We start from the raw sequence: 136,543 nt of genomic DNA on the forward strand, positions 1-136,543 counted from the left end.
AAGGGGGGTTAATTTGCCATGCAAATAAATGAACTGATGGACAGTTCAACTCCTCCCTCATTGCCCCTTTTGTGAGAGTAGGAAGGCGGGGGCACTGAAGCCTCATTTCCTTACCTATACGGACATGCCATTAGTATTAGCAAAGTCCTTCTCTAGAAAGATTTGGGGTAATATTCAGGTAATGCTCATTAAGCTACCAAATGACTTCTGAAAACAAGTAGTGTCTGTGCCATACAATGTCCCCTGGCTTCCCTGGGGTTCCACCTATGAAATGACAGCAGGACATGACCCAAAGCAAGTAACGAAGCCAAAAGCAGTCCAATTGGCCAAGTGACCAGATGCTTCCATTGCATTCAAGGAACTTTGGATCAGGAGCCTAATCTCTATAGACAAAGCCACAAATGTTCTGCAAGAAATCTTACGCAGGAAGGCCCCAAGATGAGGTCTCTTCAGTGTACATAACAGAACCACTTCTGCTGGTAATGGAAGCTATGAAGTTATGTGTACTCATTTAGTCTTATTTTCACATGCTCAATTATCATTCTCTAAACTCTGTTCTTAGTCAAGGTGGAGATTGTATTTTTGGAAAGTTTGAGGAAAATCCCTTTTCAACTGACGTTTATTTACTTTCCTTAACGCAAAAGAGCTCTCACTATATCAACTAAAACTTCTCCAAGTGAATTGTTCTCCATGACCATCACTCAGCTGGGTGGGAGGAAGAGTGTGATTTAAAGTTGTTCAGATACCACAGTAATGCACATAGTACAAGAATCTACAGAGAGGAGTCAATGAGCATGTTCAGTACCATTCTGCCTAATACGCCCTGTAGTGGGCAGAGAAACCACATAAGCTCAGAGCCTGGCCTGACCGTAAACAGTTTGCAGGAAACTTAAGTTTCTCATTAAAACATGAACCTGTCAAGATCAGAGAGACTGGAGAAAATGGTGGACAAGAAAGTTAAGATCATGGGATCCACCGTTTTTGATGCATTCCTTGTAGTTCTGCAAAAACTAAGCTTTCAGCTTAAACATTATGTTGCTATCACTTTTGCCTTCTGAAGACCGCAGCTAGAAACAGATGTACAGCTACGCTGTTAACTCAGCCTTGCAGAAATCTGTCTGCAGCCAAGCAGCAGCAACTCAACCTTTACCCACACAATTTACATCAACAGAATAAGACTTCAAAAGCTTTACTGGGACTATTTAAATATTAGGAAAGTAGTCCTCCCCCATCTCCCCCAAAACCCTACTTCCCCAAAACATAACATTGCAATAAGTTTTGCATTTCATGTAAACATATTTACTTTGCAGAGTCAGGAACCAAAAGGTTTATGCTTCTCTCACTGAGATTAGCTTGTTTACACTGTGCCTAGTACTTGTATTTAGATATACATGCAAGACTTTTTCATGTAATATTTTTACAAGTATATCTAAATGAAAGCAGCCTACACAATATAAATGAATGTTGCTATGAGAAACACAACTTTCATCTTCTAACATGCTTGCATATTTAAGTTTAACTTTAAAGGCACAGCTCTCCTTTGAAGAGTGACCAAGTTTAATGTGTGGTTCCACACTTGTGTATCAATAATTTCTGGAGCAAATGTGCTTAGAATACCAGAGATGCATGTGTAAGCTATCAGAACATGCAACCATATTAGGAATCCGAACACCAGACAGTTCTTTATGGCTCACCCATCAATAAAAATTCTGCAATTGGAACGTAATGAATTTTACTGACAATGTGTGAGACTGAACAGAACGCACCTCATTCTCCCAGAGAATGGCTCTGCACTGTTAACAGGAGTAAATATCCATCACTAATGAGAGGTGACCAGATGAATAAGATGCTTTTGTATACTGTTTTCTATTTTTTTTTTTATTTTTTTTTTTAAAAAGTCACCTGAAGGGTAAGTTTTGCTTGTTACCAGAAACATCTAAGATTATAATTGAAAAAAGGAGACATCTGTTTTTCAATTTTAATCCGCACTTGACAGCAGGCTGAACATTTAGTTTCATTGACTCCGTGTAGCTAGTCTTCGCTGTTTGTCTGGGTCTCAGAACAAGAGGGACAGAGCATTTAAAATAGAAACCTGTGGTTGCAGGAGAGTTGACTGGGGACGTGGGAAAGACAGTGTATACAACTGAAGCTACTTCAAACTGGAAGCCTAACATTCTTAGAAAAATTACTTAAATGTTGCCTTTTATGTATAATGCTGCCTTTGGTTTTCAGTCAATATCAAGATTGTCTCTCAAGGTAATGAGTCAGGGTCAGCTGATCTGGATCTTGACCTCATCAGCTCAGTCTATTGTTACAGAACAAGGTGATGGTTAGACCTCACCACAGTGCGCTGTTCAGTTTGTCACCTTCTCATTTGAAGGGTATTGCAGTTGGCTGATCAAAACAAGAAAAATGACAACATTCAAACTACCTGCCATGTTCAAATGACAAAGAATTTTGCTATCCCTCCGCATAAAGCATCATGGTGACAGAGGGCCGGCCTCGCTCTCCTTTTCCTTTCCACTTCAGAAAGGGAACTTGGACGAAAACAGAAGGCTGCCCTCACACCATACCTCTCCTCCTCCTCTTACAAGAGTTGCAGTATGTAAGAATGACAGCTAGAGCCAAAACAAGGTCTCCACTTGAGACACACGTTGGGCAACTTCTTTGTATTTAGACCCAGCCCTATATGTTACCTCAGGAAACTTTCCTTCACAGGGGCATGACTTGCCTTTGGACAGCAGACCACCTGTTCTAACTGCTTCGATCACATTCATCCAACAAGATCTGACAGTACAATGCTAATGCTTCTCTCCTTGCTCTTAGGAAGGAAAGCTAGCTCTTCACTTGTCCACCTTCTAGAACTCCCAGGAAGACGAGCCAAATGCAAAAGAAACTCCAAGGTATAGGTTAGATACAGAATTTTGCTTAGAATTACAGTTGCCAATCAAGTAAGCTAGAAAGTGTGAAACCATTTTAGTTTGGCTCAGATAGGAAGCTTTCTAGAGGAATCGTTTGATTGGAAGTGTCTATCCAAAACGCATTACAAGTCACATTTTTTATTAAATGTTTTCAAAAATAGCTCTAGTCATGCTAGCATCTTCTTCTTGTGAATCTTGTCACCATTCAGTTAAGTAATATAGCTGTGGGAGACTCAATTCAGTTATAATCTAACTTAAGGCCACCACAGTAACAACTGCCTCTAGCGTCAGTTAAAATGAAAGAACTGTGCGACAAGTCATGGTACTTCACAGCACCAGGTGTGGTCAGGGGCACACAGCCAAGGCAACAGCTACAGCAACCGTTTTACTGCTAGGAAGCCTACAATGATGCTTATGACCCATCATCATCAACAGATCCTGCTTGGGGCTTATGGACATGGATCACATATCAAAAATAAGAACTGGGGTGAAGAGCCTACTTAACAGAAACTTAGTCCAATATATAAAAACATACAAACGTTCAAACGGTTTAGGGACAGTAACAGGAATGATTAAAAATTCCTGCAAAGGCGGTGGTTAATATTAATGTCTTTTCTTTCCACCTAGTTTTGCACTTACATCTATCAAACTAATTGGATGTGCTGCCTCAGCTGGCTGACAAACACATGGATATATGCAGCAACTTAAAACAGTCATTTAAAGCCTGTAATGCTCATTAACAGTCAACAAACAGATATACAGAACTTTTTAATTGAGAAAAATATTAAAATCAAACCCAGAAGGTCCAAGAGGCTGGGTGCGTCCCTTCATTTTCTGAGTCTTGTAGGGACAGCCGACACCTGCCATTAACTCCTGTAACAGTTTCTTGGAACAGTAGATGCAAAGCAACAAAAGATACTGGCCACTTGAAACATGTTTGTTCTTACTTTAGAGGGGAGGGGAAGTTATAAAGCCCTGCCTCAGTTTGGCACAGACCAATAGTGTTAGACTCTCAAGATCTCCAGACAGTTGTTGTAGCAGATAGCTATCCAGTCCGGCTGAGTCGATGCCCACTGTACATTGTTGATTTCCCCTTCTGCTGTGTAGGCCAAGATTGGGTCCTCAATGGCACGAGGCATTTGCTGGATATCCCAGATGAGAGCCTGATGGTCATCCGCTACAGACCGGTAAGAAAGAATTTGAATCAATCATCTCAGAAGCAGGTACAGGCATATTTACATGGCTAGTTGGAGGGATATAGTCTCAAAAGCAAGCTAAAATACAGAGATGTCCAAATGAAAAAAAATAATGGAAAGCTGGGCAATTCCCCAAATATGGAGAAATGAAGCTCACATAAAATGAAACAACTCCACTCCACCATAACCCTGCTTGTATAGATCTTTAGATCACTACACATCTGTGATACAGTCAAGGCAGAACCATCGATAGGCACATTTAAGAACCTGCACCTGGAGAAAGCACTGAATATACACTGGCAGGAACAATCTTGTGTCGGCCAAGGGGATGGACTAGATGGAACCTAAGAGACCTTTCCTGTCTTTACCTTACATGGTTTTAAGCTTTGTGTCCAAGGACATCTGCCAATTTTCTTAGAAAATTAACACTGTTTTCTGACTACAGACATGGGTGCACAGCTCCCAGTGCCTTAAATGGGAGCCCACACCCTTAGCCAAAACTAGAAGTATGGTCTAATGGATGTTAAGAAGCCATATAGTGAACCTCTCTACTGTGTGTGCGCAGAAATATTACACCTTCAGCAAGAAAAGGGCCCTCCGCAAAATATTCAGCCAGAAGCAACACTAAATTCATCACAAATTAAAAATGCAGAGTTTGAGCACTGTTAGCAACTACTACAAGGAGAGAAAACAGCCCTTTGAATAAGGTGGTTAGCTATTAGGGAATGCACCTAAAGCTAATGAACTGCTCCAACATTCATGACTTAAGAAAGGTGTTGCCTCCTTTGCAGTTCAGACGCTGGGACACAGTCCCTCATTTTCAAGGTGAGACAGCCCAATGCCCAAACTGCTTAAGAGGCAGCAGCTTCTTGGTTTCCCTGGAGAATATTGGCAAATAGCGGGAGTAATAAAATGAGCACCTATGACACCTGGATATATATCTAGGGCCCTAGTCTTATTTTTCTGCTCAAAGAGCTGGAGAGATTTGAGGTAGTGGAAATGATTGCAGGGGTCCCAGGATAGCAGTTCATACATTCAGAAAGTTCCTGGGGAACAGGACCAAAGAGGCGGGAGTGAAGAAGGAGAAAAGATTTCTCCCCATGCTCACCTGCTGTACAGATATGGCAGGAAGAGTGAGGTGCCCAGGCAATGCCATTCACACATGCTCTGTGGTTGTTTAACCTGGCAACGGGTGTGCAGGGAACTCTGACATCTAGAATCACCACCTTCAGAAGCAAAAGCAAAAATGTTTATTCATTTGTTTCCTGAAGAAAAACAAAACAAAAATGAAAACAAGACATTTTGGCAGAATGTTATAAATACAGCACTGTCTCTAAAGAGACACACAACTGACCAAAAGCTGTTTTAAAATAATATCTGCTTGCCAAGGACTTTTGAAAACAGCTAGAGAATCACTCTGTACACCTTGTGTAATATGTAACACAAGAAGAGTGAATTATGAAGTTACAACTCCATGGAGGGGTACTGGTGATGTGGAACTAAAGAAAAATCTACAGATCTTTTTGGAGTCCCTGGAGCAAGATGAAACTTAGGAGTATCAGCTCAGAGGCATAAGGACCAGCCTCAAAATCAGCTACAGGTTAAACGGGCCTTTCAACTCCTCAAGCTTGCAGCATCCCAAGACCTACAGTTGCATATTACCAGATGTAAGTAAGTATGCAGACATATGAAATCAAGTCAGCTTTTATTTAAAAAAAGTGTTAATATTGAAATTCAGCAAGTATGAGCACTTCAGTACATTTGGAAAATGAGCAATGTACAATGCAGTGAACTCCATAGAATAACTCATTACAATACTTTTCTCAGAAGCTGGGCTTCTTGCAATCTGTATTACAGCCCTGTCCCAGATACCCAATATTAAGCACATATGTAGTGCTCTTCTCCTTCAACGTGCTTTACAAACATTGACTAATCAGTGAGCCCATCTAAAAAGTCCAACTGCTGAAGCCTATAGGGCAAATGGTCAGTGCCTTACCTCCATACCATCCATGGCCATTGTTGCAAGATAGTTGGGATCCTGCTTGTTCCAGCAGAGACGCAGCAGCGGATGGTGCTGTGGATCCTCATAGATAATGGTGCTGTGCTCCAGATGACGAAGGTCAAACATCCGCACTGAACCATCTGCGCCAACTGACGCAAACATGTCTCTCCCGCCACCCGCGCGGCTAAATGCAATGTCATATACCTGCTCAGTGATAGGGGAGATAAGAAAATGACATTATTTTAACATTCATTTTGGCTCCCATTTCTCCATTTTCAAGGAACATGCCCTATTAATCCTTCCTCCTCCTCCTCCCAGTTAGTGTTTGCAAACACAAGAACAGCACACAGCCAAGTCAAAGTAGTGACAGCACTGCTTTCTAGGCAGTTTGAGATGGGAGCAAGCTAGGAGTGCTAACCACACAGCTGTAGCAGCTGTGCCAGCGTCTTCATTATCTACATCTAGGCGTTTTCCTCTCCAATACAAATATCATCATTACATAACTGGACTGCATGTGCTACATATACTTACTCACAGAGAAAAACACAGAAGTCTTAAGCTCCAGTGGGGCACCAGTTTATTCCCAGATATGTTCTCTGTCTGGGGAATGCACTAAGAGGGCTTTTCCATCTAAAGAGTGTGTCATCACTAACTATTTACTATGTCAGGCATTTGATTTTACCAGGGAATTGCAATGAATTATAGCAAATACTACAGGTATCTTGGTGTACAACAGGGATCTCAAACTCAAATCACCACGAGGGCCACATGAGGAGTAGTACATTGGCCTGAGGGCCGCATCACTGACACCTTTTATATAAAAGGTACAAAAGCCCCCTCCCAACCCCTTCCATGAGGCCCTGCCCCGCCTCTTCCCACCCCTTCCCCAAAGTCCTCACCCCAACTCTGCCCCTCCCTGCCCCTGTTCCAACCCCTTCCCGAAATCCCTGACCCGCCTCTTCTCTGCCTCCTCCCCATAGCGCACTGCTTCCCACTCCTACCCCCTCCCTCCTGGAAAGCGCTAAGCGCCACCAAACGGGAAGCACCTGGAGGTAGGCAGAGGCGTGGGGATGCCACACACTGGGGGGGAAGAAAGGGCAGCTGGTGAGGAGAGATTGACGGCTGCCAGGAAATAACTCCAGGGGGGGCGGGGGAGGGCAGCAGAGGGAGCTTGGGGGGCCGCAGCAAATAACTCTGCAGGCCGCATGTTTGAGACCTGTGGTGTAGAATATAAAATGGTACCTACTGGCAAATGAAGCAGTTAGAAGAGATATAGCCTATTCCCTAGCTCAGAATATAGTTCCCCTGAGAAATGACAATTTAGATGTACATAATTTTTTAAGAGGACGTTAAGAATGTATCAGTTCTGGTTCTATCCTCAGAGGCCTCTGCAGTAGGAGTCCAGATACTAATGCTACTTAACTTTAACAGCGGAGAGAAGAGAAAGTTTTACTACTAAAATTAGCTTTTTTGGGAAGTGTGTCAGAAACAAAGGTCTATTATAGGGCAAAGGGTTGTACAAGTTTTGTCTAGAGTCTAGAATGACCTGCATCCCAAATTCATGCCAAGATGACTTTTACAACACGCTTATTTTACATAAAAAACAATTTGTGTTATGGTATGACACGTCATTCAATTTTTGGGAACCCTTGGGGAAGACAGTTGGGGGTGGGGGGGGGAAGGAGAGAGAAGAGGTTGGTAGGAACTGTGTTGGGGAACATAGGCTTCAAGTCTAAATAAAACTACTAAAGACTCTAGTAATGCTCCCTGAAGTAAAGGGGCAGAAAGTCCCAGGGAATGAAGAACCCTTTCCTTTCTCCCCCACCCCATCAAAATGCTCACAGAGCCTTCCTCAGAAAGGCACAGGCAGCAAAGGATCCCTGCCCCACTTCCCCATAAATGGAGCCAGGGAGCAAACACATTTAAAAAACAAAACAAACAAACAAAAAAAACACAAAACAGGCAGTTAGAGTAAGTCTTAGAAAAATGTTTATACTATACAAACCTGATCCTACAAACCCTTAATTGCATGAGAGGGTCTGATATAAAATGTCCTAAGTGTAGAGGTTGCTGTCACTATAGGGTGATTTGGGTGCCTTAACTGTATGTTTCCATTTTTTGTCCTCCCCCACCCCCACTTTTTTCCCCCTAATATTAAAGTTAAAAGAAACCTAAAGTGAAATTAAAAACAAAGAAAACATTAAAAAGTTTTATCACCCTTAAGTTACAAATATAGCTCTCAACTTTAAACTGGAGTTAAGTTTTGTCTGGCAATATTTTATAAATTTAATACAACTTAGAACAAAACAGCAAGCATATTCTGCAGGTCCACCGTCTAAAATGAGTAAAAGCGAGTATGTAGAATTCTCAGGCTACAAGCAACTTAATTTTAGACATATGTAATGTAGACTCCAAGTCTTTTTTCTAAATCTTCAGATTTTTCTGGAGAAAAATGGGAGCTACGTTCATTCTGTAGACCTTTAACAGGTGTAATGCAGACAGCTATATGAATGAGAAAAAGGAAGAGTAATATCATCACCTCTTTGTCATGTGCAATAAGCTGGGTCTTGACATGGCCTGATACCAGATTTACTCTTCCCAATACCTGCCCAGTCTCCAGACCCCAGATAGTACAGGTTGTGTCAATACTAGAGGTACCTGAAACAAAAAGTGTCTGTTAATGGTGGTACTAACATAGATCTGCAGAAACGTAATCTTATCACTTATGGGATTAGTCTCAGATGTGCTTTGAGATCTCTCGGTGAAGAGAACTCTGCACGAGCAAAGTATTATGATTAAAATGTTTGACATGCCTGAATTAAACCATGCATCACAGGCTGGATCTGGCCTGCACAACACGTGTGGTCCACATGACTCAGGTTGTGCAGAAATTTTTAAGTCAAGTCTCTAGCCCACATAGCTGTAGAGAAAGCCTTACAAAGATGAACCAATCATAAAGCGATATCATGTCTGCCTGAATGTACAGACAGCCCAAGATAATGACTCAGTGGGGTGAACTCCACCGCCCTATACAAAACTGACTGAAACATCAGCTCTAGAGCCCAATAAGGGTGGTAGTGAAACCCTTCAGGGGTGGGAATTGCTGCAAAAGATGAAATGTTACTACCAAAAGGATGTATTGCCCCCTTGATCTCTGTTCAAGCTTCCCCCTGATGCTACAGGAGGTCTTGACTATGGATCAAGGGGAGTATACACCATCCTGGATTCATATCCCACCCCACAGATTATAATTAAATAATGAATTTAGCTCTCTGCTCCAAATGAGTGAGACACCTGGTTTAACTCCTACTGCTGCAGAGGCATTTCATTGTAACAAACATGGTGCAGTGGTACCTGTGGGGCAATATTCTGTCCAATATCTTCAGCTACAATCAAATAGCTGAACTGAGCCAGAACAGTTTGTGTATAAATTTAACACTAACAAAAGGTGCCAATCTGACAGGCCTGAAGACTGAAACCCTCTATTCAACATATAGGTTGAGCACAAGCAGCAGGGAACATCCCCAACCCACATGCACAAGCACGTGAACTGGAGATGCCTCGGGGGGAGGGAGCAGGGTTCAGTCTCCATGGGCTGCTCTTTTGTGACATTTAAGGGAGCAGGTTTTTTGTGATGTAGAAACCTGGCCACTGAACGCCCATGAGCTCGTAGTAAGTTCTACTCACTACTCACCTGGTCTAGATTCAAAATGGTCACTTTTATATTGAGTATTTAATGTGTCAGTCTTACCTAGAAGATAAGGATCCACTTCATTCCAATCAAACGACGTTAACGGGGCACAAAAATCAGAGTTCTTATTATTGTTCAGCAAGCACTCCAGTCGGGTCTCAGTTTCACCCACCTTCAGAAAGAAGTTAAATACACAATGACTGTCTTATTGAATGGCCTGGCTGAAAAATCCAAGAGGCGCCCCATAGAGCATAGGCCTTCAGAACTTCAAGTCTTAACTGTGTTTGACATTGGTTTCTTTCATAAATATCTATCCATTGTGAAGAGCTTTCAGACTGTTTGAAGTAAAACTGAGAAAGGTACATATGCTCTCCCCTAACAAGTTGCTGTTACAACAGCAACTATTGAGCCTTGTGATCACATTTAATAAGCTACTTTCATAATTCTGACACTGCTAGAATTCTCAAGATACCTCACTGCCATTGTATTGTTATTCAGAGAGGGTTCTACGTTACTTTGAAAATGTAGGTAAAAGAACAAATTATCCACTATGCTGGCTTTTAATTATGGGTCCTTCCCCTCTCTTTCCCCCCAGCAATACTAGTGAGCATAATGCTAGAGATAAGGTGCCTCAAAAGAAATGGGACTGGAAGAGAAGGGGATCAAAATGCAATGCAGTTAATGGCACATACATGGTCCTTTTCAAGAGGCTATTTACTTACTCTCCACACACGCAAGTAATCACCACTGGTTGCCAACAGATCTGGATATACTCCCTTGGTATCAGGAATCCACATGAGCTTTGTAGTAGGATAGGGGTGATCAAAGGTGTTCCTGCAAATGAACTCTGAGCTCTCCTCATCTAAACCAACAAGCTGGACCTGTAAGAAAATGTCTATCAATTAAAAACTCACTTTTCTGCTTAGCAAAATAATCATGTACATAACAGTATTAAGATGTGTATCAAGTGTTGCATTTTAAATGCTATATTAGCAGTTAAGAGTCTATTAATGACATGCCAAAACAAACGCCAGTGTTCATCTTGACAAGCGGCAAGATACCCCCCTCTCTTCCACCTTCTCAAATTTTAAGGAATACAGTCTGTGGTAGGACAGATCTACTGCTAAATACAAGTCATTGATCTACCACTACCATTATATTTTGCACTTCTCTAGTACTTGCCAACGAAGTAACCCCTCTAAAAGCATTTTGAGATAACAAAACCAAACCACTCAGCTCCTTCTGAGGTACAAAAGTATTAACTAATTTCATTTTATAGAAGGAGAAATTGGGGCACTGAAAGTTGAAGTGAGTTGCAAACTCATAACCAGAACACAGATCTGCCCCCCAAATGATGAAAGCTATTTCTTCTCTTCCACCTATGCTGCTTTCAGATTGACAGAAAAATTTGTATCAACTTTAAAAAAGGAAACATGCCCAGTCTTCCCACATATAAACCTCACAGAGCACTTCATGTTTCAGTAGATGCATATGCATTACAGAAGCCTCTTTTTTAAGCATATGGTTATAGCAAGGTAAGTGAATGAAAGTGACATGCTAGGGTGCCATATTTATTCTCTTTAAATGACTTTAAATCAGTTTCCAAGTCAAAAGATTCACCCCAGGTCTCCAACAGCAAAGTGCTTAAAAATCATAGCAGACGGTACAACACAAGTGATGAACTCAGAGTGACAGTATTACAAATAGTCCAAGACCTGGAAGAAGAAATCAAACTTTAAATTTTTCTGCTCCTTTATATCAAAGATTTTTAGCATGGTGCTATATGAAATTTAGTATTGACAAGCACAAATTAAGGCACAAAGTGGGGAATAATTTGAACTTCTCAAACACTTCACTGCATTCTAAACTGAACTATGTCTACACTGCACACCTTGCAGCTGTGCTGTTGTAAAGTGCACAGTGTAACCGTTCTATTGCCAGGAAAGCTCTCTCCTGGCGACAAAATAAAACCACCTCCAATGGGGGCAGTAGCTTCGTCACCAGGAGGTGGCTCCTGCTGATGAAGCGCTCTCCACACCAGCGCTTTTTGTTGTTAGAACTTTTGTTGGGGGGGGGGGGGGGGCAGTGGTGGTGTTTTTTCACACCCCTGAGCAACAAAACCTTTAACCACATTAGACCCACCAAGGTCAGTCAGCAATCTGCTGGAGGCATCAGAGGTGAGAGGACTGAAACACCATACGCAGCCACAAACAGGCGCTCAAACAGGAGCATGCCCCTTCAGTTCCTCTAAGTTCTTTCCTGCTTTCTTCCAGCACTCAAGCCTTCTCTCTGCGTATTACAATAACTTTTCTAAGCAATACTTTACTCCTGAAGACATTTTGCACTAAGAAAATAAAATTTCTGTGCCAAAAAAAGATTCTGCATACAATATTTTAAAATTCTGCAAATTTTATTTGTCAAATAAATGTGGAGGCTCCAGCATGGCATGGGGGAGCACAGGCCACTAGCTGCACAGAGGTGGGAGATCACTCTACAGTTTCCCCCAGGACATGGACTCAGCCTCCAACCCTGACATAGCGTAAGGACCAGGCCTGCCCCTCCATGTTAGGTGCACCAAGTGTTTGCACGAAGGCTCAGCCCGGCAGGATCCAAGTATGGAGGGGCTTAGTGGAGGAGCAGGGGAGGATCCAGGTGTGTGTGTGTGGTTCTGTGTGGGACCATCTGGGTGTGGGCGGCTCAGTGGGGGATCTGGGTGCAGGGGAGATCTGGATGCAAAGGGGCTTGTTGGGGGTTCTGGATGCAGTGGTAATGGGACACTGCAGGGAGTTCCAGGTGAAGTTGGTTGGGGTTCAGCGGAGGGTGGGGAGGGAGGATAGAGCTTGGCAGTCGGGTAGGATGCCAGGGGAGTAGAACTCGGTGTGGCAATCCAGGTGCAGCTGGTTGGGGCACAGTGGGGTGGGGATCCGGGTGTAGGTGGCTCATCAGGGTGATCCAGGGTGAATGGGGCTCGTCGGGGGGTTCTGGATGCAGGGCGGTAGGTGGGTGGATGAGGGTCTGCAGGAGGGTCCTGGGTATGGGGGGGTCTGGATCAATGACAGATGGGGGAGCAGCTCCCCGTACAGTGATCCCTCCCTCTGCGGCTGAGAGCGATGGGTGCAGGAAGTGGGGGCACGGGGGGGAGTTTGCAGAGCTTCCTGCAGCTGGAGCAGAATTTATTGCTTCAAATCAGCATTTCTTAGACTTTAAAACGGAGCCTCCTCTTCAAGAAAATGAAAACAATCCATCCCTCTTTAACCCTGCCAAGTGTTGTTAAAGGCTTAACCCCAGATGAGTGGAGATAGACTGTGCCATTATAAGCAGCGCTGTCTAGTGGCTAGAACACTAGACTAACTCAGGAGACTGGAGTTCTCTTCCTGGCTCAGCCACTGGCCTGCTGGGTGACCTTGGAAAAGCCACTTCTCCTATGCCTAAGTTCCCCCATCTGTAAAATGGGAATTATGATAAACTGCTTTGAGATCTACCAATGAAAGTTCTCTAAAATCTAGGTATTATATGCTTTGATGAGTAATGAAAGTTTACAGTGGTGACATTTGCATCTGAGTTTGTACCCATTGAAACAAATGGGGCAATTCACAACTTGATTATTTTATCAAACCCCCTGCAAACTCAAATGACTAGGACAACAGTTAAGCCTGAAAGTGTGACTGAAGTATCTCTTTACAACTTTGACAGCTAAAAATCTTGCTTTTTTTAAAAAGTGAAAAGTTGAGACTGTTGAAAACAATTAAGAGTCCTATCTGCACCCCTGGCTAATCAGTCATGCCACTCACTCGTAAACAGTGCCTGAAATGAATCCATAAACGTACTGGGTGCAGAACGTGGCAGTCTACCAGACTGGAGGAACATCCCTGAGTAACACCAAGTGACAGCTTACACCACTGCTTCCTATTGGTTTCCAGTCTGAACCTGAGTTGTTCACCTACAAAGCCCTAAATGATTTGGAACGTTACAATCAGCTAAGCTCCCTGGATCCAAAATAGCTCATGTCTGTTGGCCTTCAGGGCATGCTGCAAGAAATGCACCTATTCCTATGGACTGCTACAGATGGTGGGGCTTGAATCGCCTCAGGTAGGGAAATTATAAATTAGGTTTTATAGGGGGTTATATTTTGTCTGTCAAGGTTGGGGGGGTAAACTGCTGTTATATTATTCATTTTGTATCTTGCATCAGGGAATGCCCTTTTAGAAGAAATCCAAAACAATACAAATCAGATAAGAATCTATCCTGCTTTCATCCACTGCACTTTTTCCCTCACAGTAGGCAGTTCTGCTGAAGTGAATGTGAGGAGGACTGAATCATTTTAAAAAGCACCAGATGTATTTTTCTTGTAAATAAGGAAGAGATGGTAATATTGGCCTGCTTTTAGGAAATCTACCTTCCTAAAAATAGCAACAAAACGGATGATATGCATTACAATCTTGATTTGTAATGCATTAGAAACACAGGGAAGCAGAGAAGTCAAAAGGAATAAAATAGTTAAGAAAAATACTGTTTTGAAACTTTAAAGTTTATGAATATGAAAAGTTGTGTTAGTTTTAATTTTTCCTTTAATGCTGCTGACTGTACCTAATTTTTTTTTAGCTCATTAGGCTCCCTTATGTGATTGCCACGTAAGTTTGCCAGCTGAGATAAGGCACATGTAGGATGACAGTTTTCAGACCTGCCTTATAAAGCTATCCTCCTCCTGTCCCGGAAACTAATCAGTTATCAAACCAAGAACAGTCATGTACTTTACAGCCCCACATTACAAAGCTCCATTTAACTGAAACTTAAATAAGTTCTTTCGTGATCCCTGAGGTTATATCATACCCATGAATAGATATGGACTAGATCTGAAAGAACCACTTTTTAACTAGCATGGGCCCAATATAGTTAGCTGGCATCTGCACCACTGGAGGACAAACTTCCCTCCATCTTCCTAAATGTTTCCTTGCAACATTCAGCTAACTGCATTACATCATTATCACAAGAGTCTCAGTAGGATAACAACCATCACATCCCAGTGCTTTTAGGTTTTGTCTGCAATCAAGAGTGAGGAGGTGTCGGAGACCATGCAGAGCAAAGACACAAAGTACAGGAGACACTACCATTACTCTAAGCAATAGCTACAATTTTATTTAATGAAGACTGCAATCTCTCTGCCTCTATTAGGTATCTTTTTACATGGGTAACTGTTGATATTTGTTAGCACCATGAAACTGAAAACCTACACATGATGTCAACAAGTCTGGCAGTGTTTGATCAAGAGCCCTTTTGAGGAACAGCCAAATGTGAAGTTTGAAGATCTTGTTTCAATTTTTAGAAGACTGAAGAAAATATGTATCTTCATTTATTTCTACAGCAATATCAGACAAACAGATTTGCACCCCACCCATCGTGCCCTCTATCTTCAATTCTACATGCAAGTCTCCCACTCTCCAATACTCAGAGGGAATGGAAAACAATGGGACAGATGCGGGGGCCGTAACAGCCCACTTGGGAATATCCCCAGGACACAGGTAAGGCTACCAAATGTTAGAGCCGCTTTAGAAATGGCCCAGACTTAGGGAAGTGCAAAGATGCCTTCTAACCCCCAACCTCCTTCACATAAGCTGAACCTTCTGTTACTGGTCAAGAGTCACAGCACAGAACCTCGCCCATGCTCTTTTAATCAATCCTACCACTTCTAGTCCAATCCCCATTTGAGTTCCTTATTTTAGGTCCTTTGCATACACAGTGCTAGAGCATCATATTTACAATAGATTGTTACCTGACATCATGCATATAGCTAGAGTGCAGCTGCCTCTCTTATCAACTGCTTTGGATTTAATTATGAGACCATTGTTCTTTTAGCCTCTCAGATTTTGGTCAGTTTGATGGTATTGACAGGGTAGCGTGAGATCACTGACAGAGTCTCAGAAGATAAGCATATTGAGACAGTTCTTGTACAGCAGAAGCCATTGAAAACTCACCCTTTGCCAACCACAAATACAAAATTACCATAGAAACATACTAAAGTACTGGGCTAACACTGGTATCTCAGATACCACACTGAAAAATTGTTGACAAATGCTGACAATAGCTGCCATCGCATTTTTCAGGGAGTGTTTCTCATTTGTCCTATAATGCTTTAACTTTCAGATCTTTTGGAATTAGCCACTGTAAGTGGCTTCCAAAGAGTGTTAGTGTGTTTTCCCTCTCAAAGAACTCAAACCAGATAACTAGATTTAATTAGCATTTAAAAAAAAAAAAATCTTTGGATTGAAACCAAGCTAGAAAGTTTCAGGTCAAGAGAATTTTTGGAGGAAGTGGCAATTATCATTACATTAATTCATTATCTGCCACTATGACAGAGACCAAATCTCTCTTGACCCAAAAATAAGCATTAACCCAACGCAACTTAGTTTATTTTCCTCCCTACTGCCACTCCACACTCTTAGAAAAGAAACTTGTGTATCTCTCTGCAAATTTACCATCTGCTATTACAGCACCTAATATTATTGTAACTGAAACACACTTTTTTCAGTCCATTCAACAGCCCACTGTACAGTCAGTTTCCTCCTGTTTGTATGGGTCTTTCACACAGAAATGGGAGATTTAAACAGGAAAATGCAACTGTAAAATGAAAAAGTTGGCATGGGAATGCAAGGGAGAGCATAGTGCCGTAAGGTATTTTTAACTAATTTTTTAACAAAGGAATGGTTTTCAAGTTTACAGTCCCAGGGCCATTTGTGCTTCCATGGCCCCAACATAACTCACCAACTGAGTGTGACACACATACAAGCTGCTGGTTAAAACAACTACACACTTGGATAGTGCTCTGGTCATCTACAGTGCTATGTGGGCAACAATTTAGCCATTGTAGACGATGCCACCCCAGCTCCAAAACTGCCACCACCTTGTTACATTTCTCCACAAAGTTGTAAGCCATCCCACTCCCCTACACCAACTCTGTTGTACTCTTCCCTGCTCGGAGGCTTCCCATTACACAGCTCCACAAAAGGACTATGCATCCTGCCCCCCAGCTTGGCTTATCTAAAAGGGATAGTCATATAAAACAGCTGAAGTTATAGAACTTATGAGCTTGCTGCCTAGTAATAAAATATGTTGCCTGTAAGAGGGATTACATGGGCTGCTCCTGGAACATGAGGTCTCTTATTTAAATCTGGAGAGAGCATACAGAAGCTATAGCACACCTTGTTAGGAACAGAGAGAGAAGATGCCTCTCCTAGAGGGCCATCAGAGAAGGAGCTTGCATGGAGAAAAACCTTCCTGTGTCCTGCAAAACCTTTCCCACAACAATGAAGCTTTCAGAAGCAAGGTCAAGCATTTTTAACATGAAGCCATCAATATTCCATACCACTGAAAACTGACGGCAGCCCAAACTTTCTAGTGCTGGGAAAAGAAAAGAGAGGCTTCCACCAAATACCCTAGGAAATGCCACACAAAAAACTCTGCAATAAGACTGTGACAGCCAGACAGGGACGGAGCAAGACAGCCACCTTACCCTTAACTCTGCCCCCCAGCCCTGCGATCCCACCGCCCACCCACCTTACCCTTAACTCTGCCTCCCCCAGCCCTGCGATCCCACCGCGGACACCCTACCCTTAACTCTGCCCCTAGCCCTGAAATCCCACTGCCCAGCCACCTTACCCTTAACTCTGCCCCCGCGAGCCCGCCCCCCACGCACCTTGTTGTTGTACTCCTCCACGAAGCTGCCGAGCGCCAGGCGGAAGCGCTTGTCGGGCCGGACGCTCCAGTTCATGGCGTACACGGTCCAGGGCGCCTCGTACTTGTAGATCTCCTTCCGCTTCCCGTGCAGCGACATGGCGGGGCCGGGGGGCGCGGGCCACAGGCAGCCGAGGAGGGGCCAAGGGCCCAGGTGAGGCGCGCGCGGGGCAGGGGGTGGTGTGTCTCGGTCCAAGCGGGCCCCACGGAAGCGGGGACGCGGGTGGAGGGCGCCGCCGGCTCCTGGCCCCGAGTCCCGGCTTCCAAACCCGGAGACGCTGCGAGCCGCGGCGGAGGCCGTTTGGGATTCGGCCCCTCACACAACAGGAGCGGAAACCACGCGGGCTGCCCCGCCCGCTGCGCGTCCGTTGGCTGAGTCGACCGCCACTCAGGGCATCCCGTATAGCCGTTGGGTGGGAAACCTGCCAGTCAGACCCTTTCCGGTCTCTCATTGGCCACTGTACCGCTCATTCTAAGCAGGCGCGCGCCTCGTTAGTAGAATCACCTGCCACTCCGTTCGTTTCCGCCCCAGCAGGATGGAATGCTCTTTCTCGACATTTCATTGGCTGCGAAGGGTCGCAGTGGCTTCTCCCCTTCATGAGGCGGGACCATCTAGCTCCCTGTCCTCCTATTGGCTGGACGAAAGTGTCAGTCAGGGGTGAGCTGCTGGGCAGCAGGCGGGGCTTGGGGCTCAGCAGCAGAGCGATTTGAGGCTTAGATTTAGAAGTGTCCTGCACTGGCAGAGGTTCGAATCCCAGCCGCGACACTTAGCGGAGTTGTAAACACCCTGGGACAGATCAGGCTCCTCTAAGGAGCTCAGCTCCCATTTAAGCAGTAGTATAAGGGCAAGATTTTCAGCTGTGCCAAGCAGTCCATGTGCTGAGCAATTTTGAAAACCATGCCCAAGATCAACCCTTGTAGGTTTATTCAAAGGGCGGGTGAGGCAGAATGTCACTGCTGGGCTGTGGGTATCAATGAGTGTATCCCACACATGGATGGAAATACATAAAGGCCTTGCCTTATGCTAGGGACATTTTTCAAAAGCTTTGCACTGTTGCTGACAGCTCTCCTAAGGCATGGGAGGGGAAACAGAGAAAAGTCTAATTTGTATGGGGCCAGATTCTCAAAAGATTGCAGTACTTGTTTAGGCAGGTACCAGTGTCAGTGGCTAGATTTTTGCATAGGAAATAATCTCCTTGTCCTTAGCCAAAATTTCTCATTCCCCCACTGTTGTAGTGTGGAAGGTAGCTACTGCCCTCTGTGTCACAAAGGCCAAGAGAGAGGTCTGAATAGTTGTCACAGGCCAGCTGGTGAGAGGATGATTCAGCATCAGTGGTGAGATTTGTTACAATCTTTGTTAGCCAAAAAGGAGCAATTTGGGTGAGAGAGGGAGAATGGCACTGCCAATATGCAGTGGCGGCAAACAGAAGCCCCTTTCAAAGTTCTTCTGAAAAGTGGCTAAAATGGCCCCTCATGTTCTGGTCAAGCCCATTCACTCTTGTTACATCCAAGAGAAGGGACTTGGGCTTCCGAAGCTGCCTTCATTCAAGTGCCAGGTTAACCTTTATTTTCATGACTTTTCTAAATAATAGGACTGGGAGCTGGCTACGCTCTGCTCCCAATTTTGCTACCGGATCCCTGTGTGACCCTTGGAAAGTCACTTCCCCATTCTGTGCCTCAGTTTCCCATCTGTAAAATGGGGATAATCTAGCATGGAATAAGATAGTGGTATCCTGTCTGTCATGTAGAGCCTCTGGGGCAGGGAACATCTTTGTTTCTTGTCTGTACAGTGCTAAGAACAAAGCAGCCATGAGTCTTGACTGGGGGTTCCTAGGTGCATAATAAGAATAATTAATTAATAATTAAAGTATTTGCCACTTACATAAGGCTTTTCCTGTTCTAAGTGCTTTACAAACTGCTCATTACTGTAGTTCTCACAACTGCCCATGAGGTGGGGGTAGCACCATTTTCCTCATCTTGCAGATAAGAAAACCGAGGCACAGATCGAGGTAAGTGACTGGAAAGATCTTGCAACAGGCCTGTGCCAGAGCTGACATTCCTGATTCTACCTACGTGACTTCTCTGTGGGTTTCTGCAGTGGCACACGGAGGAAGGATTTGGGCATGTCACTTGACAAGAGGTTGGAGCCATTTACGGGCAGTATGAATCCACAAGAATGGTGCTCCGGGACCCACAGGCTGTAGCTAGTAGCCTGCATTCCATAACCATCCATGGAGTAGGTGCCTCTGGTGCAGTGCTGTCCTGAGCAGGCACAGCTCTTCCTCAGGCTTTGGTCACCTTTCCTGGCCTGGGACTAAAATTCACTTCAGTTTTGTGAGATCTACCGTGGACAGGTGCTGAACGGACAAAGCAGGATTTTCTGTGTCTACGTCAGGGTCATTGAAATACAAGCATCCCCGTTGTAGGCATTTCTCATCCCTTTGAAGAGACACTGAGAAACAGAGGAACTGTCAACTCCATCTCATCCAGCATCCTGTCCCTGACAGTGCCCAGAACCAGCTGCTTCAGAGGAACGTGCAAGGAACTCTGAAGTGGCTCATTATGGGAGAACCTGCCCATAGGGGCAGTTTCTTCCTAAACTCATTGGTGGTTGGTTAGCTTGCTGTCTGCGGGGAGGACTGGTAGAATGTTAATGCTGCTGTGTGGATGAAAGACACGGCCATGTGCCAGAGATCCTATGGGAGTTCAATTGCCTTTTGCCTCTCTAGGCAGAGGCAGGAGCCTTGTGGGAGAAAAAATGCCTGTGGCTGGAATGTCCCTGCTGCTGCAGAAAGATGAAACCGAAGTTGTCCTGAAATAGAAGTAGCTGCATGGTTGGAGAGAGAGAGAGAGAGAGAGAGTGTGTGTGTGTCTGTGTGTGTGTGTGTGTGCATGCACACGCAGCAGGGGCCTAGGACACGGGGCTGGGGTGAGAGACACAACAGCGACAGGTGCTGCAGCATGGTGGAGAAGCCGGCTCAGTGAGTGCAGCCCAGGGTTGGCAGGTTGAAGGGTACGTTCACACTGCAAAGGAAGCTGGGATTGCAGTGTGGGCAGGCGTCCTGCCACTGGCTTTAATCTGGCTGGTGCGGGTGGCAGTGGTGGCGAGGAAGTGGCAGCGTGGGCTCCTGTGCAGGCTAGTCATCCCAGCACAAGCCTACCCCACTCAGGTTGCTGCCCTGCGCCAGGATCCATGCCACAGTAGCTTCACTGCGTTCTTCAAACACACCTAGCCTATAAATCCCTCTGTCCTGCTGTGGCCCAGCTCAGAACCCTCCCCTGTACACACACCTCCACCACAGAACTTCCTAGGTCCACTCCCCCCCAGCACATACCCCCTGCCCAGCCCCTTCTCCCCACAATGTTTTATGGTGTTGAGATGGCACCATCCCCTTCACAGCTCAAGCCCAGCTCAAGCAGCAGCAGTGCGAGCTTCCCAGTCAGAAGGGCTCTCCCCCGACTCCGCCGAGTGGCTGTGGAGAAACCAGACTGGGGTCAGGGGATGGTGCACAAACTCCCCTTCCCTTTCGCACGGCTGCAGCTGCCCTCTGCCTTCTGCTACGGGAGAGCCCTGGGCACCTGCTGAATCCTGCGGCACAGTTTCCATAGCAACATTGCTCAGGTATAGCAAGGACATCAGTCATTGGGGTGCTGGCTGTGAGGGCACAAGCCAGACTCCTCCTGGCTGCAGCTTAACTAATTTTCTTCTCTGATCTCTACCACGTCCTTTAATGCAAGAGCAGCCTTGGCTCCAGCTAGCAGTTCACTGGCACACTCTATCCGCCCTGAGTGACTATGGTGGCTATGAATGAACAGGCAGCATGGAGTCAGTGTTGAACCAATGCCCCAGCATGGGGCTGCTGGAGGAGCTGCAGAACTCAAAGTGGTGCCATGGGTAAGATGAGGGCGGATCGGCCTAATTCTGGCCTAATTCCCATCTCAGCAGCTGTCTCTTCATTGCCCTGCGCCTGGTCTGGTCATTGACGCCTGCACAAACAGGTGCGTGCAGCACTGCAGAATCAGACTGGTACCACGTGACACCCAGGCAGCACATGTGCGGATGCCAACAAATGGCACAAGAAGGGAGAATCAGAGTGTGTTTTCACACCACATTCCTCCCCATCATATCTGACCCGCCACGGTGCCAATTCCAGTAATATCCTGCCCAGCTACAATTCAACCTGCCATTTTAGTTGGAGATGAGGTTTTTCACTTCCTGTCCTAAACTCTTGAGGAGTGTTAAACAGCTGCCATGTTCCACCCAAGTGGTGGCTGCACTTCACTGGTGGGTGAAATAATTCTGGTGCGTATACGCAGTGTGTAGAGTGCTTTGGGATGAAAGGGGGTATATCTCATTGCCCAGTTCCTCAGGGTAGCTCATGGACTGTACCATGTTACCATACACACATTTCCCCTTACTTACTGCTACCCGTGGCTGGCTCGTCTGTGGGGATTGACCCGGGGAACCTTTAGATCTAGAAGCATGAGTCTCTCTTGCGTGAGCTAAAGGAGAAAACATCTTGGTACAAAGGCAATAGCAAATTCACTCTCCTCTGTATGTTATCCAGCCTCTGTGGAGTGACAAAGCCCAAGCTACCTGTGCTGGGATGTGTCACTGCTTCACACACACACTCTCTCTCTCTCTCTCTCTCTCTCTCAGATTAGCAATAGCAAAGCTGGCGTACAGATCATTTAGTTGTGCATTACGAGCGCAGCTATTACAGACATTTGCTTTGGAAATGTCCTGCCTTTAGACCCCATTACTGAAAGAAATGAAAACCATCTTTCACTCCGAATCCTTTGTGCCTGTGCGTTGCTTTGGCCTCTCTGGAAACTGCCATTGTGCATTTTAAAGTCTCACTGCCACATCTGCTTCCAACGCAGGTGTTTTTCAGCCCCGGCAATTTAGTAGGATGCTTAATTTTTACAACCCTTTAAACGCTGCAGTCTCTGGAGCCACGAGCTCCAAGGTCTTGAAGAGACAGCAGAGTTCATGCAGCTGCACTTCTAATCAGAGACCGCAGGGTCCTCGACGAAAGCATCCAACTCATTGCTTTACCATGAGCTGTCCTTCCCGAGGGTGTCGTCCAGGTAGCCCATCCTTGAAATGGTTGTTGAGACCATCAGTGTTCAGGTCAGCCAGGTAAAAAGCCCACATTAGGACATTCAGCCGAAAGTGCAAAGAAGACCAATTAAATGCATGGAGCATAGAAGCTGGGAATTTTCAAAGGGAGGTGTTGGGTGCTTAATTCCCTTAGGCCCTCTGGGAGTCCTAGCTATAAAGCCGGTTCTGAATACAGAGCCAACATCTCCTAAGTCCACTGCTACAGAGGTGGAGAAAGCCTGCCCTGTGCATGCATAAAGGAAGCGCTGTGCCCTGGTGCCTCACGCCTTTCTGAGGGTTCACAGCACAGTTTCCATGTGGCTGCTCCCCCATGGTGACAGGGTGGGAAGCCTGAGGCGCACGGCAGGAGAAAGCAGGGGGTCCCCACATCAGTTATCTGAGTGCCCCCAAAGCTCATTTTCTCTCTGGACAAAGGGGAAAACAAGCAGATCAGGTGCCTCTGGCATGGTCAGAGGTGGCTGTTCAAATCCCCACCCTCTCAGATTTCTGCTCGGCTGTGAGCGTGGCGTGCGTGTTGGATTATTTCGGGGGCAGGCCAGGCTGTCCTTACAGAACGGCCTTTGCAAAGTGCTGGGTTGGACGAAGTGCTGAGATCCAGCTGTATTCTCATTTCTGTCGAAGGGGAATTCCACAGACGAAGGCCCTGTCTGGGATCCGCGAGAGCTGTGCTCTGAGCACCACTGGCCCTGGAGTCCCCGACAAGGGCAGCTGACAGAGAGCATCCCAGAGATCTTTGTAGATTAAGACCAGGGCTCTGAAGCAGCTCCAGTATTGGACGGGGTCAGGGTAGCGCTCAGAGCTCCACAGCCATGAGCTCGCTCCAGCCACTCTCCCGGCCCCTCGACAAAACCCAGCCTTGAGCCACTTTAGGTGCCAAAAAACATTTATTAGCAAAGTGGACACTAAGAAACGCTCACAGTCTTGCTATTCTCACAGGGAGCTCAACACGGCGTGAGCCGGCGGCCAAGACTACCTCTACAGCATCTAACCGAGTGGAAGGCAGCATTGCTAGGCGGGTTTTCTCCTGCAGGGGAGCAACAGGGTCCCTCGGTATGTGTGTGTGGGGGGGAAGCATCTATGAAACCATTATCAAAAGAGACGATCTCCGGGCGAGGGCTGAAAACAATGTGTCTGGGGGTTGGTTTTGCTTTTCTCTTTCCAGGATTGTGCTTATGAGCTTTGTGCTTTCCACTCACACCGGGTCACAGTTGAGTTTGTCTGGGAAGCTACGGGGGCTTTGCAAGAGTTGGATGAGGGCTGGAGGAAAGCTTCTCAGGCCTGGCTGAAGCTTAGAGTCAGCCTTGCTCTAGGGGCTGCTGGCCAGGGACCTGTGCTGAAGCGTGCTAGAGTGGTGGAAACCACCACCCTCGTTTCTTAATGACAGCCAGGTATGACAGGGATGACTCCTCTCCTGTGCCCATCCCCTGGACTTTACACCTCCAGCTCCTTCATTCTCCCACTATCCGATGCCATTTATCCCTCCTTCCCTCTCCTCCTCCAGACAACATTGTCTCCAGGATGAACAGCCCCAGTCTGGTAGTGTGCAAAGGTCCCGTGGTGCTAGGCGCAGTATGAACACAGATGTCAAGGTGGTCCCTGCCCCAGAGAGCTGCCAGCAAGGTGGCCTCCCAGCCATGCATTCACTCTCCTCCTGCAGTCGTGGCCCATTTTGGTGGCACCAACACAGGGAGGAAGGCTTGGCGAGGAAGAGGAGGCTGGTGCCATCTGGCTCCTCCAGCCCGTTGGCTTCTTGGTGGCCATCAAAAAGAGCCGCGTTGGATGCACTCTATAATGTGCAATTTGAATCTACTCTACATAAGCCTTTGGAGAACAATGATCTCTGAACTCCCTCCACTCTCCACTCCCCTCCACCGGGGCAGAGGACAGCTACAAAGTGTACCCCTGAGCCAATAACTTTGTCCTTCCCGTCTCGCCCCCACACTCAAAACTGAAATCAGCGAAACCAGTTCTCAGTTGCGGTTCCTCTTGGCTTTGCTTGGCGCGCGCGTCTCTAACTGCCGGGAAGCACCGAGTCGGAGAGATGTCTCTGAATGTCTAGGTGCTCGGAAGAGGCTTCAAGATGCTCGGGGAGGGAAGGGAAACGAGAGCTGCGGAAGGGTCTCTGTGTGTTTGTTGCCCTCTGGTGGGGCTCTGGGTTGGGGGAGGTCTGGGAATGGTGCTCCGGCTGGGAGTAGATGGTCATGGTTTTCTCTGAGGCCGCCAACAGGTGTACCCCGCTTGACAAGGAGTCCCTGGGTTTCAGCTGGAACTTTTCTATCTCTGTGTAGCTTGGGCTCTGGCGGAGAAGAAAAGGAGAAATGAGGGTGTGTTGTTATGAGATTAAAGTTCAGCAAGAGGCCATAGCGTCCCACTGAGAGAGAAGCCCATTGAGCAGGTGGTGCCAGCCCATACAGTGAGGGAGCTTCTTGTCTTTTCATGGGGACACCTTGGAAAAGAGAAGGCCCTGCTCTGTCATTGGGAAGCCCCTTACAGTTCACACACACTCCCGTTGGTCAAATCCTGCTGCCCTAGTGATGGCACAACCCCCAGTGCTGGAGCCACGTTTCAACAGATTCAGAAACCTGGTCTACACCAGAAAATTAAGTTGGCTTGAGCAGTGTAGTTAAGCTGACCTGAGTCCCTGTGTAGACAGCATTAGCTACCATTGACTTGGCTACTGCCTCTCGGGGAGGTGGGTTACTTAGGTTGACAGGAGAATCCCTCCCACTGGTGCAGGTCGTGGCTGCACTGAAGTGCTGCAGTGGGGCAGCTCTGAAGTGTAGACAAGCCCCTGAACTCTCAAAGCAGCAGCAGCTCCCCCAGAGACAGTGGTGACTTCAAGCAAGCTAGGGTGGAGCAGCTGATTCATGCCAGAAAGAGGACTCTACTCTCTTTACCTCCAGCATCCCAAAAGAATGGCTTTGGGGTGCTAGGTGTTTTCATTCCAGGCCTCTGCTGGGCTTCATCCCCCCTCCAGTCCCAAGGGCTTAGCCCAGAGGGGATGACCTGGGGTATGACGGGTTTTGAAATGGCCCTGGGTTAGTCAGAGAGGGAGAGGAGAAGCAGAAGCAGGGGGACCTCGCCCAGAAAGAAGCAGTGGGTGAAGTGGCAACATCTCCTGGGTCTCTCCACCTCCCACATTGGTGAGAGGAAGCTGCCTCCCCCATGGCCAGACCCTTCCCCACTCTGTGAGGAGAAGTGGGAGGGGAGCAGCTCCTATCCTGGACCCTCAGCCCAGCACTCTCTGCACTTGGAAGGCAGGGGCAGCCTTGGAGAGCCAAGTCTCCTTCCTTTACCCCAGGATCACTCGCGCAATGACCTGCCAGGGGACCCCCTTGGCCTGCTCCTCTGAAGGAGGAAGCTGCTCTCCACTGTGAGGAGACAGAGACGTCTCCCCTAGAGCTCCCTCAGCCTCAGTTTAGGCTCAGCACTTGTACTGGTCTTTGCTGTGAAGCAGGATGAGGTTGAGAGTTACCTGCCCGGGAGGAGTCAGGTCCTCCTGCAGTGGCGTGCACGCTGGAGCGGGCTCCATACCCCTTGGGCCCATGCTGTACATGGCCAGGCTGTGGGAGGATGGCGAGATGGGGCTGTATGCGGGTGGCACTTGGGACAGCTGGCGCTGCAGGAGCTGGAGGATTAGAGTAATATCTGAAGACATCCTGGACTCCAGCCTGTGGGACAGATCAACCAGCGTTAGCACGGTGCCTCCCAGGGGCACCCTCTTTTATCTGGGGCTTTGCCTGGGCAGTGGACTTTGTTTGGGCTGCAGTGAGCCGGCAAAGTTTCTGGAATCCCAGTAAGGCCAAGCCAGTGCGGCCCACTGAGGGTGGGATGGGAACCAGCGAATTCGGGGAGTGGCCAGAACACGGGGGGTGGGGTTTGTCAAAGCGCCATCCTTGCCTTTTGATTTTCCAGTGTTGCTGCTGATCCTCCCAGCTCAGGCTGGCGAGGGCAGGGTCAGACAGCCAGCTCCAGCAACAGACAGAGGATGCTGCAGTCACCACCCACCAGAGCCAGCCCAGGAGAAAAGGCTTATCCCAGGCAGCCTGGTCAAGGCGTTTTCCAGCCCGGAGCCTCATTTGTATCTTCTTGTCGTGTAGCTGGGTCACAAGGACACCCAGTGTTAGGATGGCTAATGCTAACCAAGGGTCTTGGAAGAGAGACAAACTCAGATCTTAAACCAATCACTATTGGGATCAAGCTGGGCAAATGAGCTGGCTATTGGAGGTTTTCCACATGCCTCTGAAGCGTCTGCTGCTGGCCACTGTCAGAGCCAGGACGCTGGGCTGGATGGATCCCTGAGCTGATTGGATCCAGTCTGGCAGGTCCCACGGTCTGTGGATTTACACTATTATTTATATGACAGTAGCAATTAGAGGCAACTAGAGTGGCGATCAGGCCCCATTCTGCTAGGCATTGTGCAGTCACAGAATCAGAGACTGTCCCTGCCCCCAAAAGCTACAATCTAAATAGACATAACAGAAGGTGGAAGGGGAAACAGAGGGACAAGGGAAGTCAAGCAACTGCCTCAAGGAAGACAACCCAGGTCTCCTGATCCTAATCCACTGGGCCATGCTGTCTCTTCAACAGCCAGGCCCAAACCAAGAGGCCAAACTCCCAGGAGTGCTGGGGAAGGCCGGCTGCAGATTTGGCTCTGGATTTCGAGGCTGTCCCTATCTCAACATGGGTCTGGCAGGGTGGAATTCTGGGACCCCTCTCTGGAGAAGAATGACTGAGAATAGTCCCACCTTTATATCACAACCCAAAGGGACCATTTTTTTTGAGAGAAGTAAATGAAAATTAAAAGGCAGGCTAGGGCCTTTTCTCCAATCTCCGCGGAGCCTGCTGCTGTCACTATGTGGCCACCAGGGGGTGTATCATACCCAGTCGGTGTAGCTCATGGGAGTTTTATGAAGTCAATGAAAAAATGGCTGAGTGACGCAGGGCAAATACTTCTTGGGCCTAAAGTGAGACACCAAAATCTCCACTTAGGCACCTAGATGAAAGTGGCCTGATTCCTAGAGGCACTGAGCACACACAACTCCCACTGCACTGAACGGGGGCTGCAGGCAGCCACTGAAAATCATGTCTTTATCGAGTTGCTTCCACATGGGGGTAACTTTCGGTCCCCAGCGGTGGAAATTCCAGCTGCACTATTGAAGTGGCAGGTCTCACCAATTTGGGCTCCTTTCCCTTCTCATTCGAATGCTGGCCCCTTCCTTACTATTTACACGGCAAGCGTCTGTTGCCAGTGACTGGCTTTGTGAACAATTCACCTGCCCAGGATGGTCGGGCAGGAGGAAGGCGGCCGCTCTTCATATACGTGAACAACGGCAAATGTAAATGCAAAGCCTTCGGTTCCTGACCCCGTGACTGAATTCTGTGGGAGCCACTGTAACTAAATCCAGGCTGAGCCCTGCTGAGGAAATACTTTAGCAGCTGCTTCCAGATGTCACCACTAATCACAGTAGGACAGGATGCTCCATGGACATGCAATACCCAAAGTAGCCAGCAGGGAGAGCCCACGTCACATCACAGAGCTTTGTTAAACAGCCCTCTTCCATGTGGGTCTTCTAAGGGAGGGGCGGCAGATGCCACTCACTGGGTTGACCCAGAAGAGGCAGCACCCTGAGCCACTCAGGCACTGCAGGAACCCAGACTCCTGCCTCGGAGGTGCTGCACCCACCTGCTGAGCTGAGCCTGTAGCAGCTCGAGTCGGGATTCGATCTGACCCTGCCCGTAGTCCAAGCGCAGAGGGTTGGCCCTGGGGTTATGGACCAAGGACGCGTGTGGCAGGGGTTCTGGGTGGAAATTTGGCCGTCTGTCCTCCCAGAAGGTGAACATGTTTGGAACATCCCCGGGGGTAGCTGCAAAGAGAAGAGTTCACAGCTGCTGTTGTAGCAGATCCGAGATAACCCCCCACCCCGGCACCAGGAATTCCTGGTCAGCAAACCCTGACCCCGTGGTCCCAAACAAGCTCTCCCTGCTGTATCACCTGCATCAGCACTGCACCCGTGGACGGCCGGGGAGGGCCCCAGGCGCTCCCTGCGGCCCCAATGAGACACAGAATCCAGCCCCAGAGGCTGCCTGCGCTCTGCAGGGTGTCGGGGCAGGCATGCTATGGGGAGAGAGTGAAGGGTAATGCTGAAGCCCTGTGTGTAGGCAGGACAGAACAGCTGCGGCTGCTGCCAGGATGGGGTGTGAATTACTCCAGTGTAAGGGGGTGGCCAGCTCCGAGACCCTTGCCACTCCAAAGAATCGGAGCTCGGCTCCTGACCCACACCCACTCCTGATAGACGGACAGTCGCAGACTCACTGGGGCAGGGGCAGTTTAACTCCACCAGGACATGGGTGGGGGAACCAGGGCTAGAGCCAACCCGGTCCTGCAGGAGGCCCGAGGAGCCACCAGGCTGGGGACAGCTTAGGCCAGGGATGGGAAAACTTTTTGGCCCGAGGGCCACAATGGAGTTGCAAAACTGTATGGAGGACCAGGTAAGGAAGGCTGTGCCTCCCAAAACAGCCTGGTCCCTGCCCCCTATCCTATCCCTCCCACTTCGTGCCCCCTGACTGCCCCCCTCAGAACCCGTTCCTTGTCCCCTAACCACCCCCTCCCGGGACCCCCACCCCTAACCACCCTGGACCCCTCCCTATCCAACCCCTGCTCGCTCCGACTGCTCTGACCCTATCACACCCCACCCTTGACAGCCCCCTGGGACCCACGCTTATCCAACCTCCCCCCATCCCCATCTGCCCCCCGAACCCTGCCCCCATCCAACCGCCCCCTACTCCCTGTCACCTGACTGCCCCCCGGGAACCCTCACTCCTTATCCAACCTCCCTGGCTCCAGCCCCCTTACCATGCCACTCAGAGCAGCATGTCTGGTAGCCGTGCCACCCAACTGGAGCCAGACTCGATGCCGTACTGCTTGGCTGGAGCGCACAACCCTGCTGCACATTGCGCTGCCCGCGTGGCTGTGAGGGAGGGGGAACAGTGGGGGAGGGCCAGGGGCTAGCCTCCCCGGCGGGGAGCTCAAGGGCTGGGCAGGACGGTCCCACGGGCTGCAGTTTGCCCACCTCTGGCTTAGGCTGAAGTTTGTGTTGTGACACTATCACTGTCTGGATTCCCCACAGAGCTAGATCCTAGGCAGGGCCATGTGGCCTCACACAGAGAATGCAGGTTTTGTGTAGAGCCAGGTTGCTCCTCCCAAGGGTCCAGACTTTCCTCCATCTCCCGAAAACTGGACACTCTGCCTTCTCCCTCCCACGGCGCCCCCCAGTGGTCACACTCGAACCTGGGACACTGGAGGGATGAGGGTTAATGGGGCCCAGTAGCATCTCAGCCCATCTCCCCTAGCTGATAGCCAGCACTGGGCCTTGCGGCTCCCGGCAGCGCCCCAAGACACAATCACTGCTACCTGCATAGGACTGGCTGTCGTCCACCGCCTGCTTGCCGCCATCGGTGCCCCTGACATTGGGGGTGAGCAGGCTGAGCACGGCTGGGGCAAAGTCATCCTTGTCGGAGTCAGAGGAGGGCTCAGCCTGGGTGGGGCTGGGGGGCTTGGCCTCCTCGTCGCTGGTCTGCGAGCAAGGCGGGGTGCTGCTGCACAGGTCGTCCCACTGGTCCTTGCTGAGGGGGCCCTGCAGGTTGGTGAGCTCCGAGCAGGTGTGGTACTGCTCGGCGTCCGAGATGCCCGTGTCCAGCCCGTCTGGGTCTGTGGGGCGGAGGGTGTGGGGGGGTGCAGACAGGTTAGTACAGACATGCCAGGGCAGACCCTTCAGACCCCGTCCCCATCGTGATGCCAAGGGGCTTCAGGAGCCCACAAGAGACCCATGGGGAGCCTTACCCAGCTTCATGGGGATGGGGGGGGTGGAAAGGGCTGGATGGCGCCTAGGCTGCCTAATAGACAGTGAACAGGAGAGGCCGGCTGGTGCCCAGTGCTGCCTCACGGAGGGGGCCAGGCCAGACAATACTTTGTCTCAGGGTGATCCAGTCAGTGCCCTGCGCTGTCTCATGGGCAGCGACCTGGGCCCTGCTGTGCCAGCAGCAGATAAGCTGGTAAAAGCCCCCCCCGGCCCCCCCAAGGCACTGGTCAGCCGAGGCACTCAAACCCTCGCCCTCCCACCAGTGCTCCTGCTGCAGCACTGCCTGGGGTGAAGGGCAGGCTGCCCCAGGGAGCTCAGCTGTCAGGACACTGCCCTGGCAGCGCACAGGCCAGCTACCTCCCCTTCCCACAGCCCTTCACAAGCGCCAGCACCCAGATCCACCCTGCGCCATGGTGCACAGACCCACCCCAGGCCCTGGCAGGGGAGTTGTGGGGGGGGCCGGGGGGGACCATTGCTTTCTGAGTCAGGGGCCCAGATTGCCTTGAACCAGCTCTGGCATAGCTGAGACCAGTCCCTCCTGTAGTGCTGGTACCACAGCGACAGGGGGCGCTGGGGAGAGGGGGGACGGGAGAGAAGCAGATGGAGGGAGAAGGAGCTGGGGGGGGCAGAGACGACTGTTCACACCCTCCCTGTCCTGCCCAGCAGCTGCCACCGATTCGAGGAGACCGAGCCCCAGCTACGACTCACCGGTCTTGGGGGGCCGGCAGAGGGAATGCTTGCGCCGGCGCACATGGCGATAGGAGCAGTCGTAGTCCTCGCTGAGCGGCGAGCGGGGGATGCTGTCTGCCTGAGGGGGAAGAGAGCACCGAGCGCGAGAGGGGACTGTTAATGCCACGCAAGGAAACCCTGGGGTGCCTCTCTGCAGGCCCTGCTCCCGGTCCCCTCTCCCCAAGCCTGCCGGCAGGAGATACTGAACTGGCCCCTCCTGAGGTGTGATGAGAGACCCCCGAGGCTCGGTGCCCTGGGGGGCATGGTATAGTGTGATGGGGGACGGATGGGGAGTGCCCCGGGACATTAGTGGAGTTAAGGGGGCCTCTCATACACTCATCAGTCAGTGTCTCTGGAAAAAACAAACAAACTGTGGCAGCCAATCAGATCGCCGGGCAGGATTTAACGATAATGTTTACGGGAAAAAAAATACTCCATAGTCTTCAGCCAATCACAGCCTTGATTGTTCATAAAAGTGGGGACGTCTCTGAATAAGCTTATTTGTGATTGGCTGAAGGCTTTGGAATTCCTGTTTTTTCCCTTAGCAATCTGACCCCACCGTCTGATACCTGAAGTCAGTTGGACTTAAGCATGTGGGTAAAGGTTCAGAGTACTCTTCTGGATTGGTGCCAATGTCATGATGTTTACATGGTGATGTCATCACATGACATCATCAGTATGCAATGACATCACCATGGAAATGCCATCTATATGGGACAGTGCCTTTAGTCACAGTGTTGTAACAATGTGACCCAAATCACATCATGTCAAGACCAGAGAAGCACATCATGACAAGACCATCACTGCACACTGCAATAACGTGACATGTCGCATCATGACAATGAAATCATGCCCTCACTCAAACCATTGTGTCACATCAGTGTTACATTGTGACACAATGACGGCCTCATGTTGAAACAATGCCCTCATGTTATGTCACAATGTGAAACAATGCCCTCACGTTGTGAGAACAGCATCATGTCAAAACACAAGACAACGGCACCACGTCATGTGTCAACATGTCACAGCAAAACATTGTCATGTGACACATCACGATCCCACCATGTTGACATGTGGCCACATTACATCAAGCCATCACGACACCACTCTGTCATGACATAACACTGTCTTGTCATAACAAAACGTCACCGTTTGATGACTCTGTATGACCCCGTGCTGCGCAGTCACGTCTCCTATACTCCCTCCCATCACAATCTAACATCAACACATCCTGTTGGCATAGTATTGCAACACGATGACCTTGCGTCAGCCTGAAATAACCTTTGAGATATTTTAATAGTGCTGTGGTCCTGCAAAACTAGGGGGAAGGGAGTTTAGCTGCAGGACTCATGGATCCAAATTTCCAGAAGAGCTCAGGACCAGATTTCCAAGCTCTCAGCACCTACAATCAAGGCACCTAAAACGCCCCCATGGGCTGAGCTCTTGTGAAAATTTAGGGCCAAAATCATGATGTTCACAATCCCCAGAGTGAGTGCTGAGCTTTTCTCAAAACCTGGCTCTTATTGACTCGAAAGCAATTAAAAGCTCAGACAAGGCTTTGAAAACATAGCCCTTGGTGCCTAGCAAACATGTGAATGATCTGAGCTAGAAGCACAGAGCATTTATCAGTCTATGCTGCCTAGCATCATTGCCTCCGGCGTCCCTTGGTCCCATTCCTCCCCAGCAATTTGGATGGGGACAATTTGCAGCAGCTGCCTCTGTTCTCCTAACTCTCCACACCTACACCTGAGACTCACATCTCTCAGGTTGAAGGTTATCTCTAAGTTGCTCCAGAAGTTGTCAGAAAAGGCTGGGTACATATCCAAGACCTCCAGGAGGTCCTCCCGCTGGATCTTATGCAAGTCGCAGTAGGTCAGTGCCCGGACGTCCGCGTTGGATTTCCCAGGCCGGGCATAGAGGCTGATGGGCTCCCCAAAGATGTCGTTCTTCCCTGTGCAATGGAGAGAGGCTCATGAGGGCATGGGTGGTGGCGCTGTCCCCAATGCTCTAAGGCTTTAGAGAGATTGCTCTGCTGAAGTCCTGATTCACTCAGCAGTCGACGTCTGAACTGCTCTCCTCCAGCTCCCCACCTTTCTCTGTGTCCTCCCTGACCAACCCACTAGACTCCTCCTACTCGCCGCTTTGCACCTTCTGCCGTGCCTCCCTTCTCCAGATATACCGTACCGCAAGGCCTCCTCTGCCCATCCTTTTGCTACTTGTGCTGTGGCTGATTTTTGTAAGCTCTGTAGGGCACGGGCCTTGTCCCTTCAGCTGCTCTGTAACATGCCATGTATGGGCCTCTCCAGGGCTCTAACACTGAATTAAAAGACTGTCCCTCATTAGGCCAGGAGTGCTGAAATTCACCAGCCCTTGCTGAGGTCACGACATGGGAACCTCACAAAACTGTGAGAGTCTAGTCAGCTTTGTAGCACAGTCAGCACTCCCTTCCGCAGCTGCCGAGTCCAGGCCAGGCGTAGACCCGCTGTGAAGACATGGGGCCACATGGACTGGGAACTAGAGAGAACCCAAAGGGTCTGTCAATAAAAATCCCCTTGGAATTTGTGACAGCTGAGTCTTGGCTTTCCTCTGCCTACAGGGACACGACAGGATGAAACATCGGCAGATGTAATTGCTCCTCCCAACTCTCAGAACCTCTTGGGTTTGGAGGTCTGGGAGAACAGGCCTCCTCTTTCATGATCTCCGATGCTTCTTGCTTCAGGCTGCGCCAGAGATGTCACAAGATCAGCCGTCTTGTGTGGGATTGCAGTGTTTCTGGCCCTAGCCTGCAGGGGGCAGCATTCTGGGAAAGAACAGGGTAGGGGGGTGGAGGAGTTGGGAGCTGCCAGTTTCTTCCCAAACCTAGAAACAAGCGGAGTCCAGGAGTCTGAGCTGGGTTTGCTTCGATTCTGATTTGATCTGAGTTGGTTCTTCCACTGCTAGTCAGAGCCGGGGTGGATTGAGACCAAACGGCACGGATCCACCCGGCTGCTGGCATCTTCCAAACACACCCTCCCAGCCTCCTGCCGCCTCCCAGCCCTGGTGAATGCTTCTTCCCAGCCTCACTAAAGCAGAGAGAGGATCCCAGGCCTTGGCTTATTCTCACAAGTGAGGCAGCACTGGATGCTAGTGGAAGCCTAGAGTTGGGGAATGGGAACCAGCTCCCTCCTCTCCGTCCACAGGCTGGGTGACCTTCTGGGGGGGTCTCACACCTGCCTGAAGCAGGGAGTTATCCGGGGAGTGGGACGGTAACCTGCTTTCTTCTGGCACAGCCCCTTCTCTCTCCCCCACTTCCCACCTGCCCCCCACCCCCACCCCACGCGCCGGAAGGAAGGACTCTTCCACCTAGGATGGCCACCACAATGTCCTCCCTGAGAATCTCGATGGAGCCGCGGGAGATGAAGTAGAGGGTGGTGAGGATATCCCCGTAATGCACCAGGGTGTCTCCAGGAGGCGCGTGAGTCGTCTTGAATTTCATGGCCAGGGCTCGGAGGCAGCCCTTGCTGGCCCCCCGGAAGGCCTTGCAGTTCTGGAGCAGGGTGCGGTTCAGGTGGAGGCAGATGTCAGCCTGCAGGCATTCGGGGAACCCTTTCAGCACCTGCACGGGGAGGAGGGGACAGCCAGTCACACAGCAGGCCCAGAGGATGAACCCCACATCCCCTACCCCCGGCCATCCTATAGGCAAGCACAGCCTGGGTTTCCCATATCACAGTTACATCGAGAAAGGGATCCAAGCCATAGCCTCTGCGCCGGACATGGCCAATGACTACGGGCTCTGTCTGTAATGGGACAATCCAACCCGTCCGCTCACGGCACAATCCCCAAGCGTGGGGGGGCATGTCAGCTCTCTTGGATGCAAGCTCCAATGGGATGTGCTGAGAGGCGGGGGGCTGGGAGTCTGTTCCCAGCTGCGGAAGGGGGTGGGAACCAGAGGGGTGGAGAGTGTGTGTCTGTGGGGGTGGGCGAGTGGGTCAGGAGAACTCTGAATGGCCTGTGGCAGCCCCAGGATAAGGGGGGCAGAAGCCTCCACCTTCAGTCCCCATGCTGGGACCTGCACTGTGAATCCAGCCCTCTAGGAGCAAGTCATCATAGTGCCTTCAGCTGAACCAGCACAAAGGGAACTGGCCTGGCTTTAGGTGAGGTCACTTTATAATAATCTAGTGACTCATCCAGCTGGTACCTTCCTGATTTTAGAAGCTGCCTCCTCACTGACTCCCCAAAAACAAATAAACACACTTGGGAAATTCCAAACCCCAAACCGTTTAAAAAACAATAAAATAAAAGTGATGGTTGTTTGCAGTTACCCCTCCCTTCCTTTACACCCGAAATCTCACCAACCACATGACAGACCCCTTCTTATCGCCAATAACTGATCATCAACCGAAGATGAGTCAACACTGTGCTGCAGGTGCGAAAAAGACTAAGATCGTTCTGGGCTGTAGCAACAGGAGGGTCGTATGTAAGACACGGGAGGGAGGTCATTGTCCCAATCTACTTGGCACTGGGGAGGCCTCAGCAAGAGCACTGGGTCCAGTTCTGGGCACCGCACGTTAGCAAAGACATGGACAAACTGGAGAGAGTCCAGAGGAGAGCAACAAAAATGATCAAACCTGACCTAGGAGGAAAGGGTACAGAAATAGGGCATGTTTGGTCTGGAAAAAAGAAGACTGAGGGGGACCTGGTAACAGTCTGCAAATATGTTACGAGTTGTTAGAAAGAGGACGGGGATCCATTGTTCTCCTTGACCACAGAAGGTAGGACAAAAAGTGACGGGCTTGATCTGCTGCAAGGGAGCGTTAGGTTAGACATTAGGGAAAGCTTTAGAACTGGTAGGTAAGCTCTGGAATAGGCTTCCAAGGGAGGCTGGGGAATCCCCGTCTCCGGAGGGCTGTTGGAGAAACCTCTGGCAGGGGTGGTCTAGGTTTACTTGGTCCTGCCTCCAAGCAGGGACTGGACTTGATGACTTCTCGAGCTCTCTCCCAGCCACAGGCACCGACTCCGTGGGTGCTTCAGGGCTCAAGCATCCATGGAAAAAAAAAAGCGGGTGCTCAGCACCCACCAGCCACAGTTGTTCGGCGGCATTGACAATCAGCTGTTGGGGAGGTGCCACAAACAGCTGTTTGGTGGATGTGGGAGGTGTGTGGGGGAGGGCAGAGAGCAGCAAGTGGCAGGCAGGGGCTTTGAGGGAGGGGTTAGAGCGAGGGCAAGGCCTTGGGGCAGGGGTGGAGTGGGGGTGGGCCCTCAGGCAGAGCAGGGGTCGAGCAAACCCAGGGAAAAATAAAAGCCATTTTAAATTCTCCTTTGCCAGGATGTCGGCCAAAAAAAACTTGACAATGATGTGGTGAGACCAGTGCCAGTCATGCCAACCAGTACGGCCTCAGGATTTCCCTTGTGCTCCTGTCTGGCTGCATCCACCAGCGGTCTCTTGTCCTGTGCTTCGACTGGAAGCTTTTGGGGGAGGGAATCATCTTTTGGTTCTGCGTTTCTACAGCACACAGGGCCACGGGGTTGTGGCTCATGATGGGGGCTGCACGCGGCTGCTGCAGTATGAAGCAGTAATAAAATAGAGGTGCACATTAGTGACGAGATTCATCACCCCAAAAGCCAGCCCCAGATCTACAGTGAAAGATGCCGTCTGCTGGTGAGGAGACATGCTATCCTTATTAAACTCTGTACTATTATTCTCAAGATGTTAAATGACAAGGGGGTTGCCATTATGGTCAACTGCCAACGGATCAGTAGAGCAGATTAGATTTCCCATGTAACGGTATTCCTTACAAGTAAATATAGAGGAACTGGACTCAGGATAACTAAGAGCCATAACACAAACCCCTCCCCCAGCAACTGCTGGGTCAGAGTTAGCCCCACATTTATGGAACTGTGCGGCTGTGTCTACGCCACTCGCTGCAGCGACCTAGGGAGAGGTGGGCTTCAGAGCCCAGGTTCCAGCCCATGCCACAACTTCAGAGCGCTGCCTGCGCAGCTTTGTTAGCAGGGCCGCCCAGAGGGGGAAGCAAGTGGGGCAATTTGCCCCAGGCCCCGCAGGGCCCCCAAGAGAGTATTTTGGGGCCCTGGAGCAGGATCCTTCACTCTGGGGGCCCTGGGGGCCCTGGAAAACTCTCGCGGGTCCTGGGCCCCCGGAGCTTCTTCCGCTCCAGGTCTTCGGTGGTGGGGGGTCCTTCCGCTCCAGGGCGGAAGGACCCCCTGCCGCCAAATTACCACCAAAGCGGGACCCACTGCTGAAGTGCTGGGTCTTTGGCAGCAATTTGGCGGCGAGGAGTCGGGGTACTTCGGTGGCGGGTCCTGGAGCAGAAGGACCCCCCGCTGCCGAATTACCGCCGAAGCAGGGGGCCCCTGCCGCCGAAGACCCCAGACCCCCTGAATCCTCTGGGCGGCCCTGTTTGCTAGTGCTGTAGCATGAGCCCTGCTAGCCCTAGTCTCTCTGCCTTGGGCTGCCACTGGCCATGTAGCCATGGCCTACAAGAAACATGGGGTTTTGTGTTATGTGGGCAGTGGGAGAGTTAGCATGGCCTTAGCTTGTCTTGTCTTTGCCCTCGAATGAGTGGGTCGTGTGCGCCAGGTGGAAGCTGAGTACGTTGCTGTCCCTTAGCAGGCTCCAAAGCGCTTCCTGGGCCCAGTGTAGGGGTAGACTGGGTTAGGTGTTGGAGCTTGGAGGCGGGACTGGAAGAAAACAGCTCCTTCCCTCCCATAGCTCCAGCCAGTCCTAGCAATTGTGGGACTCCGCCCATTTCTTCTCAGCCAGTGGGCATGGTGCAACCCAAAGTGCTCCCCCTAGTACCTGTCCAGAGGGTCCCCTGGTCTTGGGCTAATGACTGAACACCAGGCTAGGAGTCAGGAACTCCTGGGTTCTAGTCTTGGCTTTGACACTAACTCATTGTGTGGCCTTGGGCTGGTCACTCACCCCTGGCTCTGTGCCTTAGTTTCCCCATGTTTAAAATGGGGGTAGGGATACTGACCTATCTCACAGAGCAGCAGGATGAGTAATTAGTTAATATTTGTATAGCACCTTGGAAATATAAAGCACTCAGGATTACTATGAAAAACAGACCCCAGCCACAAAGTTTGGGGTGCTCTTACTTGGGGTTTGGTTTGGCTCAATATAATGCAAATGGACCAGAAGCAAATTTTGAATCAGGATCTGAATTTTTCCAAAGCTATGGGGCGGGGGGGGGGGGGAAGAGGGTCCATACCTAGCATTCTGGCTTGAGCTCATCCCTAATTATTAGTATCAATGTCTAATCTAAACTATTTTCTTCAATAATATCATGTGGCTGTGAGTTCCCCAGGTTAATTACACATTGTGTTGCTTGGCTTCCATTTTGCCTTGACCTGGTGTTTGTCAAGCACATAGAGCAGGGTGAAAATCTGCAAGCTCACCCGATGATGTCCCCAGCGAGGGGAATACATTCCTTGCCCAAGAGGTGAGATGGCCTCTTTTTTGTAATTGACTGTCCTGTCTTCTTCTAGGGTTCACAGCAGCCTGTTCTGGATGGCTAACATCTCAGGAGGAGGGCTTCTCCCAATGGCAAAGGCTCAAAGGGGTCTAAGCGAAGGCCTTTGTCTCATAATGTTGCTCTCCCATTGATCCCCTTCGCTCCCTCATTGCGGCCTTTCCAGATGCTAATTAAACTGGACTGAAGTTTATTTAAATGCCATCCTTTCCCTGTCACCCAAAGCACAACCTGCTTTGCTTAGCAACCAGCGGCGCAGAGAGGAGGCTGGATTGATACGAGCAGGGCCAGCTCTCGGTTTTTTTGCTGCCTCAAGCAAACACCTCCCTCCCCCCTTTTTTTTTTTTGGCTTTTACATATGTTTGTACTTTGCAACGTTGTTTTGTTTTGTTTTACTGGATGCGGTACTGATGCAGCATTGGACAAGGACTGCATCTGAATCTGCTTGAGGTGGGTGTATCTACCTGAATTTCTTATTGAGACAGAGGAGCTGAAAAGCTCCTTGGGCCACTGGAGTGCCTGAGTAACTCGTGCCGCCTGTAATATGTGCTGAGGGCAAATACTGACTAGAGAGTGACATTTCAAGAGGCTTAAATCACCACTTGCTTTGCTGCCAGTGTCACGTCTGGATCTCTTGAAGGAAGGCTACGGGGTTCTGCACCCACGATCGGAGACAGCCCTTGGCTTTCCTGGGCACGCTCCATATTTCAGTCTTAATAGGAGCTGGGCTGCTGCTGCTTCTGAGCGCTTTCTGCTACTTTCGCTAATTTAAAATGAGCCTGACGTTCCCCAAATCATTAACTGAAATGGGTAAGGAGCGTGCTGGAGAATTGCCTGCTGTCTGACGGGTGCTAATTCTGACACTGCCACTTGATCAAAGGGTCGGGTCTTTATCTTAAAAAAGTTGTGCCCAAATGAAAGGATTTCTCCTAGCTCAGATTAGTTTCCAAGAGGGCAGGGAAGGGAGAGAAGAAAGGGGAAAGCCAAGCTACCCCTTGAAGGGGTATTTCATGGCACTCTCTCCTGGTGAGCTCCACCGGCGGTACTGCAGCGCAGGGTTAGTGATGGCATTACTGGCCGCTCGGGGTTTTGTGTAAGTTCTTGGCGGCTTTCTCGTTGTTCCTCGGGGGACTTGGGCTTTAGGAACATGAAGTCGCTCTTGACAGACTCCGGTGTCAGGCAGACATTTGTCACAGTAGCCTGGAGGGCTGCTGCCCCCCACATCCAGGCAGCTGGTGGGCCCTTTGTTGCCCGAGGAGAGCTGGGGCCTGATGCTGGAATTTTTGAAGACGTCAGCCAGAATGCCGCCCCTGGAAACGTGCTGTCCCAAGCACGTGCTTGCTTTGCTGGTGCCTAGAGCTGGTCCTGGATACGAGCTCCAGAGCCTTTCCCCAGCACCCAACGGAAACTGACGCTGGAGCATAGCAGTGGGGTTTCAGTTCAGCTCCAAACCACAGGTAGCTCAGCACGCAGCCTGCCATCCAGCCAGGGAAAGCCTAGGAGAGCGCACCCTAGCCTCCTCCCTTCTCCTGATCTCCCCAGCCACCAAGCTAAGTAGTGAGTATCTAGCTAGCTAGCTAATGGGTCTGCCTGGACCCACTGCTCGTTCACACATGGCTCCCAAGTGATACTGACGTGATCTCATCTTGCTCTGCTTTCTTCCAGCCTGAACTAAAAGCACTGGTTGTGGGACAGAGGGGAGTGGAGGTGGGCTCAGGATTCTGCAGGGTGCCCACCATGGAGCTAGGAGCCTTCCCAAGGCAAGCAGCACCGTAAATTGCCTTCCCATTTCCCTCCCCATGGATGCCTCAGGGTTATTGACAGCGGCTCTGCAAGACCCGGGACCCAGATCCCTGCCTGGCAGCGGCTCAGACCTGTGGAGGAGGCGGTTCCCCTCTCATCAGCCAGGCACTCACCGCGTTCATGTCGATACCGTTGGTGTAGGACCAGGCGTGCTGGAATTACTCCTCCAGGCGCTGGCGCAGCGGGTTGGGGATCTGGTGGAAGCGGATGAACTCCTTCACCCTCAGCATCTGGGTGTGGTAGCGGGCCGTGCCCGAGTACAGGCGCTGGATGATGGCAGAGACGTTGCCGAAGATGCTGGCGTACATCAGAGCTGCAAGGAGAGGGCTGGGGTCAGGGATCCCGCAGAAGGGATCGACCTTTGGTACAGCTAGGGTTGGAACTGCTCCTGGACGCTTGCCCCCACGGACAGCAGCTCCAACCCCCTTCTGGCTGCCTTCTCACCAAGACACCTGATCCCCTCCTGCTGCCCCCATGTGTCACGCTGCTTCCCTTGCTGATCCAGGCGGATGTGTGCTGCCGCAGGTTCCCAGCCATGGGGGGTTATGGATGGCTAGGGGGACTCATGCTGGGACTTGGGGGCATGTCTGGCAGTGGGATGAGGGGCTGTAGGGCCAAAGCACACTGGGGATTGGAGTTGTCTCTTGGGTCAGGCTGGGGGATGGGAATCAATCCATGCAAAAGTCCCTTACCCTGTTTCTTAGTGGCCAGAAACCGTCTCTCTCTCTGGTCTAGTGCCCCCTGCCTGACCCCTTCAAATGCTTAGTACTGGTAGTCTCTGGTTGTCACGGATAGGAGCTTGCCAGTTTCCTACACATGACTCTCAGGAGCCTCCTCAAGCCAAGCTGGGTTCTCAGTGCAGAGAATACCTGCTACAGGCAGCTGTTTGCACCCAGGTGCTGGGCCGGGCAAGTTCTCCCCACCCTTCTCAATATGAGCTAACTCACCCCTCTTCCCAGAGCAGCCCCTGTGGCCTCTGGCCACCACTGCATCCCAGGAGGGCGCGTGGGAACAGGCAGGAGTGGGGAGGTCCCCCAGCTGAGGGTCACGTGGCCCAGAAGGGCGAGTGGGGAGTGGGCAGCAGATGGGAGGTCCCCCAGCTGAGGGTCACGTGGCCCAGGAGGGCAAGTCGGAACCAGGCTGGGTGGCCCGGCCAGGTACTCACAGCCAATCAGCATGACACAGATGGAGAAGATCTTCTCGGAGTTGGTGTTGGGGGAGACGTTGCCGAAGCCCACACTGGTGAGGCTGCTGAAGGTGAAGTAAAGTGCGGTGACGTACTTGTCCTTGATGGAGGGGCCAGACGAGAGGTCGCTGTCGTTGTAGCGCTTGCCAATCTGGTCGCCCAGGTTGTCCAGCCAGCCAATCTTGTGCTCCATGTAGGGCCGCTCCACGTTGCCGATGGCATACCAGATACAGGCCAACCAGTGGGCGATGAGGGCGAAGGTGCACATGAGCAGGAAGAGCACGGCCGCCCCGTACTCAGAGTAGCGGTCCAGCTTGCGGGCCACACGCACCAGGCGTAGCAGCCGGGCTGTCTTCAGCAGCCCGATCAGCGTGGTGGTCTGCAGATAGGACAAGTGGGGAAGGGAAATCAGCCAGCAACCAAATGGAGTCCTCAGTGGACACGATAATTAGAACTGAGGACGAGGTGCCAGGACTCCTGGGTTCCATTCGTGCCTCTGGGATACAGTGTGGTCTAGTGGTTAGAACAGAGGACTGGGAGTCAGGATTCCTGGGTCCTCTGGACAGGAAGGACCATTTAGTGGTTTAGGAAAGAAGCCAAGACTCTTCGGATGTAGTCCTGGCTCTGAGAAGGGAGGTCTCTATCAGCGAGAGCAGACGATTGGGCGTCAGGACTCCTGGGTCTGTTCCCAACCTTGCCACTCATTTGGCCAAGTCCCTAATCTCTCCGTGCTTAGTTAAAAGGGGGTAATAACCCTGATGGAGGGAAGCATAATTAATGAGTGTTTGTAACTTGCTTTTGAGATCCTTGGGGCTAACAATGTGCGAAATATCAGGACCTGGTATTGCTGATTAAAAAGGCCAGTCCCCCCAACTGTGAACCCAAACGCCAATCAATTCCTGCTGAGCTTCTCCCTGGCCGATGGGGCAGGGTGACAGGCCAGAGTAACAAGGCTCCTGGCCACAGAGGCCATGGTAACTAGCAAGCTACAAAATTCCAGTCAGAATAACAGAGGCACAACCATGCGGCCCGTACCATCCTCTGCACCTTTCACCCAAGCCTACACGTGGGAAAATGGAGACAGAGGGGGCAGGGACTTGGCTGAGGCGACACCAGGATTCGGCAGCAGGGCCAGGGGACAATACCAGCTCATCGAGAGGCTTAGGGAACCCCCCAAACACCTGAGACTGGAGACTGACTTATCAGGCCCCCCCTGACAGTAAGCCATCCTGGCCCTCAGGAGCTGGTATTTCTGGCACTATCTCTGGCCTGCTGCATGACGTAGAGCAGCATTTTTCAAACTGGGGTCCACGAACACCTGGGGGTCTGTGAGAGTCCTCCAGGGAGCCCACCAGCCCCACTGATCAACTCCTCCCCCTCCCCCCCAGTGCTGCCTGCACGCCAGGGAACAGCTGTTCAGCGGTGTGCAGGAGGCGCTGGGAGGGAGGGGGAGGAGCAGAGATGGGGCGCACTTGGGGGAGGGGACAAAATCATGTCTGGGGCCACTGGCCCCACTGATCAACTCCTTCCCCTCCCTCCCAGTGACTCCTGCACTCTACTGAACAGCTGTTCCTGGGCGTGCAGGTGACACTGGGAGGGAGGGGGAGAAGTTGAGAGAGGGAGGGGGAGGAGTTTAATTAGTGGGGCCGATGGACCCCCTGGAGTACCCTCAGCTCCCCAGCGTGCAGGAGGCACTGGGGGATGGGGTGGAAAGAACTGGGGAAGAGGAGGGGTAGGAAGAAGTGGGGCAGGGATGGGGCCTTGGGGAAACGGGTGGTGTGGGGGCAGGGCCTGGAGATGAGCGAGAGGCGCTGTCTGGTCACCCTACTCCCTCCCCCATCTGTAATTTCATCATCAACATGGTGTTTGGGCACCTGAAACCCCAGGCAGACTGGTCTCTACTCTACCCTCTAAGGGCTCAGCCCAGGTCTCTGGGTTCTGCATCGTACCACTGCTCACCTCATCGGAGCCGGAGCGGAAGATGAGCAGGTCGAAGGGGATGGCAGCCACCATGTCGATAAGGAACCAGCCCTTGAAGTAATGGATGGCGATCTTGCCAGGGTGGCTCACCACCTCGTCGTTGATGTTGACATAGGTGGTGCGGAAGTTGATGATGATGTCCACAATGAACATGATGTCCACGATGAGGTCGATGATATTGAGCGGGTTGCAGGAGTAGCCGCAGTTCCAGCGCTTCTCCTCCTGCTCCTCATTGAGCAGGAAGGCAGCTGAGTAGGGCGTGAAGACAGCCGTGTAGATGACCAGCAGTAGGATCAGCCAGTCCCACACCGCCTTGAAGGGGCTGTAGTGCAGGATGGTCCATCGATGGATCCGCGGCGCCTGCAGCTTGTACTCCGGGAGGACGTCTGCACCCAGAGACAGAACCTGCCAGGGAGATGAGCATGGGAGGGGCACAGGGGATGCAAGAACCAGGGGGAAAGTGGGCTTAGAAGGTCCTGGAGCCCAACTTTGCCTGATGGCACCAAGTGTCCTCAACATCTCTTCCCCAATCAACCCTCCCAACTGCTCTGCCCTCCCCCACAGGTGTTCTTCCAATGTCACCCCCCCTCTCCCAAAATAAGGTGAGCTCGCTGTCCTGCCTCCAGCGTGCTGTTGCTTGTAACAGGCCTAGGGACATTGGTCGCCATTCAACAGTGGGGCGAGATGGGACATTATGAAACAGACTGTCACTCCATTTATCCAAGAGCTCCTTGTCCCCACTTCAAGGCAGGAAGCAATGACTGGGTAGAGCCAGCTAGGCACCTAAGGAGAAGCTATAAATCTGGCCTGAATTTCAGAGCAACTGCAGTAAGCGGTTAATGGATTTAGGAGTCTAACAGCGGACCCCCATTTTTTCAAAATCTCAGCCACAATGTAACAAACTGACCAGTGTAGGAGCATCCCATTGGATGCCGTCAGTGGCATGTCATAGACCCTCTACTGCTAACAGCTAAAGCGATTCTCCTTTAGTTGACTCATTGGCACTGAGTTTCTAATCTGCCGGGGGGTGCTCACCCTGGCTCTGCCCTGACCCCGCCCCACTCCATCCCTTCCCCCAATCCCTCACCCCATCCCTCCTCTTTCTGCCCCCACCTCACCTCTTCCACGCCCAGTTCCACCCCCACCTCCGAGCGCGCTGTGCCCTTGCTCCTTCCCCCTCCCTCCCAGCACGTCCTGATGCCTCAAAACAGCTGATCCGCGGCAGGTGGTAGGCGTGGAGAAGGAGGGGGAGGTGCTGATCTGTGGGGCCCACCAGTGGGCAGTAGGTGCTGCAGGGGAGGGAGACAGGGCTGATAGGGGGGATGCCCATGGATTCTCAGCACCCATCATTTTTCTCCTGTGGGAGCCCCAGCCCTGAAGCTGGTTGATATGACAGTGGCCTCAGCTGTAAGAGCAGAATGATCTGAATTCTGCCCTTGCTGCTCTCAAGTTCTGCATTGCAGTGGGAGGCAGCTGGGAGGTCCGATAGGATTTGCCAGCCTGGATCAGACCACTGGGCCCTGGTCCCAGCAGTGGCCAACGCAGACTGCTCTTCAGAGGAAGGTGAAACCCACACAGACAGTAACGGAGTGATTAATGCAATGCTCTGCCCAGGAGGGAGTTCATCGCCACAAAACAGATGGATAGTTCAGGGTCTGTCCAAATCCAAGGGGAGCCGGAACCCATCTGGTTGGCACCTGCTGCCCGGAGGGCAGGGGAGGGATGTCCAGCCCTCAGGGTCCCAAACACTAGGCGAACCAGCAGCTCTAGATGTCCTGGGCCCCGAAGAGAGGCCAGACGCCTGCTCTGCTCCGGTATCTCCTGCACCACGCCCCAGCAGGATGGAGGGAGGAGGGAGCCACCCAAAAGTACCGCGGAGGAGAGCCAGCCCAGCAGGGCGGCCCTTGCTCACACGCAGAGCCGGGCAGCGCTGCACAGCCAGAGCCCTGGCCTTGCATCCCATGAATAACATGGCGCGTCCATTTGCCTACGCCCGTGGCTGAGCCAGGAGGCTGCCCCCCATCCAGGGTTGAGTGTAAGGCCCCGGCCTGGTTGGTGCCGGCTCTTTGCTGACTTGTTGGCTGGAAGATAAAGGGCCCATAGCCCAGCGAGAGGTGCCTGAGAGGGCCTTCCTTTCTCTCCCCACCTCACCAGGCTCCCCCTGCCATTGCTCTGTGTTCGGGATTCGCTGCCATCTGAGCTGCCAACCCATAATGCTTAGACACCACAGTGATGGCCACTATGGAAACTCCCACAGGGCCCAATTTTCCTCCCCCTGACACCAGGTTTACACCACTGGTGTCCATGGAGTCACTCCTGATTTGTGCCAGTGAGCAACGAGGACAAGGCTCTTAATCCCTCCAGCGCTTTGGGCCTGATGCTCCATTGCCAAGGGGGGTAACGCGCTGCCAGGGCAGGGTGGACGTGTTTCACACTTGCTTGCCACTGGGGTCACTGGTGATGTGAGGGCAGCAGGCGGCCTGGTCCTAGGGGCGCGGCAGGAACCCCAGCTGTGCCTTTGCCTCTTGATCCTCCTACTCCCCCCCCCACGTACTTCTGGGGGTGAGCTTTACTGGAGCATCCACTGGCCTCCCTGGGTTTCCTTCGACCTGGCTGGCCGCTCCTTGCCCCACTGCCCCTAGTGTGGATGTCCCTCTAGATACTGGCCAGTGCTCGCTCCTCATCAGCCCCAGCATTAACAAACCCAGCTGTCTGGGGCAAATCCAGATCAGCAATTCCCCATGCAGATTGACCCCCCGTCAACCACCATATGTGTGTCTCAGCCCCACCCTGCCATTCACTAGCCAGCCCTGCAAACCAGGGACTCTCCACTGACCAATGGTCCTTCCGCCCTGCATCCGCCTCCTCCAACCAATGCCTCTCGACTGCCAGTCCCTTGACTGCTGCCCCACCGTTACGGTAATTCCTGCCTGTCCACGTCCCACCCTGAAACTTAACAGCTGCTGGACCATGGCATGATTCGGATTCCCCACACCCAGGCCCCGCTCCCCCCACAGCAAGATGGCATCTCTCACACACACAGGTACATGCATGCCCAGACCCACATGTGCACACGCCAGCAAAGGGCATTCAGGAGCCTGCCGCAGATTAATCAAAATCAATCAATGGCCAGGCCCTGGGTGGGGAGGAAGCTACCAATCAAGAGCTGGGAAAGCCAAAGACGTGGCTGGCAAGGGAGAGAGAGGGAGTGGAAAAAGTGACCGAAATCCAATCGTTCCAAAGGGGGATGTGCAGAGGCAGCACTGGCAGGGTCAGGGAACTGACCTCCTCATCCCAACAGGAGCAAATTGGGGCAAGGGGAGGGGAACTGAGACCCCTCGAGCAATGCAAAGGGGGCAGGGGGCAGGATCAAGCTGGCTTTAAGCCTGGCAGAAATGCCAGGGCATGATCCAAAGTCCTTTGGAGCCAACAGGAAGAACTCCAATGGATTGTACTAGGCTTTGGATCAGACCCTGAGTAACAATCAGAGCAGAGCAGGAAGCCCATATGATACATCCCAGCGGGGGCCTGATCCTGAGCGACTCCTCGTGGCAGTAGGAGTCAGGTGGTCTCAGCCCCTCCGTGGGTCTAGCCTTTGGGGGATGGCTAACACTGAGTTCCCCTGACCTGATCTGAGAGCTGCACATACGCTGCTGACGTGCCAAGTTCTGTATTATCTTTCTCTGCTGGCTTCTGGCACGCCACCTGCCCGAGCTCCAGCCTTTTGGTTTCGAACCATTTCCATATTAATCGGCGGAACCGGGGAAGGAGAAAGGGGGGTTGGCTTGTGGAATTAAAAAGGCTTCTCGCTTGGCTGACCCTGCCCCAAGCGGAGGAATTTGGGGACCCTTTGAACTGAGAACAAAACATGAGAGAGAAAAACATCCCCCAGAATTACAACTCAGAGCCAAGGCCCAAGGTCCAGCTAGTCTGTGTATCCATCCAGCCTCTCCAGCTATCCTCCCCAGCCAATGCATCCATCTAGGGAAGGAATCCTGATCATCTACCATCTCCAGTCATCTGCGAAGTTGACGCACCTGTTCACCCTTGCCATTGCTCTATGGGATTTCTAAGGCATCTTCTGCCTTTGTATCCAAGAACTACTGGATATGACTCATAAATCTGGAGTAACTTCTCTGACCTTAGCAGGCTCACTCCAGATTCACTCTGGAGTAACCAAGAGCAGGATTTAGCCAGTGTCTCCTGTTTGCTGGGTGTGTGTGTGTTTGCTTTAAGTGGCTGTGAGACCCAAACTCCTAGAACCCGCAGGACATCTGGCTGCAGAACAGGAGGGGAGAAGGATCACGTCTTTCCCCTTCCCCCCTTCAATCCTGGCTCACTGCATCAACCCAAACCCAGCTCATTCTCCCCCCCAGCAGGTCTCTGACTAGCCTGATGCACCGAGTGCAGAAGGGGATGCTGACGCTAATGCTTCAGTAAGGGTCTTCCAAGGCTAGTTCCCAGGCAGAGATTTGCACATTCATCGCAGACGTGTGTGACCGACCCCTCTGTGGCTTTAAAAGTCCAGGGCACAAGGGAGTCTAGGGCACTCCACGCCAGCTCCCTACTCTCCCACTGCCGGCCCCGCTTGCAGAGAAAGTTTCTGCCTCCCCAGAGAGCAGGGCTGGCTAGGTCAAGAGGGCGTTGTTTCCTGGGGAAAGGACGGCTCCCCCCACCAAAAAAGAAAAGAGCCAATGTGTCTTGGCTCCCCCCTGGGGTTTAATTCACTCTAGGGACAAAGGCCCCCCTGGAGCCGCTCTCCCCACGGCAATAGCAGGGACTCAGTTAACAACGCCCCCCTGTCTCAGCCTTGCCCGTACCCCCATCCCATCCATTCGTCTCACTGCTTACCGGCTTCAGCTTCAGTTTCAGACTCATGGTGTGGTGGGAGTAAGGCTGTGTGTGAGCAGGGAGCGAGGCACAGGCTGGGAGAGGATCCGTGTTCCCCAGCACAGACCTCTGGTTCTTACATCACGCCCCAGGGCAGAGCTGTGATCACACGAGACCCAGCCTCCGCCCCACCCCGGCCCCACTACCAGTGTCTGCTGCCTGCCAGACAGTGTGGCTTCAACCTGCTAGACAGGGCACTTACCACCCTGCCTGGCGCCTCTGCGAGGGAACTCAGACCCTTCCCTGTCAATACTGCCATGGTCTCCCTCCGGCCCCATTGGGGCAGACTCCTGTCTGCCGTGCTCAGTGCGCTGAAAGAGAGAGGGTGGAACTGACATGCTGCAGTGCCACTCAGAGCCCCGCACAGTTTAGCTGACGGTCCTTAGGCTTGGCTAACAGCACCCCCCACCCCCCCGCAACGAGCCCAGGATTGGGGAGTGGGCAGTGTGGATCCCAACACCTGACGATGCACCTCAACCCTGACCTTCCAGGCTCCCCACACCCAGCTCTGCTGGTGCTCCCCAATCCTGACCCACAGCCCCCTGCTATCCCAGCCCTGGTCTCCCCACACCCAGCTCTGCCGCTGCACCTCAGCCCTGACTTGGTGGTGGCTTGGTGATGGGGATCAGTGTCGGCTGAAAGCTAGGGTGAGGGTGCCCAGAATTCCTGTCTCCCTGTTCAGTGAGCCAGTCTTTGGACCGAGGTCTCCCATGCTGAAGGCCAGACCAGGGCACCGATAACCCGCCTGCAGGGCCAGCTCCAGGCCACAGCGCGCCAAGCGCGTGCTTGGGGTGGCACGCCGCGGGGGGCGCTCTGCTGGTTGCTGGGAGGGCGGCAGGCGGCTCCGGTGGTTCTGCCGCAGTCGTTCCTGCGGAGGTTCTTCTGGTCCTGCGGCTTTGGTTGACCTGCCGCAGGCATTTCTGCAGACGGTTGGCTGGTCCCGCGGCTCCGGTGAACTTCCCGCAGACACGCCTGTGGCAGCTCCACCGGAGCCGCGGAACCATCGGACCCTCCGCAGGAACGCCTGCGGGAGGTCCACCAGAGCCGTGGGACGGGCGAGCGGCAGAGCACCCCCCGCGGCGTGCCGCCATGCTTGGGGTGGCAAAATTGCTAGAGCCGGCCCTGCCCGCCTGGTACCTTGTGTGAGGAAGAGGCATTTGGGGCACACAACATGCCCCAGGGGGCTGACGATGCCGTAATGCTCTCAGCCTGCACACAAGCTGGTGCTGGCCAGTCATCGGTGAAACTGGGGCCCCCATCTGAGCTCTGTCACTCTGCACTCCAAGGCCCATGATACTCAGGAGTTAGGAGCCTAATTGAAGATCTGGCCCCAAGCCACTGCATCCTTTCCCTGCTGCAAGGGGTAGCCCTCCTGCTCCTGCCTCTTCTCCAGACAGGGCTGCGCTCCCTCTGGCCCCTGCTTGCACAGCCTGGAGGCTCCTCAGAGACCTTGAGGGGGGCCCACAAGCCACCACAGCTCACAGGAACGGCCATACTGGGTCAGACCAGCGGTCCGTCTAGATCAGGATCCGGTCTTCCAACAGTGGCCGGTGCCAGATGCTTCAGCTCACGGTCCTAGAGCGTGGCCCCTGGGCACCTGGCTCTCCTGAGACTGGGTTCTGTGGGACAGGGGCTTTTGTTACCCCAGGTGTCCGTACAGCACCCAGCAGGATGGACGCTGATCCTGACTGGGGCCTCCACTATACACAGGCCCGGATGAGGACCAGCTCCTCCACTGCCTGTAACAACTCCTCTCTGCCTGCCTTGGCCAGGGAACTTTGTGGCTTCATCTCAGCCAATGTCTCCCAGGAGGAACCTCCTCCAGCACAGCTCCCACGTCCACCTCCCTCTTCTGCGCTCTCATCACCGCCTCTGCCACATCATCCTGCCACTTCCCCGGCTTCAGCCTCTCACCTTGACTCCTGCAGCTCCCTTCCCTGGGGCCACCCTTTGCCACCCTGCCAGTCTCCTGCTGCTGCTAGGCTGGGCCCAGGGAGACTGGTTTGGTTGGAGGCAGTCGGGGGATCAGCTGTGTAAGGACCCCAGTGCTGGCATCAGTACAGATGAATGGCTCCTGCTGTCCCAGGCCACAGGAGAGGCCGTGGGATGAGGCCATTGTGCTCCGTTCACTTGTAGCCAAAGCAAGCAGTGACCCCAGACGAGCCGAGGCCACGGCTGTCAATCACACACTCTGCTGCAGTCGGCCTCTGGTTCTCCCAGTTGCTGAGTCGTTACTTACATGGAGCAGTAATGAGATTTCACCACCAGCTTTGCCTTGCCTGTGAATTATTTATCAGCCGTAAGTGACAAGCGGGGACTCGGCCAGGAGCATCTCTCTTGGTTCTGAGCGGATGCTCGGACCCCAGGTTGGCCCATGGGAGGCACATGGGGCCCGATTCCCTCTTGCCTTGCCCTCGGTGTCGTCACTTGCAGCAGTGCCAAGCGGCAGGACATCGCCACTGTTGTGGTTTAGCAGCACTTTGTGCCCCCTTTGCACGGGGGGTGAGGGACAAGACAACGCGCTGGGACGTCCTCAGCACACTTGCTCGTAAGCAGCTGCTGCGAGTGTATGTGGGTCTGGGCCCAGGTCTAGGGGACCCTCTGGGGCCTGATCCAACGGCAGAGCCCATGGAGCCAGCCAGCAGCAGGTGATAGAGCAGGGCTTGTCGGAGCCGGGTCCGGTGGCTCTGAGGGCTCCCGCGAGACCCCGCCCGCATCTTCCAAAGGAGCTGCCACCAAAACAATTACCCCGGAGCCCAGCCCAGGCTCGGCAGGGGGTTAGCCCTGGATGGCTCAGCTCTGCTCCCTTTGTATCGCTCTGAGCTCATTTTCCTGCCTGACCTCTGCCTTCTCTCCCACCCCAGCCCACTTTCCTTCTCCTGGCCTGTCAATCTCTCCCCTGCCCCCTGGAGCCCACCCCCAGCTCTTTCTTGCCCCTCCATCCCCTGGCAGGCAGGATCTGGGCACCCTGACTCCCTTATGACTATCACTCTTTGCGCTGACCCAGCCGAGGCTGCAGGAGCGGGGCTGACATTTCAGCGCCTACAAGCCAAAGGGGCGTGAAGAGCGGCTCCAGAGAAAACAGGAGCTGGTAACCAGGCCTCCCCAGCCTCTCACCTGGGCCAGGGGCCCGCAGTGCCAGGTTGGACATGGGGAGTGACCGCCCTGGTCTACCTGGGCCTGATCCCCGGGAAATGAGACGGAGAAAGGGCAGCACTTCAGTAGGGACAAGGTCCCCCAAGCTCTGCTGAGCCCCCTCAATGCTGACCTGCTGCTCCCCTGAGCTCCCTCCAGCCAGCTCTGCCACTGTCCCTCTATTCCCCTCTGCCACCCCCCATTATTCCAGCCCCAGGAAGCCCCCATGAACCTTGCCCCCTGTGCCTGATTAGATGACAGCTCCTTGATCCGAATACGCGTCCCGAGGAAACCCAGGCTGAGAGGGGAGAGGATCATCTCACCTGGGATCCAGGCTCGCACTAGAAAGCGTGGGGCGGGGGGCGGGGGGGGGGCTTAGCCGTCAGCCCCATGGATGCTGGGTGCGTGTTGCTGACACCCCATCCAACCCCTCCTGTCATTCCTGAAGCTCCTTCCCCCCCGGGACCCCTGCCCCATCTAACCACCCCTTCTCCCTGTCCCCTGACCGTCCCCGGAACCACTGCCCCTGACTGCCTCCTGCCTCCCCATCCAACTCCCCCTCCTTCCTGACTGCCCCCGCATTCAACCCCATTTCCCCCCAACCCCTATGCACACTCCCATCCCCAACCACCACCCCGAACTCCCCTGCTCTCTATCCAACCCCCCTGCTTCCTGCCCCCTACTGCATGCCTGGAGCACCAGCACTGCCCAGCTGGAGCCAGGCCACCCTGCAGCCACCGTGCAGCACAGAGCACCAGGTCAGGCCGGGCTCTGCAGCTGCGCTGCCCCAGGAGCTCACAGCCCCGCCACCCAGAGCATTGCACCAGCGGTGGAGCCAGCGAGCTGATGCTGCAGGGGAGGTGGGACAGCAGGGGAGGGGCCAGGGGCAAGCCTTCCAGGCCAGGAGCTTGGGGGCCGGGCAGGATGGTCCCGCGGACTGTAGTTTGCCCACCTCAGGCCTAGTGGTTAGAACGGGGGGCTGGAAGTCAGGACTCCGGCGTTCTGTTCTCCCTTCTGGGAGGAAAGTGGGATTTCGAGGTTGCAGCAGGGGCTGGCGTTCAGTATTCCTGGGTTCCTTGCCCAGCTCTGGGGGGGAACGGCATCTAGTAGTTCAATACGGTGCGCAGGGGGGTCGAGATCCAGCAGAGACCACCCAGAACCCAGCTGGCATGGAGATTTAAGGGGACGGGGAAACGGACATTTCCCAGACCAATTGCTGTGGATTCGTGCCAGGGCCAGTGGGGAGCACACAGGCTTGATGCTGGCCCTCCCGCCCACAGCAGGGACCTGTCAGCTTCAATCCTGTCACCTCCCAGCCGCCTAATGACCCAGTATCGACAGGCTGGTGTGGCTGAGCCAGCATCAGCCCCGTCGCTTAGCAGCAGGTCCCTGTGCATCGCAGCTCGCTGAGCCCTCCGGCCTGGGGCACATGGCATCCAAAGTCAATGTGCCGCTCAGGATGGAGGCTTTTAGGGGGAAGCAGGAGAGGGAAGAATTGGGCCCCTTGAGACATTCCTAGGAGCTTGGAGGGGGAAGTGGGTGCTGGATGAGGGTTCTCTTCTGAGTGCCAGCATTTGCCAGCTAGTTTAAAGGCACGTTACCGACCCCTCTGGGGCCTAGTGGATTGAACACCAGGCTGGGAATCAGGACACTGGTTTTGTTTTACCCAACTCTGGGAGGGGAGTGAGGTCTAGTGGTTACAACATGGGACTAGAAGGAAGGACTCCTGAGCTCCGTTCCTGCTTCTGGGAGTGGGAATGGGATCACGTGGTTAAAGCAGGAGTCTGCAAGTCTGGATTCCTTCCCCAGCTCGGGGAGAGAATGCTGTCTAGTGGTTAAAGCAGGCAACCTGCGGGCTTTGACTGCTCGTGTCCTTTTCTAGGTCTGGGAGGCAGGTTGGCAGAGTAAATGGAGCATTGGGCCATGGAGCCACGATTCCTGGATGTTATTCCTGGCTCTGCCTGAGACGTCCTGCATTACTTTTGGACAAGTCACTTGTGCTCCCTGTGCCTCAGTTTCCCCATCTGTAAAAGGGAGATGACCCTTTAGGAGCACCTTCCAGACTCTCAAGAAGAGACAGGCCCTAACCCAAGGAGCTCACAGGAGCCTTGCAAGTGCCTTGGATGAAATGTGCTCTCTAGCTGCAAAGGATAACAAACAGTACTGCTGCTATATGGTTATTAATAATAATAATTACTCCCACACTGCCCCCTGGGTAATATCTGCTTTCACTCCCACCGTCTTGTCTGCACTCCATATCAGAGCAAGTCTTAATGACTTTTAGTTAATTCAGTTAAACCTGAATAACATCCTGTGTGATTCTTTAAAACCGTTGTCTTTTATTTGCTGATGAGGTGGAACCTAGCCTAGCAGCCAGTCCTGCACTCTCCCCCTGCACCTCCTGTCTCTCTTGAGGGGATCCCAGATCCTGGGGATTGAAAGCCCCTGTATAATTTGCACCCTAGTTAGTGACTCTGCAATGGTTATTCCTCACTGTTTAATCCCTTCTTGGCACCTACTGAGGTATTAGTTTCAATCACATCCTGCAGCAGAGTGTTCCCCAGGTGACCCAAAGACCTTCCAGAATAAAAAATTTGGGGCAAAATCCTAACTTGCTTTGCACAGGTAAGCAGGGGGTTGGGGAAAGGATGCAGGGAGCCTCTCTGCATGAGCAGAGCACCCATAGGACCTACAGCAACATTCAGGGGCTCTGACTGACGCCCAGGAGTTCCACACACCCAGAGATGCAGCTTCCTTTGTGTGTTCTGCCATGAGGTGGCCTGCGCCTGGGCCTATCCCTCCCAAGCCATCCAGGAACATAAGAACAACCACACTGTGTCAGACCAAAGGTCCATCTAGCCCAGTATCCTGTCTTCTGACAATGGCCAATGCCAGGTACCCCAGAGGGAATGAACAGAGCAGGTAATGATTAAGTGATCCATCCCCTGTTGCCCATTCCCAGCTTCTGGCAAAGAGAAGCTAGGGCCACCATTCTTGCCCATCCTGGCTAATAGCCATTGATGGACCTGTCCTCCATGAATGTATCTAGTTCTTTTTTGAACCCTGTTATAGTCTTGGCCTTCACAATATCCTCTGGCAAGGAGTTCCACAGGTTGACTGTGTTGTGTGAAGAAATACTTCCTTTTGTTTGTTTTAAACCTGCTGCCTATTAATTTCATTTGATGCTCCCTGATTTGTGTGTTACGAGAAAGAGTAAATAACACTTCCTTATTTACTTTCTCCACACCAGTCATGATTTTATAGACCTCAGTCATATCCCCTCCACCCGTCGTCTCTTTTCCAAGCTGAAAAGTCCCAGTCTTATTAATCTCTCTTCATACGACAGCCGTTCCATACCCCTAATCATTGTTGTTGCCCATTTCTGTACCTTTTCCAAGTCCAATATATCTTTTTTTGAGATGGGGTGACCACATTTGCACGCAGTATTCAAGATGTGGGTGTACCATGGGTTTATATAGAGGCAATATGATATTTTCTGTCTTATTATCTATCCCATTCTGTTCACTTTTTTGACTGCCACTGCACAGAGTGGATGTTTTCAGAGAACTAGTCACAATGACTGCAAAATCTCTTTCTTGTGTAGTAACAGCTAATTTAGACCCCATCATTTTATATGTAAAGTTGGGATTATGTTTTCCAATGTGCATTACTTTGCATTTATCTACACTGAATTTCATCTGCCAGTTTGTTCCCCAGTCACCAAGTTTTGAGAGATCCTTTTGTAGCTCTTTGCAGGCTGTCTGGGACTTAACTATCTTGAGTAGTTTTGTATCATCTGCAAATGTTGCCACCTCACTGTTTACCCCTTTTCCCAGATCATTTATGAATATGTTGAACAGCACTGGGCCCAGTACAGACCCCCGGGAGACACCATTCTTTACCTCTCTCCATTCTGAAGACCTCCTGCTCTTCCACTTGTGCCTTTCTGCAGGTCTCACTCCCTGAGCTCAAGGGGCCATTGCTGAGCCATTCATTCCTGCGGGTGGAAGCGGGAATCCCTGCGGTTGGGCATGTAAGGCCATGGATACCACCAGGGATGTGGAGTCTCAGTCTATGCATTAGAGGGCCCCTGGAACCGGGCTCTCTGCTGACCTACCCGTAGGCGGGCAGGAGGCAGCCGGGTGTTTCCCAGTTAATGGAACCTCCTGCATCCCCTTCCCTCTTCCAAGGAGCCTGGGAAATGGAAATCCCATCACCTTGCGCAGCATCCCATATGGTGAAGGGACACTGCCACCTCGCGGCTGCCAGAGGAACCATCAGCAGCTCTGCTCGCAGGTGTCACCTCCACCATTTCCTGCCCTCAAAGCACAGAAAGCAGACCTCCACAGCACACGCAAAGATGGCCCAGCCCTGTGGTTGGCTGGGGGGGTGGATCTCTTGAAGAGTGGGGGGGGGCAGGAACAGCCATGCCAAAGGCAGGTACATACCCTTACCCCCACAGCCAGGCTCAAAAACATGCCAGGCCTGTGGCCTTTCAAGAGTAAGAAAAAAAAGTCAATCTGACTTATTTCAGGGGGGGCATGAATGAAGATGTAGATTTCTCTTCACACACATCCACCCACCCACCCACCATGCAGGTCTCCCTGCTCACTCCCATTGCTGCTGAGACACAAACAAGAGTTTTCACCCAGGAAAAACGACACTTGTCATGGAGGTTTGCTGCCAAGATGAACAGCTTGTTGGTGCCAGGAAAGAACGACGGTGTCATGCCAGCCAACAGCAAGGGAGAGCCTCGCAGCTGGCATCAATCTGCAAAGGTTTCCACAGAGCGATGCCACTTTACGCCAGCTGAGGATCTGGCCCACTCCCTTCGCCAAAGCTCCACTGATCACCAGTGGAGGGCCGGGCCCACAAGCTCGGGCTGAGCTGATCTGTACCTGGCCTCAGCCCAAACATCTCCCAGCAAGTAACTGAGCAGATGGGAGAGAGGGAGGAGGGGGGGAGATGGTGATTATTATGGGCTAGATCATAACTGTGCCATCTGCTCCATTGTATCCCTGCTCCCTCCTTGCTCTGAGGGAGGAGGAATTATTTCAACTCTTTGCTCAAGCGGCTCCTGCCCGGCTAATAAATAAGGGGGTGGAGCCATGGGCCTGGGCTCCTCCTAGTCCCCGCCCCTCTCTGCCATACGGCCCCACCCCTCAGAGGTTTGTAGCAGAGGGTGAAAGGCAAGTAGTAGCCATAATCCGAGCAGAGGAGTAAGGGAGAATCGCCCTCCCAGCGATTCCCCTGCATGGCTGAGAAAGGCAATGACAATCCAGCCCTGTGCAAGCCCTAGTGACTGTATCTCCAAACAGTGCCAGCAACCCCACAGTGTGACCTCCCCCGCATGTGGTTTCTAGTCACTGTGGGGTTTGCCCTAGAGCAGCCCCCCTGGGTTGGACAGACAGGCAGCGTCATGGCCAGCATCCTGTAGATGCTGGTTTTCTAGAGTTAAAAACATGTCAGAACGTGTTTGGAGCCCATCTTGGCCACAATCTCTTTCTCTGCCATGAGAGAAGGAAGCCCTCTGGAGAGTCACACGCATGCACTGAGCCCACACGAATGCTGGGAACAGCTTTCAGTGGGGCAGCCATGGGGAAGCCCAGGTGCGAAGAGATAAGCGTGAACAGAAAGAATGAAACACTGCCAGGTGGGTGTGTCCGTCCCCAGCCCCGGCCGTGCTGGAGAGGAGACGTGGAACTGAATACCAAGCACGCAGGGACCCTTCCCTGTCCCTGCTCAGCCGCTCCGTGAAATGTGAGAATCTCCCCCTGCCTAGCGGCTGTTCCACAAATGATTGCAAGCGTCCCCACCATGCTATGGCTGATGGGGAATGGCCTCACTCAGCCCCCAGGATCCCGACTTAGACGTAGTCTGGCCAGGGAGGCCAGCCCACAATGGAGAATGGGGGCCTGAGCCTCAGTGCCGCCCCTGTAGGGAAATGCCGTTTAACGTTGACTTGGCCCCAATTTGACATTTGGCCATTTCCAACTCAACACTTTTCGGAACTTTTCATTCCATGAAAAATCTCAAGATTTCATCAGTTTGACCCACAAAAGAAAAAAAAAGTTGTCAAAATATTGCAATTTCTTGTGGGACAGAAATTCCAATTTTCACCCAGCTCCACAAACTAATGTGATCTGCCCCTCCCTTCCAAATCTACTCCGCAAATTACCAAGCATGACCCCCACCCTTCCCCATGCCTGCTGCATAAATTAGCATGATCATTCCCTCTACCTCCCATGAGTGCCCCTGGCCTGGGGAGAACTCTCGCCCCATACCTGTGTGACTTTCTCGGTGACATTCTGCGTGCGCTCCGTCACCTTGTGGGGTGCGATGATCTCAATCTCAGTGGTGGAGCCCGAGCGGTGCTTCTCCAGGTTGAACTCCACAAAGTTGAGGGTGAACTGCGGGATCTGACTGATGGTGCGGTACCTCGTGAGGTCTGAGTCCGAGGTGGAGTTCTGGGGATTGGGCTTGATTTGAGAGGCCTCTGGAGCAAACCCAGGAAGGAGAGAAACACTCAGGAGGGCAACAAAAACAGCAATTAACCATCAGCGTCCTAGCCTCTGTGGACAAGGGAGCCAGGATAAGCCATCTGAGAGAACCTATCTAGAGACACAATGCTATTGCAACGGGCTCATTTTGCATTGGTACCCAAACACAAAGGTCAAAATTCTCCAAGGCCACTCGTGATCTTGGGTGCCCAACTTAAGGCTCTTCAGAAAATCCAGCTCCAATTGTGGGTGCTGAGCACTTGAAAATGCATCTCTGCGCTTTTGAAAATGTAGGCCTGAGGTCTTTCGCAGCTTTTCTGCTTCCCAGCCCTCGCTCTCCCATCGTGGACTGTATGATGAATTATTTCCTCCCCAGTGTATTCACTTTGCATTTCCCCCCCCGCGAACTCAGTCTCTTTCACCGTACAGATTAACATGGCTGCTGCTCTGAAATCGACCTTTCTAGGTCTCTCCGGATTACTTCTCTGTCCTCTCTGCATGTCTGCAGTAGAGCCGGTTGGACATTTTTCAGTTAAACGTCTTTTTTTTTTTTTTAAAGTCAGAAAATGCCGATTTGCCAAACCCAAAACTCACTGCAGAAAAGTGCCAGCTGCAATGACATTTTGGTGCAGGATGGCATTTCTGGTGCGATAGAGACCCATAGCAGTGGTCAGGGCACACGCCTGGCAGGTGGGGGATCTAGTGTCAAGGCCCTGTGTGATGAAGTGGGGGATTTTTTCGTGGTTTTCCAGTGGGATGCATGCAGAGGCAGTGGGACTCAATATCCCTGGGTGTTACTGGTTTAACAAGGTGAGGGGAGAGGGAGTTTGTTGTTACAAGGGACCGGAGAGGGAACTTGGGACCCCAGCCAATGGCCTGGAGGAGGGACACCCCCAGCGACTGGTGACCTGATGACCCAGAGACCCAGCTCAGGAATCGCAGCCAGTTCTGGCCAGTGGGAGGACAATGAGCTGTGAAGAGAGGACCCCATGACCTAACCAGCCGGTTCCAGCCAGAGGAGGCAGAAGAGGAGAGGAGGCCCACAGGACCCTGTTTACATGGAAAGAAGACAATGGACAGAGGCAGGGTCTGTGATATCAGATGCCCAGCTGGGAAGCAAGGGGGCTTAGGGCTGGAGAGAGGAGGCAGGCAGGGCCGACCTGGATGCAGGGAAGACAGGGAAGGTGCTGTCCTGAGGGAGGCCAGGCCTGAGGGTCAGAGAGTTTCCTGTGCTGTGTTCAACGCTCAATAAACCCTCCTGTTTTACACTGACTGAGAGTCACTCCAGTCTAGAGAACAGGGAGGGCATCATCCCCTTTGGGGGGTGGAGGCCCCGGGGGTCCAGAGCGAGTGGACTCCCTGAGGGGGCCCATGGCGAGAAACAGGTGTGCTAAGGCTCAGAGAGGTGCGGCTCCAGGAGGTGGAGGGGCCTGCCCCAGGAGCGAGTGGACCCCAAGGAAAAGGGCTCTCTCACTGAAAGGGGCACCCCCTCATGGACCACATGGGGCCAAGAGTGGGCACAATCTGTGAGTCCGTGACACCCTGCCCCAAATCATCTGCCAGGTGAGTGCCCAAACCACTGAGCTATTGGCTTTGCCGGCCTGGCTCTCTCTCACGTTTGGTTCCAATGCAGAACAAAATACATTTCAAAACCTCGACATTGTTCATGAAATCTGCAAAGCTTCCCAATTCAGTATCTTCTGCAAAGGTCTATGTCACGCCATGACCCCGGGGATGGGGTTTCTGGATGAAATACTTGGGCCCTCATCCTCAGAACATAAAGATGATATGTATTATATCTACCATATTCACTCATCTAAACTCACCCCTCCACCACTGGCAGCAGTGGGGACTGGAGTCAGGAAAGAGCCTGGAGGGGTTTGGACATGGCGAATTTACAGTGCAGACAGGTTCACTCAGAGACTTTCATACACAGACCCAGATCAAAGGCACACCGGTGCCTAACTCCGATTGGTTTCAATGATTTCAACTCCCATTGGTGTCAGTGGGAGTTAGGCACCTAAATTCATTTCAGGAACTGGGCCGTAGAGACACAGTTGGATCTACAGGACAAGACACATCCAGAGAGTCCCACACTGGGAAACATACTGGAGTCAGTTTATGCTCTGGGAGACACACCCCTTATTGCTGCTTCTTTAAGGTAACGTAGGGTGAAAAACTCCCCCAGGGACCCTCAGAGCAGATGAGAGGAGGGCTCATCTGCTGGAAGAGCTCTGCACACCTCCCCATTGGTAGCGACACATCTGCTTGTGCTTTTCCCCTACCTGAGTTTGCCCTCCTCTCCCTGAATTTTCTCTGGAACTCAGACCTGGTGACCTCAAAGTTGTCCAAGGAGGAGACCCTGCGGAGGCTGCCCCCTGGTCGAGGCTGAACCAAGCCCCAAGCAGCGTCCGACCCTGGTGGGCCCAGCAAGGGAGGCTCTCGTTTTGAGGACGAGTGATGCACGGTGGGGACGGCCTCCAGGCTCGGCCTCCTCTCCTTTTCCAGGAGGGACTCGGTCTCTGACTGGACACAGTTCTCCTTGGGAGGAGTCTTCAAGTCCCTCAGAATCAGGGAGTTGCCCCTGGGCTTGAAGACAGCCAGGAGAAAGCGTTTGGTTAGGAAGAGTCCTGAAATGCTGAGGCAGGAGGGGAGAAGGGTCAGGAAAGAGGAAAGACAGAGGGCTGGGTAGCGCTGTCATGTCATGAGTTAAACTCCTGCTGGGACCAGAACCAAGCACACCTTGTTACATAGCTAATGGAATCCCACCAGCCTCAAGAGCCTGCAAGGCCTGACTCCATGTATGACTGTGGGATCCACCAACAACGTTCCATTCCATTAAGCCTGGCTGAGCATGGGGTAGCTTGCAAGGTATTGCTGAGCCACTAGCAGAGAGTAAACGGGCTGGAACAGGAGGAAAAGAGGAAACCCTAGAAGTGGATTTACCTGGCACGAAGTGGCTTCTATTCACAGTGTTCCTAAGGCATGAGAGTGAAAAGCTGAACGTGTCCTTTCCTCCCCCACTGCCTGCTGAGGGAGTTGAAAGAACCAATGTACTAAGCCCTTCACTTGCGGTTGACAGATGCTGCCTAATCCACACCAGAGAGCAGGACCATGCCACTGGGGAAACTGCCAGATCTGCAGATTCAGTTATTCACAGGTTTTCCTCTCCCACCCTCTCCTCAGTGCCTGCTACACTCAGTTTTTTGGAGACTGAGGCGAGTCTCCTGACTTTAGAGACTCGTATAATGGCAAGCCTGAAAAACAACCAACCCCTAGCCCGGAACGCACGCTGCATGAAATCTCGGCGCCCCAGAAATGTTATGTTTCTGCCTATGGGCCCAACAGAGACCAGGCCCCAAGGATTGAAGGAATTTCCCTGTTATCAGCCAGGATAAAAAGCTCAAACTGCACATTTCAGGCTCTCGCAGGGTTTAGCTACCAGAAATACAGTGCTGTCCATGACTCTTCTGAGGGAAACCAACCCAACCCCACCTCACCCCAAACACCCTGCCAAAGTACTGGCACTAGCTCAACTCTGCTTTGTCCGCAGAGATTCTGCACAGCCCTCGCCAGGCCATTCTCCAGGCTGCTGGCCTCTGTCACCATGCTGTTCTTCGAAAACCTTCGCTGAGTTTCTGATGGAGCTGTGCTTTTATTCTGAGGCTCGCAGCCTTTTCTGGCTAAGCAAAATGCATCATGGAGATCTGAATTTTATTACCTCCAACTCTTTTGCTGATGGCCCCTTTGCTCTTGCTAAGCAGCTATCACTCCGGGAAGACTCCACTCAAGGCAATAGAAAGTCAGCTTATCCCAGAGGCATTTGGCAATACTCCAGATGTCTTCTGTGTGGACATATTTAGAGCCTTTGACAGCGCAACAGGTGCCTTTTACCCAAAACGTACCTACAATGTCAGGCAGCACAGCAGCTGTATTCTCTCTTGACATACCAAGTAGACTTGACAGCACACCAAGCACCTTGTACCTGAGCATACGTAAAACATTTGGCAGCACAGCAGATGCCTTCTACCTGGCCATACTTAATGCTTGGCAGCACAAAGATTACCTTGTATCTGGACATACCTAGCACATTCAAAAGCACAGCAAATGCCTTGTGCCTGGATGTGTCTAGAACATTTGGTAGCACAGTGGGTTCCTTCTACCTAGATGTATCTAGAACGTTTGGCTGCACAGCATGTGCTTGCTACTTGTACATACCTGGAACATTTATAGTAGCCAAGAGGATAATGAGAACAGCAACCTCTTGAAAAGTTCTAATACTAACAGGACAAGAATCTTTTCCCTACCCCATTAAGTTGATGCAGTCATGACTGTTGCTGGCCCTAATGCATAGGGACAACGTAATCTTTGCTTGTACAATAGTGGGGAAGACTAGACAAGATGACTCGTTAGAATGCATTTGAAATCCAGGGCTTATGATAATGCATGGGAGTGACATAAGGATTGGCAAGGCAATTTTAAGAAATGTGTAATTTCAAGGAATATTTGCAGCAAAATTTTGGAGTTTTGCCCATTGATTTCTACCAGATCCATGCAGCTTCCAGTGTCACCATCTCAGACCAGCGCTATGTCCTTCCTTAAGGGCAGCGTATTTAGCAATCTTTCCAGGCTCCCTTCCTGCTCAAATGGTTCTAGAATCTGTTAACACTTCAACAAAGGAAGTACTAATGAACTCACCCCTAACCCCAATCCAACCCCCTGGAGGTTCCAAAAGGCATTCCTCACCGCTGCACTAAACCGTGCTGCCACCTGAGAGCAGCAGTATGAAGGCCTGTCTGTGAATGCACATATGTAATTGTATGTATATATGTGCCACTTCTTCCTCCTGGTTGGAAACAGAGCTGTTCAACTATGCACCACAGGCTACGTACTGCCAGCAGCTAATGGAGATTCTCCTTTAGTTCTAGTGGTAAGGGCTGGAGCTCTTAATGTAGGAGGTTCTAGGGTCTGTCCCCACTGAAGTTCTGAGCAACAAAGGCAACAACCACAAAGTCCCTACCTAGCCACAGCTTTGGCTCAGGGTTTAACCATTAAGAGAAAGAGACACTAAATTCAGACACTGCCACAGCAGCTACTGAAGGGGGCAGGGTGGGGAGAGCCAAGGAAGAGTGCTGAGTCCTGACCTAATGTATCAGCTTATATCGTACAAAGTCTACGGTTACCTTTCCATAGTCAATGGCTACTCCATCAAACTCACTGGTGGGCAGAGATTTCCGCTGGATTTTGAGTCGCCGCAGGGACGGGAGACTAAACTTCAACCTCTTACCTTGACCTTGTTAAAAAGAAAAACACAAAACAGAACACAAGAGACACAAATGTAACCTAGCTGCAAGTGAAGCCAGGTGCCCTGGACAAAGCGAGTGGGGGACATGGGGGGGACAGGGACAGCTCAGCTGCAGGTGAAGCCAGGTGCCCTGGGCAAAGCGAGAGGGGGACACGGGGGGGACAGGGACACAGCCAAGCTGTGCCCAGCCACGGGGAGGCACCCATGTGGGTGGCCGGATCGGCTGGCTGCCGATGGCTGCGATGAACATTCAGCTGTTCTGGATTCCGCTGTCGGTTCTAGAATCTGGCTGGCAGGGGCAGAACCAACAGGCGGCGAGGCTGGGCCAGCCCAGGGCCCACCAATGATAACATTAGGTCACTACCAGTCCAGGACTGCCTGGGATGAGTGTCCTGGAGAGGAACAGTTCTGTATCCCAGTCCCCTGGCTGCCTGGACCCAGCCATCATCCAATCCAGTGCTTAATTTGTGCCAGGGTTTAGCCCTGGCACCTCTGGTGGCAGTTCATAGCCCCCGGCACCTGCTGCATCAGTTATGAAAGTAAATCATTGCTTGGGTCTCAACGCCTCTTTTATTACAAATTAAGCACGGACACAGTCCCTACACTATGCCACAGAGACCAACTCCTGGACAGCTGGGATCCCACAGTGAAATCCAAGTTTCCTAGTGCCATGAAAGGCCACATGGAGAATTTCAATGGGGACAGGACCCAGAGCTCTGAGCACTGGCTCCATCCCATCTCTATGTCCAGTTTATAAGCCCAAATGCCTCTCCTTAGTGGAGTGGACACATCAGGTCATCCTTTCTCCTGGTGCAGTCAGACGTCATTAGCTCATGGGACCTTCTCCCAACCCCTGCCCGTGAGAGGAGAATCCTAGTAGGGATATTCTCCCCCAGGGAAACGCTAGCACTTGCCCTGATTTATCTGTTCTTCCCAAGTTGGGAAATATACAGCTGAGATTTCCAAAGCCATCTAAGGGATTCGGACAGAATGGGAGCGGAGCATCTAAGTCTCCCAGGTGAGCTTTGGAAATCAGCCTCAATCTACTCTGCACCAAAACGATGTTAGAAGAACATCAATCGGGTTGCGAAGCCAAGCGCTCCAAAGTTGGGGATTGCTAGAGTTAGGGTTGCCTGTGCCCACGCCTGCGCTCCCCACTATTAATGCCCAGGCAAGGAAGAGGAGAAGGAGGAAGCTGCTGGATCTGAGTGCAGAAGGGATACAAGCCGTACCTGGGAAAGGAGCAGGGGGGGTAGATTGGGACAAAGGGTGTGGGAAGGTGGCAGGACTGGCAGTGGGGAGATGGAAACTGGGACTAGGAGCTGGGATAGGTGTAAACTGGGATTGGCTGGGCAAAGAGATTGGGGAAAGGACCTTGGGGGAGGACACTGAGATTGGAGGAGCTCAGGGAGGGCAACTGGGAGCCAGTATGGCTGGGGGATGTGGGTAGAGGGAGGAGAGAGTGACTAGAGGCCAGCTGGGAAAGAGAGAAATAGCTCAGACGAGGAGCTGGGAGAGGGAAAATGGGACTGGCTAGCAGGAGGGGAAGAGGGGCCTGGGAATCTGGAGTGGGAATCTAGGCCTGGCTAGATAAGAATGGGGCAGGGGTAAAGATCCCAGGGTAGGGGAAGAGACTGGACTGGGATAGGTTGGGGTGGGGGGGCAGAAGGGGTCAAGCTTGCAGAGAAGACGCAGAAGGCTGAAGCCGCTAGAGCCCAGTCCCCTCCAGAGCCTGGAATTGAACTCACTTGCAAAAAGTCCCCCATCCTCCTCTAGAGCTGGCCCACACAGAGGAGGACAACGTACTGTTGCTACCTGTTACTCCCTAAACTCATATGACAGAGGTCTGTGCAGTGAATCTAGAGGTTCCAGCCCCGCTGATGACCCATGTCGGTGCCAGTATGATGTCACAGGATGGAATTCCTGTTTTTTGAAGTTTGCTCTTTTAAAAACCTGGGAAATGACACACAAAAATTATGGTAATAGAGCTTTATTATGGTTGCAAAGCCCTCAAATTTAAGAAATGCCAGAGTTAAGGTTGTCTGTGTAACCTTAATTCAGCCCCATTGTGCACATACATTACGATACAGCCTTTAATTACATGATCACATACTATTTCTTCCAGTAGACCCCTGCCTCATCCAACGCACAGTATGGCCCTGCTCAGGGGATGAATCAGGGCTGTGTAATAAAGGAGGCAGTTGTCTGTAGGACCTTTGCCTCATTTGCTGCTGAAGTTGGAAGGTGGGGTGGATAGGATAGGGGATTGCAGGCACGGAAAAGACAGCTTCGTGGTTAAGGCAATTGAATGGTGGTCTGGAGACCTGGAGTCTACCTCTGTCCAGGTCACAAAGTTCCTGTATGATGCTAGGCAAGTCACATAAACCAAACTTTTCTCAGATGGTTCCTCATTTCCTGGCTATCCGACTTGAGACTCTGGATTCGCCGAAGTGCCGAGCACTCCCAGCTGCATGTGAAGGCAATGGGAGCTGTGCTTTGAACATATAAAGGTGCTATATAATGTTAAGGTCCCACATACCTCAACGTGAGCACCCAAAATCAGTGGCAGTTTTGACTTCAATGTCTCCGTTTCTCAGTTCCTATCTGTAAAATGGAGCTAATGCCGCTTCTCCGCACAGGGGTGTTGTGAAAATCCATTGACTAATGTTTGTGAAGCACTCAGGCCTAGACTTAAATGGGAGTTAAAGGCCTAAATAGCTTGGAGGATCTAGGCCTCACAGAAAAGCCAAAGAGGAAATGAATAGGTCTGTATTCAAAGCCGGCTTTGAACAGTGTGCAGTACATAAGGCCCAGGGCCACACACTGAACAGGGAAGAAAAGAAAACATTGAATAGCTGCTCACTCTGAATGAGGCAGGGGTCCTGTGGAAAAAATAACGTGTGAGTATGTTGTTAAAGACCAACCCTGTGGCTCCTTATAGACTAACAGACGTATTGGAGCATGAGCTTTCGTGAGTGAATACCCACTTTGTCGGATGCATGTGGATACAGATCCAGACTAACATGGCTACCTCTCTGATACTTGTCATTAAAGACTGTAACATGACGCATACACACCGGGGGCGCGAATTAAGGTTGTAAAAACAGCCTTAATTCTGGCATTTCCTCACCTTTGAGTGCTTGACTTTGCCACCTTAATCATTCTTTTATCATAGTTTGTGTGTGTAATACAATACAACAGGTGCACAATCATATATATATAAAGCATATATGTACCATACAGATGTAGTAGAGTATTTTAAACAGTGTGCAAGTAATAGATCAATATATACAGCAGAACCTTGGAGTTACTAACACCTCAGGAACGGAGGTTGTTCGTAACGCTGAAATGTTCGTAACTCTGAACAAAACGTTATGCTTGTTCTTTCAAAAGTTTACAACTGCACGCTGACTTCATGCAGCTGTGAAATTTTACAGTGCAAAAGAAACATGCTGCTTACCATTTATTTTGTTAGTAGTTTATGGTTAACACAGCACTGTGCTAGGCTGCATTTTTTTTTTTGAAATCTCTGCTGCTGCCTGATTGCGTACTTCCGGTTCCAAATGACGTGTGTGGTTGACCGGTCCGTTCGTAAATCTGGTGGTGTAACTCTGAGGTTCGACTGTATTTAAAATATTGTACAATTCACGGCTATATTTACAATACACTTACTATCTATGTTTTACCATAAGTATTAAATGTGCCATTAATAATTTTGTATATTTATACACAAAACTATGTATACACATATGCACATCTACATTGCTTCATATATAAACCAGTAATATCTTCCACAGGTGCAGAATATTTATATAAATCTAAACAATTATTAATTATTCAAATAGAAATGACAGATTACCATTTATACATAGATCAACATATATATATGGAGAGTTTTTGTGTATAATTATGAACAATTATTATTAGCAAATTTGAAACTTGTGTTAAAGCACAGATAGTAAGTGTGTTATAAAAATTACCAGGGTGGTTGAACTGCACGTCATTTAAAACCTGCGGTTGGGTCACTATATTTTAAATAAGTCATACTCACACATGCAAATACATACGTACAAGTATGGATATATATCATACCCAAACTCACAGCCCGCGGGGATTAGGAAATGCAAGGCAAGCCTTTGACAGTGACTCTGCCTATCACGTCCATTGACAAGACTGCAGGGATCTGGTCCAGTGTGCAGGTGGCGCCTCTGCTCTCTGCTGCATGGAATCAGAACTGCTCAGCCGTGTGTCATAGGACTTATACTGCTAACAGAGATTCCTCCTTAAGCTAAGCCACAGGGCCTAAGCACACATTCCAAATTGGGAGGTTCCAAAGCCTACTCCGCTGCCATCAAGTTCCAAGTGGCTGCTGTGACAGCATAGTGACAACCATGAGGTTGCCAGGTGGCCACGGATTGTTATGGATGTCTCTGCTGTAAGGCTGGGGAGAGCCAGATGCATTATATGCTGGAGAACACTAGACGGAGGTAGTGGAGGAGCTTGCACAGAGAAAGAATCTAGTACACGATACCTTGCCTGCAGTTCTTTTTTGGGCTTTCGCCAAATGCCAGAGTTCAGGTTGGCCTGTTCCGAACAAACAACCTGTTCAAATCTTCACCTCACACTGGCTTTCACTAGGGCCAGATTTTCAAGGACCTGATTGTCACAGCTGAGGCCAGATTGGAGCTCAGTTCCCATTTAGGCACCTAAATAAGGGCCACATTCTCGAAAGAGCCCAGCATCCAGCGTGGAGCGGGGCGGGGGACTGTGCTAAGTACTGCTTTGCTGAAAGGTGCTAATGGCTCCCAGGGATGGTCTTGAACCCAAAGACTATCACAGACCTCCTTAAGCCAACGGGGGTGCCAAGTACTCTTTTTTTAGGCTCAACAGAAGCAATCAAACCCCTTTATGTAGTAACAGCAGCTGCACACAATGGGGGCTACCACCCAAGGAGTAGGCTGCAAAACAGGTCAAAGGTAAGCCAGGAAGATTAACAGGGTTTTCCCTCATTGCAAACACAGTGGCTAAGATATCAGTTGCAGGGTGGTGTGAGGAACCAAGCCAGCAGAAAAAAAAAAAACAGTTGCGAGTATGACCCTGAAAAGAAGCAGAGAGACAGAGCTCCTTGGCCACAGAGCTCGCTGGAAAGGCAGACATGGGAATTTCTGAGCAAGGAAACTGCCTGTTTCCACTGTGTTCAGGGGAACAGGACTTTGTGGGCATTTCTTTGCAAATAAACAAGTTTACTCCAAGAATAGACCTGACTCACCTCTCAGATTTTTCATCCAAATGTAAACAACCATGCAAGGCCCTGAATTTTGCTAACTGCTCAGGCCAAAAGTCCTGGGCTAACCAAACTGTGTTAGCTGACCTGAGCTAACTATTGACCAGCCAAGATGAACTAGTTACAGTAGCAAAGCAGTTTCAGTTATAACCTCTTCCCACCCTATCATACAATATCAGGGTTGGAAGGGACCTCAGGAGGTCATTAAGTCCAATCCCCAGACAGATTTTTGCCCCAGATCCCTAAATGGCCCCCTCAAGGATTGAACTCATAACCCTGGGTTTAGCAGGCCAATGCTCAAACCACTGAGCTATCCCTCCCGTTGCTGCTCTGTAACTTTCTGGCACATTCTTTTTTAGGGGCCAAACTTTCCATTTTTGGTCTGAGAAGAAACAGTGAATCTGTAATGCTAACTTGGAGGAGAATCTGATCAGTCAAAATCTGAATGATGAGAAGAGACACTCAAAACCAAACTTTTCTACCTGTAAAAAATAATATTTCCCCACACCACAAACAACTCCAACACAGAAAGAGTCTGAATCTTGCCATGCAGATAACGATCATGCTGGAGAATGTCTCAGACCAGGATGATAATAGTCAGATGAGACTGAAAAATCCCTTCTGATTATGTGCGTCTCAGACTTGATTACTCTGTCACCTCTGCAGTACGTCCAGGGTGGATGATGGTATTGTGACAACCTGCAAAACTCGTGACTTCACTGCTCCTAATAAGTCAAACTGAGATGTGTTGATACAGTCATGTGACAATGGGAAAGAATCTCAGAAAAAGAGTCGCTTTCTTCCAACACTGAACAAGGAACTTTACTGGAATCAGGAAAGTGCTCTCACAACTTCATTGGAGAGCTTCTGTCAAGACCGCTGGCTCTGAACCTTTTCAGATTACTGTACTTCTTTCAGGAGTCTGATTTGTCTTGTGCACCCCCAAGTTTCACCTCACTTAAAAACTACTTCCTTATAAAATCAAATATAAAAATACAAATGTCACAGCACACTGTTACTGAACAATTGCTGACTTTTTCATTGTTACCATATAATTATAAAATAAATCAATTGGAATATAAATATTGTCCTTACATTTCAGTGTAGAATCTATAGAGCAGTATAAATAAGTCATTGTCTGGATGAAATTTTAGTTTGTACGGACTTCACTAGTGCTTTTTATGTAGCCTGTTGCAAAGCTAGGCAAATATCTAGCTGAGTTAATGTACCCCCTGAAAGGCTTCTGCATACCCCCAGGGGTATACATACTGTTGGTTGAGAATCACTGGTCTAGAAGCTTTCTCTACCCCCTCTTGCCTGGCTTCCAGCTCCCCATTTAAAGAAACGGGGCACATATCCTTCCCGAAAACACTGCACAGCATCCAGAATATCGAGGTGACACTGGGCTGGATTCTCCACTGTCTTGCATGGTGTCTTTCCATTTGCACCGGTGACAAGTACATGTAAATGCTTCCACTCTGGCATGGTAGCGTTGTACACCCATTTTGCACTGGGGTGAATAACTACCCAAGGCACGGAGCCCCGTGGAGAAGCAGGCCCTCAAAGGACAGCACCCAGCCTTTCCCAGCATGCCACGATCTAAATCCCCTTTCTGATGGGACCTCCAGTGACCCCAATGGAGTGGCTCCCGCTGCCATCAGTTGTCATTGGCTCACGTTGCGACCAACTCCCCTGGCTCCTGGGTAGCTGCTGTAACTCTGCACAGAAGCACAGCTATCCTCCCTGCTCCCCACAGCTCACATGCTGAAGGCCAAGAGCAGAACTAGTCTCCTAAAGCACAGCATATTTATATATGCATATGCCCTGCTCCAGCTGCTTTGCTTGCTGGCTGGATCTACCCTGCCTGCCCCATAGACACTTGCAGTGCTGTGGGCACAAGCTTCCATTTACCCAGGTTTTTTTGAAACTTCACATTCCTACAGTGATCTTGAGTCTGAGGCACTCACTGCAGGCAAGGGCTCACAGCACCCACTCACTGAAATGCAGCCACCTCTGGGGTAGAACACAGCTCACAGCAACCTTGACCAACCTCTTAAGGCAGGAAATGGAGAAGAATGCCATCTCCCAGAGAGGCTAGGGGAGGGACTGCAATTACCCAGGCTGGAATCTTTGCGGGATGCCAGACTCACGTGGAAAGCACCATAGGATCCTGAACAACCACGACAGCCCAGGTGTATTTCTCAGCTGGAAAACAGCCCCTGGGTGGCTCCTAACCCCTTGCTGGGAGTGTTTGTTCAGCACTGGCTCAGAGGGCCATATAAGCAGCCCCATGGCACTCCCAGGGTGGCTCCCATCCTAGCACCAAACGTATTTAATTGGTGAGACAGGCGTGATTGCCATGCAGCGCAGCAGGGCTGCACTAGAAAGAGACGGACTGTTTATGCGAGGGAAGGGGGAGACACATGCAAAATGTGCTGGGCTGTCAGTTTCTTAGGAAACTAACATGCTCTGAAAATGATACCTGATCTTGGCCTTCCAAAGGGAGCTGTGGCACATGAGCTCTGGAGTACTGGACACGATGGCTGTGCCGGGGAGAGCAGCGTTAGTGTCTAGCCAGGAGCCAGCCGAATGGAGTTTGTGACGCGTCCCTGGTCTCTCACACTGTGGGTCCAAGACTTCATTACACTGTCCCCTCAGAATTACAGGAGCTGCGCATACGACCTCCACCTGCCGGGGTAGCCCCCTATTACATTTGTATTGGACAAAAATGTTTCTAGCTCGCACCTTCTGAGGGTGTGTTTTAGAGACTCGCTTAAGCTGATCCTATTGAGAGGAAAACAAATCCAGAACCCCACTCCCCACCTGCTGCCATACGGATTCACAGTGATTCCACGTAGTGTGAGCATATGCAACCACCCAGCAAACCCGCTTGCAGAACTGGCTGGAAGTTTAACACACACGCAATATAGTGAAACACCTTCAGTCCAAAAACATATTTAAAGGGCAACATCCCGCCTCCTGACCCCAGGGGAACTTGACCAGCTCTGCTGGATTTTACATACATATTCTCTCCAAGGGGTGACGGAATTCACAGAGATGGACAATCCACCAGACTGGAAATATTTTAGATTAGAGAGAAGATGGAAACGACTTTGGAGACCTGGGTTCTGTTCCTGGCGCTGCCAGTGGGCTGCTGTGTAACCTCTGGCAAATCATTTCATCTCTCCAGGCCCTTACTGACCTTCTCACTCTTTGGGACAAGCGCGGGCTGTTATTCTGTGTCTGTACAGTGCCAAGCCCTGTGGGACTCTGCTGTAAGCATAAAATATCAGCCACAGAATTCATCCCCTTGGGATCTTGCTCCCAGAGACCTTCACTTCCTCCTGCCCCTCAGAGGTTGAGAGGAGGACCAACCCCCCATCATCATGTGAAATGCACAGCAGTGCTGTGCCTGCATCTCAAAGGGCACTTGCTTCCTGACTCCGAGCCCCAGCAAGGAAGCAATGGGAATGCAGTGACTCGTGAGACATCGGACCTCACACATCAGCGCTGAGGGAAACAGGGCAAGGAAGGGACATAATCCATGGTCACTCCAGCTAAGCAAGAGGTGAGCTGGGGAAACAGGACTCAGCTTCCAAAATCTTCCTTGCCCCCTAACGCTGAGGTCTCAGATCAGCCTGCTGCTCTGAGTTCCCAAACAGCCCTAGAGCCCAGTGACGGAACAGACTGACAGCAGCCACTGCCGGACACTTCAAACCCCCTCGTCCCAGCTCCCCATCAGGCACCTGGCTGGCTGGGCCACGCTGCCACACGAGGGGAAGAGAATCCATCCTGAGCCCTCAGCAGATCAGCTGATACTCTGAAGCATGAGATCTGCCCCCCCCTGCCTCAGGATAGCATCAAGACTAGTGTCATTACAGGTAATTGACGGTAGTATCTGTTTCCAGAGACTGAGGCTGGCATGCCGTGGTGCATCTCTCCAAACCAACAGACAATATTAAACCCGAGAGAACATTAGGACGATGGCCTAGCCAGTTGGGTGGGGGGGCACTGACTCAGCTTTCACTGGGAATCCTGACCTCCTTCCAAGCTTCCGAGCCCCGTGGACGAACACAGGGCCGGCAGCAGATGTGCCAGCTGGTGGAAGAGCAATAGTGATGCCGGTCAGGAGGCTGTCTCCAGGCAGTGTGCCGGAAGAAAGGGCAATCCATGGAGGGCAAGAGGACAGGGGGCTGGTGGTACAGGTAAAGCATAGATACTGTATTTTAATAGCGGTACCTCGCTAGAAGCAGAGTATGTACAGAGTGTATATAGGGCACAGGGATAGCTGCAGGTATGTACAGAGGCAGAGGACGGTGAGGCGTATAGACAGGAAAATACAGCTATAAGCAACGTATGGGCAAGTTCTAGAGAAAGCTAGCTAGAGAGGAGGTGCGGCTGTATGCGAGGCAGTTACAGATGTGCTCCTGTATGGGCACAGGCAATGGATGGGAGGGATGGGGGTACAGGGGAGGCCTGGCATGCTAGCAGCACAGGCCCAGTTTGGGTAGGTGGGGGTGGATGAGCTGTCGGGGAGGGTTGGGTGACAGGCAAGGCGGGGTACAGGTACTGTGTGGGGAGGTCCAGTTCCCTCTGAGGGAAGCTGGGGCATTAGGACACATCTAGGCGAGGTATAACCGTGTGCACACACAGGCGGAGGCGAATGCAAAGGGACAGGGAGGTCTAAAAGGAGGGCTTCCTCCAGGGGATGGTTCTGCCTCAGGATCCCCAAGACTCAGCTTCCTCTTGGCCAGCAAGATTAGGCTCCAGACACGTCCCTTTGCAGAGCTGCTTCCTTGTCTTGCTGTATCACTGCTGGGGAGTCGCTCTCCACGGCGCCAAAGTCTTCAAGATCTTCCTTTGGCAACACGCCACCTCCCAGAGCCAATGGGCAATGAGGCCACCGCTTGGTCAGGAGTTCAGACCCCAAACTAGGTCACCAACCCCATGGCTCAGGCACCTCTGAGTTCCAGAGAAAATTCCAGGGTCGGATTCACCAAGTGGAACCCACACAATCCCCTGCCCTTCCCATCATCCCCACCTGGGGACCCCAGCTCTCGCTCACCTTGGCGCCAGCCCTGGGACAGTCGCTGGTGGAGACTCCGGCTGGCACTCTTGGCGATGAGCTCGGCCAGGTCCTCAAAGTTCAGGATGAACATGATGACGGCTGCTTCCTCGTTCTTCACTGGGACCACGTCCACCAGACACCGCAGGCACGACGCTGCCATGGGACAGGGAGCAGCGGTCAAATTGGAGCAGGGGGAGGGGAATATAGAGCATCCACCACCACTGCAACCCACCCCCCACCAAGTACAGCTCATGCCCTAAAACCTGGGAGGAGAGAACACCAGGGCGGGGTCCCCTCTGGGTATTAACAGGGTGGCCCCATGCTACAGCTGGGCATTCCCATTCGACAACTAAGCCCAGCAAGCTGAGCTCAGACATTACCAGAGCCCCCGGCCGGCAGCGCGCTCTCAGCCTGCAACAAGCCAAACTCACCTCCCCGCAGGCTGCTGCAGGTGCCAGCCTGATGCTGACCCACGGCGCCTTCCGAGCAGTCGGAAGGGGCAGCAGATTCTCTGGGGGTGCAGCAGGAAGCTCCGTGGCAGAGCAGTGGCTGGGTCAGATAAACAGCAGGACAGGAGGGTGGGGGCTGCTAGACGCATTTGCCAGTGCAGCAACTCTGCCTGTGACAGCCACCATCTTGGCAGACAGCTAGGTGACCAGATGTCCCGATTTTATAGGGACAGTCCTGATATTTGGGGCTTTGTCTTATATAGGCTCCTATTACCCTCCACCCCCATCCTGATTTTTCACACTTGCTGTCTGGTCACGCATGGCTTCCTGGCCAGGGCTCTAAGAACCTCATACCCTCTGTGGAATGGACATGGAGGGGGACCAGCAATGCACAATCGCCCATGGGTCACCTGCTCCCCTGGACGGTGATTTCTTTTGGTATCCATGTCCCTTCCCTCCTGTTCTAAGGACACGGCATGAGCAGCTGCCTTGTGCAGCACTCGCTGGCTGTGGCTGGGTGACCCGCTCGGTAGAGGCATAACTTCCCCTGGGGCAGTGGATTTTTCACAAGGCCCGAGGAGATCAGGCTCTTCATCCCTGAGCTTTATCTCTTTATGCCTAGATGGGAAGAGGCTCAGACCAGGTGAGGTTGAGGTGGGACTGCCTCCAAGGAGACCGTGCTCTCCTCCCATGGGCTCTTCCCTCCTCGCAGGGCTCCCACAGAGCCATGTCTGCTCAGCAAGGCGGCTGCTGGGAACACCAGTGCCCAAACCAACTGGAGCCCAACGCAGCTGGGCATGAAGGGTCAGGGGATGTGGATGCAGGACGCAGGGTGATTAGGATCAGCTGTCACCCGTAGCTTCCTCCCTTCATGCCTCCCACACCATCCCCTCCTGCCCTCTCAGCGGGCTCCCCAGCTCCATCCAGAGACCACCCTCCTACGCACCTCGCCTTCTCTCCCCATCCCATATCAACCTCCACTTCCCCAAAGTTCCCCCAGCACCCTCCCCTCTTCCCACTCATTATCCATCCCCTTTGCTGCCCACCAGCCAATGAAAACCAGGAATCAAGATACCCCGAGACCAAGCCCCTTCTTCCCCAGCCAGGCCCTTACCACTCCCCACTCTGCAGCAGCCTCCAGTCCTCCCCCGCCCCGTCTAGAGCCCCGGCACCCCTGCCATGGCTGGTATAGCCCATGTCAGGAGCTAGCCACCTGACGGTTATTGCTAGAGGCCAAGCAGAAAGAAGCAGCTATTTTCCTAGCCCAGGAATGGCACTGCTGTCCAATGGGAGCAGAGGGAATAACACACCCTCTTAGAGGACCAAGACACAGCAGCTACCCCAGCTGGGCTGGAGGAAGCGGGATGAGGAGAGGTAACTAGGACAGGATTTAGTCCTGCCTCAGTACAATACCCGCTGCAGCCCTCCAGCCTTGCACAAGCCACAGAGCTCATTTTTCAAGGCACTCTGGATCAGCCACTAGGACAGGGGGAGCTGGGCTGAGACATGCAGGAGAAATGAAAGCATCAGGCATTTCCACCAGCACCAAATCTCCTGTGGGAGGGATCTCACAGCTCTTTACAGACCAGATACATGTCACCTCCTATCAAAATGCAGCCACCTCTGGGGTGGAACGTAGCACTTATTTAACAGCATGCAGCAATGCTCCCTGATGATTCAGGACAGTGAAGTCAGGGAGGAGAAATGAAAAGATTTTGGGGAAAGGCCCGTGTGTTCTTGCTGATCTGATGAGGACAGTGTGCAGATGTATGGAGCAAGGCCATCTGCCGATTTACAGTAGGGGTTCTCAAACAGTGGCTCAGGCAGTGGTGAGGTTATTACATGGGCGGTTGCAAGCTGTCAGCCTCCACCCCAAATCCTGCTTTGCCTCCAGCATTTATAATGGTGTTAAATATATAAACAAATGTTTTTAATTTGTCGGGGGAGTCGCACTCAGAGGCTTGCTGTGTGAAAGGGGTCACCAGTACAATAGTTTGAGAACCACTGATTTACACTGATGTGGTCCTTTCTCGGTCTCTATCTGCATGCCACAAGTCTCTTCCTCCAACCCTCTCTTGATTAGAGGTCCATATCATATCAGGCTATCAATAAAGAGTTAAAGGATGGGAAACTAATCCATACCAAATCAACATGGATTCATGGACAACGGGGCCTAGCCAGCAAATTGGGTATTGTACTATGAGATTACAAGCTGGGTTGATAAAAGTAATTGCGCTGATGTAATACATTTAGACTTCTGGCAGGAGTTTGAGATAGTCCTGCCCGACATTCAGCTTCAGAAGTTAGCCCTATTCAAAATCAAAATGGCGTCCATTAAATAGATTAAAAACTGGCTAACTGATGGATCTTGAAATGCAATCATTCATGAGGAATCATCATCAAATGGGGCCGTGTCTAGTAGGATCCCACAGGGATCAATTCTTAGCTCCAGGCTATTTTTATCAGTGATCTGGGAGGAAAAATGTGTTTTTTAAGGAGTTCAAAGTGCTGAGTACAAACTGGGAAATGAGCTCTTGAACATCTGGCTCCAGCTGTTGGCGCTGAGGACTTGGGGCTCTGGCCCCGAATTCTTTTAAAAATGTGGCCCTACGTGGAGTGTCTTAGCCAATGCGGATTTGACGTATACGGGTTGTTTCCAGGACACTCATTGATGTTCATTAGTTTTTAATTAACACTTTAAGCATTGGGAATTAAAAATTCAGAACAAAATATGAAGCTCATCGGTAATCATTTAGCCTCTTGAGACTTGCGGTTCATAATCAATAAAGAGCTAATTGCCATGCAAGAACGGTGGCAACTCTAAGTATCGGTTTAAATTAAACACCTTAATTAAAAACAAGCCTTGTGCATCATTTGTCTACTTGTTCACTCCTCTCCGAGGGCTCAGTTGTGAGCTGCCTTACACACCTGTGCAGGGCAGCGGGGGGTGGGGTGGGGTGGGAGAAATGTCCTGCCCAGCCTCGGGTACCCACATTGCCAGTCTGGTTGTGCCAATGGGGTAGGAGTGGGCACAGCCTGGCTCCACCCCCTCTAACACAGTGGCCATGCAGCTGTGCCAGGTACAGGGCTGGCTGGCGCAGCCTTCTTCCTGCCTGGAGCCAGCGGGGACCAAACGGTGGTTCTCGAGGCTCAATTTGGTCCCTGGTCCTCTGCTGGGGCAGTGCAATGACACAGCATCCCCCCCACTGAGGAACGTCAGAACAGAAGCAGGGATAGATTAGCACTCGGATCCTCCTGCTCCTGAAGCCTGGGGCCTCGCCTGCTGTCCAGTTGTCAGCCCGTGAGTTGTTCAGACCCCATCCGGGAGCGGGGCATACATGCATTTGCCAGATCATTACACTGCCACATTGCAAACGGCAGCACAGAGCCTTGATTCACTCAGTGTCTCAAGAGACTCTGTGTCAGAGCCTCGCTTGAGCCACTAGATAAGACTAATAACTGTTCTCCTGTATCTGAGTTTAATGAGCATTTAAACACTTTTATCCTGAAGGGTCACAAATATTTGAATCTGTAACTCAGCAGGCAGCTTTTCAAACACAGGCTAACAAAGATCCATGCAGTGCACCTGGCTCCCTCTTTGTCTAACCAAGCTGGGAGTGCCTTGTCAGCATTTAATAAACCAGTGGCTCCGGGGAGAGAAGTTTCCTTCGGTGAGGCAAGATGTACGGCTTTAATAACAATGGCATTTGACAAGCTGTATTCATCTGGCACGGAGACTGGATAACTACGTCTTGGGAGAGCAGAACGCACACAAATGGAATGCTGGAGTCAAACATCATCCGTGTAACGAGGTGACCCAGATCTGTATGATTTCAGCATACCATTCTTCACGGTCTGCTATTTAGCCAGCCATCCCCGATCACAGATGGAAGCAGGGCCTGGAGTCGGGGTCAGGTCATTAACTCCACTTCTAAGCAGCAGGCAGCCTCACAAAAATGCACTGGAAAAGATTTTGGTATCACAGCATGAAGATGCAAGTATGCCATCCGTGACAGAGAGAGACAGCCGGAGAATAATGAGCTAGGAAAGCCATACTAGGGTGACCAAATGTCCCAGTTTTATAGGGACAGTCCAGATATTTGGGGCTTTTTCTTATATAGGCTCCTATTACCCCCCAACCCGTCCTGATTTTTCACACTTGCTGTCTGGTCACACTAAGCCATACATGCCGAGTATCGTGTTCAGTACCATTCTAGTTACTTCCTACTTTCCCATTAAAATACATACTAATCCCATGCTAAGGCCCCAGGAAGTGGCACAGTCATTGCTTGCCAATCCCTTAGATGCTTAACACCCTTGTAATAACATGCCAAGACGTCATAAAGCTGCGTTGTATAGACCTGCTAACCATCATTGCAATAACACGCCCACTTCCTGGATCCCAACAGGATCATCGTAATAACATGCTAAGACATCATGAAACTACGTTGTGATTCCATGCCAGGGCATCACGAATGCCCACTGCAATTCCATGCTGGGCCACTATGAAATGGCACTGCAATGACAGTTCTCCTGCCGATTATACTCTACAAGGCTAATTGCAATTGACCTAGAAGAGAGTCTACAGTTAAAATCTTATGGCAGCCCTCTCCTAGGGTGGTATGCAATCGTGCCTGGTGCTAGGTGACCTTTGAAAGGCTTCATATTTTGTTTGGCAATGGGTGAGAACAGGCTCTCTTGGAAGATTCCCAGCCTGGAAGGAAATGTTGGGAGGTGGGGCTCAGTTCTGCTTCACTTCCTGGGTGTCCTATAGCTGCGGTGTTAAACAGCTGCCCTGCCCTAGAAGCAGCTGCATTTCTACATGTGCTCTGGAGGTGTGCAATCCATAAGATGCCTTGGGATCCTTTGGGATGAAAGCTGCTGTGTTACCGTATGCTAGTATTATCCTGAGAGGGGAATGCACCAACACAATGCAGCACGGCGCTGGCATCATCCATCTTCATGTGCCTGGGCACATTTGGGCAACAGGAAACCCCATCAGCACGCTAGCCCCAATGGGACGGCTTTCCTCCTTGGATCGCTTGGGGATTTGAAGCTCTTGCACTTGCTAGTGGAGTCTGAGAAAATCTGCCACAGTCTCTCCCTGTGCTTGAGATAGGATGGTGGAGGTGGGCAAGTGAGAGAGAGAGAGAGAGAGAATATGCTCCTGTTCTTCAAACCCTCGCCCAGGCAGGGGTCTGCAGAAAGCAGTCAAGCCTCTCTCAGTGGCAATTAGTTTCTGTTTTGTACAGCACTGGTTCCTTATCTCCCTCTTTCTGCTCTGCGATTAACAGGCGAGCAGTTCACAGGCAAGGAGGATTAGCACATCAACAGGCACCGTGTTGCGCTGATGTTCCTATCGGCAGCTTCATTCCCTGGCATAGCCAGCATCCCCCTAGCCCTTTCTCCCAGCCATTGGGCGAAAGGGGAGGGAACAATCTCCTCTCTGCATGCAATTTTAAAGAGCTCAGGCTTCTGTAATCAGGAGCAGATGGCCGGCATCTCAGAACTTTCAAATCTGCCCTGACGTCAGTTACACACACACACAAAAGAACGGGAAAGCAATGGACACAGTTAAATCCCTTTAAAGGGCCAGACAGCAGGGATTCTTTTTTTCAATAGATATCAGTTAAATCCATTTAGAGAGTGAGGTGGGCGGGGAGACAGGGCTGGAATTGTCAAGAGCAAAATCCACTTCAAGGGACGGGCTCGTCACGTAAGAATCAGAGCTGATGAAATAGTCAATAAAAAAATCCCAAACCATCCACCCTAATTTGCAAATATTTTTATGAATTAAAAAGCAGCGCTGGGCTTGCTGGGCTGTCAAGTCACACTCAAAAGTTAAATTGACCCGGCTACAATGTTCCAAGGTGTGAAAAAAATCTACACCCCTGAGCAACATAGTTAAGTCGACCTAACCTCCAGTGTAGACAGCACTAGGGGTTCTCCTATCAGCCAAGGTAATCCACCTCCCTAAGTGGCAGTGCCGGTACCTACATCAATGGAGGAATTCTCCTGTCGATCTAGCGCTGTCTATAGTCAATATAGCTGTGCCTGGCTGTTTCACACCCTTGAGAGAGGTAGCTATGCCAATATAAGTTCCCAGCATAGACAAGCCCTTAGTTACCACCTCTCGGGGAAGTGGATTAAATACAAGGATGAGAGAACCCCCTCTTCCATCGCTGTAGCATGTCTACACTGAAGCACTACAGTACTGAAGTGGTTTAAGTGCAGGAGTACAGCTGCCAGGTATGCATGGTAACGTCTGTGAAATCTCAAAGATCTGCCTGAATGGAGACGCATGGGAAGATTCCAACCCAGAAGGGACCAGATTCATTAGCTACCTTAGTTCTTTTAAAATGTTTCTAGCCATTCAATGAGAACCAAAGCCACCCGACAGAGCCGCTAATCACATGCCATGAAAAACAAACCAACAGTGTCCACTAATGCCCCGTGTGTGAAAATGACCAGCCCGTGGTGAATACTAATGAACAACGAACACTGACCAAGAGAACTGCGATCAGGTATCATCCATAATGAAGATTCTTCCTCCCAAAAACATCAACCAGCGGGGACAATAATACTCTGCAATCAAACAGCATCTTTCACCCGGGGGGCTTGACGCACTTTACAAAGTGAGGGAAATATTAGTATCCCCATCAAGAGAGTGAGACGGGGTCCATGGTCACAAGAGAATTAAGGGCAGAGTCAGGCACAGAACCCAGGAGACCTGATCCCATCTCCTCCCTCCACTCTGATTACTAGGCTACACTCTCCCCAAGCTGGGGACAGAACCCAGGAGTCCTGACTCCCAGTCCCCTGTGCAGCGTTTTGTAAGCGATGGTGTAATTTAGGCCAGACTATGCTACCTCCTATAAATGATGCACTGGAATCCAGCTGCACCCCACGGTACTAGGGACCTCACACCAGGCTGCTGCCTGATTAGGTGAGGACGAGAGGCGGGCAGGGGACTCCTCCACCTTATGGAGCTGGAGCAATGCCCCCTCCTCCCCCCCACGCCAGCCGTCTCTGAGTCTGGTGCCTGGGTTGCAGCACCTTTGCAGAGGGTGCCAGACTGAGCAGAGCCAAGAGGGAGGGTGCATGTCCTTTCAGACCGAGGTGGACCAGCTGTTTGCTGGGTGTCTAGTGGGGAGTCGGATGCTGCCCCTGGAAGTGACTCTGGGATCTCAGGAGAAGAGAGAAGAACAGACTAGTGAGAGGAAAGCAGCTTTCAGCGGAAACTGCTGAGCTGGGAGAAATGCAGGGTCCCTTTGTTTCTCCTCCTCTCTTCTTCTCCCCCCTCTCTCTGTAACAAGCCATTTAGAGCAGGGCAGAGCTTTCTAAAGGCACCTAGATCTGCACCTTCATTAATCCAAGGCCCAGATCCTCAGAAGTATTTAGGCACCTAACTCTCCACGCCAGATTTTCTTAGGCAGCTTTGAAAGTCCCAGCTTGGACACTAGCCCTGGGGGTCTTTGCTCCTCCAGGATTTACCTTGGTGAAGCAGGCCACAGTCTGGGCCCCGTGGGCTGGACAGACCAGATCACAGGGGGCTGTGTTTTCCGCAAACACTCCAGTCTCTGTCCTCTTCCGTGACACTCAACTGATCCCACCCCCGCTTGCCCAGGGGCACCCAGCTCTCCAAGTGAGTTGCCCGATTGTCCCTATCCCCACCACCTCTGGCTCTGGGTGCTCACTGGTTAAGAGCCAGATGCCACAGCTGCACATGGCAGGCGCTGGTTACTCCTCACAGGTTCTCCCTGCCAGACAAGCTCGCACTGCGCCATCTGGGCCCCAGGCTGGCAGGGACTTCCTGAGAAAGTCTCTCTCGGCTCCCAGCAGCAAGAGGGAAGGGAAATGGCTGAGGAGACGGGAAACTGGGGGAGGCAGCACCCGGCCCTTGGAGCCCAGGACTCACCTTCTCCTCCCAGCCCAGAGGGCTGGTTGGGTAGGGATGCTGCAAGTCACCCTCGTGCTGCCCAGATTCTGCCTGTGCTGGGGGCCAGGGTAAGTTAGGTCAGACTCCCGCCAGCTACGTCCAGGCTGCTGCGCCAGCTGGAATTCCTGGGGAGCCAAGTCCCACCCGCCCTTCTGACACAACATGCCCCGGCTCTCCTCCTATACCAGGGTCTGTGTGGGTGGTAGCACAGAGCCGCTTACACCAGCACGACAGTTTCCATGCTGGGGAAATCCTCCCCCAAGTCGCTGCAGCCCATTACGGTCCCTATATGCAGCTGGTGCAGCCTATGAGATCCAGGGGAGAATTCTGAATCCATCTAGTCTACCTTCTTCGGTGCCTGTCCCAATCCCAATCCTCCTGCCTGCGCAGAGATTGCCGTGCACGGGTTGGACCAGGCCCCTAGGTGAGGCAAGCCACTGCCCTGTTACCCTGCTGCACATCTGGAGGGGCTCTGGAGGAGGAGGGTTGCTGTAGTTAACCCCTTGCTCACTGGGAGGCTGTCCCCATCACAGTGGGTTTGAGGGCTCATGTGGACCATTCCCAGGGAGCAAGTCTCCTGGTTTCTGGGCTAGATGCAACCACCTGGGCAGCAAATGATTTCAACCCCTCCTGATGCCCCAGCCCAGATTAAAGATTAGAGGCCTGGGGACAGGATGTGTCACGCTCGGTCAGAGGGTAGCTGCAATATTCCCCTGGTTACAGGCCTCAGCTAGTCCTTGCAAAATGCAGAGACCCTTAGAGTCAAGCCAGCCCTGCGGTAAAGCAGTGGGAGTTGCATCTGCTCACATCAAGCCTGAATTTGGTGTAACAGCTCAGATCTGGGCATCAGGCTAAAATTCATCCCTGCCATACCACCAACTTCAGCAGCCTTTGGCCCAGCATCTCCTTTCCCAGGCAGGGCACAGAGCAGTGCATGGTGGTTTCCCGGGATGTTCTCAATCTCACAAGCAGGCCGCTGGAGGGGAACCACCTGTGTGAGCAGAGATGCTGCTTGGCCGCTGAATATTCTCATAGACACAGAGCAATCCCTCCCGGCAGGGCCGTCCGCACCTAGCGAGAACACCCAAGGAGGACCCTCCTCTCCCAGGGTCCCAGCCTCACTTTGGCTGAGAAGCAGCTGCCTGGGCCAGACCCCGTTTCAGACCTCCCCCCCCATCAGCCACTGTTCCAGAGCCAGGAATATAGCGCTCTCTGCAGGGGATGGCAGGGCTGCTGGGCTCTCTTCTCAGCACTCACAGTGGGCTTGGTTTGGCAGCTGGGGGCCAGATTTTGCAAAGCACCTACTATTGCACCTCCGTACTGGGCTCTGGGGAAAAACCAGTCGCTTGGGGGCTGAACACATCGGGGCTGGAGCACTTGGAAAGTTGGCCTGAGTGCCACAGTGAGGCTGAGTGCACGGAGCTTCTTGATGTCAGTGAGACACCGATCACTGAAAACCAGACTCTTAATCTCTGCCTGTGCCTCAGTTTCCCTGCCTGTAAAACAGATTATTCTCGCCCCGCTCTCCCCCCGTGAGCCTCATGGATATTTGTAAAGAGCTTGGAGACCCGTGGATCAGAAGTGCAGGCAAACTGCAGATTTGCAGAAGGGGCGGGGGGAGGGCTTTACAGTGCTGCAGGAAGCCGAGGGACCTGTAACAGAATAATCAATATAGGCTTTCAAAGGTCACACTCACTTCTGGGCCCATTTTAAATTAGCAGATTCCTTTTCTGGACTCCCATGTTTGCTGTGTGCTCTTTCCCCAGCATTACCAGGGTTGGGATCAGGGACCTTTGTGCCAAACGCCTACCAACAAACTCCCCCCCCCCCTCCAAGAAATCTCCCCATCCTAAGCAGCATTTTGACCCTTGAAAAGGGAGAAGGGGCCAGAGATTCCATGAGACACCTTAGGGACTGTGTTCTTGTTGGTGATTTGACATGGAAGGTGCTCTGAGACCCCAGTGATGGACAGCAGGAGAAAACCCAAAGATGGCCAGCCATTTTTCCTGCCCCCAAAATGTCACAGCTGTGCCAGCCTCACAAAAATGCAAGCTGGCCGCAAACACTGAGCCATGTCTGTGCCTCGCCCCCACTGCCAGGAGGGTGCCGGCATGGTTGGGAGTGGTTCTGAATTTCCCAGCTGGCAGGGGACCGGTGCAGCTGCCCAGCCTTTTGCTGCTCTCCATGCCTGGCAGGAAAAGGGGGAGGGGAAAGGCAAATAGGAATTTTCCAAAAGCTTTGCCTGAAATATCAGGAGCCGGCTTTGAGCCCGACTGAGGCTCAAGTCACGCAGCGCAAGAATATACTAATGGGCTGTGGCAGAGAACTGCTGCCGGAAGCTTGGACGTGCCCAGTTCCTCTCTGCCTGCAGTGGAGTCACAGCAGGGAGAGACCCGGCCCAGGCCAGAGCCTGTGCTACTATACCCAAGCACGAGCAGACTGGGAAACACCCCACACCAGCATGGGCAGGTGTGCTTGTCCCCCCGCAATCCCAGGAGCGGAAGCAGCACCCTGCTGAAAGCAGCTGCCCCAGGTTGAGCAGGGCATACCTGCTCAGGCACCAGTGGGTGTGCCGGAAGGGGTGGCACAGGGAACCAAGTTCTCGAACCTGGCAGTGCATAAATGGTCTGGGATCTCCCTTTCACGTGTCTCTATCCCAAATCAGCAGCAGGCGCTGTGGAAGCTCGCCCAGCCATTACCCACCCTAGGTGGGCTTGAGGGGAGATGGCAAGGGTCCCTAGCTCCCAGAATGCACAGTGCTGGAACGGGATGCCTTGTGCTTCTGCTGGCCTTTCCAGCATCACCGATGGCAGGGACAATTATACTTTGCCCTGCATTTGGTCAGGGATCACAAAGGCCCTCGCAGGTATAAGCTCATGCTGTCCCTCCACTCTGGCAGATAGGTGAGTATCAGCCACGCTTTACAGATGGAGAAATGGAGGAACCCAGAGGATATACGAGACTAGAACGCAGGAGTCCCAGGCTCCAGCTCAAAGCACCCAACACCACAGCTACCCAGAGCTAAAAAGGGAACCCAGGAGTCCTGACATCCAGCGTCACATTTAATTACTAGATCACATTCCTTTCCCTAAACACAGGCAAGAAGAATCTCCACCACCCAAGCTCTGGGACTGCATGCTCTGGAGCCAGGTGTCACGAGTTCCTGGGCGATGCTTTGGAACTGCTCCCCACAAAGCCAGTCAGGACTTTGGGGTGCCTCCTCTCCCTCAGAGCAGACTGTCTGCAGGGCAAGAAACTCACGCGGCTTCACCTTCCTGGGTCTGACCTTGGAGCATTCAGCATATGCCCCTCCGTGCGCTTCCCACAGCGAGTCCGCCCAGGCAGGGTCCTGGGGAAGGCAGAGGGTCCTGCGCACACTCCCACTTTGCAGTCCAACGTGACTCTCAGCCAGCCAGTAAAACAGAGGTTTATTAGACGACAGGAACACTGTCTAAAACAGAGCTTGTAGGTGCAGAGAACAGGTCCATTCTAGGGCCCAGTAAGCCAGATAACCCCGTCTGCTGTCACTTCCCATCCCCAGCCAGCTCCAAACTGAAACCCTCTCCATCCCCCTCCTTCTCTGCCAAGTTCTTTTTCCGGGTCAGGAGGTGACCTGACCTCTTTGCTCTCCCACACCTTTAGCATCCCTTGCAGGGGGGGGAAGGGCTCAGGTCATTAGTTGCAAGGAGACAGAGTGTCGGCCAGAAACTGAGGCACCCACACAGTATTCAGAGGAAACATTAAGAACAGTCCCACTTCGTCACACCAGGCCTACCCCACCAGGCTAGAGTTTGATCCATTAATAACTAGCTGGCCGCTTGTGGCTTTCCTCATGGCTAAGTTTTGGCCAGGGTGGCTCTGCTGCCTTGGTGGTAGCAGCTGGGGTGGGAGCTCTCCTCCCATCAAGTCAAATCCCAGGATTTAGGCTTGGGAAATAGTTCTAGGGAGGTGTGGCATTGTCAGAGGAGAGGCTAGCTAAGGCCAGCCCCTTTCACTCTGCCTTTGGGGCCTCATTTCCCCAACAGGTGCTTGGGCTGAGAGAATCCTCAGGCCAGCTGGTATGTAAATCAGCCTCGCGCCCTCGATTGTCATCCTGAGAATCTGCCCTCTGGTCTTTGCAGCTGAGTTGGTTGCACCATTTTTAAGTTGTGGCTGGCCCAAACGCTGGCTCTGCACCTGACAGGTGGAGAGGCCCGCAGGCAAATCCGCAGTTGGGACACTGCTGGCTGAGATCAGCTCAGGGTGGAGGCATGCAGCAGTGTATAACCCACTGGTGAGCGGGTGCTCCAGGCCCGCCCTGCAGAGGATGAGAGTCCGTTACAAACTCAGTAGGATCCAAGTCAGACCCTTCTGCGTCTGCCAAGATAGCAGCTGTCACAAGAGTATCCCCTGTACTGCAGCAAGGAATCCCCTGCACTGCTCCTAAGCTAGCACGGGTGCCATCTGGCCGGTGGCATGGGGACCAGGCGCTGAGCTGCTGTGGGAATATGCTGAATGGAAAAATCCACTATCACATCTACAGAATGTCAATAACTCTGTATCTGGGCCTGGATCGGCGCGACTCTAGGTAGAGCGGCATAATCAGCGCCAGAGGGGTGTGCCTGCAGGTGATTTATGGTGGTACAGGCAGATGTCCTGGAGATTAATCTGTGTGTTTAAGAATTCAGCTCTTGGAGACTTAATGGAGCAGGGTGCAGAGAGAGGAGAGGCGCAGAGAGATTTCCAGTCAGGGGAGAGTTAACTCTGAGCAGGGGCCGGGGGTAGAAAGGCAAGGAGGGAGAAGGAAGTGAGGAGGACAGGACACTGGGCGCAGGGGAATGAAACAGAAAGGGGTAATGGAGGAGAGATGGGGGATGGGCTGGAGGGGGAAAATGAATCAGGGAGCGAGGAGAGGGAAAGCACAGCGCTGGCCTTTGAAAAAGAGAAGGAGCAGTGGAAAAAAACAGGGCAACAGCCCCATGTTTGCAAGTTTATCCAAATCTGATCCAAACCGTATTACCGCAGGGGTCTGTGACCCCAGGGACCTGGGTATTCAGGCAGCCACAGAATCTGACACCTCCTGCTTCCCCTGGCCTTGAAACACCACAAGAGAAGACACCCCCTGAGGTATTTGACATCTGCTCTGGCAGTTGGAGCCCAGCTCTTGTTCTCTGAACCCACACTCCCATCCCCAGCCAGGGATGCTGCCGCAGAGACCACAGGGTTCTGCTCCTTTACTGGGGAGAGGGTTTCCTATGACTTTAACATCACACTCTCTGGAAAGTGAGCTGATACCAAGCTTGTGGTTATGGGGACAGAGGCCTTCGGCTTGAGATCACTGGCTTAAATCCAGTCCAGGCTGGGATGAACCAAGAGTCCTTCCTAGGTGTTGGCTCTTCCAGGAGGTGGGTCCAAGTCCAAGTCCACTTCCTAGGTTACAAACCACCATGCATGAACGGCAGCATTGGTAGCAGGCTTGGTGGAGCGGCCAAGGACTGATCGGGCCCTGGGGAGTGAATTGTCTTTTCATCTCTAGCCTGGCTTCCCCTCTTCACCAGGTTGGTGGAGCAGCATGTGCGAGAAAACCTGTTCCAGCACTGCCCCTTCTCTACCTGTTCTGGGGATAGAGGGCTACAGGCGCTACTGGTTTGTGTGGGATGGAAAGAGAACAAGGAAGTGGTAGTCCCTTCCCGCTTGGAAGGGGAGAGGCCCCTGGAGAGCCATGGCATGAGGCCAGACTCCTTGCTCCACACACATACAGTTCCCCCCCGCCTCAAACTCTTGGAATAAGTTGCTCAACTCTTATTTTAACTTTCATCCTCCACCAGGTCTGACTCTGTTCCCCCGCTATGCCTGCCCATCTCCTGCTGGGCTCCGTCTGCTTGATGTAATGTCTCATTAGCACTTCAGAGCAATCTCTACCAGCTACAGTTAGCATCTCCTTCACCTCTGGTGCTCTGGGGAGCCTGTGTTTGGGGACCTGCTGGGGCGCTGTGGGTGACAAAAGGCTGACTAATGAAGGGAATCAGCAAGTTCTGTCTTTATCCGCCAACCAACGCGCTCCTTTCATCTAACCCTTTATTGGCTGGCTATCCAGCTATATCTTCTCTATCCACCCAATCTCTGTCCAGCCAATATACTTGGTCTAAGCATTTATGAGCTGCCTCTAACTGGTCCTTATTTAGGTGCCTAACTGGGATCAGAGGCAAAGTGGAGGGGTGCAATTCTACTGCGATCGGCGACACGTCGGTGGCAGCTCTACCACCGCCGCTTCTTTGGCAGCAGGTCCCTGAGTCCCTGGTGGAGAGAAGGACCTGCCGCCGAATTGCCACCGCCACTTCACTCATTCTTCGGCAGTGGCAATTCAGCACAGAGAGGAAAAGGATATGAACCAGAAACAAAACTAGGGAAAGCATGAGTAGCAGCGAGAGGTGCAATGTTTCTGTTCCACGGGTTAAAGCAGCTGATATTTCCCTTAAGCTTAGCTCCATGATTTAGAAACTAGGCTGCAAACATGCCATTCTCAGGAGAGCCCCAAGTGCTTCCTGATTCAGGTCACGTTAGAAACACCACAGTGCTTCAGTTCTTCCATTTCCTGTCCCAATGGAAAGCAGGATGTATAGAGGCAGTGGTCACACAGCTGAACATGACCTCCCAGTGCGACACAGTGGCCAAGAGCTAATGCAATCCTGGGATGTGTGAACAGCGAAATCTTGAGTAGGAGTAATTCGGTTACTTTACTTCTGTATTGGCTCTGGTACGACCACTGCAAGAAAACTGTCCATTTCTGGTGCCTACAACTCAAAAAGGATGTTGATAAATTAGAGAGGGCTAAAAAAAGAGCCACAAGAATGATTAAAGGATTAGAAAACCTGCCTTAGAGTGACAGAGTGAAGGAGATCCATCTATTTAGCTTAACAAAGAGAAGGTTAAGGGATGATTTGATTACAGTTTAAGTATCTACATGGGGAACAAATATTTAATAATGGGCTCCATCCAGCAAAGAAAGGTGGAACATGATCCAATGGCTGGAAGTTGACGCTAGACAAATTCAGCCTGGAAATAAAGGTGTAAATATTTAATGATGAGAGTAATTAACCACTGGAACAATTTACCAAGGGTTGCAGTGGGTTCTCCATCACTGACGATTTTTAAAATCAAGATTGGCTGCTTTTCCGAAAGATCGAACTTCCCCAAAATAATTCCTAGAGTCTATGATCTAGTCTGACTTCCTGAACAACACAGATGACCACAGTGGTCCTTTCAGGTCTTTGAATCTGTGCATCCATCCAGCTTCTTCTCATAGAAGAAAGGATGCAAGTTCTAGGAGGTGGTTTGGATCAGTCCTTGTTTTCCATCCCAAACAAGTTGGCTTATTTCTAGGACAAAGCCCATCAGAAAGCAGATTTGCTCCTGCTTGCACATGTTGGAAATGCAGTTCCACAGCTTTTCTAACAGGAATGTAATCACAGCTTCCCATGCAACACCCACCCTGCTGTCTAACACATATGGGGTGTGTAAAGGTGTTAATTTCTCCTTGATTGTGACTTTTCCGTCCTGTTTTGATCGTTGAGAAGCGTGAGCAGCTACAACATAGAATTATAATGTGGGCCTGACAGACACACACAGGAAATTGCAAAACAAAGGCCAATTCTGCTCTCACACTTAGGAGGGGGTTACTCCAGATTTACACCAGACTGGGCGAGTCAGAATCAGCCCCAGAGGCTTTGGTGTTGGCAGCAAACAATTCACCATGTTTTATCATTCCCTCTCCACACAGATCCAGAGTCACACTCCTGCTTCAGGCATAATGTTACCTCCACCTGCAACATCTTCTATAAGACGGTTACACATTGTTGTCTATTACATGGATTCTCGCACCTTCCTCTAAGACATCTGGACTTTTTCCAGCGTGGAAATGCTTCTAAGCAGTATAGTCCAACAGGCATTTCCTGTACTAAGAAATACTACAATTTTAACGACCACTAGAGGGCATCCTCCACACTGAGCCTTTACCAAGCCCATAGAAACTGTTTATGGACTCACGGACTGGGTTGGATTGTGCCAACCCTACAGGAAGACACGTCTCTCTTCCAGGAGCGTTTCTGCCATAGCAAACACTCAAGACATTTGATTAGATCCCAGTGTCCACCTCTTGGAAACACAGCACCACAATTCAGGGGCAAACGGGCAGGGGCCTCTCTCTGTGCTTCACTTCTCTCAGCTAAAGAGAAGCCAACCTGCTGCTGTGCAGGCAGTGGCAGGGTATTTCCACAGCAGCGCTGGGTTGGCAGGAGGGGCATGAGAAGTGGGTGAAAGCTGGCAGGAGTGCGGCCCATCTGCCACAGACAAAGAGCGCAGCCCATGGGAGCAGGAGGAAAGCTGTGCAGAGCAGGTTCGGCCACCTCAACTCCATTGCCAAAACCACCACATGGAACCTTCTCCCTCTTCAGGCCGGGTCACGGCTGGTGGGTGGCCTTGCCCCAGGCTGCCGCCCTGCTGTTTATTTAACATTCATGTCTCTGACGTTGTGATCAGAGAGGAGGCTGGGAAAGGCTCTGGCTCAACTGCCCCGGAGACCAGAGCCCTGATTTTATCCACAGGATGGGCACAGCAGCAGCACAAGTTCCTCCACATGCAGTGTCCCTTCCTAACCCGCCTCGGCCCCAACCTGATGGGGCCACACCAGGCCATGGGGAGGAGTTCAGTCCCCATGGCTCACTGAGTCTCTGGCCAAGGACAGAGGCCCCATTGCCATGGGAAGGGCTTGGATGTGGTCTCCTGTCCATTAGGAACTGCACAGAGATCCACCAGCTCCTTTTACCTCTCAGCCAATCGGTGGCCTCTGTGAGAGCCCCTTTCAATTGCTATTGACCTGGGCAGGCCAAAGGCCCCCAGATCAGTTAACCCCACCCCCAGCCAGCCAGAAGCCTGGCCTTGCCTGCTACTGTAGATAAATAGGGGGCTTGAGTTTCCCAGCCCCTCCTGTCTCTTAACCTTGATAAAGGCAAACATTTAATAACATAAAAATATCATCATAATAGGAGCTGCCCTCCTCCCCCCTCCACTAGCTTATCCCCTGCAGCAGCTAGAATGGTTAATCTATTTGGCTGTATCACCAGTATTAAACTAATCAACGGGACACAGGGTTTTCCAGGAGTTGGAGACAAAAGCGGCATTGTTATGAATATTAAAAAAAGCAAGCTATTAATCTGCCCCCGGGAGTTATCACTGAGTCCCCGCTCCCCAGCCTGGTTTTAATCCGCAGAGTCTCATGGCAGAGTAGCTAAATCTACATCAGGGTTATATAACAGAGCCCACGAGCTGGCAAGGGCATGGAGGTGAAAGATCCCAGTGGGACCAAACTGGGAGAAAGATTCGGGACCAGTCATTCTAGTGCTCAGCGCCCACCAGCGGGGCTAGGTTTTCCCAACCGCCTAGCACCTGCCATGCAGAGAGCGTCAAAATAAAATAAAATAAAAAATAAAAAAAAAATCAGGCCTCCCATTTCAGTGCCCATGTGTCCCACTGCAGTGGGCCCACCCCGAGGCCTCTCCCAACGAGACAGCATTTGCAGATGGTGAAGGCTGGACTGGATGGGCTGAGTCTTTCACTGTTACTTTTTGCCTCCTTGATTTTCCATCTCATCGGGGCAACTAATGGGCATTCACAACGTTAAATGCCAGCCAGGCTCCCTGTCTGATGATCAGGTATCTTCAGGGAAAACATGTTCAGACGGAGAAACTAACAAGATCTACATGTTGAGTTTAGTTTAGCACCAAAATAGCCTTCTAGCAATTTTACAGAAATGATGGTTCATGTGCTTACTCCCCGCTGGAAATAAATAACCATTAGTGGCCACCAATCTCTCATAGAATAAGCATAAACAGCCACTGAGGTAATAAAGCAGGCCCATGCTATCAGTGCACCATACAATATATCATTGTATATTCTCCACATATGGATCCACAGATCTCAAAGCGCTTTCCCAAAGTAGGTATCGTTGTCTCCTTGGTACAGATATGGAAAGAAAGGGACAGAGAAGTGAATTAGCCAAGCTCACCTAGCTGGTCACTATCGGAGCCAGGAATCTGGATTCCCAGGCTGGGCCCCTGTTCACTCAGTCCATATGCCTGAACAGCCTAGGAAGTAATCTTTGACTCCTAATAGTCTAGGATGCATTCAGTGGCAACCATTCACGAGCACACGTCAAGGGCCAAAGCTGAGACTTTAATGTGAATCTAGGGGCAATGACCTTTCCGCGGACACATGGCACAGCCTCAGAGTCCTAACAGGCTCGGAGAAGTTTGGATGGGCCTGTTTGTATGTTCAAACACCCTCGTTACACCATGGAGATAAAGAGACTTATTTCTTGCAAAGCAAGTGGGATTCATCTAATCAATAAATCTCAGCACGCACAGCGCCATGGGCAGATGGCACTATAAAGAACCCTGGCCAACAACCCTATACAAACTGCCTCTGGTATGGGCTGGGGCAGGACGAGAGGAATTCGGATTCTCAACCCCCCTGTGTTGCCTCAGGAACCCCAGACTCAGGTGCACCCTGGAGAACCGCTTATGACTGAGGCATGAGAATGGGGCTGGGGTTCTCATGCCTCAGTCATAAGCAGTTCTCCAGGGTGCACCTGAGTCTGGGGCTCCTGAGGCAACACAAGCATCTCTCCCCAGAGATTGCCCCCTCCTCATGATTGCACCCAGCTTGCTTGCCAGGGGTCTCTCCCGCAAATAGCACAGTGGAGCAGCAGCAGATAGAGATCACGAGAGAAAGGGCAGGGGGGCAGAAACTGAGTGATCCTCCCCTAGTTTGGCAACGTGAGGGAGGGGCTCAGAAAGGGTGAAGGTAGAGACAGCCTCCCCTCAGCGGCCGTGTGCAGTGTGTGTACACACAGTTTCCCTGACAGTTCTTAAAGTGGTTTGAAAAAAGCAGCAGGGAGGGTCTCGACCCTCACATCTGCCATCCCTCTGCCCAGTAATTAATTCTGCCACCCAACCCCCACCAAATCAGTCCTGTCCCCCTTCCTCCCTCCAATCAATTCTGCCCCACCCTCAGCCATTTGCCTCCACATCTATTCTGCCACTCTGGCCCTTCCTCAGTCCAGCCCCCCCCAAACCCCACCTCTGTGCCTCCTGTAGCTCTCAGGGCTCCTCACCCCTCTCCCCTGCCCCAGGCCAGGCCTTGCAGAGAAGGAAGGAGCAGATGCTGCTCACATTACAGGAGGATGGAGCAGAGCTGCCCTGAGCTGCAGGGTTCTTCCTCCCCTCCTGTGAAAATAGCTTCAGGTTGGGAGGTGGGGGGGGGGGGAGAAAATCTGCCTGCGTCCTGTAGCAGCTTTGATTGGTTGCTCTGCCCCAGGAGGCGGGCACATGGGGTGGACAGCCAATCAAGGAGGGCTCAGATTCACTAGGGAGCTGGAGTTTCTTCATCATGATGAAGAAGGCTCCAGCTCAGCCAAAGTGAAAGAAGTCACAAGAGGTGGCAAAGCCGACTATCCACTTCCTCATCTTCCTCCCCTCCATGGTCAGCTCCGCTGTGCTGGAGGGTGCAGTCAGTGCAGCCCTCATGCCGGTTAATGAGCCCAGCCGGGCTGCAGCAGAACAGCCCAAACGGCTGCAAGGAGCCAACAGGTCTGCATTTAAGCTCAGCAATAGGTCGCTAGCTGCTCAATGCTTACACCGGTCTCTCCTGTCCCAGCCTTGTTCCTAGCCCAGCTCCTGTCCCACTCCAGCTCTGCTCCCACTCTTTGCTTGCCTTCTGGGTCCTGCTCTAACTACTAGGCCAGACTGTCCAATCCCTGACAGCTATCCCCCTCCCTGACATTGTGTGTGTGTGTGTGTGTGTGGCGGCGGGTAAGAGGGTGAATAAGTTTGCCTAGATCTGCATCTGCTTATGAACTCTGACCTGGACTAACAGTTCCCTCTACTAGAAATGGGGGGTGTGTGTGCCTCATTCTCCCCAAGTCCCCATCCAGGACAGGCTACAGGTGACTGAACCTCCATTCCACAGGATCATCCTACATTCCTATAGCTGCCTTTCACATCCCGAACTGGAGCAAAAAGTCAAAATGTTGACATTTCCTGCCACATGAGAATTCTGAAAAGTTTGTTTCAGAAACACCAAAAGGCTTCATTTCAACTTGATTGATAGATCATCTCATTAATAAAAGCTGAAGTTGAAAGCAATCAAGTTGACATGAAACACGGGTAATTTCCCATTGAAATGTTGGCAAAATCAATACGTTCCCACGAAACATTTCAATTTCATCCAATCACTTTCCGATGGAAAAAATTCAAAATGTTTGACCAGCCCAAGAACAAGTCGTGGGTACCAGCACCATCCTTGCCCACCTGAGCATCTGCCAGCAGGTAAAGCCGGGAGCCATTTGAAACACTTGCAAGCCTCCTTTTGCCTCTCTCTCCCGAGACAGCAGCGCAGTCAGCTGGCTTTGGACGCAAGAGCCTGGCGGTTTTACACAGCTCTGGGTAATGAGCATCAGGTTTCTGGCGCACAGGTGCCATTACAGCTTCACACCATTTAAAGATATCCCAGTAACATGAAACCAGCGAGAAAGCTGGGACCATTCTTCCCCTGCTCAGCACAGATGGCCCATCAGATCCCACACCTACTGCTCACCAAAAGCGCGGCAGCAACAGTAACCTGGGCTGGAGCACAGGTTTTCCTCGCAGTGGGATGGACCTCACATGGACTCAGGGGGGCAGAACTTAAAGGGTGAGGAAGGAAGCTCACACACACACGGAAATGTTTGTGTGACACCTTCCCACTGGATGTTTTGCCTAGAGTGACTCAAAGGAGCACGGGCCATGGGATGAAATTAAGCAGAGGAAAACTGACCCAATCAAGGAAATATCTGGCAGCAGTGGCTGGAATCTGGAAGTGCCAGAGATCTATTGGGAGTGGAAGTCACTTGAGATCAGGCTTCTCCATACTACTGAGGAATCCCTAGGGGACAGGTGTGTTGGCCAGGGAGTGGGAACAGGAGGACTAGGGCCTGGATGCACAAAAGAAATTAGATGCCTATGTCTCTGTTTTAGGCTCCACTGAAACACACAAAATGAATCTGGTAGTTGCCTAAAAACTCACTCTACACAAGTTTACTCTACAAGTAAAAATTCCCTAGATGCTGATTTTTCTGCCTCTGAGCATGTGCACGGCTGCCCCCCCACCCCAGGTGGGCAACACTCACCTCCCAACTAAGCCCCAGCACAAGTCACAAACCAGGGAAGATAGGTGCACAGCTGCCTAAGTCACACACAGGGCTTGATCCAGTAGGTTTGCTCAGAGGCCACCTACCAGATTGGACCCTTCAAGTGAGTTCACACGAAAGAGCCAGGGGAGCAGAAGAGGAAGAGAAAATCCCTCATAACTTTCACCCCGGTGGTTATGGTACTTACTGGGGATGGGAGACCCTGGGTTCGAGTGCCCCAGTGCAGCCCCCCTCCCCCTAAGGATAAGGGATCTGTGCAATTAATTAAGTCTAAGGCAGGCTGCAAAGAGATTTCATGGAGCTGTGAGACTGGGCAACAAAACGGCAGATGAAATTCAGTGTTGATAAATGCAAAGCAATGCACCTTGGGAAAACAATGCCAGCTATACATATAAAATGATGGGGTCTAAATTAGCTGGTACCACTCAAGACAGATCTTGGAGTCATTATTTATAGTTCTCTGGAAACATCAGCTCACTGTGCAGTGACAGTCCAAAAAGTGAAGAGAATGTTAGGAACCACTAGGAAAGAGACCGATAAGACAGAAAATATATCATAATGACACTATATAAATCCAAGGTACACCCACACCTTGAGTAATGCATGAAGTTCTGCGTTCCCCATCTCAAAAAAGAAATGGGAATTGGAAAAGGTACAGAGGACTGTGAAAATGATTAAGGGCATGGAACAGCTTTCATATGAGGAGAGATTAAAAAGACTAGGACTGTTCAGCTTGGAGAAGAGAAGAGTTGTATCCTGTCTCAGAGAGGTCTATACTATCATGACCGGTGTGGAGAAAGCGAATAAGGAAGGGTTATTTACTCCTTCACAACACTAGAACCAGAGGTCACCCAGTGAAATTAATAGGCAGCAGCTTTAAAACAAAAAAGGAAGTACAGTACTTCCTCACACAATGCACAGTCAACCTGTGGAACTCATTGCCAAGGGAAGTTGTGAAGGCCAAAAGTAGAACGGGTTCAAAAAAGAATTAGGCAAGTTCCTGGATGATAGCTCCATCAATGGCTATTAACCAAGATGGTCAGGGAGCAACCTTATGCTCTGGGTGTCCATACCAATGATTGCCAGAAGCTGGGAGTGGATGATGGGATAGATGACTCCATGGTTGCCTGCTCTGTTCATTCTCTCTGGGGCACCTGGCATTGGCCACTGCTGGAAGACAGGATACTGGGCCAGATGGACCATTGGTCTGACCCAGTGTGGCCATTCTTGTGTTCTAACAGAGATCTGGCACCTCTAAGGTGAGTCCTCTAACTGTTGCACACTGCGGTATTCTGACATGGGCTTCCCCCATTCTCTCCTCTTGAAGCTGTTACACTCTGGCTAACCAATTAAAGAGTCATTAGAGCAGAGGACTGACTCCTAATGTGGGCGCCTGGGTTTCCCACATTAGTGGCAGGTGCTGTAACTGCTAGGCTGAAGGGTCATTCTCCTGCTTCTCTAACCCAGATGACTCCGAGGGAGAAGAATTGGCGGGGGGGAGGGGGAAGAGACAGAGAGCACAAGCAGGACAATGACTGGTGGTTAGAGCACTCACCCAGGATGCAGGATGCCCAGGATCCAGTCTCTCTGCTCCAAAGACTTGCACCCTGCTAACAAGAGTCTTCCCACCTGCCCAGGAAGTCATGTTCCCAGCTACTGTGCAGCCACACCCAACAGCACCTCTCTCTCCACATTCATGGTAGAGGAGCATCAGCACCTAACAGTGATTTCCAAGGCACCTAACCATCTGGCATGGTGCTGGTCAGCATCACAACACCTGCCTGCTTTTGGGTACCCAGGCCTTGGTAATCTAGTCTGGGAGTTTTCCTCATCCCACCCCCCCCAAATGTCTATGGTCCTGCTCCCTTCCCATTGCCCTCACACTTCAACCCTAATGGCAGGGCCCCCCTTCAGCCTGGCACTTGTATCCCTCCGAGGCTGCTCAGGTCCCTTCGATGCTGCATATTGCCGATGGGGCACTCAAGTGGCTTTGGCTGCAGGGAGAAGGGTGAGGGAACCAATCCCACCCCATCAACCCCTGGGATCCCAGCCAACTTCCAGCCAGACCCGAGGGGCTGGCAAAAGGCAGCCTAATGTGAGGCTCCAAGGCAGTGAATGATGCTGGATAACATGGGGCCTTTTGGCCTTTCCGTGCTAAACCTCTGCAGCCCTCAGGCATTAATGCAGCTTAGCTGGAAGCTGAGCACTGAAATTGGCAGCAATTAAACCGAGTGTCTTGATGCCATGGCACTCCTGAGAGCCCAGCCGGGTATAGCCTATGCACCGCTCTCCCATGCCCCAAAGGGGACGGGGGTCCTTTCATTGGAAATAGCCTTAGCGTGCACACCACATGGCCAGCGTCACACGCCCTTGCACAGAGTTTGGGGGCCCCAAGCTGGGAATTCCCAGGGCCAAGCACCACCGAGAAGCCTTGAGTCAGTGAGTGATTTGGGGCGGGGCTGGGGTGCCGAGCTGGTTTCATGAAACAGGCTCTTCGGGCCAGATCAAAGGGATCCTCTCAGCCAAAGCTCCCAGTGATTTTTGCAAGCATTTGGGGGCGCTCTGCCCCAGTCAGGATCAGGGGAAAGAGTGAGGCCCCAGGATGTATCCTGCAGAGACTAGAGATGGGAAAAGCCTGCTTTGGACCTAGGGGTGGAAAGCGCTGGAAGAGGGTGCAGTCAAGTGCCACAATCCCCATGTTACAACAGCAAACTGAGACGGAGGGAAAAATGACTCGCCTGAGGTCACCCAGCAAAGCAGACTTAAGGCTGAAATGCTGCTGTCAAAAGTCTGTGAGGCAGATTAGTACCGTAATGAACCAGCTATTGTATATGTGCAGTGCCCTCTGCAGGACTGTATTGGAACAGCTCACCTATGTGTCAGACACCCTACACTGCTAACAGCGAATGGATATTCTCCTTTAGTTCAAGCAATAGGAACCAGAGAGCAGAGTTCTCTCCCAGAGAAGTTCCTAGTGGCCACTGTGTGTAGCACAGCAACAAATATCACTGCTCAATAGCCTTATAATGGTTTTGGTAACCTGATCCTTGTTTCACAAAAGGGAAACTGAGGCACAGAGCGGGGACATGGTGCCACACCAAGGCGAGAGTCAGTGACAGTGCCAAGAACACAACCCTGCTCTCCCAACACTGCTAGACCTGATCCATCTCACAGCTCACCTGCCTCTCCCGTTAATAAGGAAAGAGGAATTTCACTGCATTTATATTGCATTAACCGAGCCCCATAAGGCTGGAGCTGAGGGGGTTTGTTACTCAGCAGGTACGATGGACAGATTCTGCTCCCAGCAGCAGGAACGTGTCATTCTTTGAGTCCTGTTTGGCGTCGGATGCTGGAGTCAGACACTGCATCAGTAACTGCGTATGTGCAGCATGGGAAGAGAGATGAAGGCACCCGCAGCCCCGAGTGAAGTCACTTCAGGTGAGGACCAGCCCCAGGGACATAAGTGAGTGTTTCTCTGTGACAGAATCTGCCTGCGGAAGCGTTAATAGGATAAAGATGCTGAGTGTGGAATTCATCCCATGTTGATGGACGGGTCAATGCGGGGACTGCTCCCATGCCAAAAAAAGGTCAGAGCCCTCTATCTACTCAATGACTATCCCGCCAGACAGGGAAAGAGAAATAACGTGGGGTCCCTTTACATGGGCCCCTGGCAATGCCAGGGCCTCCCAAATTTTGCTCAACCAAGGGCCACAAAAAAAAAGACAGTGCACTAGCTGCACTCAGCATACAAGCAGAGTGCAGCATCCCAGGAGAGGAGCAATTCTCAGACGCCAAGCTTCAGTGTGCATCATGGCCTGGCCACGGGCTGAGCTGCAGCACTGCATGCTGGGAGCTGTAGTGTCCACGGGGTTTATATACTGGAGAAGGGAGCTAACAGAAAGGCTGCCTCGGAGCTAGCAAAGTAGTAGCTACAATGATCACCGCCCCTGTTCCACCCTAGAGTGATCGGGAGCGATGTGATCGACCGGTTACAATGATTTAGATTGCAGCGGCACCTTGGAGACCCAGTCACAGACCAGGACCTCACTGTGCTTGGTGCTGTACAAAACACAGCACAAAGACACCTGCCTTCCCCAGAGAGCTCAAAGCCTATACTATTCCCAAGCCTTGAGATGAGTCAGACCACCCCAAAAAAAAAAAAAAAAAAAACACCACAAGATTGTAAATCTCAGGATTGTTAAGCCAAACAAAAAACTGCCTAGTAAATGCTGGGTTTTTTTTATTTGCCTTCTGAGGTTGTACTCAGGCCAAGTTTTCCAGTTTCTCTGCAGCTAGAAATGTTACTTTTAAAATGAAAGCAGAGATGCTCTCATATTCACATGACTCCAGGCACTGGGGCTTTAAGGAAAGCACCCAATATCACAGACTTGTAATAAAATTGAGAGCGTTCAGCTGGCAACATGGAGCTATCCGAGCTCTGTGGGCACAGCAGCTCGTCCTAGAACTTGCTTGGAGTAATGCACTCACGCCAGCAACCTCTATGAAGCTTTGTAAAAGACGCAGCCAAGGTGCTTGAATTGGCCCTGCCTTGGACCCTGTGCTGTCACTTACACTTGTGCCAGGTGGGTGTGAAATGCTCCCTAGTGGTGGGATTGACCAGGGAAGGCTGAATTTTAGCTCACTTTGACAACACATGGTGCCAGGCAGAGGAGATGCAGGCCCCGGGGAGGAGTTAGAGGTGGAAGCATTCAGGCTGGGTACCCAGGTACAGCTGCTTCCAGGAGCTCTGGGAGCAGTCGGATGTGCTCAGCTTTAATGTCCTAATGCCCCGCTTCAAAGACATATTGTAAACACCAGGAGCCTTAGATCAAGCATCACATCGGTCTCCCCTCACTGATTCTGCCTGGATCTCCACTGAACTCTCATATGGTCATTTACACCTGTGCCGACCAGCTGTAAAATACAACCAAATCAGTCACCTGGTGCAGATAAAAACTGCTGCCCAGAGTGCTGGGCAATGGAGACTCAGGTCTATTTTCTTTCCCAGAATAAATTCAATCCCCTTGCTGGAATCCAATGTCTCCTGGCTGCTCAGGGGCTCTAGCAACATGTTGAAAAGGTGGTGTTTATTCAACAGGGAAACCACCAGCACAGCTCCACCTGGGGATAGCCGGGAGAGCAGTGCCAGCAGGAAGGATCTCTCTTTGTACATCCCATCTCTGGGTTCAGTGTTAGCAACCTGGGTGGGAGAGCTTCTTGCTGTGGTCTTGTGCTGTGGGTTACCTCAGTGCAAAGTGGGTGTGAAATACTGCCACCCACTGGATAGGTGAGATTTTGCACTGGGGCAAGTTACAACACAAGGGTGCAAGGCAACCTTCCAGCCCCTACTGCAGCAGTGTGGCAGGGTAGCATTTTGCATGTGCTTTGCACCAATACAGATGATTGCACAAGGTGCAAGACAACGGAGAATCAGGCCCTGGTGCATCCAAAGCAGTTAGATGCCTAACTCGGCACTTAAATACCTTTGAGAATTCAAGCCTTGCTGTTCAACTCCAGCATTGTTTGAGAAGCCAACACAGAGCTTGGAAAAGCAGCAGAGCAAGGCAGATGCTTCCCTGCGGGAGGCCCAACCACAGAGAAAAGATGCTGCGGAGTTCCCATCACTCATTTTCTCCCCTCCCCTCCTGAGACAGATTGGGGAGGGGGACCCAAATGAAGCGAGTTTGCTGGGACCACTGCAATCCCTAATTCACAGCCCCATTTGGCCCCACCACTGATTGTCTCTGGCCAGTGAGGACTAGACCTGGGATAACAGAAGATGCTGCAGGTCAAGGCGGAGGAACATCCACCAAGCTGGGGTAGGGTGAAGGGCCAGGACCGGAATAGCTGGCTGTGCTGCAAATTATAACTGCTTTAATAGAACTGCACGAAGGAGGCTGACACACCAGCTGCCAGTGGCTTTAGCTGGTGTCATCAGTTTCATATTCATAAGCATCAGATGCCTGCAGATTACAAAGAAAACCACTCCACGCTAATAGAGGCTGCCAGCTGCTGCTCCCTGGGCTATGGGAATATTTCATCCATGTCTGGCATCCCTCACCAGCAAAGGGAAAATATTCCTATTCAGAGGCCTCCCCATCCCCTGCCTTTGGGCCTGATTCTCCCTTGGGCAGTATTTGCATCAGTGCAGACTGAGCATGAGCTGGGCACCCAGTGCTGATTTCCACCCACTTTGCACAGCTACAAGAGACAATGCAACGTTCAGGGCAATGGAAAACCAGGTCCTGTTTCGTCCATGCAGAGCCGGCCCCACATAGCCTAGAGCTGCATCTGAATTAGAAAGCGCCCCTCAGCAGACACCGCCACCAGGGTCTGGGGGATTCCACTCTCACGACCCCCCGGATTCCCTCCCACTAGCTTACAGACCAAAGCCAGCAGCACAGCATCTCCGCTCAGCACAGCCCCGTGATGCGTTTCTGGAAGCCCAGCATGAGGGCTGCCTCAAGAGGGTACAGGCCTGGGCGGTGGTGGAGTTTGGGGCCCTCCGAGGTACAGGAGGGAAACCAAATGCCAGTCTGCATCCAAGATCATGAACTGTAGCAACAGCTGCTTCTATTTGCAGGAACGCGAAGTCTCAGGCTGCCTCCATCATCTCCATCTTTCTCCTGGTGGGGGCACATTAGAGCAGAGCTACTCCCCGTGGTCCAGGAAGGGAAGAGGCCAGGAAACACTGCGTGAGCAGGGATGGATGGGCCTGTCGCCCTTGGTGGCTCCCTCCCTGCCGTGGGAGCTGCCTGAAGCAAATGATCTTGTAATTAACCTCCTGGCTCTCCTGCTTGGTCACTGTCAGGCATCTTGTAAGGAAATTAACTTTGCACTGATCGCTTGGCTTTGAACAGGGTGAATCAGGGATGCTGGACCAGCCTCGTCCAGGCTTCAGCTGCTTTCCAGTGGCCCCAGGACCCAGTGCGGGGCAGACTGGGAAGGACCCATCCCCCACATACCCACACTTATCCTTTTACCCCACCAGGTGCTGCTTGACAAGAGACTCGGATGATAGCACTGACCAGCTCATGCCTCTGGCTGCCGCATCCCCCCTCCACCCGCTGGCTATTGTGACTGCTCAACATGAGCTCCCTGGCTCCTGGGAGATCCCTTTTAAAGCACCAGGCACAAATGAAACTCAGGTCTGAGCAGGGCCGGCTCTAGGTATTTTGCCGCCCCAAGCACGGCTGGCAGGCTGCCTTCGTCGGCTTGCCTGCGGGAGGTCCCCGGTCCCACGGACTCAGCGGCATGCCTGTGGGAGGTCTGCCAAAGCCACGGGACTAGCGGACCCGCCGCAGGCATGCCACCGAAGGCAACCTGCCTGCCACCCTCACGGCGACTGGCAGAGCACCCCCCGTGGCTTGCTGGTGCCTGGAGCTGCCCCTGGGTCTGAGGAAAGCCATTCAAGCCACCCTAGCGAGTTTGCAGATGAAACTAAACATTCTCAAGAACGTGGAATCCCCCACCCCCATCCATCCAGGAGGGTGTTGACTCCAAAGCCTAATGGACTTGCCAACACCCCTCATTTATTTCACTGCTGACCCATTCAGCAACCCTCTGCCATTCCATCTAGAGGAGCATCTCCACTAACAGACACTAGAATCAGTATTGTAGTAGCATCCTGAATGCCCTAGTTCCAGGCCCTATGGTGCTAGGGGCTGGACAGTCAGTGAGAGAGAGTCCTTGCCCTGAAGAATTTACACTCTAAATAGACAAGCAGAGGGAAAGGTGAAGCATCTTGTCCAGAGGCACCTGCAGGGTGGGGAAATGGACCCACAGCTCCTGCACCAATGCCTTTACCCACTGGACCACACTGCCTCTCGAGCAGCAAAACTCGTATCTTGGGTAGGTCTCTAGGTACCAGTAGTCAGGGATGCACGTAACCACTAGGATTTCACGGTGCTTTGACCATGGAACGGCAGCTCCGTTACAAGAGCCAAAGTGACAGATGCTGAAGTCAGCAATGTCAAGTCCTCTCAAGGTGAGAATGCAGAGGGACAAGGTTATAAGCATTGTCTCTTCACTTTGCCCTCTGATAGCACCTTTCATCCAAGGACATCAAAAGGCTTTTCCTAGCAGCCAATCCTGAAGCAACCCCCCCGCCCAGTGATGTGATAAAGGGCAGGAGGAGGAGGAAATTGTGACACAGCTGGTCAGTGGTGAAGCTGGGAATAGAACCCTGTAGTCCAAAGGCTTATCTACACAGGACCACTCAGGAAAATGAATCCAAATTAACTAAAGGTGTGAATTTAATTCCAAATGTGAGCATCCACACAGGGGTTTAATATAGTTTAACTAATCCACTTTAAGGTAAGAAGGAGGCCCTGCTATCTTTGCGGTGCAGAGCAGACCTGCACCTTTAAGAACTCATGATCCACCGACTTACAAAGAGATGGTGCCACCTATGAGAACTCAGTAAACACAGTGAGAAGGATGTTGGCAGGTGGAGGTCCCAATGGCATGGGAACAATGACAGCTGCCAATATCAGTCAGCATCCTGCAGTGGTAGAGCCCAGAATAGGAGTCATGGGAAGGATCCAGAGGGGAGATGAATGTGGTGGGTCTGCCTTCCCGTTCTTGGCAGGGGAAGCTGTCAGCCCTCGAGCCCTTAGCCGGAGAACTGCTCCAGGATGAAGAGCCCTGCTTTTCAGAGCACCGGAGAGCAGGTGAGGTGGCTTTTCTTGCCACACCTGTCCTAATCAGCTCCCCTCTCTTGCAGCACAGCATGAGTCTGGAGCCAGCCATAAGGAATGCAAGCGGGAGGAAGCAGAACTTGTGACAAGGGATCATTTTTGTCTTTACAGAGGATCCAATGCATTACTACGTGGCAGGAGGCGTTACTGAGTCTGAGATAGAAGCAACAGACTTGGATGAGAAGCTCTGAGCCCAAGCAGCCCCTGTCCCATCACAAAGCCCATGTGTGGATCTGAATTCACCAACTCTGGGATGGCGGGGCTCAAGGGTGCTGTTTGGACCTGCCTCTGCGTTCCTCTGATGCAGCCTGTGTTGGAAGGGGGATCTCTCACCCTTTCAGGAAGTTGCACTGAGTGAACCAATAGAGCTGGAAAGATCTATTAGATTACATGTCCCTGAGATGGGTAAGCAACCAGCCCATCTCATGGCATCCTTCCTCTGATGGGCCATTACCCTGTACTGATCCACCCTGTCCAAGGGATAGCTGAGTCACACACATGTCAATGGGCACACACACACACACACTTATTGCTTCTGGACCCAGTGCAAATACCACACCCCTCCCTCACAGTTCTGACGCTCATCACAGTTTCCTCAGTGGGTAAATGCCAGCAAGCAGCATAGCACCCAGCAGTGGCTCCTTTCTAGTCAAAGGAGCGGCTGTATCTCCACTAGGTATCACCATGGCTCCAGCAGGCCGTAAAAAGCAATGCAACAAGCAGGCGAACTTGCCGGGCCAGCTGCACTGCAGTCAGAAATGGCAGAGCCTAGAGATTGGTGGCGACGTTATGAAAAAAATAAAAAAAAGAAAAAAGAGGATTATTGGATTTGGAGCCTCCACTGTGTAATTAAGCGGCAGGTCCCTCGAACGCAAGCCCCTTTCACTGCTGATAAACCCCATCTATAATGGGCTGAATGCTCACAAGCAGAGCGCTGCGGGGAGACAATGCTCCCCTTGAAAAGCCTAGTGCCAGTGGGGCAGGGTTTTAAAAATAGACATGAACAGCTTTTTTCGAGGCATTACAGAAAGCGGCAGCCACTCTCCCAGGTTAAGTGCTGAACTGGTTGAGCTTCTCTTGTGGCCAGCAGAACACTGCACAGAGAAGAAGGGGGAGGTTAAGGCTGGCTTAGGGCACCCTGGGGTGGGGAAAACCACTGGGGAGAATTTCCAACATTCTCATACAGTGGTAACACCAGGGAGCCCTGGCCCTCTTCACTTCTAGCTCGCAGGGTCCATGCAGGTGGTTGCTGAAGACTCACCTCTTCTGAGAGAGCTTTGGTGGTGCCTCTGTGAAGTGAGTCAGCACAGAGGGTTCCCAGCCACTTCCTAGCGGACAGGGGTCCCTATTGCCCAGAACCAGCCTGACTGACCCAAGCCAAGGGGCCAGTTAGTGCAACTCAGCAGATGCCGCAAGGACTGAACTGCCCATGGAGGCAGAGCTCAGGATCAGCCTGACAACACGGTGCAGAATAGGAGGAGCTTCTAGCTGGATAAACAGAGGGCACCATTCACCAGGGCTGTCAATCTGGTACCTTCCCCCAGTATAAAGCACAGGAGGGAGGGGCATGCTGGGACCCATGAACATCAGGGGCCAGAGTTTCAGTGCTGGATTCTCTTTGAGCCACCCCACCCCAACTTAAATGGGGATGCAAATCTGACTGCCTAGACATCCGAGCACCCAGCCTGTGCCTACAGAAATGGGGTCAAGTCTCCATTACAGCTCAAGCCCTGAGGCCCAGACAATGCAGTGGCTCAGTCGGGCATACTGCACCAGCCCGGCCTCGCCCATCTATCTGGGCTGCCTGTAGTCAGAACGTCACTGTAGCTGTGGTTTGTCAGTTTAATAGGCACCTCAGGATTCTCTCTCCCCCGGTGGTTGCAACAATCAGTCTCTGAGCAGGGCTGGCAGAGAGACCTTTCCCTCTTTAAGGAGCCCTGGCAAACACCAAAGGCAAGAGGAAAAATCTCTATCTACAGCCTCTGAGCAACTCCGGCCACCCATCCTGTAACATCAGCGCTCTGGCTCTCCTCCTGCTGCCACTTAATCACACTGCGCTTGCACAGGCTGTCTCCCCAAGGTCTGTCTAGCGGAGATGCTGAAGGAGCTTTGCACCTTGCAGGATCAGGCCCTTAAGACACACCCATGCTTAGCTCCTCATAGTCAGTATGCACTGTCTCTTTAATGGGAAGAAACCCCCACCCCTAGGGCAAAGGGACACAGTAGATCCTTCTGAGAAGACAAGACCCCTGTGCCCTAGTTCTCTGGCTCTTAAAGGGAACATGCAGGGCGATAGACGCTACCCTGGTCACTAAAGCTGCTTAGCGAGAGGGGCAAATCACCAAACACCAGATTTTAAACTAGAATAAGAGCAATTAAGAACCCTGCAAGAAGAGAGACTCTGATAAGGTCTGTGTTACTGATGCGTGCGGCAAGTCACTGGTAATGGGAGGCCTCCAGGAATGCAGGGGGAGCAGAATCCAGAGCTGCAGAAAGGGAAGTGTTATTTCCCCTTGGTAGGAGAGTGGTGAAAGTCACCCTCATTCAAACGGGAACAGCATTCACCGAGTCCTAATCTGGGCCATCAGCCTCCTGGTGCACAGCAGCTCTTGCTGACCTACGGCAGCGCCATGCCGGGTCACCCAGGCAGTGAAACAGGGACAGGTGAGATAAGAGGTGCTGTGGCCAGAAGGCAGGGCACTGGGATGGCAGACAGGACACCTGGGTCCTAGTCTAGGTATCTAAAGCACTTATACGTGTCCCCCTCACTTCTGTCTTTAAGGCCTTTAGCTTCACACACTCCGGGGAGGCAGGGCCATGCAATTATCCCCATTTGAGAGACAGAGAACCGAGGCACAGAGGTGGAATGTCTTGCCCAATGTCACAAAGGCCAATGCCCTTCCTGTCTATTCTGAGCTTCCCTGCTGCATGACCTTGAGCAAGTCACTTAAGGTCTGTTTTCCTCCACCCTGCCCCCCCATTCTCCTCACCTTTCATCTGTCTAGTTGTAAGGTCTTCGGTAGGGTAATCAGATGTCCCAATTTTTGGGTCTCTCTTATATAGGCTTCTATTACCCCCCACCCCCATCCTGATTTTTCACATTTGCTGTCTGGTCAGGTCACCCTATCTTTAGGGCAGAGTCTGTCTCTGGCCTGGTGTTCATACCTAGAACAATATTCCTCACTCCCACATCTCCACTGGGGTTTCAAGGAGAAAAAACTAATAAGGTGCCTCGGGCTGTTTACAAAACAAGATTTGCATATCTAGCGAGTACCTAATGTTCTAAGCCCTCTCCCAGGGGAGCACCTATCGGCTGCGGCTGGGGCTCCGTATGCTGCCTCTTTGCAGCATCAAGCCCTCAATGTTTAACTAACTCCCTGCAGCATTAGAATTAATCACTAGCATTTCCCAGCAAAGCTTCATTTTCATCTTAACGTAATTCCATCTGCGCCAGCACAAGCCACCTTCTGCTGGGGGGAAGCAGAGCTTGGAACCCGCTGGCAGAAGGCTGCCTGGGTACAGCGAGACTGCGCTGGCCGAGGGGAAGTGGAGCCGTGAATTAACAGTCAAGTTTCTGCTCGGTCGGCGCTTGCAGGGCTTGATCCAAAGCCCACAGACGTCAGTGAGTGTTGGCTCATTGATTTCTAGGGGCTTTGCATCAGGAGGAAGTTTAAATAATATCATGTTCTCCTGCTTATGGAATGCACACACCCACTGGGTGTGATGTTCTGTCTCATCTGGTGGCACCGAGACCACTTAGAGAGAGAGAGAGAAAATGAATCTGCTCTACAGCCCTAGCTAACAAGCAGTTGCATTTGAGCTCATGCTGTAGATGCTCATGCACTAAGCTCCAGAGGCCCCAGGTTCAATCCCACCTGCTGACAACCAGGGTCTGTCAGTGTTACATTTATACCCTAACCAATCAGATTACAGGGCAGAGCCATGGCCCATCCTGTAATGTGCATCAAAAGTCTTGTTTTTGCTTTAAAAAGCCCCCTCTCTCCCCAGCTGCTTGTGTGGAAGGAGGAAGCCTTGTTTGCCACAGCTGGCATCAGAAGACTGGTAGTGCACCAAATCTGAGCCCCATCTCCCTGACCAGAGGAGTCAGCTACTCCAGGGGCAGCAGGATATAGTCAGAGCCCTCCCTGACCCCAAGGAGCCCAATTTTGGGCACTGCACCCATGGGCGTATTCTAAGGGAGGAAGGATGGTGCAGTGGTTAGGGTGCAAGTCTTTGACCCAGCTTCCACTCCCTGCTCTTCTCCAGACCTCCAGTGGGTGACCTCGGTATCTCTGTGCCTGTGGACGAGCAGATGTCCCCTCAGCGCATGCCCTTGAGGCAGGGTGTGGTGTTGCAGACACCCCTTGTCTAGGGCTGACAACCGCTCTGGCCGTGTAGTGGTCTCCTTGGGACTTGGCCATCTGGCCAGGTGGCTTTTAGCCCCACCCCTTCTGGGGTAACAAAGTCCAACCCACAAGAGTCCAGTGTCCTTTACCTCAGGTTTCAGCCCCTGATGCTGGGCCCCATGGGCCTTCAACCCTCAGGGCTTCAAAAGTTCTTATCCTCTTCTGTCAGAGGGCTTTGCACCACCTGCCCCATGGGCTGGTGGGGTAACCCTATCCCTCCCTCTCCTCTGGGTTCCAGCCCAGAGACCCCATAGCGAGCAGACAAGGTCTGTCTAGTCAGAGTCACCCCTGCAACCACCCTCAGCCTGTCAGCCAGCCTTTCCCATAGCCCCTTCCTGGGCCCACCATGTACTTGCATTCTCCTCAGGTGCCAGGATGTCTCACTCTTCTCAGGCCTCACAGCCTCTCTAGGTTCTTTCAGAGCTGGGTTTGCAGGACTTGCCCCTGGAGCCCTCCAACAAGTCCCCCATGAGAATACAGACTTCAGCCACTTCTGACCTCCTTAGGCTCAAGCTTTTGTCCCTCTTAGGTGCCCCTTTGTGTCGCTCCTCACTCAAACACCTCCCTGGGCTGCCTCTTTGGAGGTCTAAATGCTGCCAGAACAAGCCACTAGCTCAGCAGCTTTGCTCCATTTCCTAGCCCCCTTGAGAGAAAAGTCTGAACGCTAGATTCCCCACATCCTCTTCAACTTAGTCCACTATCTGCTACCCAGAGAGGATGCAGCACTCCCTACTTCAGGGTGGGCCTCCTCTTTTTGTACTAACCACCTGGCTCCTCTCCCAGCTAGCACTCATCTTTAATTGGGCCTGGCCCACCCACCAGGTGCCACCACTACTTAAGCTCCCCTGCTCCCCTTAACCCTTTCAGAGCCAGGGTGAGGCATACACCCCATCACAGCACCTCAGCTCCCCTCCCCAGAACATGGCAGTAATTGCTCTGCCCTGCCTCCTGGAGGGTTATGAGTATAAAGGTAGCTGTGACTGTGAGGTGCTCAGATATTATGAGATGGGGTCCAGAAAGGGAAATAGGATGAGAGGTTCCAGGACTCCACTTTGATGTGTGAATCATTGGCAAAAGGTTCTGGGTCAGAACCTGGGATCCCAAGCACAAGGGGAGTTCAGTCCAGAAAGCTGCTCAAGACCTTCTGTCGCTTTAGAAATAGACAACACTTCAGGGAACCTTTCCCCAGCCCAGACTCACATGGGGCAGCCAGACTAAGGATCCCGTTCACAGACTCACTTGGGGAGGCCTCTTTAAAATGGGCCCATCCGGTCTGATCCTGCCACTTGTGCAGTATGGGACTGATCCTGCCGAAGGGGGAAATGCTACAAATTGGAATGGTGACGCGCTTTGCATCGGTGTAAATAACACCACAAGACGCAGGGTGATGGAGGACCAGGCCCATTGGATTTGCTTGTGTTTTCTGGATGCTCAGAATGGGTGGAACCTGCTCACATAAATCCCCCTCCCCTCCCCTGCAAGCTTGGGCTGCTCTCAGATCTGTGCATCTGCTCTGAAACCCAAGCTGCCAGGAAGGCAGAACTGGGGCTGGTTGGTTACAAGGTGTCAATTTTGGAGAAAGCAGAAGACAGTGTCCTTATCGCAATGAATGAGAAAAATCAGGACTGAGCAAAGGAGCCCCATAAGGATGTCCTCTGTGATCCCCATGACAGTGGCTGTCATACACTGCCCCCATACTGCTCCCCTCCACCACTCCCAGTCCTGGGATCTGTAAGCAGTTCTGCTGTGTTTTCAGTCCAGTTCAAGGCCAGATCCCGTGCGGCTTGTGTGACGAAGTGGGAATGTTCTTGATGTGTTATTGAAATGCTGAGTGGGGAGTTTTGCTGCCTTGGGGAAGGGAGGATACCTGAGCATGTAACCTGAGAACCCAGGAGGGGGGTTTGAGGCCAGGTAACACCACTGCCCGGGAAACTGGACAAAGGACACAAAGGCTGGAGGAGGAGCCGGGGGGAGGCTGAGTGAGAGGCTGGACGGAGTTTCATTTGGAGCTGGCTGGGAAATGGAGAGGGGCGCTCCGACCAACAGGGCTGTGGCCTCCCCAGATGGACCTAACTAACGGGGGTCCTGTTGTCTGTACCGGCAAGACCTGTTTTGGACTCTGTTCCTGTCATCTAAATAAACCTTCTGTTTTACTGGCTGGCTGAGAGTCACGGTGAATCGCAGGAAGCTGTGGGAGCAGGGCCTTGTCTCCCACCACACTCTGTGACAGCTTGCACCTCTTGACTCCCCGTTGGTGAGGGCAGAAGGTAGCCCTCCTCATTTTAAGCCTCTCAAGGCAGGGTCCTGGAGGCTGATTCTGCTCTTGTTCACCCTAGGGTAAATCAGGAGTAGCTTAGGGGAAATCCATAGAAGTGCATCGGTAGGAGAGGAGAATCAGGCTCGTCTGTACAGAGGAAGACCAGTCCACAGTGCTGCACAAATAGCAATCATCTCCCCCTAGCAAACAGCTCTTAGGATGGCTACCCCTGTATACACCCCCCCACCTAGCTACACACAAGGCCCAGTAATCCAGGGATCGCCCACATGGCTATTTCAATGAGGGGCTCTTACTGTCTTTCCTGTAGTAGAGGATCTCTAGCTTGCACTCCTCGGATCCCAGCAAGGCCTGAGTCAGCTGCGCGATGGAGTTTTTGGTGGTCTCAGGCCCGGTGAGGAAGTCACAGGTGCAGGGGCGCTGCATGACCTCCACCCGGGAGTAGCCGAACATCTCGCAGAAGCCATCGTTGCAGTAGATGATGGCGCAATTCTCCATCTGGGCGTTGGCAATGAGGAACTTGCGGTCTGCAAAGATGCATGGGAAGCAAAGGGTTAAAATGAAGGTGACTGCCCCCAAGTGAACTTCCTAGAGAAGGACGTGCGGGTGGGAGTGACAGGAGCTTCTCCACCTGCAGAGCTGGGTGCAAAGATTTGCCAGGGCACCGGCCTTGTAGTCTTCATGCAAATAGGGTGTCTGAGGGCAAGATGTTTAGATTGTAAGCTCCTTGGGGCAGAGACCGTCTCTCCCTACTTGTCTGTATAGTCCCTAGTACTGCAGGGCCCTGATCTCAGCTGGTGCCTATGGGTGCTACTGGAATATAAACCATTGGGTTTCCCCAATCTGGGGGATGGCAAAGCGCTTGACAGATATTAAACATGGCAGAATCCCTATGATAATCTCCATTTTATAGAAGGGGAAACTGAGGCACTGACAGGCCCGGTGACTTGCCCAGTGTAGCAGCAGCAGGACTGGGACTAGAAGCCAAAGCAGCCTGATTCCCAGCCCACTGTGCCACTGCCACCACTAGCAATACCCCAAACTGCCTCCTGCTTTCTCTGTATTTCCCTCCCCATCCTTGCAGATGAGCGAGACAGCTGTGAGTACAGGGGCGCTATGATGGAGTGCGCCAGCCCTGTGACAGGCGCTTTCTCCTTTGCTTGCTGGTGCAGACAGTGAGACAGAAAGCACCTCCTGCTTTCCACTGGGGACTCTGGCCATTACTTTAAGACAATTAATAATAATAATAAAATGGAGCAATTAAAAAACATGAGACAAACCCTCAGGTTATCTATTCGTGAACATACTATTTATAATAGTGCCTAGAGGCCCCAGCCAGGATCAGGGCCCCAGTGCAAGGTGCTGTACGAATATATAGTAAGAGATTGTCCCAGCTTTTACAGTCCAAAAGGACAAGACAAAGTATGGGAGGGGAAACTGGTACCTGGAGGGGTGACGTAATTTGCTCAAGGTCATACAGCAGGTCAGTGGCATAGCTGGGCACAGAGTGCCAGCTAAGGGCCCTCGCCACTAGACCACACTGTCTCCTAGGATTGTTGCCTACAGCCCATTGTCTGGCATGTTGCCCACTTTACACATCCTATATGATGTGGGTCCCAGCCCTTCCCCTTGGGAGATTTTTCCACCATCTAAGAGCTGTCGGTGCCAGGGAGCTGCTCCCGACGTTCAGTCTAAGAGGAGATTTTGGTGGAAAAGCAGCAGGTGCTTCCTGGCTGTGAGATCAGCTCACCCATGGGATTGCTTCCTGGGGGAGCAGCAGAAGTTCCATCAGCTGTGACCTTTGAAGTTAGACGGGACCAAACACAAGCACACGTACAACAGGGAATAATCTGGCATTTGCCAGGGGAAGGACTCAGGGGAAGTGGCGCAGGCCAAGGGATGTGCTGGCCGCTGCTTCCCACAGCCCCCATTGGCCTGGAACGGCGAACCCCGGCCAGTGGGAGCTGTGATCAGTCAAACCCACAGACGCTGCAGGTAAACAAACCATCCCGGCCCACCAGCGGATTTTCCTGATGGGCCACGTGCCAAAGGTTGCCAATCCCTAAGCTAGACCAGTGGTTTTCAAACTTTTTTTCTGGTGACCCAGTTGAAGAAAACTGTTGATGCCCATGACCCAATGGAGCTGGGGAGGAGGGGTTTGGGGTATGGGAAGGGCTCAGGGTTGTGGGGTGTGGGGGTGAGGGCTGTGAGGTGGGACCAGGAATGAGGGGTTCAGGGTGTGGGAGGGGGCTCTGGGCTGGGGCAGGGGGTTGGGGTGTAGGATGGGGTCAGGGCTCTGGGCTGGCAGTGAAGGCTCTGGGGTGAGGCTGGGGAAGAGGGGTTTGCAGTGCTGGAAGGGGCTCTGGGTTTGGGGGGGCTCAGGGCTGGAGCAGGGGATTGGGGCACAGGCTTATCTCGGGCAGCTCCTGGTCAGCGGCACAGCAGGGGTGCAGAGGCAGGCTTTCTGCCTGTCCTGGCACCATGGACTGTTCAGCACGTCCAGCTCCTAGGCAGGGGTGCGCAAGTGGCTCCATGCAGCTTTTGCCCGCAGACACGCCCCCCCATCTTCCATTAGCCAGAAATCAGCCAATGAGAGTCTGGAGCCAGTGCTCGGGGCTGGGGTAGCATGCGCGGCCCCATGGCCCCCCAGCCTAGGAGCCGGACCTGCTGATGGCCACTTCTGGGCACAGCTTGGTGTCAGAACAGGTAGGGACTAGCCTGCCTTAGGCAGACAGCACCACCAACAGGACTTTTAACGGCTCAGTCGGCACTTAGCCACTGCTCCCCAATGCCTTCATTCCACCACCCAGGACTCGGTCCTGACCCACAGTTTGAAAACCACTGAGCTAGGCTGCCCCTGACCAGTGTTTGTCCTTAAAAACCTCCAACGATGGAGATTCCACAGTGTCTCTCGGCAATTTGTTCCACAACTCCCCTGCCATTGGGACTACAGACATGGAGGTCTTGGGCTCAGGGAAGCCTTTGAATGACTCCACAGAAGGCAGCGGGAAGGGAAGGGGTTGGCCTGCTCCATCAGTGAAGGTTCCTCTGCCTGTTGCCATTGCTTTCGCTCTCTTGGGAGGCTGTCCTGCAAAGCTCAGGCCAATGACACGAGAGGATTAGGGCACACATCTCATCTCCTGTCCTTGATGTAATCTAGCGAAGTAGAGGCCACAGCTGCTCAGACCAGCAGCGAGCGGGAAGTTCATGGCCAAATTCAGCTCCTGATTCCACCCCACTGAAATCAGTGGAGATCTAGGGGCTGGGGTGTACCCAAGTGGGATGTGCCCTTTGCAGGTGTGTGAGGACATGGCTCTCCCGAGCTTTGGCATCTCTTCTGGCTGGAGCCGGAGCCAGTTCTTAAACATGGAAGGCGCATTTGGGGGCTAGCTATTAGTGCACTCCCTAATTAATCTCGCTGATGACACAGAAGTGGCATCTGCAGCGTGTTTATTCCAGTTCTGCTGTTTGCCTCCTTTCCCACCTGACCCGGGGAACGTGCGTTGGCAAAGGGCCATGCTCACTACGGATCTGGAGAAGCCTCCTGCAATCCTCAAGGGACCGAAAAGCAACCCCCGGGCCCCTGTTCGCAGTCCTGCTGTGGCAGAGAGCTGGGGAAGAGCCATTCTCACTCCCCTAGTGCCTTTCAGCAAAGGATGAGAAAGCGCTTTGCAAACATTCCCGAATGGTGCTCCAGCACCCTCAGTGAGCTGGTGAAGTGTTACTAATGTTACCCATTTTAAAGCTGGCTAAACTGAGGAGAAGTGGCATGAAGAAGCGAGTGAGCAGCAAAGCCAGACACAGAACCCAGGATCCAGGTGGAGTTTCCTGCTCTACTCACTAAATGACTCCATCCCCACTGGCAGATGGAGCTAGATGCTTGCTCAGTGGATGTCATCACTCCATATCGCCCAGTTCGCCGGCCTGCCACGCTCTGGCACTGGGAGAGAATTAGTTTCAGTAAGTCAGGGCTTAGAGCCGAGCTTGGGAGGGGAGTGGGCAGCCAGGTGGGTGGGCAGAGGGAAAAGAGGCTGTTGATTTTAACTAGGCAGCGCAACTCTGCTTACAGGGAAATGGAATTGAACTCCTGGATTGTTTCATTGAGTCACAGCAGGCAGTAGGGCAAATACAAGCCGGATCAGAGGGGCACGCAACTGGCCTTCACCAAACGAGACTCTGGTACAGTGTGTATGTGTAGGGGGACAGAATCCATGGAGGACACTCAGCTAGGGAGAAGAGGGGGGATGTTATTAGCTGGTAGCTTTCAGGCCTGCTCCTCCTCTCACTCACCCCGGTGGTCATCAGGGCAGCTGGCGTCAAACTGGGATGCGTGAGACGTAATCTGCCTGCGTTACAGGTTAAACTACATGCCCAAGGCATCGCAGAGCGAGGCATTATTGTCCAGAGCTCCCGGCTCTCAGCCCTGTGCTCTGCTCAATCCGTCACACTGCGCTACCTCAGGGGGATCCCAGTGAGAATGAGTGGAAATCCTGCCTCCAAAATGGGGATCAGGGATGGGCTCCTACCACTGGAAGGAGCCGTGTGTGTGTATGTGATAGAGCGAGTGACCAGGCCTTTATTTTTTGTGCAGCTGCCCCTTTAAGCGGTAGACCCAGCTAAAGACTATGGGGCACTGTTTCAAGAGTGGCAGCAGGCAGCTTTGCAGCAGCAAGGTATCAAGTTCAGTCTCGCCTGGCCACAAGTTTGGGAGCTGGCGGGGGGGGGAGGGAGGCTTGTCTGCTTGTTGATGAGATAGCACCCCCCTCCCCACCACTCGACACGAGGGATGCAACTTGCCAATTTAGATGGATAAACAAGGCAAGTTACATGAACTTCCCATTCACAGGATCACGTCCCTCACCACAAGAACCCTTCTCTTCTTTTAGCAACTACAGATCAATCGTGTCATGAGGAAAGGCAGCAAGTTTGTCTCCCCAGCAAACTCTGCAATGGGAGACAGGCTGATTTATGCTGCTGGAGGGACCCAGAGGTCCTAATTCTCTGCTGCCTTGCAGCTGATGAGCAAAGTGATCGCTGTATATTCTGCTCTGGTAGCACTGGGCACCCACTGTGTACTCACTTGGCATTGGGGTAAGTTACCCCACAGGGGTACCAGACGTCACAAGTCTAAAAAAGACAGTTCCCCTTGAATCGGCTACCTCCGAAGAACTACCCTCCCCCTAACTATGACAAATGCCGTAGAAGCAGAGATCTCCACAGTCCATTCATTGTGTTAGAGGTGAAAAAAAGAAACCCAGCTAAAATTCATTTAAAGGGATTATTTCTAGCAACAGCAAATGGCAGCATTTTATCAGGGGAGGCTGCCTGGGAGCATCCTATAATTTAAGGCAAATAGCCAGACAGCCCATTTTGCACTAAAATAAGCACTTCTACCTGGCCATTTTCTAGCTGAACATTCTGCCCCCTAGATAAAAAAGGTTTTATCCTCTCTTCCCCACTCCCCTCCCGCTGTTACATTTTAATCAGCTCCTGATCTCAGATATGTTAGTAAATCCAGGGTTACTCTGTTGACTTCAGCGGAATTACTCCAGAGTTATGCTGGTGTAACTAAGACCAGAGTCCACCCCACCCAGTCTCTGTTGATGGTATCTGGCAAGCAATATCCAATCTATCTATCCCCATACACACCCACCTATCTAACCAATCAATCTATCTATCTCTATCATCATACACTCTACCTACCTATCTAGCCCCACACCCCCCCCCAGTCTCTATCTATCTATCCCACATACCCCCTATCTAGCTATCAATCTATCTGTCCCCATACACACCCACCTATCTAATCAATATATCTATTTATCGCTATTCCCACACACTCTACCTACCTACCTATCTATTCCCATACACCCCCAATATCTATCTATCCCACATACCCCCTATCTAGCTATCAATCTATTTATCCCCATACACACCCACCTATCTAATCAATATATCTATTTATCGCTATTCCCACACACTCTACCTACCTACCTATTCCCATACACCCCCAATATCTATCTATCTATCCCATATACCTCCTATCTATCTATCATTATATCCCTATACACACCCACCTATCTAATCAATCAATCTATCTATCTCTATCACCATACAGTCTACCTACCTATCTATCCCCACACACCCCCAATCTCTATCTGTCTATCCCATATACCCCCTATCTAGCTATCAATCTATCTATCCCCATACACACCCACCTATCTAATCAATATATCTATTTATCGCTATTCCCATACACTCTACCTACCTATCTATTCCCATACACCCCCAATATCTATCTTTCTATCCCATATACCCTCTATCTATCTATCATTATATCCCTATACACACCCACCTATCTAATCAATCTATCTCTATCCCCATAACTCTATCTATCCCCATACACACCCACCTACCTAACCAATCTCTCTCCACCCCCATACGCTCCATCTATCCATCTAGCACCAGACTATCTCCCCCACCCACCCCATCTATCCCTCGATCTAGCCGCCTATCTCTGGGACTGGCCATGGCTGGGTCTCAGCGAGGCTGAGGACTAGGCAGGAAGTTTGGCAAGTCCCGCGAGCGGCCCCTGCCCGGGCGCGGTGCCCGGCGCGGCAGGGCCCCGACCCGCCGTACTCACTCTGCCCCTCGAACTTGCGGATGATGGTGTCCAGGTAGGTGTTCTGCGGGGCCACGTGGCCCCTCCGCACCGGCATGCTGGAGCCCGGCCGAGCCTGCCCGCCGCCGGGGAGTTGCGCCCCGCTCTCCGGGGGAGCCGCCGGTCGCTGCGGGGCTTAGCCCCGTGCTTAAGGACCGCCCCACGCGCCGGCTCGCACTGCCCACCAGCCGGGGGCCGAAGCGCGAGGGCGGGCAAGGGGCTTCCCCGTGCACGGCTGGCGGCCGCGTGGGCGGCCCTGGAGCCGCAGCGATGCCCTCGGGGCGGCCCGGGGGGAGGCCCGGTGAAGGCGGACGAGAAAAGCCCGAGGAGTCTCGATGTGCTTAGTCACCGCGGCCCCGTCAGCGTCGGCCGGAGCTGTCAGCACCCGAGCTGCCAACCTGACAGTCTCAGCCGCCCCCCGGGCCGCCCCGAGGGCATCGCTGCGGCTCCAGGGCCGCCCACGCGGCCGCCAGCCGTGCACGGGGAAGCCCCTTGCCCGCCCTCGCGCTTCGGCCCCCGGCTGGTGGGCAGTGCGAGCCGGCGCGTGGGGCGGTCCTTAAGCACCGCCTTTCCCCGGCTGCTCCGGCGCCCCGGCCGCGGGGGGGTGCCCGGGAGGGCTGCGGAGCTGTCCCCCGGCCGTGGTGCTGAAGCACCGCCCGGGGTTCGCCGCTAATCCGAGGGCGGACCGCGGCGGGGGATGGGAGGAGGGAGCCCCGGACCATCCAATGTGGGGGCTCCTGCCCTGTCCCCCCCTTTTCCCTGCGCCCGGGTGTAAGTAATATACAGCGCCGGATCCCCCCAACCCACTGTCCGCTCCCCCCCAGTGTCTCAGTGGGACTGAGGGTCACTTCTGAGCTCGCCCCCAGTCCCCCTCCCATTTCTCCTCTCCCCCAGCACCTCTGCCCCGTGCCCTGCGGCTGGGGGTCAGTGTCCTTCCCGCTGGGCGCCCCCTCCCCCATAGACAGTACTTGAGGGCGCTCGTTTACTTCTAGGGCAATAGCCCCTGATCAAGGAGCCCCGCTGCCAGGCCGTGGCTGCTTAAGCCGGAGGTTACAGGGAGAGAAGTCGGGAGGTGGGTGGTGACCACCTCGCCCTTCCCCTACTGCTAAATGGGACAGGGTCCTGGCTAGATGGGTCCCTGGAGGGCTGGTTGGATCCTGGCAGGAGAAAGGGGCCCCTGTATGGGAAAGGCGGAAAACCACTGTGCTAGGCACCATCCAGCTGTGACCCTCTTTACCTACCCTCCCCCATCATTCCAGTCCCTGCTCCCCACCAGGGGAAGGGGTGGCTGCTTTCCCTGCAGATCAGCCAGTCTCAGCACAGAAATATCCCCCACCCCCACGGGTTTCCAAGTAACTCAGGGCTCCCAGGTCCCTGGAGCAGCCCATAGTCTTCATCACTGATCTCCTTCACGGTGACCTTCCCAGAGCGCCCCCCTGGACTATGATCAACCGCCCCCTACCCCATGATCGGAGGACCGTGGCCACGGAGGGGATTTTGATTTGAATTATGCGCGACTTTCCATGCATGAAATTGATCGAAGAGGATTACAGGCTGGCGTTTAGCAGGGGAGTTCCAATGAATATTCCGGCAGCGCCTCGCCAATACTCTCATCACAGGGAAACACATAATTGCCAGCCTCGGATGACAGCTGGTGATACAAAGCAGGGACCAGGGAGCCGGGCCTGCTCATCGTACCGTGGGAACTTGAGCCAGAGGAAAGGAAGGAGATTTCAAAGCCCATTGCAGAGTGTGGCTGCTGCTTTTATCTGTGGCGCTCATGAAATCTGACCTTCCCCCCTCCCTCCCGCAGAGAAAACTTGTTCCACTGTTGAAAACTCATTTTCTGCAGTCCAATTTCCACAGCCGTCTGGGTCATAATTCACTGTGATTTATTGAGAAGACGTTCTGTATCACAGGACTGCAGCTTCATAGTCTGGGCAGAATGGGGGGGGGCGGGGGACTGGGAGTCAGGGCTTCTGGAGGGTCTGTTTTCTCACTGATGAGCTGAGAGAATTTAGGGGAAATTTCTCCATGCCTCAGCTTCCCCATCTGTAAAATAGGGATCATACTCACCACGGTTTTCAAAGGCACGTTGAGATTCTTGGATGCAAGGTGCTGTATGAGAAGGCGAAGTGTTATGATGTATTAATAGCGTCCTTAGACAATAGAATGAAGACAGACTGAATCTGTCGTCTCCCAGATTTTTCTTCTTTTTTTGCAAGCCAATACCGGATGTTTAAAAAATGAACCCAATTGACACATTTATTAATACTAATAAATAATAATAAAATTATTATGTTAGCACCTAGTGGCCACAATCAGTCAGGGCCCCATTAGATTCTTAGATTCCACTGTGATCCCCTAGTCCAGGGGTTGGCAACCTTTCAGCAGTGGTGTGTGCCAAGTCTTCATTTTTTCACTCTAATGTAAGATTTCGCGTGCCAGTCATACATGTTAACATTTTTAAACGGTCTCTTTCTATAAGTCTATAATATATAACTAAACTATTGCTGTATGTAAAGTAAATATGGTTTTTAAAATGTTTAGGAAGCTTCGTTTAAAATTAAATTAAAACGCAGAGCCCCCTAGACCAGCAGGGCCAGCTTTATGAATGGTGGAGCCCAGTTTGAATACCCGGCGGTGGTCCGGGGCTTTGGCGGCACTTCGGCAGTGGGGGATCCGCTCCGGGTCTTCCGCAGCACCGAAGGACTCCCCGCCACCAAAATGCTGCCAAAACCCCGGAGCAGACACCGCCCCCCACCCCGCCGCTGAAATGTCACTGAAGCCCCAGAGCTGACCTCCCCACACACAGCCAGGTAAGTAAAAAAAAAAAAATTAAAAATTAAGAGGGCCCTCTTGAGCATAGGGCCCAATTCCAGGGAATCGGGGGAATCAGCTTAAAGCCGGCCCTGTGGACCAGTGACCAGGACCTGGGCACTGTGAGTGCCACTGCAAATCACCTCGCATGCCGCTTTTGACACCCGTGCCATAGGTTGCCTACCCCTACCCTAGTCTAACTGCCTGTATAACACAAGCCAGAGGATTTCCCTTAGTTAATTCCTGTGTCAAGTCAAATAGTTTGTGGCTGAACAAGAATGGATCTTTTAGAAAAACTTCCAGCCACGATTTTAAGATTTCCAGGGATGGAGAATCCACCACAGCTCTGGAAAATTGTTCCGTTGTTAATGACCCTTCGCATTCAGAATGCATGCCTTATTTCAAATCTGAAGTTGTCTATCTTCAGCTTGCAGCCATTGGCTCTTGTTCTGCCTCCGCTAAACTAAAAAGCCCTCTCTCATGTTTATGTTCCCCATATAGGTACTTCCAGACAGACCGAGTCACCCCTTAACTTTCTCTGTGATAAGCTAAAGGTTCCAAGTATCAGAGGGGTAGCCGTGTTAGTCTGGATCTGTAAAAGCAGCAGAGAATCCTGTGGCACCTTATAGACTAACAGACGTTTTGGAGCATGAGCTTTCGTGGGTGAATACCCAATTCGTCAGATGCATGATGAAGCTAAAGGTTGAGCTCCTTGAGCCTCTCATGGTAAGGCAGGCTTGCCAATCCTCTCATCATTCTTGTGGCTCTTCTCTGAGCCCTCTCCAGTTCTCCAACATCCTTCTTGAGGTGTGAACACCTGAACTGGACCAGTTGCAAACACTAGGAAATGTACACACGTTAAATGAATGAAATAGTCCCTGTCCCAAAGAGCTAGCCACCTAAGGCTCTGATTCAGGAAAGCCATCAAACCCATGTTTAATTCCATTCCTAGTCAGGACAACTCATAAACACGTGCTTAAATAAGTTCCAGGGACTTAAGCATGTATGTAAATTAAACCGGTGCTTAAGAGTTGTCCAAAATAGAGATGCTTTCTTGGATTGGGGCTAAAGGGCTTGGTCTTGCTCCCATTCACGTCAATGGAAAAAATCCCATTAACTTTAATTGTGCAGAATCAGACTTTTTTTCTGCATCTCCTTTCCCTGGTATCTGTTCTCTTTCTTTCTCTCGCTGGCTTCTTTCTTCTCTTCCTGCCTCCTCCTATCCCTTCTCCACATCTTTCTGGAGAGGGAAAGCATAAGTAGGAACCAGTCTGATTTCTGGTGTAAACAAAATCCTCCAGCTTATCTGTGATCTCTTCCTATCTCACTAAAGTAAATGACTAAAGAGCCATGCGTGGGGCTGTGAAAGCCAGTGCAAGCCAAGCACTGTTTAGTTTGGGAGGGAAGATAACAAAGAGGGTCGGAGGATTCCAAATAGTACAGGCAGGATGTAAAATATTTGCCTATTGCAGGGAGTGATCGTCCATACTGAATATGGAACACACGTTGCCATATTTACGGTAGCTGAGATACGGAACAAGGAAATGTGGGGGAGGCGTATTTAGCTGTGATTACATGTATTTAAATAAGAAGACCTAGATTTTTAAAAGCATTGAGGTGTTGCTCTGCTCAGCCTTGCAGCAGCTGACTGATTTAGGAGCCTAAGACCCACTTTCAAAAGTGACATGACAATGTATTCGCTATGGCCCAGATCCTTGAAGGGATTTAGGCACCCAACTCCCCTCCATTTCAATAGCTGTTAGGAGCCTGGATACCTTTAAGGGTCTGAACCTATGTTCTTTTTAACCCTTGGCCACTAAGGCCAGGTCACACCCAGGAAAACTATGTTGATTGGGGTGTGATTTTTTTACTGACATAGTTATAAAGGTACAACCGCAAGGGTGGATGTAGCTATACTGGTATGAAGGGGCCTTGAACTAGTATAGCCTATTAATCTTCCCAGTATAACCAGTATCAGTGCTTTGAGATGTACATGCTGATCCAATAGGAACTCGATTTCCCCTCCCCCAAACTCTCTTCAGGATCTGGGACATGCTGTTTCCAGGATCGCTCAGCACACACCTGGGGGAATCAGTCAAGGGGTTGATACCAACTCCGATTTCACACCCTCACCTCCCCCAAGTCTTGGAGCTGACAAGTTTCCAGTGTGGGTGTTGCTCCAGCAGGCTGGGGCCTTTGATATGAATGCAGCTCCACAGAGGCAGTCAGCAGGAAAAACATCCCCTTCTAGTTTTTTAACAAAGCAGCCATCTCTGCATTAAAGTCAAGTTTGGATGCTTGCCTGGCTCTTCAAGCCTTTTCCTACCATCCGCTGTATTTTGTAAACCAGGTGCACAGTGAATTCAGCTGTGGATTGACAGGCCCCACACCTCCCCCAGAACATGCTCTGCCCATGTGGCTTTCCATCACAGTTCCCCACACTGCCCCTAGCCAACAGGGCTCACTCCTGTGCTGGAGAAGCAAGTTCAGGTTCCAGGGCCTCTCTGCTGAGGCTTCTCATGAGGGCACTGTCAGTAACATGCCTGGGGGTTACTTGGGACATGAACCTACACAATAGTCACAAGCACCTGATGGAGGAAGGCAACCAATTCCCACTGGGAGTCAGCAGGAACTGGACACTTAGTGAAGTGCTATGACTGCTCAGCCCTGAGCCAGCTTGCCCTCTGACAGAGAAAGAATCATAGATTATTAGGGACCTCAGGAAATCATCTAGCCCAACCCTCTGCTCAAAGTAGGACCCATCCCCAAGTGGCCCCCTCAAGGATTGAACTCACAACCTTGGGTTTAGCAGGCCAATACTCAAATGACTGAGCTATCCCTCCCCCTCTGCTCCAACGCTGGGTGAATAGACTCCCAGCCTCACCTGGCCCCCATTTATACCCCTCTCCTGTGAATCATCACTTGATGCCATTCAGCTGTGGCCAATGATCCCCAGCACCTGTCTGCCAGGCTGTTCTCCAGAATAGGGCTGCCTGCAGCTCAACAAGGGCAAACTGCCTTGTTACATTCTCTGGTGCTTTTGAAGTCTACTAAGACGTAGGTTGAGACCTACTCACTTGTTTCACTTTAGCCACCAACTGGCTGCCAGAAGCTGTGGCTTTTGGTCACCGCTCACCTAGATCTAGGCTTGAAATGGCATTTTCTTTTCTTCATGCTGCTAAGGAAATTCAGCTTTCTCAGACCAAAGAGAATTTTGCCTTCAAAGGGCTTTTTAAAAATTGGGTCCTTGCCCCTTTCAAAAAAAAATCTCTTTTATGACAAAGTCGTGACAGTTGATGCGTTTTTGTTTTAAAGAGGGTTTTTTTTTCCTCTTAGCTTTAAAACATCAGGCATATTAACACCGTCTCCCCCTGACTTTGCTGGAGCACTGGTGGGAGGTCTCACAGATGTTTATGATAGGCACTTGCTCTCAGCTGGTGCTGAGCTTTCAACAAAGATACCTTTTCTCCAAAATGTTCAGGTGGTGTAGTAGTTAAGTAGGGATGGCTGGAGGAATAGCTCAGTGGTTTGAGCATTGTCTTACTCAGCCCATAGTTATGAGTTCAATCCTTGAGGGGGGCATTTAAGGATCTGAGGCAAAAATCTGTCTGGGGATTGGTCCTGCTTTGAGCAGGGGGTTGGACTAGCTGAGGTCCTTTCCAATCCTGATATTCTGTGATTTTTCTGTCACAGGATTTTTGGGCTGAAAAATTGTTCTTGTTTTTTAACAATACAATTTTTTAAATATTTTCTATATTTTTTATCAAAGTGAAGTGAGAGAAAACATTCATCTCAATTGATATGAAACAAAAATACCTTTTTTTATTACTTTGTCCCCTTTTCTTCTCCCTTTTCACTAGCAAAAACCAATAACAGTGAATACCTAGCTCTCATACAGAGCTTTCTATTAGTAGATCTCAAATCACTTTACAAAGAGGCCAGTATAATTATCCTCATTTTACAGGTGGGGAAACTGAGGCACAGAGAGGCCAAGTGACTTGACTAAGGTCACCGAGAAAGCCTGTGGCAGAGCCTGAAGTTGAACCAAGTCCAGCCAGCCCCAAGATTAACAAATAAACAAACAAAAGCCACTACCCTTCTCCTTCTCCTCTTCCTCTCAATTGCTCAATTTTCACGCTCTTGACTCTTACGAGATCCTTGTTTCATTAGCTCTCCAGTCACTATAGAATTTTCCAGGGCAGATAAAATCTGAAATTGCTAATGTAAAAAATCAGCAATAAAGAAAACCTTTTTAAAAAAAAGACAAACCACCCCCTTCTCAGGGCTTCTGTCTCCATCCTAGAGACGTGAAAAAAGGCACAAGCTTCTTTCTTTCTTTCCGAGCTGCCTTTAAATGAACTCTCTAATTTCGCTGGGGTGCTTTTAAATGACTCAGGAGCATAAACCCAGTGGATTGCACTCTCAGCCTGATTCTCCTGTCACTTACACCCATGCCAGGCAAGAGTAACTCCATCAAAGTCAATAGAGTCAATCTGGTAGAACAGGGGCATGGGGGATTAAAGAGAAGGCAGAGATTTAGGCAAGCCCCTCACTTGTTTGCTTCTATTTCTGCTTGAGTCTCTTCCATGGTTGAAGCAGGCTCTCGTGAGTCCAGTGACAGCACAGGCGGGTGACTACCTCTGCCTGGTAACTTATTGGTGTCTCTGGCCTGTCAGTGGCACTCGGAACAGCCTGTCAGGCTGCATGATGGAGGATGTCATCTCCCCGGAATAGTCTCCCAGCAGATTAACTCATCCTTCCAAGACAGGAGCCCATTCATCAGAGGGGAGCCGCGGGGGCGGGGATGACATTGGGCTGGAGTGCTGAAGATGAGAGCAAGAAAACACTGATCTTTTCATTTTGCATGAGTCAGAGGCCCCCTCATAAACCCCATCACCCGGCCCAGTTCCCTGCAGCATGGGTCACAAATATCTCAGTCCTTGAATCCTCTGGCTTCTTCCATCAGAGGCTCTCAGGCTTCAAAGCATTTTACAATAACCCATGAATTAAGCTGCCCAACACCCCTGTGAAGCATAATTGTCCCCATTTTGCTGGTGGAGAAACTGAGTCACAGCTAAGTGCTATGGCATCCCCAGGTCACACGACGAGTCTGCGTCAGGGCTGGGAATAGAGGTCACAAGTCCTGCCTCCTGCTCTAACCATCTTCCTGCAAAATCCCATGAAACGATCCATTCTGTTGAATAAAACACAAGCATCGTTATTGTCTTTAATTAGCTGTGGGGTTGTTACTGCCCATCGATACTGCAGTAACACCTAGATGCCAAGCAGGTCGTTGTCATTCTGACTCCTACAGAGAGGGTCCTTTCCAGGTGACAGTTGGGAGGGGGCAGTTTGTATGTTGGGGGGCATCCCATACCATCCACAAATTAACCCTGGGTGAAACCCAATCTCCCATGCTGCGCAGGGTTGGGGAGCAGTAGCATCAAGTGCTTCCACTACACGCTCCATTGTCAAGCAGTAAAAACTGAATTGCTTTTGAATCCAAAGCAATTTTCCTTTCTTCCACTGCCCCTTACAAGGCTGTGGAGCAGAAAGCTGTTATCAGTACAAATGAGAGTGCAGCGTGCTGGAGTTCAAGGATCCTCACGCCAACTGCTACGCTGTGACTGCAAGCCTCTTGCCGAGCCATCTCATCAGACGGTCCCATATTATGCTGTGTTGTGTGAGAGAGGCAGGGTCAGGGCCAGATGAATATTTAGCTGACTACTGGTTCTTGAATCCCAAGCAGACTCCAGCATCTTCAATGCCCCCGGATGTTGTGTTCATAGCAAGCACAATAGCCCAGTTTCTGACCTCATGTGGTGTCAGTGTGAATTCATGTTGTTAATAATGAATGTCCTCTGGATTTACACGGGTGGAATCGAGATCAAAATCTGGCTGTTTTTACACACACACACCCACCCACCCACCAGCATTTGGTCACGACAGTCAGTAACAAGAAGCCAGCTTGACAGCAATGCACTAGGGATCTTTGTTACCTGGCCTGTTTAGCTCCTCTTGCTGGGTGCAGGATTCTAAAGTCATTAGGATCAAATCTGCCCCCATGGCTCTGAGCTCTCCGGTTCACTTTGCACTTGGCTTCCAGCCTCCTGTGTTTGCTGTCGGGTCAGGATATCAGTGTCAATCAGGAATTTGATCACAGACGAACTTACACCAGGGAAAGGGCTGATGAGAAAGGACATGAAGCAGCCACTCAGTGCAGCTAAGGAGTTGCCTGGAGAAGCTGCAGGGCATGCAGCGTGGCATTTCCCCCTGCACTGTGCTGTTGCATTTCATGCCGCATTGTGTTGCACAATTGTTTTGCACTATAGTGTTGCAGCATTGCATGTCATGCAGAGTTGCATTGCATGTAACTTTGCACGGGAATACTGCCCTGTGATGTAACACTGATGGTGCTTGGCTTAGACCCCAGCTTCCCTTCTGTTCCTCTGCTAAATGAAATCAGGGGGTCCCCGGTCCCAGCCTCCAGCCTGCTCCATGATGCCCTGGGTCCAAGCATTTCAGGCAAACAGCCCAGGCTGCTGGAAGAGATGAGTGGGGACATCTGCTGGCCATGCAGAGAGTTACATCCCATAGCACACCTGACCCCTCCCAAACAGCAGGGAGCCCTGTACCCCCTCCCCTGTCACCACATACCTGAGCTTTCCCTGTGGCAAAGGCGCCATGGGGGTGGATCCTGCTTCTGGAGCACATGGCCCCAGCACTGGGACCCAAATCTCCTCTCGCTCCTAGCGGTTGGCCAGGAGCGTAATTCCCCTGGGGCAGGTCCCATCCCTCTGCAGGGATCTGAGACAGAAAGAGCCCCCAGAGAATAGTCCAGCTCAGAGCCCTATGCCTCCCACTCCTGGCTCCCGGCATAGGGTGATGCCTGGGGTGCGAGCCGCACTGGGGCTATGCTGCTCTGAGAAGCAGCCTCCCCCTCCTCTCTGTTGAGAGCCGCTGGGCTCCTCCCAAGAGGCAGTTGCCCCTCCTGGGTCCCTGTGTGACTAACTCTGAAGAGCGACTGTTTCTGCCTGTGCCAGCAGTAATTTTCCATGAGCTCCTTGTCCCTGTGGGTGAGAGAATGTGAGGAATGTGGCACCACTTATCCCTGTGCCCCCTCCCATTCCTGCCTTAGCTGGGGGGCCTGGGCCAGCATCTCGCTGCAGCCTAATAATAGAACCTCCAAACCGGGGCAATAGACCAGGCCCTGGCTGGCCCCTGGGGTGGGGGAGGGCAATGGACTCAGCAGGGCCTTTGCTCATGTGGAGGGAAGATGGGCCTGGATTAGGGGTAGCAGGTCTGTGGGAGGGATTTGTGTAGCCCCCCCACAGCCTAAACCTTCTCCTCAGTAGCCAGTGGGTGCACCATGGTGGCCTGTGCCCATGGCTAGCCCCAGGAACACGGGAGAAGGGAAATCTCTCCTGCAGCATTCGAGCTTCTGCACTGTGTCCTCTTTTGGGTGCAGAGGCCAAAGTAATAGAAATCAGAGAAACATGGGTCTGGAAGGGACTTCAAGGAGACATCCTAGTCCTGGCCCCTGCGCTGAGGCAGGACCCAGGAAACCTAGACCATCCCTATGGGGCATTTGTCCACCCAGATCTTTAAAATCCTCCAGGGCTGGGGACCCCACGACCTCCCTGGGAAGCCCGTTCCAGACAGTTAGAAAGCTTTTCCTAATATCTAACTGAAATCTCCCTTGCTGGAGATTAAGCCCATTACTTTCAGTGGACATGGAGATTAATTGATTACAGTCCTTTTTCTAACAGCCCTTAACAGATTTGCAGACTGTTATCTGCACCCCACTCCTCCAGTCTTTTCTCCAGAGGTCAGGTTCTCTAAACCTTTGATCATTTTTGTTGCTCTCTTCCAGCCTCTGTCTAATTTGTCCACATCTTGCTAACGCGTGGTGCCCAGAACTGGACCCAGTGCTCCAGCTGAGGCCTCCCCAGTGCCCAGCAGAGCGGGACAATGACCTCCCATGTCTTACATCCACCATGCCTGTCCAGGCCAGAACGAAATTAACCTTTTTTGCACCTGCACCACAGTGTTGAATCATATTCAATTTGCGATCCTCTATAACCCCCAGATCTTTTTCAGCGGCACAACCTCCTCGCTGGTGAGTCCCCATGTCAGAGTTATGCCTTTGATTTTTCCTTCCTAAGTGAAGGACTTTGCACTTGTCTGTATTGATTTTCCTCTTGGGCTTTGCGAAGGAGCCGTCACACTGGGGTCGAGTAAGACAGATCCCTTCCCACCCCCATGGAGCGAGGGCGGGAGGTGCCTGTGAAGCGGCTCTGCAGCTCGAGGGCTTGGAGGAGTGCCACCAGGCGCTGGTCATTGCCTGGGTGAACAGGGCTGGGCTCAGTGGAGCCCCGCAGATCCTCTGAAGTCTCTTTGCAGCCAGCTGGAGTCCACCCTAAGCCAGCCATAACAGGGCCATGGGTGCCACTTGATGGGCCCTGCTCTTGGGAGGCAACATCAGGGTGCCCCGTAAACACCCAGCCTTTCCTACCCCTTCTTCCTTTAATCCTGCCAACGAATTCCTCTCCCCTAAAGATAACACTCCAGAGAATATTGGGAAGAGGAGAAATCACACACACACACACACACCCACCAACAGAGAAGGAGAAGTGAGCCACACCCATGATCCCTTAGGGGCATCATTTCAGGCTGTCCCAGAGCCAGCACCCCCATTGATCCAGGCCGTGCTTCAAGCACAACTCAGCTAGATCTGAGGCCATCTGCATCAAAGCCCTTTTCCAAGCTGAGCGCTCTGCAAGTCTAATTAGGGTGACCAGTTGTCCCAATGTTATAGGGACAGTCCTGATTTTTGGGTCTTTTTCTTATATAGGCTCTTATTATCCCCCAACCCCTTGTCCTGATTTTTCACACCTGCTGTCTGGTCACCCTAAGTCTAATGGCGGACACCACTGCTTTCCCTGCTCCCTCTGCAGGGATTCAGGCTGCTAGCTGCATCCTCTTTATCCAGGCAGCTGACCATGTCCTCCCAGAGATTATGGATTTCAGGAGGGAACATAGCTGCTGTACAGAGCTGACTAATGCCACAAGCTTCCCAGGCACCGTTCCTCCACTGGCCCCCTCTCACTCGGGATCTGCCACCTCCACCCCCTGGCCTGCATCAGTACCAGACATACTGGTGATGTGCACAACTTGGACACCTGACTTCAGCCATGAGATCCACCCTCGCAGAGATGGACACTGCCCTCCCCAGGTGAAAGGTGGATTTAACCAGCTGTGGAGTGTCGCCATCCTTCCCAATAATTCTGCTTCAGCTCCACAGGCGCTTCCCCCGCCTGCCAGCAGCAAACCCACCGCATCCCAGCTGTCGTTCAGCTGGCAATAAAATGAAAAATGCAGCTCTGGGCAGCCTGCATGGCCCAAAGCGGCATTGCACAGGACATGCTGGAGAAGCTGCAGGGCATGCAGCGTGGCATTGCTTTGTGCACTATGTTGTCACATTGTGTTGCACGGTGGTATCGCACTACACTGTTGTACCTTTGCACGTGGTACATTGCACGGCCTGTGACTTTGCACTGGAATGCTGTCCTGTGATGTAACACTGAGGCCACCACTGTTCTGCACTCATCAGTCTTGCATTAAAATGGCCATATGGTGGCACCCCTGTGGCACTGTTAATCAGCAGACTCCTGAAAATAGTTGTCTGCTTAATCCCCAGGCTTCCTAGCTATTTCAGCAGCCCAGTCATCAGACTCGCTTTCTTACAAGAGATGAGACACAGAGGCCTGGACCATGTCCCCCTCAGAAAAGGGCTTGGCGTTGTTGGGGTGCAGTAATCTGGATGGGTGGCACACAGCAAGGCAGGAAATTACCAACATCCCTGGTGTCAGTTTCTCTGCTTCCATTTCCCCCCTGAGATTGTGGGCCAGGGCCTGTCTCCTGATGGAGATCAGGCAGAGTGCTGAAAATTACAAGAGCACTGTCTTCAATCCAGCTGTGTGATTAATAATCGCGTTTTGGTTCACTGGCACTTTACGAGAAAACATAATTGATTGGGATTGAACCAAAAACTAAATTTTTAGCAAAAACAAACAAACAATCATTGTAGGTCAAACAAAGTGGTTTGTTTTGATTTCATGCTTCAAAAAAAACAAACAAAAAAAAAAACCACACACCCTACACCTCAAAGTATTTAGACTTACAGATTTTATTATTTTTTGGGGGTGGAGGGAGAAGCAAAGGGTTTGACATGAGCAATTCAGTGAAACCAATTTTTTTTTTAAACCAAAAAAAAAAAAAAGTTTGTCCAAAATCCACCTTCTCCAGTTGCCAACTCTCGTGATTTCATCGTGAATCTTCCTCTATTTGGTGTTTTCCCTAAAGCCGCACTGCCTGGAGCCCTGGGATTTCATGAAAAGCTCGACTTTCATTTAAAATAAGAGAGGAAGATTCTAGCCCACCTGGTTGCCAAGAAAAGTTCGCAAATGTGACCCAAGTGCTCAAAGGCCAGAAAGCATTAAAAAGAACCCATAGTTTATTCTTCAGTTCCTGATTTTTAAACCAAATTTGTAATAGCTCAGTGGTTTGAGCATTGGCCTGCTAAAACCCAGGGTTGAGTTCAATCCTTGACGGGGCCATTTGGGGATTGGTCCTGCTCAAAGCAGGGGGTTGGACTAGATGATCTCTTGAAGTCTCTTCCAGCCCTAATAATCTATGATTCTATGTTTGGAGTTTGCCATTCAGCGAGCATCCTGCTCACAAGCTAAATACAGGGGAAGGACAGAACGAGACCTTGCAGACCACTCTGCAACATTACCAGCTCTCATGATTTTATTATAAGTCTTATTTGGGCCCTCTTAAAGTCCCAGCTCCCGGAGTCCTGTGATTATGGGAGAAATTGAGCGTTAAAAAACAAATTAAGATTTTCTAGTGCCCCTGGGTTGCAGAGAGAGCTACAGCAGTGATTGTACAGAAAGCCCCAGCAGGGATCAAATCTCTGAAAACCACAGGTCAAATTGGGCCAGCGCACAGCAGCTAGGAACACCAATACCTGGCTACATCTTGTGCCTCAGAGCTTTCATGAAGCAAAGCTAGCCCTTCCTCCCCTTACACATAAAACCTTCAGCATGTGACTGGAGTGTAACCGATGCAGTGACATCTGCTCAAGGCTGAGCTGTGAGCAGGGCCAGCTGCCCTGGCTTGTTTCGTTGGTGCAATGGGTTCATTTCTAAAGCTCCCCCCCACCGCCTTCAACTTTTATTGACTTAAATTGCCATAGTGGCAGGAAATGATGGAGGTGTGTGTGTGCGCACGAGACATTAACAATGCAATGATGGTAAAGGTTGAGATTCAAAGAGTTAGTTTTATAGCTGTTAAAATAAGTTGTCAGCATCACATGTTAAAATACAGAGTCAACACCCTTAGCTCAAACTAACTGATTCGCAAGCAGTGCTTCTCTTCCTTTGCCTTGCTGTAAATTCTGATGGCCAGTGGAAATATTTTCCCCATCTGTTTGATGCTGTGCAGCGAGATTGATGTTTCCCCCACAGTAACCAATAAAAAGCAAACACTTAAAAGCCTCATACCATTTCTCTGGCAAGGATGGACACCTCTCATCCCAGCGCTCCTCCTCTGAATAGCAGCATTACCTTAGATGGGTTTCGGAGTCCAGGGCACAGCCCTCCAGCTGTGCCTCTTAGGGAGTTTTTCCCCTTCACAGCAGTCAAAATGAATCATTAAAAAAGCAAAATACTTCTATAATCCACAAGAGGTGGGGTCCCTGCAGGCCCACAGAGTGTGAGGAAGAAGCAGCTCCTGGGAGGAGAGCCAGATGCCTACCCCCTGGGCATCCAAATAACCAGTGTTCCAGGCCTCCAAAGCCAGCTGCTCCCCTTACTGACAGGGCTTCCAAGGCCAGAGCACTCTCCCCAGTAAGCAGGGGGAATGAGGAAGCCCTGTGTTCCAATCTTGCTTGTTTCAGAGGGCCACCTCTCACTGAGCTGAGATCCTCCCTTTTAAAGGGCCACCCTCCCCAGGCTTGACAAGCCTCATAGGTGTGGCAGGCTTGGGCTAAATGTGATCAAAGGAGCTCTTTAACCCCTTCTTGGCAAGTTGGTTTGTTAACTCTGAACCCTAACAATGACGTATCATTTTATACCCAGCTACAGTGACCCAGCAAGCTGTTTAGACCCCACTGTGACATCCCATTGTAACAGTTTTTCCTTTGGGTTTCCTATTTTTGTAAGAAATAGAAGAAAGAAATCCTAGAAGGGGAGCAAGGCGCACTTATGATTTCCATACAATGCTTTGGCTAATGCCACATGTTTTATCCAAACCTATCATAGACAGCTGAGCATTTGCAGCCCTCTGCCTGAAAAGCCAGGCCATCTGGGTGCCAGGATTCCAATGTCACAGGCCTCAGAAGGGGGCAAATAATGAATCCCACTTGAACACCTGGAAAATAAATGATCAAAACTCAGTTCCCTTTAAATCCCCTCACTTAAGGCCTGAGATCTCACGAACTCCCCAGGCTACCAACAAGAGCTGTGCCTCTTGGGATGGGGAAAATTCCAAACTCTGCAACAGGAGGAAGCAAATGCTTCTAGCACTTGAGGGTTCAAGCCCTTAAACTTGTCCCCCATCTATGGTGAAATGGCGTCATCCTGCACTTCACTTGGAGGACTGGGGGAGGAACATTCCTGGTGGCAGTGGGGTTGGGATGTCAGAAGTCGTTCTGGTAGAGCGGATCAGTGGGCAGAGTGCAGTGGAGTGCATGATAAAAGCAGTTTGTCAGACACGCCGTCCCATGTCCTATCACAGAGCTAGCAGTGTTACATAAAGTATGCAATGTATAGCGCTGCATCTAGCAAAGAGGCAGGATTCAATGCATGTTTGGGAGTGGGGATTCCTTGGTTCTATTCCCAACTCTGCCAGAGACTTGTTGTGGCATGTCTGTACCTCAGTTTCCCCACTTGGAAGGGGCTTGGAGATCCTCGGAAGGACGATGGCACGGAAACTCTCAGCTCTCCAGCCCCTGACACTGGGGGCTGTTTGAGGTCTTGGCTGTTGAAGGCTGCAATAAATCCCTGGCCTGGGATTAGTTTTGTACCTAATCACCACAGAGTAAATACTGGTCTTGTTTACAGATTCAGGAGAAGAAAGGCGGGGGTGCAGGGAGTCCCAGTGTGCCTGATGCAGAGATAATGGGGGAGGCAGAGAGATCAGGAGGCATGCAGCTGATTGCTGACTCCAGTGCCCTCCCTGCTCTTACATAAACTCATGGCAGCTGGGCTGCTGCGAACCTCAGGCAGAGTGCAGGGCACTGATCAGCTAACCGGGGTACCACTCCCCCGAGCCTGCCCCAAGCCTGGCAAGTGGAATTTTCCACTGGCTTCATCATCTGACTAATGAGCCCAGGCCCCCATTGCAGCCCATCTCCCCATAACTAGAGCTTGTCAGGCCATTTCTGGCAGAGCAGATGTCCATCGGGCAACCCAGGTGAGTTGAAGTTGAACCATTTTGCAAGAACGTATCAGTTTCTTGGACATTTTCTTCAGAGAAGTGTCCAAACGAATCACACTGATTTTCTTGCCTTGATAAAGGAAAAATGTTCTATTGCTTTCTTTGGTTTTAGACTTGTATCTAGTCTCTTTGAATTATTCAAAACCAAATAAAACAAGGAAACATTTTTCCTTATCAAAACAAGAAAATCAACACAATTCGTTTGGACACTTTTCTGAAGCAAACGTCAATGAAATCAACATTCTATATTATTACAGTGGTCTTCAACCTGTGGTCCTTGGGGGGCTGCAGACTATTTCTAAGGGGGCCACAAAAGCTTGTTAAAGCAGCAGAGAGTCCTGTGGCACCTTATAGACTAACAGATGTATTGGAGCATGAGCTTTCGTGGGTGAATACCCACTTCGTTGGATGCATGTAGTGGAAATTTCCAGAGGCAGGTATATATATGCAAGCAAGAAGCAGGCTAGAAATAATGAGGTTAGTTCAATCAGGGAGGATGAGGCAGTTGAGGTGTGAACACTAAGGGAGGAGAAACTGCTTTTGTAGTTGGCTAGCCATTCACAGTCTTCGTTTAATCCTGAGCTGATGGTGTCAAATTTGCAGATGAACTGAAGCTCAGCAGTTTCTCTTTGAAGTCTGGTCCTGAATTTTTTTTGCTGTAAGATGGTTACCTTTAAATCTGCTATTGTGTGTCCAGAGAGACTGAAGTGTTCTCCTACAGGTTTTTGTATATTGTCATTCCTAGTATCAAAAGATTGTTACCATAGAACAGCAGTTTTCAATCTGTGGTCCACAGGCCCCTGGGGGTCCGCAGAATACGTCTAAGATTTCCAAAGGGGTCTGCAACTTCATTTGAAATGTTTTTTTTAAGAGTCCACAAATGAAAAAAGGTTGAAAACCACTGATTATATTATCTATTTAATATTATATATACTTAGGGCTTCTGATATTAGGTTTTAACCAATAAAACACTCCAGATACAACTAAACTAAAATAAAAAGAAATCAGTGTTTATTGGCTAAGCACCAGAACTGGTTACTTGTATCTAAGGGCTTGTCTGCACTGAGCAGCAGTGCGCACTATGGGGTTGTGATTTCTAAAGCACATGCGGGTATTACACACTCATTGGTCTGTGTAGACCCTGCTGGTGCGCACTAAAGTTTAATGCAGTGCAGTTTGAAACAGAACTATGTTAGCACACTCCAGGGAACAGTACAAAGAGATTGATTATAATAGAAAGCAAGAAATTCCCAAAACACTCCTCCCCCCCATTCTTGGCTATCTACATAAAACTGAAAAATTGCTAAAAATAACCCCCACAAAATAACCCCCCAGAACAGAAGCTCTGCATAGATTCAGCGTTTTATATTCTATTGTAAGGTTCCGACATTATCAAAATGAAACATTGCAATGGTTCCAAACTGACCTTTTCTGGCATTTCTATTCTGCGGTAAATTCCGACAGTTTGACCTTTGGTTTTGTTCCAAATCAAAACGACGTGACAAAATTTCCCACCAAGTGGAAAGTCCAAAGCAGTCGGAAATGTCTACGTCTTATCCAAATGCAGAATAAAACCAAATTTCAAACGGTCAGAATTTCCCCCTGACTGGAAATCCCATCTCCTGGCCAGCTTGTACCTAAACAGCAGCAAGTGTCCCAGAGGTGACGAACGTCAAAAGGGCTCTTTGAAACATCACCGCTAGGCTGATCGTGCTCCCTTTTCAGTCTCCTGCTGTATTGGCCCAGGACCTCTTCAGGGCAGGTTCAACAGGCCCGATACACCATTACCGAATAACTTGGGGGGTCACTGACATCAGCACAAAATGGGTGTATGGACGCCAGTGACTGTCCAGGGCAGTGAGAATGGGGCCTTAGTCATTCTGGGTAAGCAGAACACTAGCAAAGCAGAATTTTCCCTCGTTTACATTTGGTGGAAGCCTTCTGCACACCCTCCCAAGGGGCAACACGGGGGGGGGAAGGGGGAGGAATCGGGCCAGGTCTTTTCCATGCTCTGTAAAGCGCTGTGGTTTATAAATACCCAGTAAGCCGCGTGAACCATAGGGATGGAAGCAGATTCTGGGGCCACACACACAGGTTATGCAGCTGTCCAGCCAGCCAGCCCATCTCAAGCCACTTAGCAATTGTAACACATGATTCAAAGGTTTTTTGTTTTGTTTCTGGAATTTCCAAAGTGTTGCTCTCAGACAATGGAATCGGGCGTGTGACTGTGCAGCCCCCAAGGGTCTGAGTCCAGAGCTGTGGTGTTTAAGTATGGAGAATTGGACACACGTGTATGCTTGGGAGAAGCTACATAGTCTGAAGGCACAGCTCTGGAGCACAAGCAAGAATCCAAGGCTCCAATTCAGCAAAGCAGAGGAGTAGCTCAGTGGTTTGAACATTAGCCTGCTAAACCCAAAGTTGTGAGCTCAAGCCTTGAGGGGGCCATTTCAGGATCTGGGGCAAAAATCTGTCAGGAGATGGGTCCTGCTTTGAGCAGGGGGTTGGATTAGATGCCCTCCTGAGGTCCCTTCCAACCCTGACATTCTATGAAGGCAGATGCTTTACTCATGAGGCATCTCACTGACTTCAGTGGGAACTACTCATGTAAAATTAAGCACACTGCTGAATCCATCCACATCAAAATGCAGACATATTTCATTTCTGAGGCAGTGTGGCAGCAAAAATATCATCACAGGGG

General features: G+C 51.4%; 2 protein-coding genes across 2 annotated transcripts; both read right to left on the reverse strand.

Moving 5' to 3' along the window:
- Positions 1-3,676: 3,676 nt before the first annotated feature.
- On the reverse strand, positions 3,677-17,880 carry DCAF7 (DDB1 and CUL4 associated factor 7). The gene is made up of 7 exons (XM_032805465.2): positions 17,501-17,880; positions 10,533-10,691; positions 9,871-9,982; positions 8,659-8,777; positions 6,114-6,323; positions 5,226-5,343; positions 3,677-4,098 (listed from the first exon to the last, which is right to left on the reverse strand). The coding sequence occupies exons 1-7, from the start codon at positions 17,636-17,638 to the stop codon at positions 3,926-3,928; spliced, it is 1,029 nt and encodes a 342-aa protein (XP_032661356.1). The 5' UTR covers positions 17,639-17,880; the 3' UTR covers positions 3,677-3,925.
- Positions 17,881-23,569: 5,689 nt separating this feature from the next.
- Positions 23,570-117,580, reverse strand: KCNH6 (potassium voltage-gated channel subfamily H member 6). The gene is given in 15 exon segments (XM_075059777.1): positions 23,570-24,959; positions 26,139-26,334; positions 28,350-28,530; positions 30,078-30,374; positions 31,234-31,333; positions 33,012-33,205; positions 34,597-34,849; positions 40,640-40,839; positions 41,692-42,091; positions 43,541-43,543; positions 43,672-44,097; positions 58,002-58,213; positions 73,872-74,027; positions 111,161-111,391; positions 117,505-117,580. Coding segments are annotated over 15 exon segments (3,210 nt in total). The 3' UTR covers positions 23,570-24,674.
- Between the last annotated feature and the right edge of the window lie 18,963 nt (positions 117,581-136,543).

Source organism: Chelonoidis abingdonii, chromosome 21 (assembly GCF_003597395.2).
Source record: "Chelonoidis abingdonii isolate Lonesome George chromosome 21, CheloAbing_2.0, whole genome shotgun sequence".
In the NCBI taxonomy this organism is placed as follows: Eukaryota; Metazoa; Chordata; order Testudines; family Testudinidae; genus Chelonoidis; species Chelonoidis abingdonii.

Excerpts from the sequence above, each read along its gene's own strand:
- DCAF7 (XM_032805465.2), bottom strand. The coding sequence starts at position 17,638 with ATGTCGCTGCACGGGAAGCGGAAGGAGATCTACAAGTACGAGGCGCCC. Across the intron at positions 10,692-17,500 it reads TGGAGGAGTACAACAACAAG|GTCCAGCTTGTTGGTTTAGA; the intron begins GTGCGTGGGGGG and ends ATTTTCTTACAG. Across the intron at positions 4,099-5,225 it reads CTGCCATATCTGTACAGCAG|CGGATGACCATCAGGCTCTC; the intron begins GTGAGCATGGGG and ends ACCGGTCTGTAG.